The sequence below is a fragment of the Panthera pardus genome, unplaced genomic scaffold (genome assembly GCF_024362965.1).
Source record: "Panthera pardus isolate Hobbes unplaced genomic scaffold, ASM2436296v1 HiC_scaffold_22, whole genome shotgun sequence".
NCBI classification, from domain to species: Eukaryota; Metazoa; Chordata; class Mammalia; order Carnivora; family Felidae; genus Panthera; species Panthera pardus.
This window is the reverse complement of record NW_026526788.1, coordinates 74,128,717-74,272,895: the sequence shown is the minus strand read 5'-3', so window position 1 is coordinate 74,272,895 and position 144,179 is coordinate 74,128,717.

Here is a 144,179-nt window from a genome sequence, read left to right as displayed (position 1 = left end):
TCACGGTTCATGGGTTTGAGCCCCGTGTCAGGCTTTCTGCCGACAGCTCGGAGCCTGGATCCTGCTTCGGATTCTGTGTGTCCCTCTCTCTCTGCCCCTTCCCTGCTCATGCTCTATCTCCCTCTCTCTCAAAAATAAATAAACATTAAAATTAAAAAAAAAAAGGCTTTGTTTCTTAAAAAAATAAAGTAAATAAAATAAATAAAAAAGTAATTAAAATATGCTCATTGGGAAAAAATATCTGGAGGACTATGTGCGAACCATTGTTGATATTTAACTCCGATGGGTGAGATTGTAGATGATTTTTGCTTTTTTTTTTGGGGGGGGAGGATTTTTGTTTCTTAGACCAAATATTTCTGAAATATTTTGAACATCTTTTCCCCTAAAGTTTATTTATTTGAGAGAGAGAGCTGGGGAGGGGCAGAGAGAGAGAGAGAGGGAGAGAGAGAATCCCAAGCAGGCTCCATGCTGCCAGCCTAGAACCCGATGTGGGGCTTGATCTCACAAACCTGAGATCATGACCTGAGCTGAAACAAAGAGTCAGATGCTTAATGAACTGAGTCACCCAGCTGCCCCTTGAACAATACATAATATGCAAATATTTTGTTTTTAAGCAGGAGAAAAAGGTAAATAAGAATTTACAAATAGGGAAAAACACAGATGTTCTCTATGTTCTCATCATGCTTGAAATACCACTTTTCTAAGGTCATTGTCCTTTCTGCAGCTCTGTGCCATCACGGAAACTGGGGACAGACTGGGTCTTTGAAAGTCTTTGAGAACTTTATTAATTGCAATACAAAATCAGGACTGGAGCAGTGGGAGCTAAGAGGCTGTGTATGGGCTGTATAACATGTACATGACAGTGCATTGCTCTGTGGGGGCCTGTGGGACAGGAGGTTTATCCAGACACTCATTCGATGGCTCTCCTTGAGGCTCATAAGAAGAGCGGTATTTTCCTCCCGTCCTGAGCAGGCACCAAGCCGTTCCCAAGCAGGGCTTTCCCAACTAAATTGCTTTGGTGTTTCAGAGTCAAAATGGCACCTGCCAGACGCATGGGAGGGAGATCCCTGACCCATCGTGGTTTTGTTTGGGGATGTAGGTCCTTGGGGAAGCTGAGGGAGGTTGCAGAGGTGGCTCAGGCCAGAGGGTGCGTTTGGACTCGTCCAGGACAGGGAAGGAAGTGGATTTGTGTATGTGTGGGGTATGGGCCCACAAATGCTCTGGTCCTGGGTCCCACTGGCCTGCTGCAGCCAGATGTGGGGATGGCTGTGGGCTGATCTAGAGGTACTACTAAAGCTGAGATGTGGGGTGCAGAGGGAGAGGGGGCCTTTAGCTGACCCCTCACTCGGTGGAGTGGGTGCTGTGGAGAACCTTCGTGCTCACCCAGGCAGCGGGGCTGGGAACATCGCTCAGCAGAAGGATCAACGGTGATTCGGCGACCCCGGCACACTAAGCGTGGGCCTTACCCACCTTTTCTGGCCACCGCATAACCCCCGGGATGTCATGTGACCCTCATAAACCTCTGCTTTCAAAACGTGATTGAGATAGAGTTTCTAGTCACATAGGCTCAGAGCCAGATCTAATTTAATTTGATTTTTTTTTTCTTAAAGAATGTAATATGGCCTTTTTCTTTTTGTCATCTGAGTGTTGTGGAGCAAATTTACAGCCGTTACATGTTCTTCTTAGGCTCCCCTGCAGAGACTTGGCCCTCTCTCAGGCACTTCCTGACCTTTTCTTATGCTGAACTTTAGCAGGTGCTCAAAAATGGCAGGATAGGAGCCCTGTTATCACCTTTCCCAATGAGGTCACCGCACACGATACGTGGAATTGGCAATCGTGTTGTGGGATACCACTGTATGCTGAACATTAGCAACTGATACCATAGCCCTTCCTGGGCAAATGTTTGGAAAGTAGCCGCGAAGCATCAAAGCTGCCAGTGGCCCAAAGAGGGTGGCCAGCATGCTGTCCCACCCTCCGACTGTACCTGCTGTGGCCCCAACCCCCCGAGTCCTCCCTGCTGGCTTCCCTTGTGACCATTAGTCCCCGCAGTGAGAGGCCTGGATCTTGTCATTTTGGGCTTGGCTCATATTGGGCACTTGGCAAATGCTAAACAGAGTGAATTGGTTCACGGATGGTCTTCTGTGAGCATCTTCCGGGAGCACAGATCTGTCGCCGAATTAATAAACAACACAGCGAGTCCCTCCCGCGTGCCCGGGGCTGCCTGCAGCCCCACAGGTGCCTCACCTCAGCCCTCGATGTCATCAGCGGCAAGTCCTTGGCTCTCCCAGGAGTGTGACAGGGAAAGGACCAAGGAGGATGGAGCCTGACACCCGCTTCTCTTTCTGCGTGTCTTTCTTATGCCAGTTGAAAAGGAAAATTTAGATTTCGATGAAGATTCCCAGCCTCCCCCTGCCACCACCCACCCAGCCACCCCCGCTCAGATAAATAGATGGTACACCCCTGCTGTGGGATCTGGGAGGGCTTGCGGCCTTTCCCTTAGGACCAAGCACTGCAGGGTGGAGGCTATGAACTCGAGGTATGCAAAAAGCCACTCATTCAGATGCTAATTCCCTCATTAGTAGATCATTGTTTTCATCAGACGGTCTTTCTTTTGGTCTTTTGGGTCTTTTATGGTGGTACGTGAGTCAGGTGGTAGGCTCAGGCCTTGGACAAGCTGAGAGGGATCATTTTGCTGCTCTGTTGTCTCTGTTACCCAGCTTTGCAGATGAAGGCACTGTCATGTTGTAGGCAAAGCTCTGCCTGCTGTGCGGGCTGTCTGTTCCCCTGCATCAGGGCTTCTGGGAAAGATGTGTCCTGTTGGGCCAGGACCTGCAGGGTAGAAAGTCAGGGGCAAAAGAGTGGGGCAGGGTTGAAGGGGGCACTGGGAGATGGTTATGGAAAGTCCAGATGCAGAAAAGACTTAGAAACCAAAGGTTGAGATGGAACAGGGAGATGGCAATCAGGAGCCAGCTGGACTGGACAGGACCAGAATCTTAATAACTAATAATCTACTTACTGTTACTGGGCTAATCATAGAGTTTTACATGGATTATCTCAGTTCAGCCTCAGTAATCCTGTGATGTAGGTGCCGTTAGCGTCCCTTTCTAAAGATGAGGGAACTGAGCCCAGAGAGGTTAAGTAACTTGCACAATGTCACACAGCCTGTAAGCTGGGGTTTGTACCTAATTTGATTGCAGAGCCCCCCCTGCCAAAAAAAAAAAAAAAAACCCCACAATGATATATTGTCTTCTGGTCGGTGGGGGCACACAGCAGAAACAAAATGTTCTAGACACAGGGGCAATGCCAGGTTCCGATAGGAAATATTTTATATCCTTTTAGCTGAAGAAGTCGACACCAGCCTCTTAGGCCCACGTCTGGCCTTAGGTTGTAGGGGAAGGATTTAATGACATTTATTTTATGCCAAGTGATTTCATATTTGTTTTCTCATTTAATCACAACAATTCTGTAGGGTTTATTCCTATTCATACACAAATAAACTGAGGTTTAGGGAAGCTAGATAACGTGTCCAAGGTCATACAGCTAATAAGCAGTAGAGTTAAGACTCATGCCCAAGTTTGCTTCCCAAGCTCAGGCTCTTTTATTATAATACTCTTTCTTCAAGTGGTTGCTGAGTTTCCCAGCGACGAATGGTATCCATGGCAAGTAGGTTTGAGAAGTGTTGCAGGTACATTTTTATGTATTAAAAACTCTGAGAAGGCCTGTGGTACATACAGCTGTTTTACACTGTTTAACTTTGAATTACTCACTCTGGAGCACAGGACTCTTTTTTTCCCCCACGAAACATACTTTGAGAAATGTTGCAGTATATTATCAGGGCTCCTCAAAGTGCAAAGAGGCAAAATTTACTTTAAAAAGATTTATTTTCTTCATTGTCATGAGTTCTAGCACGGGCCTAGAAAATAAGAATGGTCGACAGCAGCTATGACAATTTTAAATGTGCGTAACCTTGATAAAAATAATAATACGTATACGCAAGGAAATATGTGTAAAAGTTCGTTGCATTGTTGTCTGAATCGGAAGAAGTTGGAAACCACCGAAATATCCACTGACAGGGACGGGAAAAGAAAGCATAGTATATCTATACTGTGCAACGCCATGTGGCAGCTAAAAAGAATGAGCTAGCTGTGTATGAGTTAACGTGGATGAGTCCCAAGACATATTGTTGAATAAAAGAGATGGGATGCCGGATAATATATTTAATATGATGCCATTCATGTGAAACTAAGAGAAACTCTCCATTTTTTTTATATAGACCTATGGGTGTGAGTGCATAAAAAAAGGGATGGGGAAGAGACACACATTAATAACAGTTTTCAGCTCTGATGTTTGTAGGAGGTCAGGTGGGACTGAGGGCATGTAGCAGAACAGGATAGATCAGACCAGTGGCTCCCACAGTCTTGGACCAGCAGCCTTAGAACCACCAGACACCTTGTTAGAAATGCAAATTCCTGGGTTCTCCCCTTCCACCTCTGAATCAGAAACTCTGAGGATGGGGACCAGCACTCTAGGTTTTAACAAGCCCTCCAGGTGATTCTGATGCATATTCAAGTTTGAGAATCACTTGGTGAGACGATCCAGTGCCTTAGGTAATAAAAAGGACAGACAGGACACCCTCGTCCACGCTGTAGCTTTGCTATTCAAAACGTGTGGTCTCCAGACTTGTGAGATGGAGGAGAGTGTGGCTTACTTCTGCTCACAATCCTTTGGCCAGAAATAGTCACATGACCCCAACCTAACTGCAAGGGATGCTGGGAAATGTGGGAGGCCACATGGATATTTGGATAGCACCCTATTCCATAGGATGGTTGTCAAAGGAGACCACAGTCTCGTTTATGGAGCTTTTTTTTTTTTTTTTTAATAAGAAGCACATATCCATGTATTACCTTTGTAATTAAAAAAAAATCCAAGGTTGCCCGTGGTATGTGTGTATGGAGGGTTGTGTGCAGATTTGGTAGGGAGGCCAGGTGTGTCTCAGAGCCAAGAAATAATAAGGATCTTGGATTCTTCTGCTTTCCATGTATCTCATTTAAACCCCACAACAATCCTCTCAGATGGCTGCTATTGTAAGTCCCATTTTATAAAGGCAGATTCTGAGTCCTAAAGAGGCTCCAGGACTTGTCCAGGTCACACAGAGGGTAAGGGAAGCTCTGAGAATTGAACCTCAGGCTTTAAAAAAAAAAAGTTTATTTTTAGAGAGAAAGTGCATGTGAAGAGTGGGGGAGGGGGAGAGAGAGAAGGAGAGAGAGAATCCCAATGCGGGGCTCGATCCCATGATCATGACCTGAGCTGAAATCAAGAGTTGGACGCTTAGCCGACTGAGCCACCCAGGGGCCCTGAACCCCCGGCTTTCTTTCTTTTTTTTTTTTTTTAATATGAAATTTACTGTCAAATTGGTTTCCATACAACATCCAGTGCTCAGCCCAACAGATGCCCTCCTCAATGCCATATCACCCACTTTCTCTTCTCTCCCACCCCCACCAACCCTCAGTTTATTCTCAGTTTTTAAGAGTCTCTTATGGTTTGGCTCTCTCCCTCTCTAACTTTTTTTTTCCTTTCCCTCCCCCATGGTCTTCTGTTAAGTTTCTCAGGACCCACATAGGAGTGAAAACATATGGTATCTGTCTTTCTTTGCCTGACTTATTTCACTTAGCATAACACTCTCCAGTTCCATCCACGTTGCTACAAAAGGCCAGATTTCATTCTTTCTCTTTGCCAAGTAGTATTCCATCGTGTATAGAAACCACAATTTCTTTATCCATTCATCAGCTGATGGGCATTTAGGCTCTTTCCATAATTTGGCTATTGTTGAGAGTGCTGCTATAAACATTGGGGTACAAGTGCCCTACGCATCAGCACTCCTGTATCCCTTGGGGAAATTCCTAGCAGTGCTATTGCTGTGGCCCTCTGGCTTTCTAACATGAAAGCCTTCCCTTTTTTCTCCACGATGCCCCGCTGCCATGTCTTTACAGGGCTTCAGATCACGTGGGTGTCTTCTATTGCAAACGGAAGAATGTGACTCGAGAATTAAATCACTGGGATGCATATGTGAAGGGAAAAACAGATGGGCCTCCTTCCAGCTTCTGCCCTCATCCCTGCCCACTCTCAGATGGCTCATATCCCCAACACAATGCATATCCAGCTCCCAAATCATTCACAAGTGATGTAGGTTTCACCGCAGGTTTGCAGAGGTGCGGGCAGCAGGAGCGTTGCTCAGCACACAGGCAGCCTTTTTAAAAATCCTCCATAAGGTTTCAGGGGCTTCACTAGTGCGGACTTCTCTTTTTCCCTCCACAAACTCTTTAGCTCCTCCAGGGACTTGGCTCCAGCCTCCAGCCTCACTGCCCTCTCTTACATAATTCAGCGAACAAAACAAATGTCTGGCAAGGCCAAACCTCTTCGCTGGAAGAATCCCGTGTCTGCTTCTTCCTACTACACCTAAAAAACACCCAGTGGACTTCACATCTGATCAAAGCCAAGGGCATACTTAGCACAGATAGCTAGGACAGCTCCTGGCCAGGTCATCCTGAGAAAATAATTGTACCGTAATAATGCTCTGCTCTTTGGTTGACAAGTGGGGGTGGGCGATAGGGAAGAAATTTCCATGGAGGAAAATATGCATATTTCCAAAAGAAGCTGAGTAAAGAGAGCCAGTGTTGGGAACCCCGTGACCAGGGTCAAGGCTTTCCAGAGTGTGTATTCTTAAAGACACCTTAGATCATGAATGTTTGGGGGATAAAAGAGGTCAAATTCCAACCAATCATCCCCCTGCCGACGTAAGCTCTTTCGGCTGATGTGTGGCATCACAAATCCTTTCTTCTTTTGTGCAGAAATGGGGTGGGGAGGCTTCCTCTGGCCGTGTTATACCACGAGTGGGGAAACCAGGAGTGACTGGAGAGCGGTGGATGAAAGCACGGGCGTTTGCCACTATTTCCTGGAGGCGGCATATGTTTGCAATCACCCTTGATGCAAGCAAAGCCTGCTGTTCCTGCCAATGACCTTGTTGTAATGGTGGTGGAGAGTGGTGACACGGAGGCCGACTTCTCTCCGGCTGGTAGGTGCCTTTCACCTTGAACTTCCAGTACAGGCGACTTCCAGCCTCTGACAGCAGCCTACCAGAGCAGGAGCCCTCGATGTCAGTGCCCGTCATGGCACAGCTGACACGGTGCTGAAAATCGCTTCCTCTTCTTCCCTAGCCCCAATCCAGGCCTGAAGCGGTCCTTTCTGATCCGAATTCCCTGCCCGCCGTCCCTTCCAAGGTTTGTTGTGCAGTGGATCTCAGCTTCTGCCACTTAGAAACCCTGGCCTCCAGGGGGCAGCAGACATCTGTGGCAGGTGGAAAACGTCTTTGAGGATTGCTGGTTGTCTTTAAAAATTGCAAAACTTTTGCATTCTACTGGATGATACATATGCGTTTGTTTTAATTTAAAATATCTTCAAAACTGTTACAGTTTTTCCTTCCAAGTCTTTGGAATAAATTCTTGGGAAAACGTACCATGTTTCTCTTGGGGTTTTGCATACCCTTAGCCCTCCACTGAGCACACTCTGGGGTACATAGGCAGGCTGATGTCCCACGTTATTGGCCTGTCGTTCAAGGCCCTTCTCAAGTGTGATCCCCATTTCCAAACTTTCCCCCAAGAGACCCCAGTCGGTATATGCCCTGATTTTCAAGACAGCCTGTAAAACAGGGACCTCGTCTTGTCCACCATCCACCCCCAGAGTCCACACAGCATCTTGCACAGAGTGGGTGATCTCTTAAGGGTGTGTGGCTTCCAGCCACCCCCTCTCACAGGACCACCTTACCTCCAGGATACCATACTCGGAATGGCCAGCAGATGGCGCCAAGGTTTCTACCAGAGCTGCCCAGCTGGTTTGTGGTTTGAGTCTGGATTGATGGAGGGAAAGCAGGTTTCCTCTGGCCACATTCTCCTATTCTCCCTCTCAGCTCTGCCCTTCCAGGATGCCCATTCAGCCTTCAGGGAGAGGAGCGAGTAAGAAAGCCAGGAGGGGTTATCCTTCCATGACTTCTGGTTGTTTGGGGACAGGGCAGGATGCTGGCTGATGTGAGTTTCCAGAAGAATCCCAGGATTCTGCTTGTGTCTCGGAGAGGCTCCAGAAATGTAGAGAAGGAGGTTCAACACCAGGCAATGGAAGAAAATTTTATATTAAGGCATAGGTACTTTATCAGAGGAATATGGAACTAAAATTAAGAAATGATAATATATTGGGATACTACCATTGGGGCCACCATCACCACCACCATCATCCCCCACTACTACTACCAACAACAGGAACACCACCACCAACGTCATCAATGCCTCCACCATCATCACCGCGACCATCACTACCACAGCCAATGCCCCTCTCCATCATTTTCCAGATTGGAGTTTTCCAGATTGGAGAATACCTTACATATGTAATATAGTTTCTATCACTTGATCTTAACAGAGACACTTAATAGAATTTGATAACACACAGGGAGCTTGAAGAGATAATCTGGTAGGAGATCTGAGTTTTCTGTCTAAATTGCATTCTTGTTCCTTTTCATGTTTCCTGGTTTCTTTGGGAGACCCCCAGTAGACCAGAAGAAGAGTGGCTGTGGGTGCCCCTAATGTGAGAAGAAAAGGCCCATTGTGCTTTGGAAAGAGAGGGAGAGCAGCTAATAGGGGAGAAAGACCATGCCTGCCCTCCTCCCCCACATGGAGGCTCCATATGGATAGCAACAGGTGACTTGAACTTAATGGATGGCTTTGCTCCTTCCCGGGCACTGCGTACATGACTGATCATTAGCAAGACCTTTGAAGTTTACTCCAAAGTTCTTCCATTTGATGCTTCTGGTAGGATAACAGGACTGCACAAAGACTCAATACACAAAGCCACTCAAATGCTCATAATGGTGGCAAAGGATACGGAAGAGGGTCGCTGTAGCATCTAAGACAACACAGAAGGCCTGGTGCAGGCAGGCTTCCAAAAAGATCCCACACAAGGAGGGTTTTATCTGAACATTAGTTGAAGATGAACACCAGGCCCCTTATTGCTGAAAGACCCATGATCGTCCTACAGGCCACGCCCACCTTCAAGCCTGTGAGCATTCCAAATGCGGAAGTGTCTCAGGCTCAGCAGAGGAGTTCTGCGCCCCTTGTGTGGACGCCATCTTTCTGGGGGAAAACTTGTAGAAAGATTTTTGTTTCTTGCACCATCTTCTGGTGTGGGTAGCTAGAGGCCTGTCTTTATTTAACGTCATGTATGTATGGCAGTGTAAGCACAGCTGTGTATGAACAGACTCAGTACGACTCTGCCGTGAATGTGCGCACGGGATAGGTACAGTTCAAGGAGGAAGAAAGACGATATATGTCTCTTGCTCTAGTTTTATGCATGTAGTATCACAGGCAAATATAGACACCTGGACATTATCAAACCAAAATTAAAAACTCATTGGAAAAAATGACAGTATTTGCACAGATTGCCTATAAATCTTCAATAACTAACTCTCCTTGGGCATAACATCAAATGTTCACTTTCTTTTTAACGTCTCATTAGGAAGGAAATTTATTGTCCAACTATTGAACTATGTCAATTTTTAAAAAACATTGTATGAATATTTTCAGGAACCATATGCTTGATTTTATATTAGCTTTATGCCACTGTACAGGAAAATGCTTGGTCTTTCCAATGATGAAATGACACTAATCATGAAATTAAAGGAGATAGCGTGTACTCAGTCGGAAGCGACAGCAGTTTCCCATAAAAGTATCATAGCCCTGGCTCCCTTTGATAAGTTAGAATGATGTCACTTCAGGCTGGGCCAGGCACAATCCACTTCCCCTGCTCCCCCGCCCCCAGAACCCTCTTCTCCTATCTAAAAGTGGATCCAAAGAGAGTCTTCAGAGGAACCAGAGTCTTATTATGGGGTGTGTTCCCCAGCTGTGCTTGTTTGCCTGCCATGGTGGGAATAGTTTGCGAAGGTCCAGGAAGGAAAAGAAAAATGTTACACAAAAATCAATGGATTGCATATGGTGCCCGTTAAAACTAATAAATAGGCAGAAGATGAAGAGCTGGGCTTACACATGTGAACCTGTCTCTGCAAGGGCCCTGGCATCCAGAGGGAGTGGGAGTGGCTGCTTCCGGTCCCTGTGGCCTTGGACCACACCCATGTGGCAAGAGCTTCCCTGGGCAACTGGGAGAGAGCAGGGATGGAAGTGCAGGGAGGAGGGGGGAACAGGGAAACTTGAGAGTTTGCCTGGCTCTAGTGCCCATCTTTTCTACAGGCTTTTTGGACAGGAGAATGCCTCAGCCATGGGACCTCCAATCAAACAAGAGAGAAATATTTGAGCGTCTGCAAACACTTTAGAAATCCAGGAGAACATGGAAAGCTGTAACACTGAAAGCCAAGCCTCTACTCAGCTGGAAATGAGATTGGCCATGTTTAATTCATGGCCCAGTGTATGGCTTATTTCCCCCAGTTCTACCATGTTGAAGATATATATATATATCTCCATATATTTTTCTATGTACATATGTATGTATCTACAAGATATCTGTCATCTATCTATCATCTATCTATCTTTCTTCTATCATCTATCTATCTATCATCATCTATCATCTATCATCTATCTATCATCTATCATCATTATCTATCATCTATCTATCCTCTATCTATCCATCATCTATCTATCTATCTATCTGTATATCATCATTTATCATCTATCATCTATCTTTCATCATCATCATCTATCATCTAGCTATCATCTAGCTATCATCTATCTATCTATCTATCTATCTATCTATGTATCTATCATCAATCAATCAATCAATCAATCATCTTCTAGCATCTATCTATCATCTATCTATCTGAGACCCACAATACTCACATGGAACCAGAATGGGGAAGAATTACTGCTTCACAAGGGTAGGACATGGAATAACTGGATATGAACCTTATTTTTCCTCCCAGCTCTGATTTGTGATTTGGTCTTTAATTAAGGATTCCTTGGACAAATGCCATTTTCCCTAAAACAACCAAACAAAAAAAAATTGCCTGTATCAATATGTTGCTAGGAGTGATCTTCATTTGTTCAGTGAATATTCTAGTATCTGCTTGGCTAAAGACCCCGGGAAGTGCTAGGAAGGGGTTCACACACAAGTAACTAGTGTTTGAGTGAATAGATGTAGGGTACGACTTTGAAAGTGTAATTGGAAACCGTATATGTGTTTTCATGTGTGTGTATATGTATGTGTTTATACGTGTTTATAAATGTGCCTTTTAATTTTTAAAATTTAATCTTAATTTTTTTAATGTAGCAAAGACTAAAAAAAGCTCAAAATATGACTGCCCAGATAATCCCAAAGATCTTTTTAAGGCCTAAAAGTTACATATGCATGTGAAAATACTGAAAGGTGTGCTTTAAAAAAAAAATTATGTTTACCTATTTTTGAGAGACCGAGAGAGCGTTCAGCAAGCAGAGAGAGAGACACACACACACAGGATTCACAGCAGGCTCCAGGCTCTGAGCTGTCAGCACAGAGTCCAATGCAGGGCTTGAACTCATGAACCATGAGACCATGACCCGAGCCAAAGTTGGATGCTTAACTGACTGAGCCACCCAGATGTCCTGAAAGGTGTGCTTTTTAATCCAAAACCCAAATTTGAATTTCTGTCAAAAACTCAAAAATTTGTTTCAATTAGAAAACCCCAATGCACCTGTTTGCTAGAGCTGTGTAACAAAGTACCACAAGCTGGGAACCATAAGACAGTTTATTCTCTCACAGTTCTGGAGGCCAAAATCCAGAAGCAACGTGTCAGCAGGGCCATGCCTGTGTTCTGGGCTGCTTCTGGTGGTTGCTAGAAATCCTTGAACTCCCTCTGTGTCTCTACCTGTGTCTCCTCCTTGCAAGGACACTAGTTATATTGGATTAAAATCCACCCTAGTCCAGTATCACCCCACCGTAACTTATTAATTATAGTTGCAGAGACCTAGTTCCAAATAAGGGCACATTCCCAGGTATCACAGGTGAGGACACAGACATATCTTTTTGGGGGATGCAATTCAACCCATAACAGTTAAGAATGCTCATTTTTCTTCTGAGGTTCATGTGACATTGTATGAATGGAATGTATGTATGTATGTATGTATGTATTCATTGTTTCAGAGTAACCAGCTGAAGAAAGGTGACCCAACATGCATTCCTGTGTGTTTCTTCCCTACGTGTTCAGATAAGTGTAATAATAAATAATTTCCCTCTGTGTTCAGATAAGGGTAATAATAAAAATTTGGGGGACATTTAAAACCATTCTCTCCAATATTGTCCCTCTTATAATCTGAATGAACCCTAAGGAAGCTCTTGGGCCCCAGGACTGCAACCAGTGTTTTCAACACTTGAAGACAGATGCCACAAAGGTGATCATTTTTTCAAAATCTTGTTTGGGTCACCACACTTGCAGCTACTTTCTGGATGAAGTCAACTGCTGCTGTTTTCATCAGGGAAAAAGTGTGCCAGGGTGATTTGAGGGCCTTTTCCCCCTGCATGACTCTGTCTTGGAGACAGCAGGAGGGTTGTTGGTTTGAACTACAACATACACCCCAAAACTGTTCACTTCTCTTTATTCCACCAGCCCCAGCTGCCATAACTCAGCTTTGTCCATTCTTCACATGCACTCTGATTGATCCCTTAAAAGCCTCAATCAAATCATGTCTCTTTCTCGTTTACATTTTCTATGATTTTTTTCCTCCTTCCTTTGCATTTTAGAATGAAATTCGTAAGGTGTGGTCTACATGTCTCTTTCCAACATTTGAAAGGACATCTTGGAATTGAGTCAGTTCTTTTGGCCTGACTTGGGTTATGGAGCTGTCCCTATGGCCAGGGCAGATATGACCCTCCGATAGCTGAATTCCTAGAGTAGGGAATGCGGTCAGCTCCATTCAGATCACACACACACACACACAGAAGGGCGCTGGAGCCCTAAGGAAAATCAGTGAGCCATTACTGGAGGAAAGGATGCCAGGCAGGCTGTAAAGACAAATGTCCACCCTGTGACAAGGGACCACCATGTGTCCTCCTACTGTAGAGTTCTCTGGCAACAATCTGGCAGAAGTGGAACAAAAGTAGTAGCCACAGGTCTATGGGGGAGGTGGCTGGGCCTAAAAGAAACTAGAGGAAAATGTTTCATTAAGAGCAAACCACAAGAGAGATATGGGGATAATGAAGAGAAGACAATGAAGAGAGAAAAAAAAGGAAGAGAAGAAAATGAGCACTTAAAACCCAGGGAAGTGGTGCTATTCCAATTTTCTGGAGCTTGTGCAGTCAAAGTTCTAGGAAGGCCAGACATTTCTTGCTCAAGACCACTTCCAGAGTCACCCAGATGGGATGCTAGGGCTACAGTCCAGTGAACCAGGTGGGTAGAAACTTCCCTCCTTTCTTTCTGCTTGTCTCTTTGCATTCACTTTTTGAGGGGGATGGTGGGAGAGGATCAGCCTGTTCTTTGGGTGGCCCTAAGAAAAAGGAAGACTTGAGCCCCAAGAGAGATGGTCTGGGGCTGGTCTGACTGGAGCCAGCAAGCATTGACCTAACTGTGCGTCAGGCAGGGCAGTGCAGGTGGCTGGGGGCTAATCTGAGCTGCGGATGGAGAAACCCCACCATTCCTGGTGGAAGGTGCTTCAGTTGGTGTAGCCGCTTGCTCAAACTAGTGTGTTTTCCTTCTTTGGCTCTGGTTTTCAGTTCTTGAGTTCTTTGTCATGTGTTTACACTCACAGGGTCAAAGGATGAGTAAATATTTTGTTAGGCAGATTTGTATCTTAGTGAAACTGACTATGCATGTGATAATGCTTTTGCATTGGCAGTGGGGCCTTTGGTGAAGAAATCAGGTAAGAGAGTGTATACAGAATGGCTTGTGAGGACTTATGTGGGAAAGGGTTCCTTGCTCCACTCCGAAGGTGGCCATGGAACCACACATGTATGGAAGTCAGAACTGGAGGCGGAGTTCCTCCACACACAGGACGAACCTCATGTGTCTGCCTCCTGTGTCTTTGTTGCCCTCTCTCAACTCCTGAAATGAGGTGGCACCCATGACCCATGTAAAGAATTGCCAGGTCGCCATGCTCAGCACAGGGTCACGTCCAGAAGACATGTTAGTGTGGCACCCACAAAGCGTGGAAAATTCATCTAAATTGTTACCAAAGTCCTTCCAAGAGAAGTAGAGACATGTTGCACAATTCAGAGCAAAATGTCCCCAAATATCTCTCTGTTCTTCCAAACCTCCCTGAGTCTCAGTTTTCTCATCTGAAAAATCTGGAAAATAATTTTGTCCACTTTGTAGGGTTTTGGAGAAAACCAACTGTGACAATACCTGGTAAGTGCAGAGCACGTGCCTGGCTCATATTAAGCCTCTGTTATGTGCAATGTGAGACCCTCAGTACCTCATAACCCCCCCTTGAGCTTAAGAATGAACTTTGTAGATAAGACACAACATCTATACACTCACAGACTCCAAACACCAGCCATTTCCCTGTTGGCTTCCTTAGGTAACGCAGCCTCCTTCATTGACAATTCTGAGTGCAGTCAGAGTCCCAAAGGAAAGTTGTTTGCAGAGAGTAAGCTGGGGAGGGGAAGGCTCAGGGGGACCCTCTGCTTATCACTTTCTATTTGGGTGCTTAGGACAATGGCCATCTCCAGCTAGATCCAAAGCCTTTGATGGCAGGTGCAGCACAGTTGGAAGAAGTCAGGAATTTCCATGAAACAACCCAGAAAGTTCTGGGAACTGCTATATAATAATTATATTACTAATAATGGCTCTCTCAACACCAATCCCAGCCTCCTTCCCCTTGCCTTCCTCTACTAGGAGGGCAGGAAAATGAAAAACTCACCTTCCTGGTTCTGAGCTGGGAATGGTCATGTGACATTGGCGGATCAAATGGGAGTGGTTGAGCACTGGGGATTTCAAAGATTTTCATTTCCATCTGCTTTCCCCTTCTTCCTCCCCTCCCTCCAAAATGCAGATGTGATAACTCAAGCTTCAATGGCCACTTTGAGTTTGTAAAGGAAAGTTCAAGAGAACCACAGAAACTTCAAGCCTGACATCCTAGAACATGTTGAACCAATACCCGGAGAAGTCTACTGTACTTCTCATATGAGAAAAAGACGAAACCTCTTAACTGCTTAAGCCATGTATCAGGGCATCAGTTAGGGTATATTCTTGTAACAAAGAAATGCTAAAAGTTAGTAGCTCAAACCAGATACTTCATTCTCTTTCCCATGTAAATAGTTCAGAGGTGATAGGTACAGGGTAGCCAGGCTTCTCTGCTCCATGAATTCATTCATCCAAGTTTCCGGCATTCTTTTGGTTGTGGCTTTACCATTTCCTGAAGTGTTGTTGTCTATGACATATTCAAGGTTGGCTCTGCAGAACAATGCTTGCGTTTCAACCCCTAGGAAGGGGTTCAACCCCTAGCACCCCACTTCTGCTAGTCTTGGGGCACCTCAACTCCTTGTGGTTCCTTTCACCTGTCTACACCTCTGTATAATAATTTCTTCATTAACATCTCTCTAGTTAAACCCTCTGAGTGGAATTCTATTTCCTGCCTGATTTTAGACTTATGAAGTATGGAATGCAGATAAAGGAAAGACCATGTTGAGCTAGAGTGGTCACGAGGGGCCGTCAAATAGCAGCTGGTGTAAAACAGGGGCTGGTTACCTATAGCTCATGGACTAAATCTCTGTAATACAAATACAAATCATTGGAATACAAACTCATCCATTTATTTATGTATAGTGTGGCTGCTTTTATGCTATGATGGCAAAGTTGCAACCAAGATGGTAGGGACTGTAAAGCTTAAGATATTTACTATCTGGCTTTTACAGAAAAGGTTTGCCAACCTTTGGAGGAAGCATAATGCAGTAGAAGGAGTAGGTCGGATAGACCTGGGTCCAAATGTCTGTTTGGATTTCATCACTTGTATGTAATTTAAACTTCTCAGAGCCTATTTCTTCATGCACAAAATGGGGATAGTGTTAGCTCCATCCCAAGGTTGTCATGATGATTAAATGTGATAGCACGGTACCCACAGGTGAGTAGCGAATGATCGTTTCCTACTCTCTACCCTTCCCCCAGTCAGATATCAGCAACAGTATAAAGAAAGACACAAATATGGGTCTCAGAGAGGTAGCCAATGTGATGGCAGGAAATGGTGTATCAGGAAAGTGTGGGAGGTGAGGTTAGACTATACTTATAAACAGGACCAGCTACATAATTTGCTAGCCCAGTGCAATATGTGAACACAGGGCTCCTTATTCAAACATTATGAAGAATTTCAAGATGGTGATGACAGAGTGTTAAGCCAAGTCCAGGGTCCTTCTGAGTGTGGGGCACAGTGTGACTGCTCACGTCACATGGTCATGAAGCCTAGAGTCACCAGAAGAGGCCCCACCATCCTCAGGGCAGACATGGAAGGGCAAAGGTGTGTGAGCTCTTGATGGTCCGATCTGGGTTCCGGTGTTGACATTGCCACTTGCCAGGTATCTGGGCTGATCAGTTTTGTGTTCTGAGTGTTGGAGTCATCTGTAAAGTATTAAGGACCAATTGTATTGAGTTCAGTGTATGGCACTTGGTTGCCCTTAGTAAATGACAGTTCTCTTTTCTTTGATGGATTTACTCTTTCTGGGTTAACATATTTACATACTGTGTCTATGTTGAACCCCGTGCAGAACACAAGAGTCTACAGGATGGGCCAGACAAGCATCTGGTTCCCAATGTGCAGTCACTTCCCTGGAACCATGCTGAAACCACATCACTTCCTCCAGGACAGCCCTGTGCTAATGGAAGGGAGAAAATAACATCTTTGTCTTTGCCAAATGCCTCACCTCCTCCTGCCTTCGGAGTTTCCAAACACGCTCCGATTGAAAGTAAAAATTCACTTCCTTTTTATTTACTTATTAAAAATTTTTTTAATGTTCATTTATTTTTGTCTCACAGGATCCCCCTTAGGATCTCTTGTAGGGCTGGTTTAGTGGTGACGAATTCCTTCAGTTTTTGTTTGTTTGGGAAGACCTTTATCTCTCCTTCTATTCTAAATGACAGACTCGCTGGATGAAGGATTCTCGGCTGCATATTTTTTCTGTTCATCACATTGAAGATCTCCTGCCATTCCTTTCTGGCCTGCCAAGTTTCAGTAGAGAGATTGGTCACGAGTCTTATAGGTCTCCCTTTATATGTTAGGGCACGTTTATCTCTAGCTGCTTTCAGAATTTTCTCTTTATCCTTGTATTTTGCCAGTTTCACTATGATACGTCATGCAGAAGATCGATTCAAGTTACATCTGAAGGGAATTCTCTGTGCCTCTTGGATTTCAATGTCTTTTTCCTTCCCCAGATCCAGGAAGTTCTCAGCTATTATTTCTTCAAGTATACCTTCAGCACCTTTCCCTCTCTCTTCCTCCTCTGGAATACCAATTATGCGTGTATTATTTCTCTTTAGTGCATCACTTAGTTCTCTAATTTTCCCCTCATACTCCTGGATTTTTTTTATCTCTCTTTTTCTCAGCTTCTTCTTTTTCCATAATTTTATCTTCTAGTTCACCTATTCTCTCCTCTGCCTCTTCAATCCGAGCCGTAGTTGTCTCCATTTTATTTTGCAGTTCATTGATAGCATTTTTTAGCTCCTCCTGGCTGTTCCTTAGTCCCTTGATCTCTGTAGCAAGAGATTCTCTGCTGTCCTTTATACTTTTTTCAAGCCCAGCGATTAATTTTATGACTATTATTCTAATTCACTTTCTGTTATATTGCTCAAATCATTTTTGATCAGTTTGTTAGCTGTCGTTATTTCCGGGACGTTTTTTTGAGGGGAATTCTTCCGTTTGGTCATTTTGGATAGTCCCTGGAGTGGTGCGGGACTGTGGGGCACTTCCCCTGTGCTGTCTTGAATACCTTGCGTTGGTGGGCGGGGCCGCAGTCAGACCTGATGTCTGCCCCCAGCCCACCGCTGGGGCCACAGTCAGACTGGTGTGTGCCTTCTCTTCCCCTCTCCTAGGGGCGGGATTCACTGTGGGGTGGCGTGGTCCGTCTGGGCTACTTGCACACTGCCAGGCTTGTGGTGCTGGGGATCTGGTGTATTAGCTGGGGCGGATCGGCAAGGTGCACAGGGGCAGGAGGGGCAGGCTCAGCTCGCTTTTCCTTCCGAGATCCGCTTCGGGAGGGGCCCTGCGGCACTGGGAGGGAGTTAGACCCGCCGGAGGGATGGATCCGCAGAAGCACAGCATTGGGTGTTTGTGTGGTGCGAGCAAGTTCCCTGGCAGGAACTGGTTCCCTTTGGGATTTTGGCTGGGGGATGGGCGAGGGAGATGGCACTTGTGAGCGCCTTTGTTCCCCGCCATGCTGAGCTCTGTCATCTGGGGCTCAACAACTCTCCCTCCCGTCGTCCTCCAGCCCTCCCATTCTCCGAGCAGAGCTGTTAGCTTATAACCTTCCAGATGTCAAGTCGCACTTGCTGTCGGAACACATTCCATCTGGCCCCTCCGCTTTTGCCAGCCAGACTTGGGGGCTCTGCTTGGCCAGCGGGCCACCCCTCTGCCCCGGCTCCCTCCCGCCAGTCCGTGTAGCGCGCGCCGCCTCTCCGCCCTTCCTACCCTCTTCCGTGGGCCTCTCGTCTGCGCTTGGCTCCGGAGACTCCATTCTTCTAGTCTTCTGGCAGTTTTCTGGGTTATTTGGGCAGGTGTAGGTGGAATCTAAGTGATCAGCAAGACGCGCGGTGAGCCCAGCGTCCTCCTACGCCGCCATCTTCCCAGGATCTTTCAATGTTTATTTATTTTTGAGAGACAGAGAAAGAGCACGAGCAGGGGAAGGGCAAAGAGAAAGGGAAACACAGAATCTGAAGCAGGCTCCAGGCTCTGAGCTGTCAGCACAGAGTCCCATGTGGGGCTCCAACCTACCAATGGTGAGACGGTGACCTGAACCGAAGTCGGAAGCTTAATGGACTGAGCTACCCGGGCGCCCCAGTAAAAATTCACTTCTTAAATGGCCCTTGTCCCACATCCATTTGGTGGTAGTGAATGAATTTGCCATGATCCTATGGGGCCCCTTGGTCCTGCAAGCAGACTGAAGCAAACAGCTCCGTGCTCCTGGGAAGGGGCGGGTGCTTCAGGCAGCACCCCGTGTGAGACTTGTATAATGTGCATCTGTCAGGCGGTAATTTGGAGTTTGCAGGTTGGAGGTGACACCTGCCTGCCTGGGAAGCCACGACTGCTCTCTGGAGGGAAGTGGTGGCCTGGGGAAGCACTGGGGCAGGAGGGCAGGGGGCAAATGCAGGCATTTCCAGGCTTTTAGTGAACTCCATCCTGGCGTCAGGAATCCGCGGGTGTAACGGAGGGTTTGGCTTTGTTTTCGTTTTTAGCGAAAATGGTGGCTTTCTGTCCCAGTTAAGGAACACGTTCTTCCTGTTGTTCTGAAGCAGCTTCTGGAGGCTGCCAGGCTTCCGCCGTCCAGGTAAAGCAGCAGCACATGACGTCTTCAGGAATCAGTGGTCTTGCCCGCTGGACACGGCGTGCAGACGCTTTAATCAGATGCTGATTTTTGAACTCGGCAGCAGGAGCACAACCTCTGCCTATTGGAACAGACAGTGCTTAAAACAACCTAAGAAACGTGTTGATTCGAAGAGTGGCAAATAATTAGGAGCTGCTGCGTTTTGGCTTTCTTGTTGTTTTTTTGTAACGGCCCGGCGTGAAGAAGCCACCGAAATGAATACATCAGAAGGGATCCTCGCAGGCAATACATTCTTGTGTCTCTGATTCCCATTTCCAGCTCTGCAGTTTTTGCTGGTGTATTTGGCCTTGACATGTGCCGGTGATATTTGGAGTCGCAGACTCTGAACACACAAAGCCTGGAGTTAGATGACCTCACAGAGCTCCTTCTCCTACAAAGGGAGGTATACGAGAAGGTCAGTTCTTTTGGCTCAAATGCACAAACAAGTCCAAATGGCTGGATAATCGTTCCTGCCTCCACTTCCCCTAGAGGCACCCCAGGGAATTTACAGTAGTCAGCATTACACTTTGAACTTCTTCTTAGTGTACAAAAGTCAGTTGTTCTCTCCAGCCAGTCCTGGAGCCCTCCAGTGGTCTGATTAAGGTTTCCTGCTGCTATTTAAATGCCAAGGCAGACACTTAGCATTTACCAAAAATAAATGTTGAGGTGAAGATTTGACATTTGTTTTCGAAGTGAGAGGCCATCTACCCATCACAGCATCCAGTTTGTTAGGTATTCTTTTTATTAGACCAAATGATTCATGTTAGCAAATAAATATAAATCAGCCTCTGTTGGCTATGGTTTTATTGAAAAGGTAGATTCTGATTTTTCAGGGCAGTTTGGAACTCGCTCAGTTATGGCGTCTCAGAGTACGGCAAGGCCATAGTCTCGTAGATCATCTATCTGATGCATGAATTTGCTGTATCTCTCCCTCAGCTTTAGTTTGTTAAGCTTGGGTGCAGTGATATCCAAGGATGGTAATAGAAAATGGGATAGAGCACTTGAGTGATGGTCTCAAATCCAACTCATGACGGTAAGCACCTCCTTTGAGTGGTCCATTGCAGTGTCCTGGTGGGGTTTTGGACAATAAGCGAGTGAGTTAGCATGAGAATAGACCAGTGCTTGGTCTAGAGGGTTTGGATCCTGAGCAGCATCCGGTTCTGCTTTTAGTGGTTGTACCTCTGCTTGACCATGTCTTTGTGGTTTCACATGGTCAAAGCACCCTGCTTCTTATCCTTCTTTGTGACATTTATTCTACTTATCCTTCTTCTTCCCTATTGTCCACACAATAGAGTAGATAGGGCATGGCCAGGATTGCTCTGTGTGGGGCTGTGATCAATCTGGCAGAGGGTTTTAGGCACTGTTTTGCCATAAACCTCAGGGAATAACTTCTGGGCAAGCCTGGTTCTGTAACTGGTAGGGTCGTCCAGTGAAAAATGAAAATTTGGGGCCCTAATTAAAAAATTAAGAATTTCAAGATGGCAACGAAACTGGCCTTGTCTTCAGGGTAGTGGGCATGGGAGACTGCTGTCTCAATCTTGACTCCACTTACTGAGAAACTCTTGGGGAATTGTATCTCTCAGAGTTGGAAGTGAAGCCTCTCACCATCCCTGCAGTGGGAAAGGACATGGCCCTGATGCAGGGGGTCCATGCTCCAGGAAGGGGCAGCTTTCCAGAGAGTGCCACATTAAGCTCTGAGTGAAAAGCAGGTACAGAAATGTGGCCCCTGTGTATGGTTACAACAGATTGGGGACAGAAAGGACAGTTGGTGGAGGACAAAGTTCCCTGCTGGCACTGCTCCAGTCTTTATCCCCTGATTACACCTTGATCCCCTCCCCCCACTCCCACAGACTAATGAATGCTGAAATAGTGCTACAAATCAACCTCAGCCAGCCTTCCACCTTAAATGTGAAGACAATTCCAACAGCACTCAGGGAGCCGGGGAGGAGATCTAAGGAATATATATCACCTCCATCGTAGGGATGGATGGATGGTTTGAGACAAATCACAGGCCTGGGGAGACCTGCCTCAAAACAGAAAACTAACAACAGGGGATTCGTGAAATGTGACACATGGCAGGCAATGATGCTGAATACATACATATTTGAAGAAATAAAGTTTAGACATGAAACCCTTACAAGAATGTGAAAAGTATTTCTATGAAAGAAGAGATGGTCATTAGACCAAAATACAAGAGATGTTAGCATAGGTAAGAAAAAAATTTGTGGAAACCGATAATGCCAAAATAGAATTTAAAAGAATAATTTGATCATTTAAGAACAGAGTGACACAGTTGAAAATTTTTATAAGGTGTGGAAATTAGGCTTGAGAAACCCACTCCCCACCAGATGCAGAGGAAAAATTAAAGAGAGATAAAGAGAGAGACTTTTTTAGTCTCCATAACTAACTCCTCTTGTCCCCTGAATGTCCCCGGAGTTACTTGAGGCTCGTTCCTGAGATCTAATTTCTCTAGCTACACTTTCTCCCTAGGTATGCTCATCCATTCCAGGCTTCAAAACCATCAGAGAGATAATAATTGATATGGAGGTGAGGGGCGCCTGGGTGGCTCAGTCAGTTAATCGTCTGACTCTTGGTTTCAGCTCAGGTGATGATCTTGTGGTTTCATGGGTTCAAGCCCCACATCAAGCTGTGCACTGACAGTGTGGAGCCTGCTTGGGATTCTCTCTCTCTCCTTCTCTCTCTGCCCCTCCTCTATTTACGCTGGCCCTGTCTTTCTCAAAATAAATTAATTAAAAAAAATTTTTTAAATAATTGACATGGTGGTGAGATTACATAGCTATATGTATCTAAGCAGAGTTGCTGAAGAAGAGAAAAATATTTAAAGATATAATAGAAGAAAACTTTCCTGACTGAAGAAAGGTCTGAAGTCCTAGATTGAAAGAGTGCTCCGTGTATAGGTAAAATTAATTAAAAATTGTCAAGGCCTAGACCAATATCTTGAATTTTCTTGAATTTCTAAAGCATTACTGGTTACTTAGAATGGAAAACAATGTTAGGCTGGCTACAGAATTTTATGCCATGTTCAATTCCATAAGGCAATGGAACAGTGCTCCCGGTTGTTCCATTTGTGAGTAAAAGAATTTCTGTGAAGAATTCTGTGGTCAGTTGAAGCAGACACTTTTTGTGCTCTGCACCATGTTCTCTCTGGATGCCTGTGATTTCAGCTACCTGTTGTGGCACCTGTGGCAGTTCCCGGACATGCTGTCTGCTACCCACCTCCAGCCATTTTGGGGACCTTCTGCATACAGGCTTTTTCCAAAGAAGTGAAAGGGAGTTAATATTCCTGGGGGCAGTGTGACCCACTGGAGATAGAAGTTGGTAGATGAATGCCCGAGCCTCCCACCCTTCATGGAACAGTTTTGAGGCACATTCTCCATGTTTCCTCAGGGGTCCCCAGTGGCATTGGGCCCCAGTTGGTAACCAGATCAATCAAACCCCCATTATTGTTTTCCGTCTTCTCTGTCTCTCCCTGCTTCCTCACTGCTGTTTCCTGGGAATAGTTCCAAAATAAATTACTCACACTCAAGTCTTCATCTCAGGCTCTCTTTTAAAAGGGCAAAACCTGGGGTGCCTGGGTGGCTCGGTTGGTTAAGCGTCCGACTTTGGCTCAGGTCATGATCGCGCGGTCTGTGAGTTCGAGCCCTGCGTCAGGCTCTGTGCTGACCGCTCAGAGCCTGGAGCCTGTTTCAGATTCTGTGTCTCCCTCTCTTTCTGCCCCTCCCCTGTTCATGCTCTCTGTCTCAAAAATAAATAAACATTAAAAAAAATAAAAAAAAATAAGAGGGCAAAACCTAAATTAATACACCTACCTATCTCTTCGTTTTGCATGAAAGCAACAAAAAGAAATTCTCACATATTTAAGGACTCAGAAAATACACAACTATGTACTCTTGGTGATAAAATTATATGAACATATACTGCAGCCAATGAGAGATGAGCAAAGGAAAGACCTCAGGAATGAGGAGATGTGTGACAAAAATTTAAAAAGAATCAACAGAGAGCATAGAAACCAATTAAGCATGGAATTATTCAAACGACTGTGGTAAATGTGGTCTTAAAGCAATGTAAATATTACAACTCTTGAAAATAAAAGACAGTGAAAAACAACATAATAATAAACACCAAGAAATATTGTTTCTTGATGTTGATTAGTCAAGGTACATAGCATAAAATAGAAATTTTAAAGTATAAAAGCTAGACCATTAAGATTAAAAGTAATCTTATCCCTTCTACCACTGGTCCTGAGTCATCCAGTTCCCTATCCTGTAAACATCTATCTTACTAGTTTATTTTGCAGCTTTCAAAAATATTCTCTACATATTCCGGAAATTCCATATGTACTCCCCCCACCCCCATTTTTCCCCCCACAAATGACGCTGGAGAGCCTTGCTTTTCTCACTCAATGAATTTTGAATATTACATTTTAAAAATCATTTTATGTCCTTCTTTTAATACAACTGCAGAGTATTCCTTTGTATGGATGAACCTCAAGTTACCTCTTCAGTCTCCCATGATAGGCCTCTAGGTTATTGCTAATGTATTGCTGTTACAACAGGGCTCCACTGAATAGCCTTAGCACAGGTATGGGGTTATCTGTCCTCTTCCCTCTTGAAACTCTCTCCTCTTTTGCTTTCTGTGATACTGTGCTTTCCAGTCTGTCCTGGGACTTCTCTGGTTGCATTTTTTCAGTCTCCTTTGCCAACTCTCCTTGTCCCCTGAATGTCCCCATATTTACTTGAGGCTTATTCCTGAGATCTCACTTCTCTCTCTATACTTTCTCCCTCGGTATGCTCATCCATTCCAGGGCTTCAAAACAAACTATATACTGATGATTGCCTAAATTCTATCTCCAATCAAACCTCACTTCTGAACTCCAGTGCCTGCATGATACCCTCACTCACATCTACTATAGGTGCTGCAATCTTATACCCTAAATGGGACTCTGGAAGTTTCTGTCCAATCCTGTTCATCTCCCAGTCTTCCTCAAGTCATATAACTATAGCAATATCTCTCTAGTTCCTCAAGCCATATCCTGGATACAATTCTACCTCCAAAATATATTCACAGTCCTACCATTTTCATCTCTCAGCACTACCGCTCTTGCACTGATTGCCACCATCTTTCTCATGGGCCACCACAAAGCCCTGGCTGGCCTGTTTCCACCCCAGCTTCCACAATCCATTCTCCATTCAGCAGCCAGAAGGACTTTGTAGGATGTAAGACTTCTGTCTCCATGTTATGGCAGTTATCATGCTGTCATATAATGAGTTTTGTGTTTGACCCCCTGCAAGATTGAGGTCTCCTTGAGATACAATTATCATTGACTTTCCAGCTCTTGGAATACTGGGTATACCTATTAAAGTAGGAAATTCACATGGAACTGAGTTTCCAAATTACAAAGAGGAGTACATTTAAGTCAAGTGAAGAACACATTTTCTAAATCACCATTGAAATATGAAGGGTCTAGTAGGTCAGAGGTAGGGTATCCCAGCCCATCTCCCATCTCAATCTCCTTTCCTCTTCTCTCATTCTTTGACCTTTAGGTGACCTGACAGAGTGCTTTAAGAGAAGCAAAGATCTCTATGGGCTACCATGTTTCTGAGTCTTTGGAAAGGTTCCCTTGTCAGTGCACAGGGAACTCTAACAATAAAATGACAGTCCTGATAGACTTTCAAGATTTCATGTTATTATTCTATTTGTGAACAATAATGATTATCATGATCCATTCCTCTGTATAGACATTTTAAATACTGGTTAAGCAACTGAGAATTAATTTATTGGTAATGAACATTTTCAACTTCATTAGATACTCAGAAGCCTACTACATTATCATTATCTGGATGCTAAATTTTAATTGCATGCAGGCTGGTCCCTCAATAATTAACACATTGTATATCCCACCTAATTCACAAACTAATTGTCATTTCTTAGATCTTAATATTACTTGCTAATTTTGCCGAGGATAAAAAAAAATCTGACTGTCAAAACTCCAGAGAAAATGACATTATACAGGCACAATAGTGACAAAACAAGTTAATTTATTGCAAAGTCACCGGGAGAAGGAGTTTTTAATTGCATATTTGTTACCTTCATAAAAGACATAAATGGCTTTTTAGTTACATATTTGCTTATTTCTTACATATTAAAAAAGTGTTAACAAGCCTGATTAAAATTAATTGCAAGGTCCAAGATCTGAGTGGAGATACTAACATTAGCAAACTTCTAATTGAAGCCCAAAGAGGAAGAACACAAGGAGATTCTGGGTGGAAAAGGAATCAGAACAGATGTTTGACTGTGGAGATGGAAAATAATTAAGTGACCCACCAAGAAAAAGAGAATCTAAAGAGAAATTCAAACTGGATAACAAATAGGAAAAAAACTTATCCTGATAATATTAACGGTGGTAACGGTGATTTGCTTCTAAAGGCTCGAGCTGGAACAATCACCAGTGTTCTCAGACAACTTTAAAAGACGCACACTTGGTTGTCATAGTCTGGAAAGCTATCGTTGTGAAACTATTTCTCACATCGCACGATGTCTTGGTATCTTTCCAAATCGATGTCAATTCCCTCTATATGCAGCAAGTTCTATATGAGCTCCTACTGGCAAAATATGGCATCTTTGCGGGCATCTGGGTGGCTCAGTCAGTTGGGCGTCCGACTTTGGCTCAGGTCATGAACTTCAGGTTTGTGAGTTTGAGCCCTGAGTCGGGCTCTGTGCTGACAGCTTAGAACCTGGAGCCTGCTTCGGATTCTGTGTCTCACTCTCTCTCTCTGCCCCTTCCCCCTCTTGTGTTCTCTCTCTCTTTCAAAAATAAATAAACGTTAAAAAAACAAAAACATGGCATCTTTGATGACCTGGGGCTGCCATATCTTTTAGAGATACTGGCAGATGGGAAACACTCTAACCTTTTATTTTCATGACTGGTTGTTTCTAATAAGAAAGAATACCATCTTTCCTGATGTGACATTTCCCTAGTACTGTTTACATTCAAATGTCCTTCCATCCAGTCATTCTGTACACAAAGGCAAGAAGTTTTTGAGTGCTGATGCATTAGATATGTCTCCCAAAATGAGGGGCAGCCTTCCTAACTACAGATAACAGAATAAGACCTCTAAAACAGGGCTTCCCCAAGAAAAAGATTTTATATAAGAAGAAAAATGGCCATTTGTACCACGTGTAGAAGGATATGTAGAAAATGCCCAGATGTCCCATGAATCGCTTAAGCTATTCATGGTCAGCTTGCTTTCATGGTGCATTTGGACCAACGTGACTTTTCATTGTTTCAGCAACAAATTAAAGAAGTCATCCATCCTGTTTATAAAGATTTTTTTTTTCTGCAAGGTTATCTGTTGATTGGACATTCTCTTATCCAATGCAATTAACAATGGCTATCAGTCAGTTAATTGAAACAGTTGACTAAAGTAGGGAATTATAAAAGATGGCATATGAGGACTGTATTCAAAATATTTTACATTTACTTAAAACTTATAAATGTGCATTACTTTACTAATATTTTCATATGAGGCCTTTTCTGTGAGTGTGGGATTGTTGATTGCATATTCCACATTGGTTTTCTCACATTCAACAAATCAATAAGGCGTGGCCTATCATTTGGAGAGTTAATTTCTTTCAACTAGAGCAAAGTAATTGTGAAGCAAGATTATTCTAGATGTAATTTTGCCCATCTTGTAGAGTTTTGGCTTCCATCACTAAAAGAATTTTTTTAAAAATGGGGTGCCTAGGTGGCTCAGTCAGTTGGACGTCCGACTTTGGCTCAGGTCATGGTCTCACCGTTCATGGGTTTGAGCCCTGTGTCGGGCTCTGTGCTGACAGCTCGGAGCCTGGAGCCTGCTTCAGATTCTGTGTCTCCCTCACTCTCTGCTTCTTCCTGCACTCATGCTCTCTCTCTCTCTCTCTCTCTCTCTCAAAAATAAATAAACGTTAGGGGTGTCTGGTTGGCTCAGTTGGTTAAGCGTCCGTCCACCTCTTGATTTCAGCTCAGGTTATGATCTCACGGTTCATGGGTTCAAGGCCCACGTCAGGCTCTGTGCTGACAGCATGGAGACTGCTTGGGATTCTCTGTCTCCCTCTCTCTCTGCCCCTCCTGTTCATGCTCTTTCTCTCTCTCTCTCTCCTCTCTCTTTCTCTCAAAAATAAATAAACTTAAAAAAATTGTCTCTTATGGTTTGCTTCCCTCTTTTTTTTCCTTCCCATACATTCATCTGCTTTATTTCCTAAATTCCACATATGAGTGAAATCATATAGTATTGTCCTTCTCTGACTTATTGAGTAATATTCCATTGTGTATGTTCTTTATCCACTCATCAGTTGATGGACATTTGGATGACAAGCATAATAATGTCCCACGTTTGCAAAATCAGAAAATGCGTATGCACAGAGGTTTGGATATTAGGCTACTTAAAATATACAGGAATATCAACAGAGTTTATACCTGAATGGTGGAATTAAAGGCAATATTTATTTTCTCTGTGCTTTTCTGTAATTTCAAAATTCATCTATATTGAACAAGCATTCTTTCTGTCTTATCAAAAAGGATACATTTTAGTTCTAAGCTAAAAAGCAGATCAGAGTCACTTCTGGTAAATCTTTTATGGGGACTCCAACCAACATATTCTGGCTGTTCTGCTGCACCTTTCAAAAGGGACAGTCTGAGGAGGTGACAAACCCTTAAGGGAAGTGAGATCCCTGAGTGAACTGGCTGCACCTCTGGAAATTGAATTCCTAGCAGGAGTATATGCCCCTCAGTCTTCCAAATTCTCTCTAGATGCCGATGACAGAGACTCGGGTGATGGATTTGTGACTTACTACTCTGGAACACTTGGTGATTCAAGGCAGAGAATCAGTTATTTTTTGGCCTTTGGGAAGTCTGAGTTTTGAGAGGGAAGTTTAGGACTCATTCTACTTCCCTCCAGACGCCAAAGGGAGAGACGTATTTTGTGGAATTAAACTATGGCAGCTTCCCTACAACGTTCAAGTATTTGAATAAAAAGTTTATGCAATTCATTGTTATTTGGAAGTCCCTATTTTGATCAGAAAATTTTAGTAGACCCAGACCCAAATGTCTCTCTCCAGTGTTGGGAAATGTGCCCTAGAAAGGGCAGTCCCGTGTGCACTGGGGCAAGAGCATTAACTGATCATCGCTTCCTGGAGATTTTGGCAACGTGTGTCCAAAGCTCTAAAATGTAACTTATATTGACTCCATAATTCAATTCTTTTGTTCGTATCTTATTGATATATATCTTAAGGCAATAATCAGGAAGGTACAGAGGTAAGAATGTTGACTGCAGAACCATTTACATCAATGGAAAATGAAAGATAAATGTCCAACAACAGAGGATTTAGTTAAACGAATGATACATCTACAAATGCACACTGTTAATTTATTAATAGTCAAGCTTCAGATGAACACTTTTTAACATGAGAAAAGCTCAGAACAGAACAGGTTATAAAATATTCAGTGATCCCGACTTTGTTTTACAAACAGGAAAAGTATGTGAGTCTGTAGAAAAATGTTGGAATGTGCCTCAGTGTTAACAGTCTATTCTTTGGTAAAATTATGAGTCATTTCCTAAAGACTTAATTGAATTGAATTAAAACAAATATTCTAACATAATAAAAGGTATTTAGCAAAAGCTACGACTCCTCCCCCACCCCTCCCACCCCCCACTGCCAGCTCCCCTCCCCAGCTGCAACCCATACCAGTTTCTTGCGTTCCCTTCTAGAGACATTCTCTACCCATTAAGGGTGGATTTGTATTTTCTTCCTCATACTTTTATGTATCAAAAAATAAAACAAATGTTTCAAAATGATGTTTCACTTTACTGGTTCTAACCCTCCGCCAGTAATTTCCAACAGATCTTGAATTACTATTATATCCTACAAATGAAATGATGGAACAGACGTTATTCAACAATCCATTTAATTTCCATTTATATCATGGAATGAAAAATAGCTTCTTACGATTTTACTTAAATAACCAATTTTGATGCTGTTCTATTAGGCTTTCTAACAGCATGAAGGCCCGGAAATTAAATTGTTCCACTTTCTTCTCCGTAATTATATACAATTAAAATGGTTACAGACCCTAAAGTTTTCTTCCAAGCTTTAGACCCTTCAACTGTCATTTTTTATTATCTTGAAACACAACACTTCTTAGTAACACTTTGTATGCAGTGAGTTAAGTGAAGAGGAAGTATTATATTTAACTGATGTGGGTGTTCTTTAATTAATCTGAATCAGCTTTCGTGATATGGGTACTAATTGTTTTCTTTGAAAAAAAAATTACCGTAGATGTGTGATTCTTCTACGCCTGTTGCTTCTTTAAGCAAATAGTTAATTGCGGAAAATAAGAATGTTACCTTCTTCCAATAAATAATCAGCATCGCATGAGAAGAGTTGTTCCTGACCGAACTTTCTGGCTTGCATGAACAGGAGATTGGCAGTGTTTGTGATCGGCAGTTTTTTCTCACTTTTTTTTTTTTAATGTTTATTTATTTTTGAATTTTTTTTTTTAACGTTTATTTATTTTTGAGACAGAGACAGAGCATGAACAGGGGAGGGTCAGAGAGAGAGAGGGAGACACAGAATCCGAAGCAGGCTCCAGGCTCTGAGCTGTCAGCACAGAGCCCAATGCGGGGCTCAAACTCATGGACTGTGAGATCATGACCTGAGCTGAAGTCGGATGCTCAACTGACTGAGCCACCCAGGCGCCCCTGTTTTTTCTGACTTTTAATGCTTGCTTTACATCTATTCATAAGTTATGAGGAATAATTATAGCACGATGCTTGAGTCACGAGGGCTTCATTTGTTTATTTATTTTAATTTTTTCATTTGTTTATTTTTAACAACTTCTAAAGGCTATACATCAAAATACCTAAAACTATAAGGGAGCAAGGTAAGAAACCGGTCCCTAGGGAGGCAATGTAGCAAAAATGGTTGTCATTCATTCAGGGTCACTTGATTCTGTTTATCACCAAACTGTAATGTAGTTTATACGGAGACAGATTTCCTTGCGATTACTGCACCCCGCCCTCATTAAGCCCCCCTTTCCAAGATGTAAGTGTTCTGAGCATTTAGAAAGAAGTGTCATCCTAACAAGAGTGATGAGCTAAGTGCATTTGGGAATCAAGGTGCAGCTGAATAACCTTTAAAGAGATCACTAAGCCAATATTCTCTTTCTTTAATTTGCTCACGGTTTATTCAGATCGCTTTTTAATGAATATAAAGCCTTCTGCAGGATCCTGCCCCAAACAAAAAGAACCGTAAAAAAAAAAAAAAAAAAAAAGATTAAAACTTGATAATCTATTACACTCTCTTTATTTACTTGGTATTTTTTTCCATTAGGAAACAGGATAACATCTTTGAATCTAGTCAACTGTGGCATGTGCCAGTTGTATTATCTGTATTTTTCATCCAAGTAAGCAGGGCTTTGAGTGGAATAAATAGCCATGTGGAACACTGGTGAATTATGCATGCCTTTCCCCCCAAACGGTTCATGTACTTTACTCGCTAGAGCTCAAAATATCTTCTTGTGCTTGACTTCATCATTTTGGACTTTGGCTTACACCTCTCCCGCAGACTACAGAGTTATTCTTTCACACATGGTGAGCAGAGGTAAAATACTGTGGGAAGAAAAACAACACAGAGTTTAAGTGATAAAAGCATGCCATAAGCCTTTCCCGCTAGAAAAACGATTTTCCCAACACTCAGTATCACGTGAACTTTATTTTAGCCCCGAATCTTCTTTGAGCACCACTGAGTTGTTCCCCTGCTGCTGAATCAGATCTTCTACTCCATACACACTTCTTAAGGGCCCGCAGCATTCACAGCATGGGGTTAGAGGAAGAACCGTTTCCTAGGTATTACGCTGAGCTGCTCAAGCTGCATCTGGGGACGCAGGTGACAGACCTGAACAGTTACATCCCTATGCTGGCTGGATGCGAGAGGTGTCCCGTGAGAGTCACTGCTAGGGGCTTCAGAGAAGGTATCCATTCCTTGGGGAATGGAAGAGGCGAATAAAGATGGGAAGACGCAGAAAGGGCCCTGAGGGCAAGGGCCAGGCGCGAGCAAAGGTCCAGAGGAGGGATCTGCAAGGAATGCCTGGGAACGGGCCATCTGCTGGATCTAGAGAGGACTCGTGCTTCAGATACGAGAATGTCATCGTTGAAGACTGTTGGAAGATATGCCTTTGGGGTTGATTCTCAAACAGCACCGGTGGATTTGGCACGTCTGCTCTGACGGATGGCGTTCCTATAGGATGGCTAGCGAGGGTGGAGGGCCCGCCCCCTAGGGCCCCGGTGCAGAGCAAACAAAGTGGCCCATGTGGTTCAGTGGGGACACTCTCCCCTCACCACCCACTGGACTCCCCAGGCTCAGACAAGAAGAGGGACTCTTAGTGGGAAGAGCAAGCTCAGGGGGACAGGCCCTACCCAGGTTTGTGCCCTTTCTGTAGCCCTGTGCCTTATCACTCCCTGGTCACTCCCTGGGCTCCCAAAGAAACCTGCTGGGCAGACCAGCTGAGAAGCAGTGATGGGCTCTTTCCTTCTTTTCTCTGGTACCATCAAAACCCAGTTCATTTTTTTTCTAAGTTCAGTTTTGTTAAATTTGTATCTCTGCAATGTTTTAATGAGGTCGTTTAATTTTTCCCGAGATTTACAATTTTGATGATTTTTCCCTAAGCGAGGCATGTGTATGAACTTTAAGGCCAGAGAACCTGGGATTTGGAGAGCTTTTCCCGGTACAGCTCTGACGACGAGGACAGTGGTAACGACGAGGTCAGTAATAATCACTATTCTTCATTAGTTTCTTGCTACATGCCAGAAGTCCACATCTTTGAACAAATTTAATGTTCATAACAACCAGCGAGGCAGTTGCTATTGTCTCCATGATGATGAAAATGAGGCCCAGAGGAATTAAGCTACTTGTGCAGGGGTACCCAGCTAGCATAGAATGAGGGCCAAATAGGTACCAGGTGATCTGTTTGCGAGGGCCTACTTTACCACCAGGTGTACGATCTCTATGTGAACTCGGGCATGAGCTTGTTCACTCGTTTATTCCTTCAGGGATGCTCTGTTAGGCATGGCATGCACACTGGAGCTTAATGACATTGGAAAAGACAGGCAAGGATACCAATGGCTCTAACACAGGGGGATATGAGCATTAGGAGGAATGACCAGCCCTGGTGCTGCGTGAGCCCAGAAACAGGGCATCAAAGCAGATTGTGGACTGGGGAGAAGCAAGGGGTATCAGGGAACAGCTTCCAGAGTAAGAGATTCTTATGTATTGGTTATATCAGAGGGGAAAAAGGGCATGAGATGCAAAATAAGGAAGTTGTTTCGACCCTCTGCATCCACAGCTTTTTCTTCTTAAAATGTAGGAGGCATGGGGCCCCTGGGTGGCTCAGTAGGCTAAGTGTCCGACTTTTTTTTAAATTTTTTTATTGTTTATTATTTTTGAGAGAGAGAGACAGAGAGCAAGCAGGTAAGGGTCAGAGAGAGAGGGAGACACAGAATCGGAAGCAGGCTCCAGGTTCTGAGTGCTCAGGACAGAGCCCGACATGGGGCTTGAACTCACAGACCTCGAGATCATGACCTGAGCTGTAGTTAGCCGCCCATCCGACTGAGCCACCCAGGAGCCCCTAAGTGTCCGACTCTTGATTTCAGCTCACGAGCTGTGAGATCGAGCCCTGAGTCTGGCTCTTGTGCTAATAGTGTGGAGCCTGCTTGGGATTCTCTCCCTCTCTCTCTCTGCCCCTCCCCTGCTCGTGATCTTTTCCTCTCTCTCTCTTTCTCCCCAAATAAATGAAGGCACATTAAAAAAAATAAAATGTAGGAGACAATTTCAGGGTTGCCATGAATATTAAAGACATAAAACATGTCAGTTGTCTGCAATGGCCATCTGGCACACAGTAGGCCCTCGGCAGGTGGGAGCCCTGATAACCAGGAAGAGAAGCAAGAAAACAGGTATAAGGCTTGTTTGACCATGTCAGGACTCAAATGTTACAGGTAGTGGCAGAAGTGGGGGCGTGGGGCGTGGGCAGCAGGTGGGGACTGGACTGTCGCCAGAGGCGAGTGGGAGCCTGGGAGAGCCGCTATCAGCTGTTTGGGGTTTGAGGTACATGATCCAGCAAAACCTGAGCAGGCTCATGGAAGTTTCCACCTGTTCCCTTGAAGAGCAGATTGGAAGGCAGAGCCAACCAGAAGGAGATAAAGGATCCCCCATGAAGCGAGCTAATGCGCTTGGAAAAGGTACTTTATCGACCAAGTCCAGTGCCCCAGGTGGAATCCGTGTAACTCTAGAAAGTTGTCCACGATAAGCAGGCTCCCAGTTAACCATCATGACGCAGTGCTCTGTTTGGGCTCTGTTGCCTTGCTAGAAAATAATAGATTTTTCCCCTTAATAATTGGAAATAAAAAAATAACGCCTATTGCCTGGGTTGGATCCTAGCACTGATACTTGAAGTTGTGTGACCTCTGGCATGTCCCTTACCTCTCTATGCTTCTGTGCCTCGAAACAGAGAAAAATGGTGCTGAACAGATACTGTTTTCTGGAGGATGCATCGGAACACTCCGTGAATGCCTGCTGATGTCCTCTGATGGTCTATTTGCCAAGTACTACGCAGGGCCAAGCATTATGTTGGGCACCAAACGTGGGCTGGCTCAAAGTTCTCATTGCAACCTTGGGAGGGAAGGAGGCGGAGGCCCAGAGAGGTGAAGTAACTCGGCCAAGGTCACGCAGTGAAGAAGCGCCTGGACCGGCATCTTATTTGCTCTCCTTTCGCTGCTGCCAGGCCATACTGGGATTCAGGCCAGACCCTCGGGAACAGTGTGTTAATGATTTGAACAGAAAACTCAATGGGAGCTTAAAAAAAAAAACAAAAAAAACAAAAGCAAACGACCTCTTTGCATTATTCACTTCTCATTTTAAGCGGCAACAACATAGTCCACAGCCTGAAAGATACTTGTACCGCGTCAGTAAAAATGTGTTCATTTGTCGTTTGTAGATTGTTTTATTTTTAGATTAATGAAGATCCAAATTAAACCATCGAAGTGCAATCATCCTGATAGTCCTTATCACGTTTTGCTCATTATCACTTCATTTATATTTATGATGGAGAACAGATGGTACCAATGTCATATTTCACTGTGTATCATATCCAGCTAAGAGGAAATATCTCATATTAGCTGCACTTATCAAAATATTTGTACTTAACAACAACAGAAATCTGAGCTTATGTACTATCTTGTCACCGTGTCGTAGCTACCATTTAGAAAAGACCATTTAAATTAGATATGCAAGGGAGAGATCCATCAGTCATTACGAGTGAATGAATGCGCTGAACTCTGAACAGCAATTATGGGTTAGCTGTAAGGAGAGAATCATTAAGCTTGAATGAAAAACAGCAATTAGAGTCTGTTGTCTTTGTGGCTCGCTCAGGTTTTTTTAAATTTAAGCTGACTGCGGCACCCGCAAGGAAAGGGCATACAGGTGACGGAGCCAGGGGGAACAAGCAACAAGGAGAGTGGTCACCAAATTTATAACCCCGCCTCCTTTCCTAAATGGTAGTAGCTCTAAGCGGAAGAAGGCCAAGGAAAATCTGCTTTCCGAGGTGAATTCTAGAGCCTTCTAAAATGATGCTCTGTTGCGTGCTTCATGTTGCAGGAAGTCTCAAAGGGGTGAGGGAATGTGAGAGCCTCACGTTCCTGAGAATAACAGTCCAATGTTTCCCTGTGATCTGTTTGTCAGATAGGTGGTTGATCAACACGTACTGAGCACCTATTATGTCCCAGGCGTAGGAGGGGTTCAAAGAGGCATAAGGTGTGCTCTCTGACCTCAAGAAATCTATAGTCTCATGTGAAACCCGGACGCAGTAGCAAATAGCTCTAATGACAAAAAGAATGTGTGGGCAGGGTGCTAAAGAGGAAGGGTTATCTCCATTTGTGGGAGTCAGGAAGGGTTCCATAAAGAAGGTGATTCTGGATCAGGATTCCGAAGGCTGAATAGAAGTTCAACAGTTGAATAAGGGGTGGGAAGGAAGGATATTCAGTGAGGAAGACGTTTGCTGGAACGGCCAAGAGTTCAGTTTTGGTGTCAGGCAGACGGGTCCTGAATTTTAGTTCTAACTGTTCGCTAGTTGTGTGAACGTGGGCGAGTCATTTATTACTCTGTGCCTCAGTTCCCCTGGGGCACAAAATTGGGCTAATCACGGTTTCTATTTCCTAAGGGTGTCGTGACACGTTTGGCACACAGTGCCTGGCACAGAGTGTGTGTTCGGCTAATGTCAGCTCTTGTTAGCATTCCAGGCACAGGGGAAGTCATGAGCAAAGGCTCTGAGGTGTGGAAACACGTGAATGCACGTGCATTTTCCCAGGACGCATACTCGCAACAATTGCCTATAATTATGTAACCAGAAGGGCCCAGAAAGGATGAAAAAGTAAATGACATTACAAAATCTTTAAAGTCTTAAAAAAATTTTTTTTAATGCTTATTTATTTTTGAGAGACAGAGAGAGACAGAGCGTGAGCGGGAGAGGGACAGAGAGAGAGGCAGACACAGAATCTGAAACAGGATCCAGGCTCTGTGCTGACAGCTCAGAGCCTGACGTGGGGCCCGAACTCATGAACTGAGAGATCATGACCTCAGTCCAAGTTGGACACTTAACCAACTGATCCACCCAGGTGCACCACAAAATCTTTAAAGTCTTAAGGTGACGTTAAAGCCAACTGCCTTTGATGATGTTATTTACCAGTAATTTGTTTAGAAAACAGGAAGAATAGGAATAATTTTTGTTCCGGGTAAGGTTGCCGGAGGCTTTCACAAGGAGAAAGGCCTCTTGGCAAAGGGAAGCTGCTGTCCCACTCTGAGAACAGGGGCCCTACGGAGCCACAGGCCAAGTGGCCCTCTGAATCCCAGGCATGTCTGGGTTTCTTACTGAACATCACGTGTCCACCACACCGGGCTGACCACTCTCCAAAAAGGACTGATGGTTGGTGGCAAGCTCCACACAAAACCAACAGGAATTTTGCAAAAATCTGGTTTGAGAAAAATATAATATATTTAACGTGAAAAACAAACTTGACACAAAGATGTATGAAAAAGGGTGGTAATTTGGTATTCAATCGGGGCACATTTTCAGACACAGGCACATTCTGCTTGTGACTGGATCAGAGACTCATGGTTTGCTCGCCAAGCTGGCTGTCATGTTCCGTGACAGTAAAGTAGCAATGCCACTCTAGGCGGGGAAACTGAACAGCAGGGTGCCATCTTGGGCCCTCACCCACTCATGGACATTTTAGTGAGTGAGCTCCTCTTGCTTTCGTTTGCTCCTTTACTGAAGCTCCCTCTGCCTTGAACTTAGCATGAGTGCCTGGTGGCTGAGGGTGGAGAGGAAAGCGGAGGACCCATGTCACGTGGGACTGCACTCAACTTTCCCTCCCTCCTCCAACCCAAGCTTCTGTACCTGCACTCTGTCTCCCTTAGGGTGAGACCTTTCCCAACAGGCTCCTGGTCCCTCCTGCAAACAGACCCTTGGCAGGCCTGCCTCACAGCCCTTCCCAAATGCCTGGACATGCCTGAATCCTACAGAGAGCCCAGCTTAGGCTGCCAAAATGGGACGCCGGCTGCTCAGTGGCCCTCCACACTCCGAAAGCAATAACTTGACACGGTGAGGGAAATCTGCAGAGCACAAAGGGGGTAAAACCTCAGTGACTCATGCTTTTAGGACCTGCTCCCAGCCAACAGATTCACTTCTGTAGCCTTTTTTTAAATGTTTGTTTCTTTTGAGAGAGAGAGAGAGAAAGGGCACACAAGAGCAGGAGAGGGACAGAGAGAGAGAATCCCAAGTAGGCTCCATGCTGTTAGTGCAGAGCCCAATGCAAGCCTTGATCTCACGAACTGTGAGATCAAGACTGGAGCCGAAATCAAGAGAGTTGGATGCTTAACCGACTGAGCTGCCCAGGAGCCTCTGTAGCCTTTGGGCCTTTGTTGCTTTGGGGCTTTGGGTCTCAGAAGGACCGGATAAGCTCTCTGGCTCAAAGCAAATCCTCTGTGAAATTGCACATGAACCTCAATTTCCAAACTCAGATAAACCAGTACTCCGTGAAGTGAGTCTTCCAAGGTGTCTTACCCAGGCCATGCTAGGCCTTGAGCGGGATCGTGAACACAGGCTTTGGGTCAGACCAAGTAGGGCTGACACTTGTTTTGACAACTTACTAGTTGTGCGACCTAGGGAAATTTACTTATTTTGTCTCAGTTTGTTCATCTGTAAAGGGACTAAAATACTATGTATTTATGGGGTTTTGTGGATAATTATATGAGCTATCTAATGCAAAAGGACTTGTCTATGGTCTGGCCCCCAGCAGGCTCTCCGGAACAGGAGGAGGCTCTCGGATTACCCTTCCAGGGAGAAGAGTGATGTGCTCGGAGTCTGGACTTGTGCACGTGATGAGGTGAGAAAATGAGATCAGGGGAGAGGATCAGGGAATCAGAGCATTTCTGACAGGGTGAACAGCACAGGCATGGAAAGATATGAAATACTGGGTGCAAGACTCCTGTAGAAGATCCCTTTCTAGATTTCCGAGGCAATTTTCTAGATCTCAAGAAGGCGTCCGGTTTCAGACCGCCCCCGTACTTTCCAGCCTCTGCTGAGCTCCTGGTTAAGCCCATCTGGGCTCTCGGAAAGCCGAGAGCAAGGTGTGGGCTAGATGGTGAGCTGCTGACTGCTGGCCTCGTGCGTTTCATGCAGGGCCATGCTGCTGCCATCCATTGTACCTCATCACTGTGATGCCACTGACGCCATGCCCAGTCTGACCCCTGCGTCCCTTTTATTGCAAACCTCCAACCACGCTAAAAAGTAATGGCAGGCTGAAGTTCAACTCAGTTCACATAGCAAGGATTCATTAAGCAACAGCTACGTGCTTAACACTGTGCCTGCGACCAGGGTGGGGACCCTTAATTTATCCATGCCTCAGTTTACCCATCTGTTAAATCAACATTGGACTAAATGGCCTCTAAGTCTTTCCCACCCCCCTAGTTCTAAACTTAGAGGAAATCCTCAATGAGCTTAGAGTTTTGCTAGGAGGGTAATTTTACTTCCACTGTATATAAAACAAGATATAAGCGAGTACATGCTCCCAGCAACCAGCTTCACTCTGTGTTCAAAATAGTAGCTGTTAAGCACGGGTCAGCAATACACTCCTGGGGGTGTTGTATCTGGGGCAGCTATCGGAATGGGGCTGCTGAGAACGCAGCCCCAAATCAGACCTCAAATCACACACAACTTTGAATTGTGAGAGGCAGCTGGGGAGAGAACGTTCAGATACCGCTTTCCCTCCGAGAGTCTGTGAACCCAGCATTTGCTCGACATGAAATCGTTAGAGGCAAGGGTTTTCTATTTCAGGTCCGATGGGAAGATTTCTATGTTTGGTGACTAATCACAGATGGATTGAGACGATTTGTTCCCATTCAGCTGCTTATGAACAAGCACAATTAGAAGTTGACAGCAAACACGCTTCACAAAAATTATCACATTTAGTGTGATTCCCATAATAAAAACAGGAGCGAGCGCAGGAGTCTTTTCAATTTACACAAAGAGCCCTGGGGTCTCTCGACAGTCACTGCCGATGCAATGGTTCTGAGTAAACTTTATTAGGAAAACAGATTGAAAACTCTTGAGGTTTCGTTAAGTCTTGGTTTAAAACGCACACACACACACACACACACACACACCCCATGCACACACTCACACCTTCTTCTCTTTTTTTAGCCGACGTGTTCATATAAACACTACACAGATATATTGAAAGAAGAGGTGCGGAGGGTCCTAGTGGCGCCGTGTTTTACATGGCCCATCATGTGCCAAGTCTTGAAGGTGTTTCCTAAACACAGCTGGCCTCCAGGCTCATCATTACCCACACCCATGTGTGTACTATTGTAAGGTAAGATGCCTTTTACACGTCTTATCTGATTTATTCCTCATAACAATCCCGAAAGATACAAAGCATTTTCTGTGTCATTGCATAGGGAAAAACATATTCAGAATCACCCTACTACTAGCTACTAGAGCAAGCTCTGAATCCTGGGACAGGGCCTCACGTGCATTTTCATGTCCTTGCCTCTTTAGGCATCAGGGAAACAGAAAGTGGACACATGCATGACTTATTCATTCTACAACTGTTGGGCAAATATTTAGTGAGCACGTGTGTTGTGATTGTCCCTGGCTAGACACGTTGTACACAGCTGAGTGGTACTTATTGTTTGTCTGCTCAGTATTCTTTGGGAAACTGCCCCTAACCCATTCTGTAACATTCCTGTTCCCTCTACTTGATTTGGTCACGTGTGACCCCGCCCTCTCCCCCGTAAGGGTGGGTGCTGTCTCGGACTAGCCAATTAGAACACGCCACAGACCTACAGCATTTATGATTGGTTCAGCCATGAGCATGTGACTTCAGATGGGCCAATCTGAGTCTGCCTTAGGACTTTTCCTGAGAATTTTCAGCAAAAGCATCTCCTTCTTTCTCTGGAACTGCCAGGGACCACAGTGCTTTGGTGAGCGGGAGTATCTGAGGCTACGGCAAAGAAAGAGCAAGGAGTGCTGAGAGATAAAGAGTGCAAGAGCCCTGATGGCTTCATTTGCACTCTGGATCAAGCAATGCCACCTGGATTCCCCAGTCATCTGGGGTGGAAATTTAATATAAGTGACGTGATCCAAGAGATGAATAAGACAGGACTCTTCTATTCTATTAAATAGAGACAACACAGACAATGAATTGGTAAAGAACTAACATAATGTAAAATTATATATATCTACGTAGTTTATATAATTTCAAGCTCTAATGTGTGTTATGAAGGTAAACATGGGCAAAAAAACTTTTCCTCGCACAAAAATGCTATGGTCAGAGGAGAGGAAACTTTAGGTGTGGCCCTGGGCGGGGGGCGGGGGGGGGGATGATTTATTAGATAGTGGAGGTACCACTTCCATTGGATTTTGAGTCTGAGGAATAATTATAATGATGATCTGGACGACAAAAAGACCTACCCCAACCACTGAAACAGCTAATATTTATTGACTTGCTGTATAATAAGTGCTATCTTCAATTATCTCATTTAATTTCCACAAATCCTATGAGGTGGGAATTATTATATCTGTGTTTTACTGATAAGGAAACGAGGACAAGAACAATGAAGAAACTCACCCAAGGGCCATAGCTGGTAAATTGCACGGCCGGGCTCGAACCAAAGGCTGGTTCCAGAACTTGTGCCCTTTAATTTCTAGGGGTGGGCTGCCGGCAAAGACTGCAGTCATGTTCCAGATGGGAGGTACAATCCAGAAACTTTCCATTAGAGGGATACAAGGGGGAAATCTGGGAGTGTCCGGGGCTTACGTCAGTGCCGTTCTTGAATGCCTTGGTGCACATCTGTTGACACCAAGCATTTATCCACTCCTGGCATATGCCTGGCACTGGAGCACAGACTGCACAAGACTCAGGCCCTGCTCGAGGGACCTCACCCCTCAGCATCTGGAGATAACACAAGCAATTGAACACACATGCAACCCTGGGCTGAATAGAAGTTTAATTTCCCGTCGCTCCTTATTCAGGGTCCCCTCTCCTTTTCCCTCCTCTTCAGTGCCCCTTGTTTCCCATTTCTTACGTCTTATTTCTCTTTCTGACTGGAGCTAAGTTGGAAATGGAACCTTTAGCGGCGGACAATTAGACAGTAAATCCCCCTGGCTTACCTGCCACTCGATCCATCACCCGCGATTTCGCTTTCCATGAGTTACTAGGTGTGAATTACATACGAGCTGGATGTGAAAATCCACCCCTACGAAACGCAGACCCCTTTCTCTGTCCACTTCCCCGCACCCCTTTCACTCTGTTGCTATTTCCTCCCCCCACCCCCAGGTTTGACAAAAGCAGATTCTTCAAAATTGTCCTTCTGGGACTGTCTATTTCATTTTGAACTTGACACAAAATTACCATTTTTGACAGTTGAACTTTTCAGCATGCTTGATACAAATATTTTAATATCCTGTTACCTGAGCTGAGGGAGAGATAAAGTTTTACACCAGACACCTACAGTGGCAAGGGAATAAGCTTTCTGGTGACTGATTTAAAGGTACAGTAATAGCAAAATGGTTAACGAGCTAACCATGCTTGGCAGGGCAGAGGTCAACAGGGAAAGCCAACCCGGTAACTCAGCCAGAGCTCGGGGACCCACATGAGGGAAGAAATGTGCCTGTCAGTTTCCTCCCAAGTTTCTTCCCAGGAGGTTAGAAAGGAAAAAGTCAGTTGACTTCTAGAATGTCTCTTGACTTACCCCAAGGGAGGGAGGGCAGGTGGGGAGAAGTCAGAGTGGCCTGGGCAACAAGAAAGGAAGGCTCGTGAGTGTTGGTGTGTGGGACGTGACAGGACGGCAATTGCTGTCGCCGAAGAAGTGTTGTGTGTATGGTAGGTCATCTGGGTAGAGGAATAGATGTGAAAACATTGGACATTACCTCAGGTTCATATGCTCAGCAACCCAGAAAAAGGTGGAGTGTCAGGTAGGGAAGGCAGCAACGGTGAGAGAGCAGAGCCTCTCAGAAACCAGAGCTGACCCCCACAGCCTTAGGAACCCCTAGAGCAACACTGGCGAATGTTTCTCACACATTTCTCCCTTTTATATCTGCCAGCTGGTGTCTTTGTTCTCTACTCTGGGGTTCTTTTAATCACCTCAAGTTTCTGCTTACTCCTGGCTTCTGCACCTTCATGATTCTGACTTACGTGAACTGTCTTCTCTCTGTGCTAATAGTATTCGTTTTCTATTGTTGTATAGCAATATTACCTAAAGCTAAGTGGCTTAAAATAACATACGTTGATCATCTCGTGATTTCCATGGGTCAAGCGTAGGCATGTCCTCTGCTTTAGGGCCTCACAAACTTGCGGTCGAGGTGTTGACCGTGGCTGTGGTCTCAACCCAGGTTGGAAAGGGGAAGAGTGCTTCCAGACTTGTATGCTTACTGGAAGAATTTAGTTCCTTGCAGATTATGGTATTGAGAACCTCAGAAGAACCAACAGTTCTTTCTGGCTGTCGGCTGGAAGTTGTCCTCGGTTTCATGCCAGGTGGCCCTTCCCAAGGGGCTGCTTGCTTCTTCAAAGCCAGCAAGTAAAACCTCCTCCCAAGATGGGGAGGAAAATCTTCTACGTGTAACCATGTAACCACATACAAGAAATCACACACCTTTTGTTGCCTTTGTTGTATTTGGTTGATTAGAAGCAAGTCACAGACCCTGCCCATGCTGGGGTGGGGGTGGGGGTCCACAGAGTCATGAATGCCAGGAAGTGGGGCATAGGGCCACCCTAGAGTTGGTCCTCCTTACCAACATTTCCAGCCCAGACTTTTACGGAGTTTGGCTCATTTTCTTTGTATTTCTGTGTTCAAGTTCCAAAGGGAAAGAATCAACCGATCTTATTCCTTTGCTCCGGGCTACCTCAGACATCCCAGCAGGTTGGGAGGGCCACCTCCGGGTTAATCGGCCTCGCCCAGGGGTGAGGTCACACGGAGAGCATGGCTGGGTCAAGGCAGTGACTGGCTGCCTTGTACACAAAGTCAAATGGGGCCGTGCCCAGCAACATGGGTCTGTGGTCGGGCCGTGCCCTGCACATGTAAAAGGCGCAGAAAACTCTACTCCTTAAGCCTGGAAGAGGCAAAGAGTTTTTTCTTTATTCTTCTTCCTTTGCTCACAGCCTTTATCTGAGGTCCAGAGAGGAGGAGAGCCAGCGGAAACGGACCCTTTGAAACCGGATCCAGTTACATTTCAGACAAATGAAAGGAAATGTTACTTTACTGAGTACAAAGTAACCTCATGGAACCCTTCATTCCAAAAGGGAAGAGGGCTGAATATGAATGGATTAAAAAATATAAATGACATAGTCATAAATTATGTCTAGGAAAATAATCCAAATGATTAGCAATATGGGAACAGTTAAACAAATTATGGTAAATTAACATCATCGCATGTTATACAGCTTTTAAGAATGATTATATGAAAACTTAAACAAGGTAGAAAAGCGTTTTTGATCCAAAGTTGCAAGAAAAACCTCAGAATACAAAAATTCAAATATGAAAAGACTACAACTTTGCAAAATTATATATGCATGGAACGAAGCATGGAAAATGTTTGATTAAAGAGCACACATTTTTCCTTTAAATATCCTTTATTGTTATTATAAATCTTATTATGCAAAAAAAGTTTAGAAATAATAACTAAGAATAATAGCTAATGTTATTTGACTTGACCCTGTGCTAAATACTTTCCGTGCTTTTAGCAGGGTGGTCCCTGCTATTATCCTTAATTGGCCGATGTGGAAACTGAGGCTCCAAGATATCAAATAACTTGCTCAACCAGAGGGACAGATTTGCACTTGGGCATGGTGGGCAAAGCACGTGGTGCCTTCAAGCTCTCCAACGACTCGTGGAAAATTCAAAACCTAAAAAAATAAAAACAACAAAAACAACAACAACAACAACAACAACAAAATAAAACAACTCATGCAGTTCAAATTCAAACTCCAACTTGATAAATGGAGGACGGAATGTCCATAGCATGTGGCATCATATTCACTTCATTGTTAAGTTTAGGATTCAGAGCAATTAAAGTTTCTCATTTTACATGAACTTCCCATCGCCCGTAGTGATTGTGGCAAAATTATAGCCCATTAAAGAATCAGACGAGTTGCTTTTGGCCAAATAATTTCACCAATAACAGGAGAAGAATCTTTTTAAAAAAAATTTGCACTTAGAGTGTGTGGGTACGGTTAAAAATATGTGATATGGGGGTTCCTGGGGGCTCAGTCGGTTAAGTGTCCAAATTCGGCTCAGGTCATACTTCACGGTTCGTGGGTTCGAACCCTGCATCGGGCTCTGCCCTGAAAGCTCGGAGACTGCAACCTGCTTCGATTCTGCTCTCTCTGCTCCTCCCCCTTTTGTGATCTCTCTCTTTCTCAAAAATAAACATTTAAAAAATATGTGATATGGTGTGGGATCGAAAGCCTATGAAAGTCTTAGAATAGTCCCAGGCAGAGCGCATTCTGCCAGCTGTTGCCTGGTCCCCGTCTTTCCTACAAAGAGAGGCTGGGGGTGTAGTTCAACAGGGCACAGCCCACTGGGGCATTGGGACAGGGGAGAAGGAAGACAACAGGGGAGAGGAGGGGGAGTGTGGCCGGGAGGGGAGGAGGGGGAGCTCTTAGTCACAGGACAGTGGACCCCATGCATCACGAAGCTGACTCTGGGTGATACCTGAGTTCTCATTCTTATGCTCTTGTGAGGATACAACTCTGTGTGTGTGTGTGTGTGTGTGTGTGTGTGTGTGTGTGTGTGTGTATGTATGCATGTGCACGTGCACCTACACGTGCACATGTGGCAGATGAGGGTGTCGCTTGGGGGTTGTGTCTGTGGCAGAAACACTTGAGTTCGGGTACCTTTCCCTTTCTTTGCAATTACAGCTTTACGGGTCCACATTTTTCAACAGGTTGCAAACCCAACCTGTAGCAATCTCCAGAACCAATCCAGTGCTTTCGAGGAAACTGAACTATGGATTGTCTTTAAATAATGAGGCGCCAGTTGTTAAATAGTCAACCCTGTCAGCTGGGTGGGGGCGTCTAGTAAACTCCTGAAGCTTGCTTTAGTCTTTGTGGTTACCACTCATTTGAAAGCAAGTTTTCACTGGGGCTTTGTTTTATGTGAGAGCCATAGTCGGGGTGGGGGGGGGGATGTTAAGGGTCCATGCCACCAGCCCCCTCAGTTTTGGGGGGCACTCAGGCTCTTTGCTTAAGCAAGTGAGCCAGAATGCATTGACTGGGAGTTACTTAAGCTTTCATTACTAGATTTCCCCCCCCCCCCCCAACCCCACCTGGCCCCCAGACCTCTTTTCTAACCAAAATATCATTCTTGATTTTCAGGCGGCTTTTAAATTTAACTTTTCATTAAGTTCGAAACGAGTTTATGAGAGGGGTCCTCTGTGCACCAGCTGCGAGGCATTTACGAGATCGGACTCCAAGATAACATCCTGGGACCAGGGCCTCTTATGTTTCTAGCCTTGCAGACTCATTTTTGATGACACCCTTTAAATAACATTCATGGCCCATTTTTTTTTCCCTTCTGACCAAGCACGGGGATCTCATTGTGATAACGACGGGCCATATGCTACTTGATCAGGGTAATGTAGGATAATTACTGGCACACTGCACTTCATTACACCGCTGTAATCGGGGGCGGGTCAGTGTTTCAGTTACAGCTGCTCTGAAAATTGAGCTGACATGGATACTGTGATAGGAACGATAGCACAAGGCCCCCATGCAAATGGCAGGAATTAGCATTCGGTCAATAGGTTCTGAAACGCTATATGCCTTCAGCCCAGGACACCTGCTTTGGGTCTCTCGTTTTCTCCTGGATGCAGTACGAGGATCATAGGCTAAATGAATCCTTCAACTTGTGTTGTGTCTCATAAAAGGTCATCGAAATGCCAGAGGATGTTAAATACCACGAACATGCTCGGGAAGTAACATTCCATAATACGTCATCTAATGGTTTCTAATGGCCAGTTTCACTGGTACAGTTGATAACCCTGCTTCAGTGTATATCCAGTCTACAGATGGTTTTTTAACACTTACCTGTTATAAAACGACAAATGGTCAAGGGGTGTAAAAGGGCTATAGGGTGACCATATAAATTATCATCCCCAAAGGGACACTTTTTAGGGACTAAAACGGATTGATATTAATAATCACACTGGGTTGTTCCCAGAAACATGAGGCATATGTCACCCACAACATAAGGCACAGCTGTAATCTTTGTTCATGATTCTTTCTCTTACAGCCAAAGCTGGTGTCTTCTGGAGATGACAAAGGTCATGAGCTTGGCCCTTCTCCCTGCCCCCCAAATTCCACCCCCTCCACCATCTCCTGGGTGAAATGCATTCCAGTGACCCTTCTCATCCAGCGATGAGTTGGTTTTTTTTTTTAAATTAAATTTTATTTTTTAATTTTCATCCAAATTAGTTAGCATATAGTGCAACGATGACTTCAGGAGTAGATTCCAGTGATGAATTGTTAATACAGGCCTGGAGCTTCCAAGAGAAATCTAGGATAAATACCGAGATTATAGAGTCATCCCTGTATGTGGATATATTCATGGGAAAACCTCACTTTGGAAAATGTCGTTATGGAAGTCACAGACAGAAGAGGGAGAGCCATGGAAGGGGCAGAAGAAAGAGTCTAGAGAAAGGGGGAGAACAAGCTTCATGGAAAATGAGAGAAGCATTGACAGCCGTCTCCTGCATCTGGTGAGAGGAAGGCATGGCTGACAGCATCCAAGATGGCTTCCAATGGTCCTGCCTCCAGGCATTCAAGTCCTGTGTGGTTTTTCTCACACCAACAGGGACAAGCTGTGTAACTAGTAAGGTATTGCTGAAATGATAGACTGTGACTTTTGAAACTAGGTCACAGAAGACATGGTGGCTTCCCCCATGCTCTCCCTTTGATCACTCATTCTGGGGGAAGATAGCAGCCATGTCATAAAGATGCTCACACAGTCCTGTGGAGGGGTCTTCGTGGTAAGGAACTGAGACCTCCTGCCAAGGATGTGTGAGTGAGCCATTTTGGAAATAATACAGTTACGAAGAATATGTTCCTTTTAGGCTTCCCACAAGCAAGGTCCACTAGCTTCTTTTCAAGGGAAATAAGACGTGACTAAAAACATAACTTAAGACATCGTATGCAAAAATCTACCTTATTACCTTGTAGCTGTACTTCTCGTTTTCCAGGAAAGTAGTCTGAGTCTCCTTTTAACTTGAGTCTCCCTCCCCCACTCCCTGCCGCCAGCATTTTTCTACAGATAAAGTTTTATGGCACAGACTAATCCACATAAAATGGATCCACAATAATTTTTCTAAGTGGGTCAACTTTTAGCACAGGCCACCTGGAATTACTGGATGATGTCCAAATGGCATAAACATTTTCATAAAGACAACTGCAGTGTCATCACATGGTCTGAATCTGTTTGGGGAAAAAAAATGGAGGCATGGCCCCATGGCCCTGGTGGAGTTTATTGACATTCACTTCCTTTGAAGAATGCAAACTCATGTGGCATTTGCAGGGTGAGCTGAGTTTTCTCTATTAGCTTCTCCAGACCCAGACCCTCCCTTTGCCCTGTGTTTCCTTAGCTAAATCACATCCCTTGATCCACTCTAAGTCATGAATTAGTAAAGAACCAACCCACTGCCCTATGTGGAGAAGCTTGTTTAATCTTTCATGGCTGGCTCTGGGAAGGATGCCCTTTGGATGGCTATTTCTTTCCTTTTTTTCACATTCCCCTGAAGAACTGACCAAAACAAATGCTGTCTTGTTCCCTGCAACCAGCCCCCATCCCAACCCCCAGGTAATTTTTTTTCTTAATGCTTGGGCTCACAAAATGAGAAAGCAAAGGAGGAAAAGCAACATCTAGGGCTGCTGTGTACAGCTGTATAGACTGTGCACTTTACCAGGCATGCAGCAAAGGAAGGGGGTACAGCTGAAATTCAGACCACGCTCCACTCGTCCAAATGTGTGCTCTGGCCTGGAGCCATGTCCACTTAGAGGAGAGGTGGACACAAAGGCCCTGTCTCAGCTAACACTGGTCCTGCCAACATTGTTTCTTTCCTCCTTCTTCTCTTTGTCTTCCCTCCTCTTCACCTTAGCAAAAAACCTGTATGAAGTCTCTTAGAATTTGCTTTTCTCCCTGAGGAAAGGTTAATTCTTGTAGCCGTAATTCATTTACAGGAAATTAGACACAGGAGCAGTTGGATGCCTGAGATAATTTGAAAAGCCCCTTTGAAGCTCCTTTCCTTCAGGTCTGGGAAAGTCCCTTTCCCCATCCTCAATTCCTGATGGGGCCTCATGGCGTCACCCAGGTGGGTTCCCTGTGTTAGGACTGGTATCTAAGGAGGGGTTGACAGGTGCAGGACACCCGCATTGGAACGTCTGGGAGTAACCAGACTGTGAGTCTTCCCAGAGTCCCCTGTTCTTCTCATCCTTAGACATTGCCTTCCTAGGGTTATAATCAAGTGTTTAAATGTCTGGTGTTCGTCCAACATGGTGGATCTTTCTTTTGTATTGATACAAAATCACTGCTTCCGGTTCATCTGTAACTCACAGGGCTGGTGGACTAGAGTCCACAGACTATTCACCAGAACTTAACGAAGGAGATTTTTCACCTCCTTTCCTTCTGAATTTTGTAGCCAGACCAGGTACGAGTCGTGGAAATGTCAGATTTGAGTTTTATCCTGGCCCGTTTCCATCTCGTGGCCTGGCAAGATCCACGGCCTCATTTAGAAAGGCTGCTGTATTTTATTGTCTTAGTGACACTGTCTTTTCTTCTACTAAGGGTGGCATTATGTAGAATGGTCTAGATGCGTTCTACATCTGGGTCCATTCCTCATTTTAATTTTCCTAACGGGCGTGGAGGCGTGAAGTGCCTTGACTAAGACCAGGTTCTGGGAACAAATAGTGCCAGAAGGGGAGCCTGGGTCTGCTTCCTCGTCTCTACAGCACATCACAGGGCAGAAATGCCACCTTGAAACCCCACGCGACGCTGCTGCATTTCATTTGTCCCAACCCCCAATTCCTCTGCTGTGACTAGAGCTCCTCTGAGCGAGAATTGCCTTCATGAAATGCTTATCGCCTTGCACACCAGTGACAGATTACTTTAGTCTATAAGCCAGTATCCAAGGTTGTGCTGGCTTCAAAACCTGCTTTGTGGGCCAGCCTTACTAGTTCCCCATCTCTTGTCTAAAATGACAATTGGGGAATTATTCTTTTTTAAAAATTTATTTATTTTTTTATTTTAGAGAGAGAGAGTGCATGAGTGGGGTGGGGGGGAGGGGAGAGAGAGAGAGAGAGAGAGAGAGAGAGAGAGAGAATCTCAAGCAGGCTCCAGGCTCAGCACAAAGCCCAATATGAGGTTCGATCCCATGATGCTGGGATCATGACCTGAGCTGAAATCAAGAGTTGGATGCTCCATTGACTGAGCCACTCAGGTGCCCCCGGTGGGGAATTCTTCTTTTTTTTTTTTTCTATAATTTGGTTTTTGAAAGAATTTTTTTTTCAATATATGAAGTTTATTGTCAGATTGGTTTCCATACAACACCCAGTGCTCATCCCAACAGGTGTCCTCCTCAATACCCATCACCCACCCTCCCCTCCCTCCCACCCCCCATCAACCCTCAGTTTTTTCTCAGTTTTTAAGAGTCTCTTATGCTTTGGCTCTCTTCCACTCTAACCCCCCCTTTTTTTCCTTCCCCTCCCCCATGGGTTTCTGGGGGAATTATTCTTAAAAGTGCTCAAGGAAAGGGCACCTGGGTGGCTCAGTCGGTTGACTCTTGATTTCAAATCAGGTCATGATCTCATGGTTTGTGAGACTGAGCCCCACATTGGGCTCTGTCCTGAACAGTGCAGTGCAGAGCCTGCTTGGGATTCTCTCTCTCTCTCTCTCTCTCTCTCTCTCTGCCTGTCCCCTGCTAGCTCTTTCCCTCTCCATACATAAATAAAATAAATAAATACATTAATTAATTAATTAATTAAAAAAACTTAAAAAAATAATAAAAATGCTCAAGGATATCCAGACAACATAATATTATTTAGTGCTAAAAATGTGAGCTATCAAGGCCATGAAAAGACGTGGAAGAAACTTAAATGCATATTACTAAGTGAGAATAGTCAACCTAAGAAGACGACATACTCTATGCTCTATGACCTTCTGGAAGAGGCAAAACTATGGAGACAATAAAAAGATCAGCAGTGTCCAGGGGTGGGATCTGGGGGAGGGATAAATAGAGCACAGAGGATTTTTAGGGCAATGAAAATACTCTGTATAATATAATGATGGATACATGTCATTGTACGTTTGTCCAAACACATAGAATGTACAACACCAAGAGTGAACCATAAGGTAAACTCTGGATTTGGGGTGATTATGAATTATTGAAAGAGGTTCATCCCACTCTGGTGAGTGATGGGGATAATGAGGGAGACTCCACGTGTAAGCATGGGTATATGGGAAATCTCTGTACCTCCCTCTCAATTTTACTGTCAACCTAAAACTTCTCTCAAAAATAAAGTCTTTAAAAAGAAGCATTCAAGGGACTACAGCTTGGGGATATCTATGTGATGACTCAGCAGTCCATACCTGGGTATATAACACCAGAAATGAGTGCGTATGGCCACTAAAAACAAGTATAAGAATGTTTGCAAAAGCTTTATTCATAAGAGCCAAAAGCTGGAAACAACCCAAATGTCCACTGGCAATAAGAGATTGTGTTCGAGTTATAACTTGGAATACTACCTAACAGTGAAAATGAACAGGTTGTAGCTACATGCAACAACGTGGAAATGGCTTGCAGACGTATGGTTAAGCAAAAGAAAAAGACACTAAAGAGTATGTACAGGATGATTCCACTCACATAAAGTTCAAAAATAGATCGAACTGATGTGTGATGAAAGAAGTCAAGAAGTCAAAATGGTGGTTATTGACTGGGAAGGGGTGCAAGGGAGCCTGCGGGGTGCTGGGAACATTCCATACCATGATCTGGATACCTGGGTGTATGCGTATGTAAAGATCTATCACTTGAGATCTGTGCACAATTAAAAAAAATCAACAGCAACAACAACAAAACATACAAGGGGATGGGGTTGTTGAGAGTTGGTGCTGGCCCCTGCCGGTAGACCCAAGGGCTCTGAGGATGCCCCTTGAAGAGCCCTCCTACTACGTTGTTCTGAAGTCACTTCTGACCCAGATGGCAGCCTTGATCCATCAGCAATGTATGGAATCAGTCATACTGCTAGGGATCCAGTACCTGGGGTGCCTGTGGCTCATTCTTGGTGTCTTCATGCCCAGTGACTCCTCAACATGCTGGTCATGTCATACTTGCTCGTGAGCAGATTCCCATTGGGCTTGTAGCTTTGCCTGGAAGCCAGGACCATTGCGGGGGGCACTGATTCCATGCCTTTCTTACCAGCATCTTCTTCCCAGGTACCTGAACCATATCTTCTACACCTATAGTCATGAGGTATTGGGTGGACTGGTCTTTTACCATGTCTGTGTGACCTATGTGAACCCCCATTACCTGGAGCTTTTTGCTGTTGTGCCCACTGCCTGGTTGACCCCAACTGATTACTGACAGGGTCTCCTGACACCAATATATTGGACTTCTGGAACTCTGAGAAGCAGCCCTAAAGGTGGCCCCTACACACTGGCCCCAGCTTCCTCTCACTCCTTACTGGGTCATATTGACAAGCCCCCAGTCATGCAGCAGTGGGATAACTCACGCCCATCAGCTGTTGTGTTTCCATGTGCCCCTATCAGAAAGAATACTAGGGGCGCCTAGGTGGCTCAGTCGGTTAAGCGTCCGACTTCGGCTCAGGTCATGATCTCATGACTCGTGAGTTCAAGCCCCGTGTCGGGCTCTGTGCTGACAGCCCAGAGCCTGGAGCCTGCTTCGGATTGTGTCCCTCTCTTGCTCTGCACCTCCCCCGCTTATGCTCTGTCTCTCTGAAGAATAAATAAACATTAAAAAAAATTAAAAAAAGAAAGAACACTAAAGGAAACCCAGATCTGTCTTTAAACACCATAAGACCTAGAGAACATTGGACAATGAAACGTTGTAACGTTTTCTTTTGAGCTCTTTATTGTGACATTTCTTTGGAGAGGAAAAGCTGTTTTGCCATTGCCCATTAGCCATTAATGTTTTGAGGCACAGTGGGAAAAGGAGAAAGGAGAAAAGATAAAGGGATAATGTCTGTGAGACAGTCAACCTGAAATTGACCAACATGAATGGTTTCAAACGTATTCGACCTGTTTCCATAATTTTGTTACTCATGAGACATACAGGGAGTGAGAGAGCAAAGTAAACACAGCCACTTAGGAGATGGATGGGGCACACAAAGAGAAACTAAGCCACAAAATACAGCAAAAGAGCAGAGCATTATAGGCAGAAAAATTACATCTGGATTATTCTACTTAACTGGAAGAAACATAAATCACACTGAGGGCTCATAGTAATGTGCGCTGGGGTGATCATGAACAGACCAGCCCAGACTGCCCTCTCTCTTGCTCCCTTGTCTCTTGCTCTCTTGCTTGTAGTCGAATCCCACGCCTCCTGTGCGATCGTGCAGAAGTCCGGGAGCCAGTCATGGTCAGGTTCTCCTGCTCAGTCCTGCCCAGTCCTGTCCAGTCCAGCCCCATCCACTGGGGTCTTGCCCCAGCTCTGCTCTGTCTAAGCCATCACATTCTGCCCTCGCTGGTATCTGCTTCTTCCATTGGTTACCTGTGAACACGCCTTCGTCTCAGCTTCCTTCTCACACTGCAGACCTCTTGAAGGTCCTTTTGTCTTTGTACCTGTCTTCAGTGCTCTAGGCTGAAATCCTTACATGTGGCAGCTACACAGTAGTTGTATGCTTGGATATACTCCTATATTTGTTTGTTGATTAATTTCAAGTTCACGATGAAATTTTCTCTGCAGTCGGGACTGTGAGCAGAAGTTTTGCATGCACAACACTTTTGGCAGTAGATGGTTAATTATCACGGAGCCACCCACTGTTAGGACCCCGTTTGGACAAACACATCCATTTACAACTGTTTCCCTTAAAATAACTTCAATAGATTGATTAAAAGCCAGTGCAACATGTCCAAAGATTTTCAGTAGTAAATATTTCTGTCTAGATTTCTCCAATTGAGCGTATCTGGACAGTCACTGGGATTTGACAAGGGGATGCCTGGTACCCGGTGAGGACGTTGCTAAATCAACGACCTGTGCACTCACCTATTCTTTTCAAATGTCTCGGGGTGCCTGGGTGGCTCAGTCAGTTAAGCGTCCAACTTCGGCTCAGATCACGATCTCGCACTCCGTGAGTTCGAGCCCCGCGTCAGGCTCTGTGCTGACAGCTTAGAGCCTGGAGCCTGTTTCAGATTCTGTGTCTCCCTCTCTCTGACCCTCCCCCGTTCATGCTTTGTCTCTCTCTGTCTCAAAAATAAATAAATGTTAAAAATTAAAAACAAACAAACAAACAAATGTCTCTATTTCTTTTGACTAGGAAATAGCAGAAAGGCTGACCTGGGTGTATGCCATTTTCTACTTGGGTTCTAAAATCATAATAAATCAGGAATATCCAATTTTTCTCTTTAGACCTACAAATGTTCACGATGAGTCCATTCACTTTTCAACGTGGATGGTCAGCGTGACCCAGGGAGAAATGATGCCCAGCATTTGTTAAATTCTAGGCATGAGCTACACATTGTAGCCAGTGAGATTAGAACGTTTTTAGCCTGCATTTCCTCATCTATAAAGTGAATATAATAAAACTGATATCAAACTACTGTTAGGAGGATTAAATTAGGTAATATTTGGACTAAGGTTGATGACTAACCCCTGGTAAGCACTACATGTGTTGGAGAAGGAGACATAAAATAAATTTCATTCTCAGAGCAATGCTTTGTGACAGGTGTTTCCAAAAGTCCTTCTAGCAAAAATAGTTAAAAGCCCTGCTGATTCATTTCTTTTCTATCCTTAGATTCACAAACCGAGGGGATCATCAAGCAATCTTCTCTAACCCTTGGTGGCAATTATTTGTACAGCCCAGCCGTCTCAACTTTATTTGTTTTGAATAAATAAATATAATTATATTCATTCTCCAGGCCCCTAGGAAACGTTTTCCCAGCACTAAGAGTGAAAAGATACACCACCATCTTTTTTTTTTTTTTTTTTTTTTGGTAACTGACTAAGTCAGTTTCACACTGGCAAAGGAGAAGCTTAGCAGAACTGGAAAATGTCTTAAAATATTAATTATGTATTACTGGGTTTCATAAATTTTTTAATTTTCTGAAAGGCACTAATAACAAGACCCTGTAATGACTCAAGGGAAACAATGACACATTTGCATTTTATTAGTTAAACTAAGTGTAGCAATACTTCAGTTATCTGCTTATCACTGGAAACTGACCATTTAATGCATGTACATTTTTCCAAAACCTAAACCTAGGTCTTTTGATCGCAAAAACTTTGATCATTTTAACTTTTAAAAATATGATGGGGATGTATAGTCACTCACTTTCTATTATTTAGACCAGACTAAAAAATACAAAAAATGCTGAACGTCATGTTATGCTTTCGTGTATGGGAAGCAAGAGTCAACATTCACGGTAACATGTTCAGATCTTTTGAGGCATGAAAGAACTCTTTGTCCATGCACTGAATGACCTCACAATTATTGTTTTTGCGATTTTCTATTTTTAGTAGCTCACAGCGCACTGGAGGGCTGTTGGGTGTTACTTGTGAGGTACCAGTTACTGAAATAATTAGAACTGGTTTTTGGGGATTGAGAAAAAGAAAAAGTGGATCCAGTAGGCATTAGAAGGGTGTATATCTATACTCTTGAGTGTATACTCAAGAATGAGAGCAGGTGTTATTAGTGATTAAAAGAAAGGGAAAGCAGGGAAAAGAGGGGAGTAGCAGGAGGAAGAGAGGCAAAGAGCATTCTGGAACTTTTCTTTCCCACCTGAAACTGGTGTAAGCAGAGGTTGAGTCTGCCCAGCAGCTGCTCCCATTGTTCTGATGGGTACAATGAAGTGTTCTGGAAAGTCTGGAGCCAGTCTTTGTATGCCGTGACAGTATAGACTGTCCAGAGAATACATTGTGGCTGTTGGTGGGTGTACGCATGGAGGACGGTGGGTGTATGCCGTGACAGTATAGACTGTTCCAGAGAATACATTGTGGCTGTTGGTGGGTGTACGCATGGAGGACCTTCTCTAGTGACACCATACAGATTAGGAAAATGACACTGCCTTCTCCGTCCCTCTGGAGGAGGGTCCAGCCCATTTTAAATATTTATTTATTTATTTATTTTTGGAAGAGCGCAAGCAGGGGAGGGGCAGAGAGAGGGGGACAGAGGATCTGAAGTGGGGTCTGCGCTGACAGGCTGACAGCAGACAGCCCGATGGGGGGCTCGAACTCACAAACTGCAAGATCGTGACCTGACCCGAAGTGGGACGCTCAACCGACTGAGTCACCCAGGTGCCCCAGGGCCAACCTATTTTAAACATCTCAGATATTTTCATCAAAAAGAGTAGACGTGCCCAGGAAATTCAAATTTTCCCAACCATTCCAACATGGTTCCTCACCGAAGTTATTTGTTGATTAGGCTGAATTTTAAAAGTTAACGGCGGTGGTGCCTTTGAGCTAGAGAAGAAACAAAAACAATAGAGAGATGGTAAGGGGCTCTCAATAGCGTAAGAAAAATTCTGTGCACATAACCTTGCCGTGTTCCACTCATGCTGTTGAGTTAGCAAGGCCAACCTGGTAAGGCTTGGTCACTGCTCTGTGATGCTTGATTGTGTGTTTCTTCTTGTCTCACATAGTTGTCTCTGACTTTTCCCAGTCCTCCATGCCAGGAGCCCACAGACATTACTGGTGTCCCCCATGCACTACAAGGAACAATTGCAGGCATGTCTTTGGGAGAAACACAGATACAATGAGGTTCATTTTGACTTTCATTTTTATTGCATTGGTATTGTGATTATTATTATGGCCTGTCATTTGTATATGACCTAATAATTTCCCAGAGCACTCCCAGAGTGTTAATTTCTTAGCATGGGGCAACTGCTTGGGGCAGAATCAGCCACAAGTCTTCTCCTCAACCCGAGGAGAAGGAGGCAGGATATTTTCATAAGAGAAGATTTTGCTAAAATCTATTCCAAGCATCTGCTTCTGTGACCATATTTGAGCTTCATGACAAAGAGATTTTTGCCAGGTATTGGAATCCAATTAACTATTATAATAATGCTAATAGCTAACATGTGCTGAGCATTTATGTGGTAGCAGGCGTTGCCATGAGCATCAGATGTGAGTTAATTTATTGAGTTCTCCAACAACTCTGAGGTGCTGATGTTATGCAGTCTCAGAAGAGGAACAGAGGCCAAGAGCAAGCAAGCGGCTTGCCTGGGGTCACAGAGCATGTAGGGGGAGAATCCTGGGCCAGCCCTCTTGCTGCCAAGGTTATACAGCCTCTTTACCATGTCTGTCAGGAGACGATTTGTGTCTCAAAATTCACCTAGTCCAAAACAGAGGTAAGAACCCAACTGTGTGTGAAAATTACCCAGGGCGAGAGGAGATGTGGTCCCTAGAGTATATTAAATTTCATGCACTTTATTCTACGTCCATAGAATCTTCCTGAGGTGGGAGCTTGTGCTTTGCTTGAGTAGAGGATGTAAGACCAGGTGTATGGAAACAACATGTAAGTGAAAGAATCCACATATTGTATGATTTCCTTTATAGGAAACATCCAGAATAGGCAATCCATGAAGACAGGAAGTACATTAGTGGTTGCCGGGGCCTGGGGGGGAGGGGAGGCAAGTGGGAATGACGGCTGGGAGGTAGGAGTTTCTTTTGGGGTTGAGGCAAATGCTCTAAAATTGACCATGGTGATGGCTGCTCAACCCTATAAATATACTAAAAGGCATTGAAGGGTACACTTTAAATGGGTGAATGGTATGGTAGTGAATTATATCTTAATAAAATAGTTATTAATAATGAAAGACTCATGAAGTGTTGAGTCTGGCCCCAGCTGTCTCAAGGCACAGGCAGCTCAAGAAGACTCAGGCACATGCGGATTTCATAAAATTTGCTTATTAGGGGGAGAAATGGCTGACTAATTAAAGTTATATAAATAATTTATGTTGATCATAAAAAATTAAACACACCCATAGTCTTGACACTTAGAAATAATCATTGTTAACATTTTTGGGCTTATCCTTGACAATTTTTTTTTTCTATGCCTGTATAAGGTACATGGAGACACTGGACCACGCTATCTCTTTTTGTAATTTGCTGTCTTCATTAAACAACACTCTGTCACAGGGGCTCTCCGAATGCAAAATCCCTGGACCACTGACATCAACATCATCTGGGCACTTAGAAATGCGAATTTGAGGACACTTGTTGGGATGAGCCCTGGGTATTGTACGTAAGCGATGAATCACGGGAATCTACTCCCTTAGTCAAGAGCATACTGTATACATGGTATGTTAGCGAACTTGACAATAGATTATATTAAAAAAAAAATAAAGAAGTGCGAATTCTAGAACCCCATCCCAGGCTTCCTGAATAAGAAACCCTGAAAGTGGGGCCATCAGTCTTGCTGTAGAGAGCCCTCCAGGTGATCCTGATGCATGGTTGAGTGCGGGAACCCCTGTTCTGCCTTAACTGTGTGGGTGTGTAAAGACATGTGCATTCCTGTCATAGTTTTGAATGACTGATATTCTAATTTTTGGCTACTATAAGTAATTCTGCAAGGATCATCCCTGTGCTATCCTTGTGCCCTTTAATTATTTCCTCTGATACATGTCCAGAAGTGTGTGTACTGGGTCAAAGTCTAAGGTTTTAGATATTTATTTATTTATTATTTATTTATTTAGATATTTATTTCCAAGAAGGTCTCAAAAGACCTTCTTTTTTAAAAAAATTATTTGTTTATTTATTTTGAAGAGGGGAGAGGAAGAGAGTGAGAGAGAGAGAGAGGGAGAGAGAGAGAGAGAGAGGATCCCAAGCGGGGTCCACACGACGTCGGGCTCGACCTTACAAACTGTGAGATCATGATCTGAGCTGAAATCAAGAGTCAGATGCTTAATCGACTGAGCCACCCAGACGCCCCAAGACCTTCTTAATTTACATTCCTACCTACAATATATGAGAATGCCTATATATTGCAGTATATTTTTGACAATTCTGGCCATTCTTTTTTAAAATCCATAATAATACCACAAGTAAAAACCATTGGGTTTTAGCTTAAATTTCTTTGATTACTGGTGATATCGATCATTTGTATGTGACTTTTGACTATATTTCTTCATCTGTGAATATCCTGTTTAAGCTCTTTGCCCAAATTTCTATCGAATTTTCATATATACATTTCTGGTAGAATTCAATATATTGTTAAATAGTAAGAATACTAACCCCTGAATATCATGTATATTGAAAATAGATTTTCTGGTTTATTTGCCTTTTGACTTTTTAAAAAATGTTTATTTATTTTTGAGATAGAGAGACAGAGTGCAGCGGGGGAGGGGCAGAGAGAGAGGGAGACACAGAATCCAAATCAGACTCCAGGCTCTGAGCCATCAGCACAGAGCCCGATGCAGGGCTCAAACTCACAAACCGTGAGATCATGACCTGAGCCGAAGTCGGACGCTTAACCAACGGAGCCGCCAGGCACTCCTATTTGCCTTTTAATTTTGTTTTTTATTTTTTTTACTTAAATTTTTTTTTTTGCTATTTAGAATAAGCTTAACATTTTAATGTCATGAAATTTTATTTTGGTGACATTCTTTGACAGGATTTCCCATCAAGTTTTATATAAATGTTTACATATCATTTCTCAGTATTTTTACTCTAAATTGTTTAATTCTTGTGGAATTTTTGTTGCTGTAAATTGTCTTTTGTTTTCAAATGGTTGTCCCTAGATTCTTTATTGACTAGTCCTAATTTTCCTGTTTGAACTGCAATTCGAACTTTATTATATATACAGTTTTCTATGGCTTGCATCTGCTTTTGAATTTCTTGGTCTAATTAATCTGTTTCTACTGGAGTCAGTTTAAAAAACATTTTTTTAACATTTATTTATTTTTAAGAGACAGAGATAGAGTGTGAGCTGGGGAGGGACAGAGAGAGAGGGAGGCACAGAATCCGAAGCAGGCTCCAGGCTCCGAGCTGTCCGCACAGAGCCAGAGGCGGGGCTTGAGCTCAGGAAGCACAGGATCACGACCTGAGCCAAAGTTGGACACTTAACTGACTGAGCCACCCAGGCGCCCCCCGGAGTTAGTTTTGATTTTCAGAATTTTAATACGTGGAAGACAAATATTCTCTCTTTAGTCTTTTCCTTCCCCCAGACTCTTTTTCCCGACTATTCTCGCATATCATATTGTCTTCAAATACACTTTAGTCAGGTTTGAAAAGAAGTATTAGAATTTTGACCTGGATTACATTAAATCCATAGTGACACTTGTCAGTGTTAGTATCTTTAAATATCACATCTTTGTACTGGGGAACATGTTATGTTTTGTACAATTATTCAGATATCCTTTTGCATTCTGGAATAGCGTTTTATGGTTCTTATCATATAGATGACAGTCATTTTATGATACCTTAATTTCTTGGCATTATATGTTTATGACTGCTATGAAGCACATGTTTTCTAAGTGGTTGTGGACACATTCTTGATTTCTATAAACTAATTTTATAACTATCCACTTCATTGAAGCCTCTTATCAGTTCTAGTATTTCCTCATGGGGTTTTCAAGTAGGACAGTGATGATGATTTTCACCTGCAGTTTCCAGCATTTATTCCTATTGTTTCTTGTTCTTTTCTATTGTATCAGTTGGTACCTTCCAGAACAATGTTAAACAGTCATCACAAGTAGGTATCTTTGTTTTCTTCCTGCCTTTTAATGGCAGTGTTTCCATTTAAAAGTTAATCATGATGCTGGCTGTTAGCTTAAAAAAGCATATTTTATATATCTGTATATGTATACATGTGCACACACACATCCATCCATCCATCCATCCATCCGTCCGTCATGTCTGTTGTAGTTTCTATTCCTGATTTGCTAAGAGTTTTTTTTAAACATAGACATCACATTTTATCAATGTGCCTTCAGGATCTATCAAGGTGATAATGTACTATTTCTGCCCTTGTCCTATTTCACAATTATTTTCAATTTACCATTTGTTCAGGATCTAGTATGTTACTAGTTATTTTACTAAAAAACAGAGACACAAGGATAAATCAGAAAAGCTAAGTTGTTTGGTTTCCCAGCTCTCAGCAAATAGGGGCTGCCAAAGAGAAAGGGGGATGGCTGGACAGACGCAGGAGTTGTCATTCAGCGGTGGCCAGGAAACACCACAGAACACGCAGAACATGTATGTCCACAGTTCACACCCTGCTTACTCACTGGGTCTCTTGAAGGATCTCTTAAACAAAACAAAACAAAACAAAACAAAACAAAACAAAACAAAAGCCTACTAAAACTGTGCACATCCACGTGTTGGGGGTGGGGATGTAAATCAGGCATCCTGGTTGATGAACACAGTAGCTAAAATGAAGGTGTAATCGAACGGACTGCTGTCCTCAGCTTCCCTGCAGGGGGCGCTGTTGCTAGTTATTTTTACCAAACTGCGGTGGCTCGAATTTGCTCAGTGATACTACTATTATTACGACTACTGTAATTATTAGGTTGATCCATATGAAACGGCCATTTTTATAGGTAGAGTATGGTCAGCTATGTGATCTAACCTAACATTATTAAATAATGACTATTATCTATTATGTATCAGCCATCGCGTTGGAATTTTCTACACGCCGTATAATTTTCTTTCTGTAACGACTCCATGAGGTGCGGACTATCATCCCAATCTACAGATGAGAAAACAAGCTCAGAGAAGCTAAGAAAGTCTTTTAAAGTCGCACAGCTGGTAAGTGATAGAGGGAGGAGGCAGATTCAGGTCAGTCTGACCCCAAATCTTAGGCTTTTTGACAACAGGACGGTCTTAGGTGAGCTTCATTTACCAGTTTTCACTGATGGCACGCCGACCCAGAGAGGGAGTAAAGCCTGCTCATTTCAGACCGTCCCCGATTGGAGAGGGGTGTGTCCACTGTCGAAATCTCATAGCTTCCAGTCTGCAGAGTAGGGGCTTTCAAAATGTGGTCTGCAGACCCACAGCATCACCTGGGAACTTGTTAGCCACGTCAATCTCACCGCACCCCAGACCTACCCCAGGGGGTGGGGCCAGCAGTCTGTTTTAAGAAGCCCTCCAGGTGGCTCTGATGCGTGTTAGGGTTTGAGAACCACTGCCCTAGGTAACAGTAATGACTGCAAACTGGTACTGAGAACTCGCTCCACCCCAGATCCGAACCCTTCCTCTGGGAGTCCCTACCAGGTAGGGTTTATAATCATCGTAACTCCTACTTCTGCACAGGCAGCATTGGAGCGTGACAGAGGGTGAATGGATTGCCTGAGGCTCGTCAGGAAGCAGGTGGTTGAGTCTGGGTTTGAACCCGGCCCTTCAGAAAGACTCGATGGCCTTAATCACTATTCAGCCGCCCTCTGCGCATCAGGTCGAGAAGCCTGCAGAGACTCATTCTCTGGGGAGTGTCTTCAGCAAAGGGTGGCTGCAGAAAAGATGATACTGATGTAGGACCAGGGCCTGGGAGGAGATGACGCAGCCCATCTCCGTGGGCATCTTTAGGATGGGGAAGAAAGGGAGCCATGGTTTTGGCATAAAAGTTCCCATTTTGGAGGCCGGGGCGTTCCAGATAAGGAGCCCTTGTTTTCCTTCCCACAGGCCAGATGCCTTTATTCAGGCACTTTGCGGCAACGGCATTTCATGTGCAGAATGCCCAGTGTGTCGGGGGCTTTGTATGTCGAGGGTCTTACTGGGGATTATCGTAAGGCAAGAATAATGGTGATATTGTTTGCGGAGCCAAGGAGGAAAATCAGAGCCGGGTGGAGGATTTATTTTTCCTCCATAAAGCTGACGGGGCGGGGTGGGGGGGGGTGCTCTTCAAAAGTTCACTGACTGTGGCGCTAAGTCTCTCCGTTTGGAAACACTCCTGGATGGCATGGGCAGATTCCCAGCTAATACTGTGCACACCCCTCTATCACCAAGCATCCAATTCCCAGCGAATTTTGCAATATAGTGACAGTAATGGAAAGCAAAATGATCTCTAAATAATGGTTTAAGATGGCTACTTGATAAAGGGCACTGCAATAATTATGATCAATGGAGCGTGGGTTCAATATATATTGCCCATTTAGATGCACCAGATTAGCTTAACAGCTTTCTTTAATGTTCTGAGTATTTTGTGTGAGCGTTTGTGTGTGTGTGTGTGTGTGTGTGTGTGTGTGTGTGTGAGAGAGAGAGAGAGAGAGAGAGACGAGAGAGAAGAGGAGGGAGGGAGGGAGAGGCAGCCTGTAAGCTGCTAGGAGCATTACTTGGCTTCATATTGATCAATGTGGTTGAGGTGACACAGCGCTGAGGAAAGGAAATTGAGATTCAGAAGTTGTGTGATCCATTACCGAGAGAAAGCCCTCAGGTGTCATGTGTTTCAGACAAGGGCCTTTGTGGAGGGAGGTGGAAACAGGGAAAGGGGTGGAGGAGAGACACCTGATATGAGTTTAGTCATTTTGCGGAGGGCACTTTCTGGATGACGATTTGGTGTAATCACGGAAATTAGGCATGCAGGCAGTCAGCCAGAAGAATCCCTCAACATCGTGGAGCACAAGCGCCATCAACTAAGTGAGCTGGACAGGACTCGTTTTGGAACGCTGGGCTAGCCATGGAAATGTGTTTTACCGGGAGAGTGGGGGGGGGATGATTTACTTGACACTGGTCCTAATCCTCCCCTCCCCGACCCGCGCCCCCCACCCCCCCAAGAAGGAAATTTTCCGTGACAGCCTGTCTAGAAATCTGGGTCCGTTCCCTACCTTTTATGTTTTTGGGTTGATCCCAGGTAACACACAGGGTCTGTGATCAGCGTGTAATGATGAGGGCAGTGTGCCATATGGGCTGAAATTCCTTGGGATAATGAGGATAAAATGATTGCAGTCTCAGCCCTGACTTGCTTTGATTTGTCAGTTAAAATCAAGGCCCCGTCTCCGCCCTTTCATGAAAGGACATCAGTAGGAAGTGTCATTGCTCACAGGAGGAGAAGCCAGTCCCCTAAGCCCGATAATCTCCGCTGATGTCCCTGCTGATTGGGAGTGGGTGCGGGGTTAATGGACTCAGTGATTGGCCGGGAAAGGCCGCTGGCGTTTGGGTCACAGTAAGGGTAGCTGGCGTTCCGTGAGCATTTACTATGTGTGGGTGCTGTGGTGGAGACACGAATGGCCCAGGGAGCTTGTTAAAGTGCAGAGTCTGATTCAGTAGGCCTGGGGTGGGGCCTGAGGGTCCACATTTCAGGTAGGATCCCGGTGGCGTCAATGCTACTGGTCAGCAGACCGCACTCAGAGTAGCAAGGGTCCAGTGCCAAGCCCCACTTGAATGGCCACAAGCTCGGTGCCACCGAGGATCCCATTCCACAGAGGAAGACATGAATCGACACTTAAAGAGGTCAAGTGTCTTGCAGAATGTGTCACAGCTCTTAAACGACGGGTCTGAGACTGAGGCATTCCATCCTTCCATCCTTGTCTTCCCTCCAGGGTAGCAGCCATGGGGGTGATGCATGGCGGAGTGGGAAGACAGGAGCCACCTGCGTTCCTGAGTGGCTTCTGGGAGGACAGGTGGCCTGCAGAGTCACCCAACCCAGACGGCATGAGCGAGAAATACACTTAGTGGGCCGCCCGGGTGGCTCATTCGGTTAAGTGTCGGGCTCTTGATTTTGGCTCAGGTCATGATTTTGCGGTTCGTGAGATCGGGCTCCATGCTCTGATAGTGTGGAGGCTGCTTGGGATTCTCTGTCTCCCTCTCTCTCTGTGCCCCCTGTCCCCCGGCTTGTGTGCACCCTCTCTTCCTCTCTCAAACTAAACTAAAAAAAAAAATACAGTTAGTTGTGCAAAGCCACTGAGATTTCAGGACTTGTCCCATGTAGCAGGTAGTGTTTAGTATCCTGACAAGTACCATCAGACTCAACCCCTCCCCGTGTTCCTTGTGATTCCCACTGGCCCCTGGTCATCAGGCCTCCAGCTTTGTCCAGAGCATCAGATTGTGAACCAGCTCTCCAAGTGGGGCTAGGGAGAAAATGGATGCAAGGGGGGCCCCTCAAGGAGTCCTGGGAGGGGAAGGTGACAGCGGTGTCACTTCTGAGCCCTCAGAGTGGTAATGCTGAGCCTTAGGGCTTCACTCAGAGCTCATCAACACCTCAGACCAATTTTCGAATGCTCCAGGCTTGATTAAACCCAAGGCACAGTTTGCCAAATGTTTCCTCCCCCACCTTAATTGTTTAGATTGTGTAGAATTTGAGTAAAATCTAATCCAGATGTTTCTGATTCGCTTAAGTTTAAATCACCAGAAAATGCTCTTAGGTTGCTATTTGATGTTAAGAGGTTTTTCAAGCGTTTCCCCCCCCCCCCCCCCCCCCCCCCCCCCGTCTTAATCGGAGAGGTCACATTTGGGTAGGGGTAAAGCAGTCCCATGCACCTAGAGGTTTCATCTGATTTGATTTGAAAACCCGTTTTCATGAAATCTGAGTCAGAACTCAATTTTACTTTGCCCTTCTTTTCAAACCCCTACCATGAGAATCTCAAAGAGAGAACTGGGATAATTTGCATGCAGTTGATATCAAGGATTCTTGTTTGAAAAAATAAGCCCCTCCCCCCCAACCCCCCAGCCCCGATCTGGCCTCCTCCAGCCCGGGGAACTGCTTGGAGCCGGCAGTGGCCACTCCCTTCATCCACTACAGGAGAAGCAACTGGGCCAGGTCAGCACACGGATTTTACTTTATTTTGCTACCTGGGCATTTGCTAAGCTGCAGCCAGCCAGCCTGGCACCAAGTGGCTGAGAGCTGATGGATAAGTTCTTATGCAAAGTTATCATCCACGGTCTAGGGCAGTGGTTGTCAAAGTGTGGACCCTGCTCAGTAGCATCAGCATCACCTGGGAACTTGTGAATTCGTGAGTCCCATCTAAATACACTGAATCTGAGATTCCAGAGGTGGGGTCCAGTGGCTGTCTTTGCTCCTGATGCTTCCTGAAATTTGCGAATCACTGGTCGAGGCCCTCCGGGTAATACTTGTCATCTTACTCCTAGGATTTTGCAGGGATTGATGAGATAACCTTGTCACATGATTGAAGACACTCAGGACCAGGCTGTATTTACCCAGGGCTCCAAGAGTGACCTTTTTGATTGAGTTGGAAGGCCAAAGAAATCAAACAACCACTCGAGTTGACTTTTTATTTCCCCCTCTGAATTAACTTAAAAAATTTTTTTGCACAGTGTCTGCCGTGAGTGCTTGCTTAGGGGGGCGGTGGAGGTGCAGCCTGAAGTCCTGTCTTAAACAGTGGCACCCTTAAAGTGAGAACTTTTTTGGGAGTCCCTGTAGGTTTCGGGAGCTTGGGGAATGCAATTCCCTCAGTGTTCAAGCTTTCGTGATGTGCACGTAGAGGGATCCCTTGAGTTGGCGATGAATGCGATGGGGTCTCCTCCCCTCCCTGAGTTTATTCGTGTAGACTTACATCTGTCAGGTGTTCACTGAGTTTCTTCTACATTCCAGGACTGTCCTAGGAGGTCTTGGGGATCCCTACCAGAGACTGAGCTCAAGTTCCCAGACTAGAGGTTGGCAAGGCCAAGTAAATGGATAAATAAAACAAAGTTCTAGACTGAGCATTTCCTTGCAACAGTGGGGATGGAGGAGAGGCAGCACGGGTAGTGGTTATGCAGGACTTTGCAGGGAAACCTGGGTCTTCGAGATAAGGATTCAGCAGGCGGGCTAGGGTGGTGCATGGGGAGGTGGGAAGCCAGGGTCTGCAGTGTTTTGGACTGTCTGGGTTTGGGGGAGTGTGAGGGCGAGGTGAAGCTGGGGCTGGTGAGGCCAGTTCATGAAGTGCCTCCTCTGACATCCCAGGTTCCTGCTGCTCCTTGGAATCCTGCTGAAACCTATCTTTCGGGGAACATTCCATGGGGTCTGTGTCACTATCACTCCTTTATCTCCAGCTCTCCCAGCACTCTTGGCACATGGAAGACCAGTGAGGTGTGCTGGAAAGTACCAGGGTCCAGAGTCAGAGACGCAAAGCTAAGAAGTGCCCAGTAGATGTCACCCGCCGTGGTGTCAGGGGGGACACCAGAGGTACTGCCGTCAGCCGCAGGACCTAGGCCACAGTCCCTCGCTTTGTATCAGCTACTTCTCCTATCATTTCAACGCTCTCCTCCTGGCCTCACTGTTCACCAGACTGACCGTCCCTCTGTGCTCCTGTGTTCATTTCTAGCTTGCCCTCTCCTGCCACCTCAGAACGCATCACTTCCAGGAACCTTCTTTGGCCACCCCAGCACATAGTCAGCCCCTCCATGAACTTCCAGGACTTCGTGTCTGTGCCTTAAGTATATGGACCCTCGGGAGTCTTCTGTTTATTTGGCTCTTATTGAGGTTTATGTTTTCTCTCCCAGCCTTCACTTCACATAGACGCTATTGGAGATCTATGCCCTGAATGAGCTAATGAACACATGAATGGTAACCTGGAAGGTTGGTGGTCCACTTAATGCTTAATGGTAAGCGTTATACCAATAGCTCTGACTTATTCTTCACAGGGAAACTAAGCCATAAATCATGGGCCTGCATTCACCGTATTAACAATAAATCATTAGGATTTTTTTTTTTTTTTTGTATAGGAGAGAGGGGTTTGTTGGAAGTATAGGTGTATATTTCCAGATCTAAATCTGGTCATATGACTCCTCTGCTTAAAACCTTCAATGGCGCTGTATTTCTCCTATGGTGAAGTTCACATGCCTTTGTTGCGACCTCAAGCTGTGCGTAGTCTGGGTCTGTCCGCCTTCTTCCACCCCTTGGCCTTTGTGGTGCAGGCTCCTACCATACTCAAGGGCTCCCAGGACCTCAAATGGGCATTTTCTTGTACCACTGCAGCTTCGAGCAAGATCTTCTCTTCAACTCCGAGGTTCTGTCCTCTCCTCAATCACCTGGCCAGTCCTTGTTCCCTAATGCAGGAGCCTATGCGTCACCTGTTGTGGAAAGGGGCTTCCCTGAGCCTCTTCGTCTGAGTTAAGTGCCTTCCATGTGGCCTAGCAGCACCATGGACCATCCCTCTGACTGTATTCATTCTGCTTTTATTGCACTTGCTTTCACCTTCCTAGGCAATGTGGGACCTTTTCCAGTTCATGATGGATAGGTTGGAGGCTCTCAATTTTTGGTCCCACAAACAAATGAATACTTGGCTGAAAAGGTGGGAACCAGGGCCTTGCAGGTCCCAATAGCACTCACTATATAAAAGTTCTCGCCAGCAAGGTCCCTGCTGGAGATCAACCGTAGCGTTTGGGCAGCAAACGTTTGGGCAGTAAACTACAGCAGGAAGTACCATTTGTACTGACCATACTTTTACTGAGGGTTTCAGCAAATCCTCTTAAATGACTCCATTTCTGTGCCTTCATTGACATATATTCTTGCTACTGAAAACCTGGCATGACAAGGTCACATTTCAAGGTGCTACGAGAATGTGCCTAGGTTGAAACTTTCTGCTGTTTGCCAGGATGTCGTGTTTTATTCCTGGATGCATCTTTCTCCCCCCAGCCGGCTTTTCTCTACCTGATAATGGAGGGTTATAATGGAAATGCCGCCAGATCCATCAGCTGTGATGTGGTGAACATCACCATTATAATACAGCTGGTGACGGGTACCTGAAGCCCGTGGGATGACTCCTGACCGAACAGAAGAAGCAATTTTGAAGGGGCGATAAAGCACGCGATGCTTAAGGACTGGGTGGTCCCCGCGACAGAATAGCTGAAGAGTTACAAGAAAGAAGCGGGGCCACAATCGTTACTTCTTTCAAAGTGGCTCTAAACAGTCCTAATAATGTGGTATCTGAACTGACACGGGGGGGAAAAAAAGAGGGCTTTCGGTAGTCATGGATGTTTGCGAAAGCACACGGAGACAAAATCCCGGAGAACTTGCTTCAAAATAACCTGCCAGGCAAACATTTGCCAAATGTACTCATTAGTCACATTTACGACAACACTGGCTAAGAAATGGGATGGGGACTTTTGAGATGATGGAATGGGTGATATACAAATATTTTGGGCGAGGCATAATCAGTTAATTGGTTTATTAAATTATAAAACCATTGTTTGCCCGAAAGAGCAATAAAACTAACTAAATGGATAGTCACCTCTTTGAAGACTTCTTACATTAATTATGTTTATGCTTCACTTAGAGCAGCCGTGTTAGACAAAGGGCTCTTTATCTTCACATGCCATAGCTACAATGTATTGTGGCTCAAATGATGGCACGGACTTTATGTCTACATAATTACAGAAATCTTATCCCTTTGGTGTTTGCACATCATTTTCGGTTTTTTGGAATAGTTAAACTCCATTTTACTTTTTAATAACATTTTAGAAATCATTGTGATTCAGGTAAACAGAATTTGATTGCTTTGATGGATTGAAAATGGTTGGCTCAGCCCGAGTTTATTTGATTTGTTTCTTCAGGGATTACAAAGAATAGGATTTTATCTCGAGACTGACAAAAGAGACAAAGTCTGCATTTTTGCTTAGGTAGTGGCAAGGCTGGGAAGTCACAGAGGCCCTCCACGAGGGAAATGCATTAGGCAGGAGCTGGATTTTTATTCATGACCAAAGTTTTCCTGCCTTCGCGTGGTGGGGGGTGGGGGGCGGGGAGCGGAAGCAACCTATACTGTTTCATTGAGCAGAGTTTTTTAGGGAGCGGAAGCCTGGGTTATTCCGTGGCACTAACTACTACGGATCCCAGGGAGCTAATTTGGTGAAACGGTGCCTGTCCTTCTTAGGGATGGTCACTTCAGGCAAAGGCCCATCTGCTAACTGAATGGGACTTGAAAGGCAACGCGCCCATTACTTGCCAGGGTTTACCTTGTGACCGGGACCCGTGGATTTCCCGAAAGCTCAGATCCAAGACCCAGGCAGATTGCGTGGTGTTCCTGATCCGGCTCTGCGTTTTATTCGGTGCGACCCGACATTTGTATGGCAGGAAGACATCAAGGAAGTCTTGATGTACAATGCAGAGAAAAGCTACGTGTTGCAAATACCCTTCGTCAACCTGGCTTTCTTGGTTAGGAGGGGTAGGATCCCTTTAATTCCCGTGTTTGTTTGTTTGTTTTTGTTTTTGTTTGTTTTTTTTTGGAGAGCACGATCCTGTTTCTTTCCCTAAACAACAACTTCCTCTTCTTCTTCTTCTTCTTCTTCTTCTTCTTCTTCTTCTTCTTCTTCTTCTTCTTAATTAATTAATTTATTTGTAAATGTTTATTTATTTTTGAGAGAGAGAGGCAGAGCTCAAGTGGAGCAGGGGCAGAGAGAGAGGGAGACACAGAATCCAGAAGCAGGCTCCGGGCTCCGAGCCGTCAGCACAGAGAGCCCGACCCCGGGGTCGAACCCACAAACCGTGAGCTCGTGACCTGAGCTGAAGTTGGACGCTTAACTGACTGAGCCTCCCAGGAGCCCCTCCTAGCACTTCTTCACATCCCTGCTTCTTGGCGGGTAGGATGCTGAGGAGCCTGACAGCTAGCCACCTTTGAGTTGCGGAGTTTTGGAGACCTGTATAAACTCTATCGTGGGCAGTAACAAAGAGCTGGTGGGAAAGGAGTGGGATTTAGTGAGAAAACCGCTATCCGGATTCCTGCCCTGTCTCATCACCTGTGTGATTTAGACAGCTTTCCAAACCTCACTCTGTCTTCTCCTGGGGTCTCTGGAAGGACTACATTAGTCCACATGAGTCCTGGAGACAGTGCCTGGCATGGATGGAGTGGATGGATGGCCAATGCTTCCTGGTGCCACCAAGTGTCTGTGGAAGGAGTGGCCACTGTCCTGAAGTGCTCGCCATTTGGTTGAGAAGACCATACATAGACGATGGGTCAGTATTTGGAAAACCCTCGTGCCTTTGCATCCTAACGGTCCCTAATGCGGGGTAGTGTTTTACTACAACACCTGTAGGGTTACAGGAAATCCTGTTACGTCATGATAGGGTCTTTTGTGCCTGCAACAGACCAGTTTCGTACAGATTCCTTGCTAGGAACAATTGCAAACGTTCGGCAAATAACCACGTGTAAACAGGCACCAGGTCAAACCTCATTACAACAAACCCAGTCTATAAAAAGCAAAGAACAGCCACCTAACGTGTCCCTAATGGCACTAAAACGTTCCCCAGCCTTATTTGCTGGTTAATTGATTTAAGAAAGGAACTGATACAATAAAAATAATAGCGGGGGCAATGCTTTGAAATTTTATACAATGCCATTTGGTTTTAATAGAAGCCTAATACTGGAAGCATCAGAATTAGGAGAGGTTAATCAGAGAAGGCTCTCAGGTGGAGGTGGCTTTTAATTTTTATTTTTTGGGCAGGGGAGGAAAATTGAGATGGAACATACTGTCTGCCAAAAAGGCAGGAAAAGTGAAAGTCACGGTGGGAAGGGATGCCAGCAATCTGATAGGGGAAGGAGAGAGGCTGGCTGGGGTTAAAGGAAATGACTCCCAGGCCAAGGACTCCAGGATGTGGGGTGGAGGTCTTGGGCTAAGAAATGAGAATGGTGTTGGAGGAGGAGCAGGATTTACTGAGGACTCAGGAAACTGGCTTCCCCGCCCCCACTGATTTCTTCAACTATACCACAGGCCCCTGAGTCCCCGGATCTAGTGATTTCTTACAGCATCACTTGCAGGAGGTTGAAGCTGTCTTGAAGATATTAGCGTGTAGGACCCAACTCTCTCTCTTGTACCATTTACCCCACAATGCATCCGCTCTGCATTGGTATGGATGAGTCTAACTTGGCATGCAAACAGTCTCCCTCTGCCAGCCTCTATTTCTACACCGGGAGTTCTTCAGGAGTGTCAACACGCGACGGGACCTGTGGTGTAGGCAGGACTGCTCAGGGGGGTGGGGGCGTGGGCAGTTTGAGGGGGAAGGGGTAGGGCTGGACCACACCAACGCGGCAGTAGAATTGATAAGCAGAGCTTTCCGGTATCCATGGCCACAAAAGTATCCCTGAGTGTGCCTCCCAGGTGTTAACATGACAGTCCTAGGTTCTAAGGGGTTGAGCTATAAGACAAAGCTTCTGCACCAGAAGTCAAAAGAGAGTCTAGGCAGAGATCAGAACAGGTCAGAGCCCTGGGCAGGCAGATTTGTGAGGCCAAGGCCAGAAGGGGTCCGCACCAAAGATGATGGGTGTAATAGGCGTGAGATGTGCCACCACCTAGACCCCCACGGGGGTGGGGGGGGGGGATATGCCACCCAGCTGCAGGGACTGGGGTCAGCAGAGAGCCTCCACTTGTGAGCTCCTTCAGGGCCTCTCAGCCTTGGACAGCCCCCGCCCAGGGTCACACCCTCCCTTGTGGACGTCCACATCCAGGGATGGGATCATTCAGGCAGGAGTATAAAGGTTGGGCCATTTCACCTCAACAAGGGACAAGTCTGGCGGGCAGTAATGGTTCCGGAGCTCCTGAGGTGGCAGAGTTTTGTGAGGCCCGCAGGCCTTACCCTTCCTTTCACAAGTGCTGATCTCCAGCTTGGCAGCCCAAGCTCCATCATGCATCGGCTTCCAGACAACTCCCCCTACAGTGGCAGGAAAGGACTGCGGATGCCAAGAGGGAGGACAAGGAAGCTTTGCAGACAACAGGTGCTCCAGGTTTGGCAGCAGCAGAATTAAGGAACCCACGGGCGTCAGCTGGCAGGAGAGCATGCCGGAAGGTTCAGAAGACAGAACAAGGCGAGGGTGACCAGATGGGGTGATTCATCTTGAAACCACACCATTGGTGCTCCTGATGTGCTCCCCGGGGCAGGATGTCATGTGAGGGTACGGACGATCTGGAGCCGACAGGTGAGAGGGCAGGTGTGGCATCTCACTGGCTGGGAAGTGCCGAAGGCGAGTCCTGGTCCTAGCCTGAGCATCTCATCCAGACCCCATGTCTCTGAGTTTGCACGCAGCAGGCGATGAGTGAATGACCGAAGAACAGATCCACGAACGTATCAACGTTAAACCGACAATGTTAAGTGCCTGACTCCGGAGGGGCAGTGGAGGTTGGCGCAGTCCAGGCTCTCGGGGATGGAGGGTATCGGTTGCTGCGAAAGAAGTGAGTGTGATTTGCTGGGCCCGATCTTGTCTCCAGCTCTGAGTACCTTTCAGAGGCACTCGGGCCTCTGCTACAGAAAGCGAAGGCTGCCAGGCGCGGTTCCAGCCGATTTACATATATGTAAAGCTATCTGACTTGGTACTGATTCCTCTGCTTGTCAAACCCTCGCCGGTTACAGTTGGCATGCCATGTACAAGTCTACATTCTTTTTGTCAATCTGCTCTTAACAATCTACTCCGCCAACTGTCCCGCAAATGAATTTCGGAAACAATGACCAACAGTCCAGAAAGTGCCTTTGTTTGTAGACGGATAGGGACCTCGGGCGTCTTCCCCCTTGGGGGTAACCTTGTGTCTGAACCTTGCTGGAAGGGGGAAAAATAAACTCATGTAGGTTTTGAGAAATAAAAATGACTTCAAGGATCAAGTTCTGGAATTTGTACGTCTTAACACCCAGGGCAATCAGAGCTGATGATTAATTCCTAACGAAAGCTAAACTTAGGGCAATTTTACTCCATGTTTTCCATTTCTAATTTGCCTTAGATTTCATTTAAAGGGGAGAGAGAGCGGTTTGGAGACCTGGAGAGAGTGCCTCATGTGGCATGTTATTAGGTTCGGTTTATGCCCTAGATGAACTTTCTGGTAAAGACATGTGAAAAGAGTCCTTTAATTTGGATTTCTTATGTAAATATATATATGACCTCTGGAAGGAAAATTCTTCCTAGAGTGGAAGGTATAGTCCATTATGCTTTTTTCTCAGTTGCCTTCAAATTCGGGGAGGCCTTGGAGCTCTGACCTCTGAGGATAGCCATAGACTATCAAAACCACAACCAAAGCATAAGGACTTTTTTTGTCTGTCAATTTAGCAAATTGATTCTCAAAGAGCCTCGCCTCACCAAAAACGATGTGACTGGAAGAATTTCGCCTGCCTTTCCCGTGCACCGGCCTGCTTCTTAGCTGGGATGTACTTGATGGTGGGAAGTCCCATTTTCCATTTTAGACAAAGTCCTTTCCTGACTTTAGTCTTATATCTTTGGATCTGGCCTGACGTCCGCCAGACGTCAACCCTCTGGGCATGTTCAAGTGCTTCGTGTGGTGCTCTTGATGTTTGGGTCTTCCCTTGGGCCAGGTCAGAAATTCAGCATCAACACCAGGTCTTATTTCTTTCCTCAGTGAATAACGGGATGCCTCACAAACTTATTGCCTGTGTCTTATGGACTTTTAGACACCGAGCCTGTCAGCGAGTGACAAAGTATGGTCATTATTGTCACGTTCTGCTGGTCTCCACTGCCAATGTCAGGGCACTGCAAAGCCCCCAGTAGATGAATGACTTGGGGTTGATGAGATTCTTTGGTTTGTAACCTAATAGATGCTAAAGGTGTTCATGATGCTTTGGTCATTTCCCCAGTGGAATGTTCTGACCGCTGTCTTATTACCCTAAGCATACGTCACTGGATGTTCTTTCTTGATACGTGCCTTCCTGGTCAGAAACGATAATTTACCCTTCCTCATAAATGATTAGTAATCTCCAGTGCACACAGTCATAATGACGATGAAAACAATAGGAGCCATTGATCTTCTATGTGCTAGGCACTGTGCGGAAATACTTCATAGATCTGCCATTTAATTTTCACCAATACTTTTAGGATAGGGACGTTGCTATCCCTACTGGAAATGAGGAAACTGGTGTCTAGAGAGAATAGGCAATCGTTGGAAGTCACATGACTACAAAGCGTAAGAGCCTCTAGGTCCATGTAACCCCAAAGCCCATGCTTGGATGTGGCATGCTGGACTGTCAGAGCATGACAGGAGCTCCAGGCCTCAGGGGCTTGTCCGTTCGTCACTGCCAACTCCTGCAGCATGTGTACAGACAACTCTCCAGACCCACAAAGGCTTGGCTGTAAAGGATAGGTGTCATCAGCTTGGTTGGATATTACTTAGATATTTGATATATGTTATATATGTATTAGACATTTGTCAATTACTGTCCACTGCCAATTAGATATCTATTGTCTACTTATAATTATTTATTAAATATTAGGTGGTGATGGTGCCAATTTAAACTTTCATCAGAAATGTAGAGAATTTCCACTCTCTCCACATCCTTGTCTACATCTGGATCAGATAGTGCCAGCTTTTTAAAAATTGTTGATATGATGGGAGCTGAATTCCATCTCACTGAGGTTTTGATCTTCATTTCCTTCATTGCTAATAGGTTGTGCATTATATTGGCCATTTGGGTTTTTTTCTTCTACAAATTGCCTGTTAATGTATTTTTCCTTTTTTTTTCTGCTGGGTTATTTGCCTGTTAAAAATGGATTTATAGAATTCTTTATATAGCCTGGATACTAAGATTTCATTGGTTACGTGTGCCATAAATATTTTCTTTTAATTGTTTCTGTTAATTTCAAGGTGACTTTCACAAGTTTTATGCTATGGATCAGGGAAATACAGATCAAAACCACAATGAGATACCACCTCACACCTGTCAGGATGGCTAACATTAACAACTCAGGCAACAACAGATGTTGGCGAGGATGCGGAGAAAGAAGATCTCTTTTGCACTGCTGGTGGGAATGCAAACTGGTGCAGCCACTCTGGAAAACAGCATGGAGGTTCCTCAGAAAATTCAAAATAGAACTACCCTATGGCCCAGCAGTTGCACTACTAGGTATTTACCCAAAGGATACAAAAATGCTGAATCGAAGGGGCACATGCACCCCAATGTTTATAGCAGCGCTATCGACAGTAGCCAAATTATGGAAAGAGTCCAAATATCCATTGACAGATGAATGGATAAAGAAGATGTGGTACACACACACACACACACACACACACACATATATACACACACATGCACACACACACACACACAATGGAATACTATGTGGCGATCAAAAAGAATGAAATCTTGCTATTTGCAACAACATAGATGGAACTAGAGTGTATTATGCTAAGCAAAACAAGTCAGTCAGAGAAAGACAGATATCGTATGATTTTACTCATATGTGGAATTTAAGAAACACAACCAAAGAATGTAGGGGAAGTGGAGGAAAAATAAGATAAAAACAGAGGGAGGCAGACCATAAGAGACTCTTAAATACAGAGAACAAACTGAGGGTTGCTGGAGGGCAGGTGGGTGGAGGGATGCATTAAATGGGTGATGGGCATTAAGGAGCGCACTTTTAGGGTTGAGCACTGGGTGTCGTATGTAAGAGATGAATCACTGGGTTCTACTCCTGAAACCAAGACTCCACTGTATGTTAACTAACTTGAATTTAAATTTAAAAAGTTATATGCTATGTAATTGTATACATCTATCTTTGCTTTTTGTGGGGGAGGCTAGGTACTTTTGCATATTATTTATAGATAGTCTCCTATACTTTCTAAACTATTGAATTTTGGTTTTTACACTTAGGCATAGTGTACATCTGAAATATTATATTTTCTATAGTTTGCGGTACAGGCTACATTTATTTTTGCCCAAAAGAATAACCAGTTTCCTCCAGTAGCATTTCTTATGAGTGCATCCTTTTACTCTGATTTATAATACCCTTCTCTCTTCTGTCAAATTTCCATGCATATGTGGATTTGTTTCTGAACTTTGTCTTTTTTTCTTGTGCCAATACTGATTTGGTTAATGTACCTTTATAATAAGCAAAAGTCATGCTTATTTATTCTTCAAGTGGCATTTGTTATTCTTAGTCATATGGATTTTAGCCTCGGCATGCCAGCAATCTTACTAAAAAATGAACTTGTCTAATGAATTAAACTCATTGATCTTTGTGATGTTCAAGGGTTTGCTCATAATAGTGTACTGGGTTTCACCCACCAGGTGAATTCATTCATTAAAATGATTCATCCACAACTCACCTGAACTAGCTGAAACCTGAATGTTGAGACACATTTTTAAACCCTCATTCTGTGTTTAATTAAATAAAAGTCAGGGTTTCAGTCATTTTTATTAGAAAACTGCACATGAGGTCTACACGTCAGAAGATAGCAGCTTTGGGGGCACGGTAATTGTAGATAAGAATTACATGAAATCATAGGGAAAGAGAAGCAAGTCGTGCCTGCTTCCAAAGTAGCCTTTTAGATGCATTTCATGAAAACAGCCACCAGAGGGCAGAATGAGCATGAGAGTCCCACTGGCTTCCACAGCAAAGGAAGGTAAGGGTCCCCTTAGTCCCACTACGACTATGGCGCGTTCTGGCTGTGTGTTGAGCAGGTACAAACGTTTTCTGGGAGAGAGATGGTTTTCAGTTGCTATTCAAAGTGGCATTTCCTGCTGGTCTTATCTCAGCTGAAGTATTTTTTTCCCCCAGCACAGTGAAAGAGAAACTTCCTTCCTAATTCTTGAGATCAAACCTCTGACTTTCGTCACAAGGAAATACTGTTTAATGAAGTTAGAAAGGAAAACTCCCCTCCAACCACTTATCAGAATCTCAAACGCCCTAATGGAAAGTGACATGAGCCACCAAATGAAATAGGGTAATGTTTCCAACGAGGCAGCTTTCTAGCTGACCACACTATTTTGTTTCTGCTGATAAAGGGTCTTGCTTATTTAATTGAAAGTGGATGGGTGTATATTTCGTGGCCTGGGCATTATTTGGTGGCAACAAGTCCACACGTCTTGTATTGCCAACACAAATCGCATGCTTTTCTAGAGTACTGATTTTTCATAAATAGAAAGAATACACACTTTATAATTCTCTTTGCCAAGGGAAACAAGCCATGACACTAATACAGTTTTTCCCTTCAGGCTGTGTAGAGGAAAGGGGGTGCCAACTCTTCGGTGGGGGTGGGGGTGGGGGCGTGTTCAGTCTGTCTTGCTGACTGCCTGTTGGGCATTCTTCATTGTCTGAGACATCATGGGGACCACTGTCTTGCTTTTAATGAACTGAACCTCATTTTGGAGAGGTGTCTTCATATTGGGGGCAGTCATTCCTATAGCTAAAAGATATGATTATTTAAATGAAAACGAAGATGTCTAATATGGATCTTGAATTGGATTAAATATACAGTAGCTAAGTTTATTATTATTATTATTATTATAATTCTATTATTTCGATTCAAACTTCTTATTAGAAGTTCTTATTATTTCTTTCGGTTCTCCATGAAATTCTTTCATATTTGTCCTCATGGCAAACTCTAGCTGGAACCTTAGCTGAACTGTCCCCTCCCCTGGGATGCTTCCTGAAATGTCACCAGGCAACATCAGCTACTCTTTCCCTCAGTTTCCATTGCTCTTATCGCTGGTGTGTTGAATCCTGGTTTGTGTATTCGTGTCTCTGTTGGGCCTCAAGGTCAACGAGAACAGAGACCATGGGTTGTTGCTCATCTTTGGGCCCCATGCACGGGGCGTACCTCAGCCAATATTTCTTGGATTGAAGAGGTCAATACTTTCTCCTAGCCGCCATACATAATCCTTGGGAGGTACTTCTGAGCTTTCGCTTAACCATCATGGTGCAACCCAACATGCTGTTCTGACGCTAGGAGTTTCAGCCCCATGGCTCAGCCCCCTGCTGACATTCTGATTGTGTGTGTTCTCCAGGGCTCTGTGATATCTGAAAACTGATTTACGCCAGCTTAAATCCAAGCCTTTTGACACTTCAAAAAGTTGAATTTTTCTCATTCAACATAATAAATGGCTTTCCTGTGCCCAGAAGTGTAAGGTTTACGTCCTGGAAGGGCAAGGAAGGGTAATGAAAAGAACATGGCTTTCCGGATCAGTTAATAGGTATTCCAATATTTGCTGCATGAATGAAAAAGTGAATGAATAAATGATTCATAGGGTCGAAAATATTAAATACACTAAAGATAGTGCATGCATTAAGTACTTACTACATAGCCAGGAGCTATGTTACGTGCTTGCTTTACATTTTTATCGCATTCCATCTTCAAAACTCTTTGAGGTAAGTACTCCTGTTTAGCTCCATTTTATAGGCAGGAAAACTGAAGCTCAGAGAGGTTAAGTAAGTCTCCTAATGCCACACAGCTACTGAGTGTCTGAGCCGAGATTTGAACCCAGGTGTTTTGACCCTAGCGTCAGTGCTTCCAACTCCCGCACATTAAGCAGAGTTCCTGGCACATGGAACACATTAGATAAATAGAAGTGTTCCCCTTTTATCAGCATTAGACTTGCCTTTAAGATCCCCAGCGGGGAACAACTTCAACTGGGGGCATCACTGGGGAATGGGACAGAAGCCAGAATTTGCCCTCCTAAATCTGGCCCGAGCGATAGAAGGCATCTTTGGCCCGAAGAAGTGTAATACAAAGAAAATCCTAATTGCTACAGCTAAGTAATTAGAAGATCCAACCTATAAATCATAGTGCGGCAACCCCTTTAATTATGTGCACAATTAAATAGGTGACTAAGGCACATTCTTCCCTAGATGAGCATATTTAATATCCTGTAATGGCAACAAGTTTCAAGCTGATTTATCGTTATTTTGTTTGGTCAGATGATTTTTCTGCATTTTAATGTGTTTTGTAGTTACATATTTGCTGTGAACAAACAATGCTTTTCCCAGGTAGTAAGCTGTAAAGGACTGGCTTCACGATTTGTTTACTATTCTTTTAGGCCTCGCAGAAATCAAACAACATTATGTACTTATTTTTAAGTAGCTGCACTAAAATCTTAAACAGCCTCCTTAGAGCCTTTCTTTCTCTGCCAGAACATACACACACACACACACACACACACACACACACACACACACACTAAAATATTTGAAAAATGATCAATTTCCTTGAGTCTCATTTTTGACGCATGAATGGGAAGTTTTGATATGAAGCTCTAATAACTATATAATCAGAAGCATCTATTAACTCTGAAAACATACCTTAATTCAAAGGAGCTAAAGACAACACATTTTAGCATGTACATGGTATTACATTAGGCACACCTCTGAAACTTAGAATAGTAGTAATAATAATGGGGCCCCTGGGTGGCTCAGTCGGTTAAACCTCTGACTTCAGCTCAGGTCATGATCTCAGTTCGTGGGTTCGAGTCGCGCGTCGGGCTCTATGCTGGAGTCTGGAGCCAGCTTCAGATTCTGTGTCTCTCTCTCTGCCCCTCCCCTGCTTGTGCTCTCTCTCTCTCTCTCTCTCTCTCTCTCTTAAAAATAAACATTAAAAAATTAAAAAAATAATAATCTAACAAAATTTTTAGACATGAAAAGCTTCTGTTTGGATTTAGCAGGGTGCTGGAAAGACTCCAGGCTTTGGAAGCCCAGACTTGGGGTTTGAATCCTAGTTCTGCTTCTCATTAGCCCAATGCAAGTCGGTTAACTTCATTGGAACTAAGTTCCAGTAACACGGGAATAACCCCACTTGCTTTGCAGAGCCGCCCTGAGAATATGGATGCTGCATGTGAGGCAGGAGGGCAGTAGCTGCTGTTGCAATTGTAACCCAAATAAATCCGGGCCTTCCTGCGCACAGAATCCAAAAGGAGCTCCAATCAGACTCCAGAACCCTCAACACTAATTTGTGTGTCCCCATGGGATCTTTTCTTGGACGGGGAGCAGAGAAAGTCTGCATACACGGCACAAGGCCAGACTTCTTAAGGATCTTCTTTATCTTTCTCCCCAAAGCGCCCCAAATAATTTCTCTTCCTTTCTTCCCAAATTTCCAGCCCGTCCCAGTTCCTCACTGCCTCTCCTTCTCCCTCTCCCAGCCCCCTGGGTGCTTTCTTTTCTCCGGGTGAAGCTCTGAGCCCTCCCTAACATAGGCAGGCTCTCGGGGTCTCAGCTGCTTCTGATCTGTGGGTTCCCTCAGGTTCTCGGGGTCTCAGATGCTTCTGATCTGTGGGTTCCCTCCTCGGCCTCAGATCAGCAGGCCCCCGGAGCCACGTGCCAGGGACACTGTCTTCCTGAGAAGAGTGGGGACTGAGCAGTGTGCGTGCTTTCACGTTTGTTTTTGTCCATGAAGCACCATCAAGCTTTCTGCTTGTTAGCTGTCATTTATAAGAAGGAGGTTCAGGGTATTAGAGTTTGTACTTTCTTTTTTGGAGATGGAGGAGGAGGATTTGGAAGTGCAGGAAAGTAGTGGGTTAGGGGAGAAGGTGAGAGAAGGAACCCTGGAGGAGCATAGGGCTTTGGGGGTGGCCAAGGGCCAAAGAGGAGGGAGAAAAGTTACAGGAGCTGTGCCTCCACATTCTGGGTAAGCAGCTGACATGTACGGAGCCTTCTTCCTGTTCCAGGCCCCATTATGTGTACTGATTTCCTTAATTCTCCCAACAACCACGGAAATAGGAATTTAGCATCCCCATAGCACAGAGGAGTCAACTGAAGCATAGCAGATCTAAGAGACTTGTCCGAGGTCACAAAACCTCAGAGGCAGGCAGCCTGGCCCCAGAGCCCAAGCTCTTACCCTGTGTTATCCTGTCCCGCTGTCGCGGAGAGTGGGAACCAGGGACGACTTCACCAGTGCAGATTCGTCCTCGCTGAACAAGCCTTTCCGAAGGATATAATGGAGGATGTGCTGCACAACGGTGTCCCCGGTGCTTAAAACTATGCTGGAGCGTGGCAGGTCCTTAATAAACATCTGGGGACGGGTGGTGGGGGGGTATCCCCTGGGAAGGAAATAAATGTCAGCACCGGAAGAGAAAAGCAGGGCTCTCTCTCTGCAACCGTGCAATTGAAATTTTCCCCCTGACGAATTCCAGACTGGATGGGCCAATACTAGGGTTTCATGTCACAAAATACTCAGCCATCCAGAGAGACACAAAGCTGTCACATTTTGCAAAGATAGCACGGTGGTAAGGCATGAGCAGAAATTGCTTTGTTTTTCCTTAAAAAAATATGGCCTGGGAGCATAAAAGATACACACACACGCGCGCGCACACACACACACACACACATATGCCCTCTTAAAATTACAAAAATATCCCAACAACATCAAATGATGGTAAGTGGAAGCACCAGGAATAGAATGTGTCATGGAACAGTATCTCCCCGGCAGGACATTGCAGAAAGGGGAGCAGGGACGTGTCGAGATGCTGTTTTGCTTTCGTTTTAAAACTGTTCATAAGGAATAAGGAGCAGTTTTCAAGGCTTCTGGCTTAAGAGCCCTGTTTAAACAAATGCCGTTGACAACCCGTAATACTAACCCTAAGTCGGCTTGCAGCCTCATGGGACCCCCTTGCCCCTGTGGACATGTGAATTGTCACTGTGTTTCTTGATGAGACTGGGAATAAGAGCAGAGGGATCTTTGCAGAAGGCTGATTTTTAAAAAGATTCTCTAATGCGGTTTTTCATACTCAGTGCGAGGCTTTGGATTAGCATCCCCCAATCGAAGGTTATTTTTGCCTGCCCATCCCTAATTCTGAATCTGCTGAGCGTTACCCGTCCTATTTAGTGCGAAGAATTTCACAGGAGGTAAACAGCATCTGGGCATCACTTACCTCCTTTGATGTTTAACACAATTTACAATGAAAGCTTTGGGAGACATTTAAAACCGTGCAAGGTCCTAAATCATTAAAGGAATGCGGTGCTAGACTTAAAAAATGATAATAGAATGCATTCAACAATAAAGCTGCCAAATTTTAGTGGCCTGTTTGCTAGAGGCTCTTTTGGAGAAACTGAGCCAGTAAAAAAAAAAAAAAAAAAAAAAAAAAAAAAAAAAAAAAAAAAGTACATGGCACAATTGCTCGAATAAGAAATTGTTATTACACACATTAAGTGTGAGTTAATGCAGGTAAAAATGAAAACAAAAATAGATTAGCTGATGACATAAAAAATGCTAAGTGATCTGAAAATAATCATGCTAAACACCTTTTGGGGTGTTTGATAGGCCTGTCAACAGATCTCTGGGTCCCTGTAGCCATATCTGGACCATATATTTGTAATCCATTATCCAGAGGGTTAACTATAGCTTGTTTTGCCTGGACCGGTCCCAATTTGGTCTGTTATCCTGTTGTAAAATGAAAACAAGATAGCAACTTTTCATATGGAAAACTTCCAAAATAGACAGAATTACACAGAATAGAATAATAAAGGTCCAGGTGTCCCCATTTTCTCTCTCATACGATTTTTAAACGAATCCCAGTCACTGTAATTGTAAAAGGTAAAAACTTCACCAAAAACATCACCATGACATCATCACACCTGAAATAATGACCTGTGCTTCCCTAATATGATCACATGTCAAGGCAGTGTTAAGCTTTCTCCTTTTCTCGTCAATGTTATGAATGTGTGTGTGGGTCTTTTAAAGCTTTTTGTTTGTTCAAACTAAGATGCAAACAAGGACACGCGCTGTGATGTTTTCATGAGTCTTTTGAGTTTCCTTCCATTGTAGGTTTCCTCTCTAGCCTTTTTCTTCAATTGGTTATTTTGGCACCATTATTAATTCATGGATTTAAGTATATTTTATGTTTGTTTTTAAAGTTTATTTCTTTATTTTGAGAGAGAGTATGCATGAGCAGGGGAGGGGCACAGAGAGAAGAGAGAGAGAGAATCCCAAGCACAGAGCCTGACATGGGGCTCGATCCCCCGAACCATGAGATCATGACCTGAGCTGAAACCGAGAGGTGGATACTCAACCGACTGAACCACCCAGGTGCCCTGTATTTTATATGTTTTAATTCATTACAGTGATTATCCTTATTCGTACTCAAATTGTCTCTTATCTGGTCAGTGGGAATGTCTTCATGTTGGCTCTTGTGTTCTTCGACAAAATCTCAATAGTTTTTGATAACTTGCTTCTAATATAACAAGAGGAGCTGTGTTCAACTCACACACCTCCTGCTGCAATGCTGGAACCAGCCATGGCTCTGAGAAGCCCTGTTGCCTTTCAGCAGGACATGGTAGTTAGAGGGCACATTTGGGGCACTGGTGTGCTCATTTCTACCATTTGCTCACGTTTCTAGGCCTTTTCAGTGGATACAGCTGAGAGAAATTTAAAGATGAAACATATCATGAGTTTATGCTGATGCTTTCAATTCAAGTTCAGGATTACAGGATTTTTACTTAAAAGTTTTCTCTTATTTTTGTACTTTTGTGTCTCCATTTTCTCCTGCCAGGAACACTGGGTTGCTAGTCCTCATGGCAATGCCTCCTGCCATTTTGATCACACGAAGCTTATCGTCTAGTAAATTCCTCAGGAAGAGCTCCTGAGAAAAATATTTGGAGTTCTTGCATGGTTATAATGGTTTACCTGCGGTATTTAGACTTTAATGTTGATTTGACTGGATAAAAAAAATATAAAATACATTTTCCCTTGATTTTGTCAATGATGGTCCATTTTCTTCTGGCATAAAGCATTGCTATTGAGAAATCTGATGATAATCTTCATTTCTTTCTAAGTGATTTGGTCTTTCTTGGATGCCCATAGGATTTTCTTTTTCTTTTTCTTGAAGCCCAGTTGTTTTTTAAGACGACATTTCAATGTTGGTCCTTGTGTATGTGTGTGTGTGTGTTTCAGGTCTATGATATATCCCTTTAATATATACAGTTAAACCTTGTACACCGTGGGGGTTTGGGCACCAACCCCACATGCAGTTGAAAATTTGCAAATAATGTTTGACTCCCCTAAATATTTAACTGCTAATAGCCTACTGTTGACCAGAAGCCTTATTGATAACATAATAGTCGATTAACACATATTTTGTACATCATACAAAAGTAATAAATGACAATAAAGTAAGCTAGAGAAAAGAAAATGTTGTTAACAAAATTGTGAGGAAGAGAAAATACATTTAAAGCACTGTACTGTAAGAAATTCACATATAAGTGGGCCTGCATGGTTCCAACCCATGTTGTTCAAGGATCAACTGTAATTACAAGCAACTTTTTATTTCAGGGAATTTTTCTTAAATTCTAGTTTTCAGTATTTGTTGTGCTCTCCTACTTTAGTTTCCTCCTTTGACATGGAGGGGACCTCCTATTATACATATGTTGCTGCTTCTTTTCCTTTTTGACTTCTCTCCTCCATCTACCATTTTATTTTTATTCCTTTTTGTCTCTTTCTTTCTAGTTTAAGGATTTTTGGCTTTTTTGCCTTTATATTATAGGTTGTTGACTTATTTATTTCTTACAGTTGGGTCTTCACTTATGATTTATTATTTTATTTCTAAATTTTTCCTTGGTTCTCCAAATTTGTGTCTGAATTTAAAAAATCCCAACTTACAATTTTCTGTCTTATTTTCCATAATTTTTTATCATCTTTATTTCTTTTAGCTTGTTTTGAAATATTGGTTGCATTTCTTATGTATTGTGTGCGTGTGTCGTACTGACATGCCACTTATTCTCTTCCTTATTCTCTTTTTTAAAAATGATAACTGTGTAGGATTTGACTGTGATCATATTTTTTTTGGTTATTATCATGCAAAGTTAGTTTTCCCTCACTTTTGGGTGGGGATGGGGGAGTTAGAATATTTTTTTCTAGCTTCATGGTTCTAGAGCTCTTCTGTTTTGTTTGTTTCTTTACAAAGTGATAAAAAAAATATGGTTTTATAATTCAGAGAACTGCCCCTGTAATGCCTGCCCTCAGTTTTATCTTGATCATTATTTTTGCTGTCCCTGTCCTCCTCTGGATTCTACTCCTAGGGAGGAGCTTTATCCTGAAAGGAAGCAAAACTTCCTTTCAGGATAAAAGGGGAGATGTTCCTAGGGCCCAGGCTAATGCAGTCCCTTAAGGTAGTTTCATAAACCTTTGCATTCACCCAAGAATTTGACAGTGGAAAAGTCTCAGATTCAGTTGTTGTTTCAAACTGACCTGCCCCATTTCCAGTACAGACTTCATGGGGATTTGTGGTTTCTTCTGTTCTCAAGTCAGTCCATTCAATGTGCCAGAGTTTCCTTGTGCTTCTTCCTACACAGATGCTGTATGGATATGGTAGCTCTTAAATACTTAATGGCTTTTGGAGTTTATGGGGATACCTGTCACTTAGGGTTTGTTTGTTTGTTTGTTTTTTGTTTTGTTTTGTTTTTTAGTGGATGCTGTTCATGGGTTTTGGTTTTGCTGTCTTGCTGGCTCTGTGATAATTACAGGAGGCTTGGAGAGATTAGGAAATGACATTGCCACATGCGTATCCTCAGCATCCCCTCCCAATGAAATCCTTAACAGCAACCCCTTTATTCTCAGAAGTGAAGTTTGCACAATAAATTGTATGATTACCATACTTATCCTCAATTAGAAATCCAAATGACTCTGAAAATGGAAAGATTTTCCAACTCATTTGGGTCCATATCAAACCCTATCTGAGCTCACTTGATAGCAAACGCTGACCTGGTCTGACTCGGCACTGTGAGCACTTTTAATTTTTTCCATTTATTATGAATATTCATCCATTTCCCATCAGAAGTGTTCATGTTTTCAATTTTAGGATGTGGCCTCAGACCCAGTGATGATGTTATGTAATGTACAGTATACATCACTATTTTAAAATACGAAAAGCTGTAAAATCCGAAGCACTTTTGGACCCACATATTTCAGATAAGGAATTACAAATCTTAAAAGACTTCACCCCTATCACCATTGAAAATTACAGCAGGTGAATTTCCTTCCCAAGCCGGCTGATTTTCTCTCACTGCAGTTAGGAATAGGGACTGTGGCCTCTGGTGGGGTGTGGAGGGCACTTGACCCGAAAGGACCATAATGTAACCTGGAGCGGCAATGTCTCACTCGTGTGCAGAGAGACAGAGAGGTGCATGAAACAGGTGCAAAAAACCAGCTGTGAGGAGAGACCATGGGACTGGAACCAGAAAATAAACACTGTTTATGTTGGCGTTCCAGTTTATGATTTCAATCACCCATGAGTCCTTCCTTTTTTAAGGTTCATTGAGCTATCCCTGTGTTTTTCCTGTAAAACCCACTCAATTGCTTTAGCCAGCTGGAGTGGATTTTTGCTACTTGCAACTGAAAGCTTTTTAAGAAGACACACAGATGGGTGTTCTCTCCCAATGCCGTCTTCAAAAAAGGGGTCCATTAGATCTCAACACAAAGTGGTGGAAAGCCAGAGTCTTAACTTCTCACTTGTTGACTCATTTGTTTATCAGAGAAGCTCTTAATGAACACCCAGGACTGTATCAGATGAAAAAAAAAAGGAACATGAAAGCATAGAAGGCATAGCTCCCACTTTTGCGAAACAAATCAAGTCTTATCCATGACGTTGTCTTTCTGTCTCTTCCTGTCTCTACCAGATAATTCCCTCGAAGGCAGCTGTGAACATCTAAAAATAGTCAGAAGGGCAGCTGCAGAAATTATAAGAAGGTATGACTATGGATAATCTTATGGGAAGTGAAAAAATCCTTACATTTGGAAGAATTGTCATTCATTTATTCATCCAACAAATATTTATTGAACACCTTCATGTGCCGGGCACTGATCTAGGTGCTGGGGAGGTAGCAGTGAGTAAACCAGAACAAAATCCCGGCCTTAGGAGAGTTGGCATTGTCCTGTGGGAAGCAGAAAATAAACAAACAGAAAACAGTAGGTCAGGTGGATGAGAATTATGGGGAGCAATAAACCAGGAAAGGGGTAAGGAGATTATGTGTGGGGTGAGGGTTACAGTTTTAAATAAGATGATCAGGGAAGGTGTCACTGAGAAAACAGCACTTGAGCACAGACCCAGAGGAGGAGAAGGAACAAGTCATGAAAATATCTACGTGTAGGGTTTCCCACACCAAGCAATTCTCCAACACCAGCTGGGTGTCCTACATTCAAATCAATTTGGACACTATCTACCTGGAAACAGGGTCAGATCCCACAGGTTAAGGGCTCAGTCCCACACGACCGTCTTCCCTCTTTAGACATTAATCACACGTCCATGTTGTCACCAGGGCTCCTGACCAACCAACCTGCTCTAGACCTGAGGTTCCCACGACCCCCTCCTTGGGTTTGATAAATTTGCTAGAGCAGGTCCCAGAACATAGAGAAACATATTACTTATTAGACCATCCATTTGTCATAAAAAGATATAACTCAGGACTGGCCAGATGGAAAGATGTACAGAGCTTCTACGTCCTCTCCAAGCATGCCACTGTCATCAGTCTCCACGTGCTCACCAACCCGGAAGCTCTCCAACCTGTCTTTCTCGGTTTTTATGGAGGCCTCGTTATGTAGCACAATTGATTAAGTCATCGGCCATTGGTGATTGATTCAACCTCCAGAGCTTGGGATATGGGACTGAAAGTTCCTACTCTCTAATCTCCTGGTTTGTTCCTGTTAGTCAACCAGCCCCCACCTTTAGTCTCTGTCCGAAAGTCACCTCCTGAGCATAACAAAAGTCATCTCTGCCGCTCTCCTCACTTAGGAAATTGCAAGAGTTTTAGGAGCTCTGTATCACAAATGGAGATAAAGACCAAATATACATTTCATATTATAAATCACAGTATCACTGAGGGCAAAGTGGAGACAGAGTCTCTGGGAGGCTGTCACAGAAATTCGAGGAGAGGGAGTAGTGGGTGGGTCCCGGGAGATGGATTGGAGGTGGGGCTCTTTGCTCAGGACCACACGTATTTCTTTTCCATCAAATATGCCGTGTTCTTCTGGAAGTTTTAACAGTGTGCTATTTTTATGATAATTACGTGTTGCCAGTTTATAGGGCGTCCCATGTTTGATGTAGCAATTTATGAACCAATGACACCGTTCCACAGCTTTCATCTTAAGGGTTTGAAGAGGTTGACACATCTTCTGCTCTGAGGAAGCCAATTAATTAACCTGATCCCACCCTTTCCACAGAGAAGGGTGCTACTACGCCCATTTCAGAGCTGTTAAACTGAGGCCCTGAGCTGCCTGTGAAGCCGTTCACTCTCAGTCCACCCCTGTGCATTTCATGAGTACAATTTTGATTTCTGAATATCCTCATCCAAACTTTTTTGGAACTTTTGGAATTAACATGTAGGTAGAAATTGGAGTTATTCAGGAAAAATTCTGGAATCTTCACGGTGGTGAAAAGGACAGGAATTCTAAATCGGAAGTTGAGCCTTCTTCCCAGCTATATTGGGGACTAAAGATTCATTCCCAAAGATGGGCAAATTTAGCTCTATGCTTGGAGAGAAAGGGCGGAAGAGAGGAGGGTGGCAGGAGCGTGCTGCTAGGGAAACTGAGTCACGTATGTGTTTGCCTGCTTCAGCAGTCCCGTGTGCCACTCCACTCATGGCATCTTCCAGAGGGACATGTGCCCTCAGTGGGTCCCACTGAAGTTCCTCTTTGAGTGTGAGTCTTGGGTGAAAAGATACACATTTTGTGTTCCTAAATACAAACCAACTCCTTTATTTGGTGCTCAGCCAAAGTCACAGCTATCTGTTCCAGTGCTATATGAGAAACTGCTTCCACTCAATGCACTGATAAGCCCGTGTGCACTCAGTAGAGGTTCGATACAGCGCTGTGCTCTATTGTGACTTAAGGCATCTTTGGGAATAATAGGACTTGACTCTATCTATACGGTCCATGATGACTGCAGGCCCCAACCTCTCTGTGCCCCTCTCATTCCTACTTCTCTGCTGAGTCTGAGGCTGGGTCAGGAGCCTTCTGAGTAGATTTTAAAAAGCAGTCGGTGTTCCAGGAGAGAGTGATCCATTGTTTGTGATTGGAGCCCATGTGCACTCGTTTGCCGAGAAGCAGTCACGTTGACATTGACGTTTTTCTTCCAAAGTCACGTTCACGTGTAACTCTGTGGGCTGATGCACCTCTGAGGACTTAGGAACTCAGGATGGTCGAGGGTTCTTCGGAATCAGGGCAGGTTTAATCATCTTTGCTTACTGAGAGCGAGAAACTCCTTCCTCCAGCCCCTGTCTGCTCCTCTGTCTTTTGTGGTGGAGGAGAAAACACAGCCACATATGCGTGTGTGTCTTTTCTGATTGGCCTTGGTTTCCGCAACAGGCCAGCTGGCTGTTGAGGGAGAAAGAAAGAGCTCAGTGCACATTGCCTGCATTGGGCTGAATTCTCCCGCTCTGCCAAGGACTTAGAAGGGGCAGCATCTTCATCCCTGGCTGTCATGGGCATTCAGGCTCTTGGATAACAAGATAAAGGGCAAAAGCTGAATTTTCTTGTGCCAAGAGGAGGAAGAGTATCAGAGCCAAGAAGATCAAACCACTGCTGCCGAGAGTGGCTAAATGGTACCCATTAACCTCTGTCAGTGCTGGAGTCCTGCAGTGGGAGTGGTGCCAGAAATCAGCCCTGAGTGAGGAACAAGGTTTGGCTGGCTCCGTATTACCATAGGATGGAGGCGCGGGGGTTTCCAGCAAAAGAAGTTAAGCTGTTCCATCCCCGGTCTGTAAGGACGAACCCAGCGTTGGAATCCAGCACATTCTGTGAACTGATGAGATACAGGTCCGTGCCTTGTCCCGTGGAGGAAGTGGACAAAAGGAGTTCTTGCTTGTTGTGGTCACGCACCTGGCCTGCAGCCACTTCGGATGGGGAGCGTGCAGATCAACACGGGCCAGGAGCTTGGCCCGTGTTGAGTGTCTGTCTTCTGAGACCTGCTTCCACGGTTCCTGTTGCTGGCATCTGGGGGACTTGTAGTTTTCAACTGCCACTCCGATTCGCTGGCTCTGTGCTTTACCCTGGCGAGGAAAGAATACTCGCCACGTTACATGATGGGTATGTTGAAACTGGGATTTCATGCGCTTTGCTAGAGAGAAGATTGGAGGTACTGATTACCTGAGAGCATCGTTGGAAAACCTGCAAGTGAATATGTAAGAACCACCCAGAGGAGATCTCCTCTCCTCCTTGTTTGGGTAGACTAGCAGCCTGGGCTTAGCTTCTTAGCAAAAAAACACCCTTCCCTCTACTAGTGAAACTGGACTCATAAATTTGGGTGTTTACTGTCACCCAAATAAACTGAACACAACACTGAGTTTTATGGAGCAGTTATTAACAAAAGCCATTTATTCCAAGGCCAAGAGCCCTAAACGCAGCCAAGAGCCTGCATAAGCATCTCTGCGGAGCAGTGTCCTCCTATTGGCTGAACAACTCGTATTTTACTAGGGTCATTGCTTTTGATTGCTTTTGGATCTTCTGTTATTTGGGTTGTCTTTTTCCAGACATTTAAGCTTTTCTAGTCACTAATATTAAGGAAGAACATAACTTGTGGGAGTCAATTTTGTTTCTATCAAATGCAAGCAGGTCTGTGGAATCCTGGGCTTGGGTGAGGAATGCCGTCCTACTCCATTTCTCAGATGGGGAGGAAAATAGGAGCTTTATTTGTGGGAAGTCTTTATTAAAGGAAATCTAATATGCCATTTCGGAGCAAACACAGTCTAGAACATGGTTTTAAAAACTGTAGGTTATGACTCTAAGCCGTTCCTGACCAGTGTTCAAAAAAAGTAAGTGAAAAGGAACAAAACAGAATGGATCAGAGCACGTCACACACATAATAAGGGTAAGAACCATTTCTTGAAATGTTGCTGCAGTTGTTTGGATGTAAATTTGACTGGATCGTAACGAGAAATACATTGCGTACAGCAGTTCATGGTCAAGAAAGCATGAAAGTTACCGTCTGTGTATAGGAGTCAGGAGTCCTCAGGTTCTAGTCCTGATTCTGCCTCTGTCTCTATGAACTTGGGCAAGACCTTTTCCTCTTCTGGGTCTCAGTTTCTCAACCGAAAAATGAAATTGTCTATGAAGACTTCTCAGTTCTAAAATCCGATGATGACATTAAGATTCTCGAAGGAATCTATTTCAGCAGTCAACAATTATCACACGAAAAAATTATTCTGCGTAGATAAGCTCCATCTTCCACATTTTGGAAAGATATGACTTCCCAAAGAGCTCTGAAATGTGCAGACCATGTATATCCATCAGGACGGAACACAGTCCATAGACACAGCCCATCAGGATGGAAGCTACTTCAGTAGATTAACTTAGCTCGGGGACAACAACTGTGGGTTTCCAGCAGAAGTTTCGTACTAGATTTCTCTGGTTACACTACAATTATGTTTTGGCTGTATTTGAAAATATATACAAATCCTCTTTTGGATGGTGGAGGAGGGTGGATAAGGAAGGGCACCTAATTGCTCAGGAAATGCCGAATTTGCTTAATTTGGAAACCACTTCCAGCTAATGTCGGGCGTTGGGCCACTCACAGTTCCTGCTTTGTATTATGACTAATGGAATGTCAAAGAAGTGTTGATCTAATAAGAGCAACCAAGGAGACCCAGAGTAAGCCGGGCTTCTTGCGGGGAGTGACTGAGAGCTTTTCTTATTTCTCGGTCGAGGTGCTTTCCAGTCTTTTAAACTATTGCTTTCCTTCATTCATAAATTCATAAGAGCATAAATTGGAAGGCACCTCACACTCTTGCTTGGATTTCATTGTGCTTAGTGGGTATCTTCTTTCAAATTAATGTCTCCCTAGATTCACATCGAGGAAAACCAGGGCATCTTGGGTACAACCGCGAGTCAGCTGTGATCCGGGAGTTAAAAATGTGTAACTTTTGGAATATGGGTCCTGCTATGCAGCTGGCATATAGCTGGTATATCTGCATGGTTTCAGGAACGAGAGACACCTTCTGGTTCTTAAATCTAAGACTGAATCCAAACTCGTTTGCAGCAGAGAAGCAGCATAGGTTTTTGACGGCCATCTGGGTTCGCTGTGCTTTAATTCCACCAGGAAACGTGGTAGCCTCACCAAAATGTCAGAACCGGAAGGAAGCCTGGAGACCATCTCCTTAAACGCTCTTAGTTTCAGAAGAGGAAAACAAGGCACTCACTTCTAGCTACCTTTTCTGTGTGAAGATGCATTAAATGCTTTTGTCTCTTTACATAAATTTTAAGGAGATACTACTTTGCTCTTGAAGGTTGACTATCAGTAACCGATTGGCTCACGTGTGTAGCTTTGCTTCATGTTGACTTTGGCAACACTGAATTTCGGTGTTGGTAAATACAGTGCCTACCAACACCAAAGAAACACACCCTCCGTCCATGACCCCGTCCTCTTAAAACCCCAAACCCGAGACACTTTGACATGTACAAGAAAAGTTGGGGAGGGCTTTTATTAGCTTTGATTTTGACCCCCTTCTCATAAATTATGCAAAATGTGTCACTTCTATGAACAGCCCGAAGAGCGGTTGCCAGCTGTAATATAAAAAATGATACCACGGAAACTGAGACCTGGTTGTGGCAGATACCCTGTCAAAGGAATGATTTATAATCTGGAAATACAAGCAGCAAGAGAGGCCCACCAGCTAGGGCTGTATCATCTAAAGCAATCAAATCCCGCAAATATAAAGCAATTTTGTATTACCATTTCCAAGTGCTCCCCACAATAAGGACTCTTGTATGCCCAAGTTTAATATTCAGAGCAGAAACCGCAGACTCGAGCAGCCGCTCCTGGTCAGGATAGTTAATAACAGTTCCCAGGCAAAGGCATGCTGTAGTAAGCATCGCTCCAAGCAGCTGGGGATTTGCTTGTATGGCAGTCTCTCTCGCTGAGAAGTAGAAAATGATGGTAGGTCAGACATCCATTTGCTTTCTATATTGATGTAATTTCATCAGGATTTATGATGTGGGAATTATTGCGCGGGCAAGAAAGGCAATCTAACCTTCATCTCACACAATGCAGAAAAGATATTATGTTTTTGAGAGAAATATACCGACTTGTTGAATCAGATTATGCACGTGCAACCCTAATGGATTTCAATATTTCCTTGGACAAGTCATTGCTATTTGCACTGTATGTATTAAACTGGCTTGCCTAGAAGACGTTTTCACAAATAATAAAGAATTCTAATGCCATTTCTTCTTTCATTTTCTTATGCCAAGGAGAGCTCATTACCAGTAAATTTTAAACATCTGTGTGTGTAATAATAGTTTGTCCTAATTTCTCTATCCCATATTTAGACTTTTGAATGTCCAAATAGTGCAATAACTTATATGATTCTCTTTCATCCTTATGAGGGGTTCATTGGGTTTCAACCGTCAAATAGGGTACCTGTTGATAGTCTTTGAGGACCTTTTATGGATGATCATCACAGCGAGTCCATAAGCCCTATTGTTTGGCTCCTGAAGCCATTTTGATTACCCTGAGTTCTACAGTCTTCTTCCAATGGGAATCTGAATAGAAAATATATTTTAAAATGAAGGGCTTTCAAGATGGTACTTACCCATTTCATGTAAGGGCTAAATATCCCTCAAATTAAACATTCTTTTCGTGTAATTTAAGAAAGAAACAACAATTTGCAACTCAGGGCAGTGCCCCAAACCTGAATGTCGACAGAAGTTATCTTTTTGTAACACGTTCTGATTTTTCCTAATGACATGAATGTGTAAATGATCACCCCGAGTCACTGTTTTAATTATGTTTTGTTGAATTACAAACACGTTGCAGAGTTAAAATATACATAATCTGGAACTTAATGAAAATATGTACTTAACCAAATAGGAAAAAAAAACAAACCTCATGTTTAATTGGCGGGTGTCTCCAAATAAGAATGGCTGCTCTTCATTTTGTACCTCCTGTCACATATAATACCAGGTGCCTACATATGTTATCTCTGGCCTTCACCTCCTGCCCTGCTTTGAGGTCGCCATTACTACCCTCATGCTTCAAATGAGGAAATGGCTGTTCAGAAATGTTAAGTGCCTTGGGGCGCCTGGGTGGCTAAGTCGGTTAAGCATCTGACTTTGGCTCAGGTCATGATCTTGCACTCCGTGAGTTCGAGACCCGCATCTGGCCCTGTGCTGACAGCTCAGAGCCTGGAGCCTGCTTCGGATTTTGTGTCTCCCTCTTTCTCTCTGTCCCTACCCTGCTCATGCTCTGTCTCTCTCTGTCTCAAAAATAAATAAACACTAAAAAACTAAAAAAAAAAAAAAAAAAAAAAAAAAAAGAAATGTCAGGTGCATTTTTCCGGGAAACACGATTAGTGAGTGGTAGAGCCTGCATCCAAACCAAGGTTTGTTGGATTCCAGAGTCTGGATTCTTTTCAGTGTTTCCTGGAGATGTTCCTTCTAGAAGGCTGGTCAGGCTAGACTCCTTTCAACTGTTTCTCAACCACCCAATAGCCACTCCACTTTCTTCTTCCTAGTTATCTCACTAAAGAAACTCAAAAGTCTTTTATGAGATAGAAGCAAAAGTCTGCTGAGGTGGGCAGGGTTCAGGAAGCCATTTATTTTCTTAAGGAGAGAAGAATAAGATCAGAAACAGTTGAATGACCTCATCCTCTTCTCCTTCCTTCCTTAAACAGGACAGCGGTGGCTGATGCTGCAGCAGCCATCTTGTAACTATAAGGCAGAAACTGAGAGCATTTCAGTTGTGTGGTCTTGATGTTGCTAAGCGACTAAACCAACGCCAACAGCATCCTACCTCCAAATGACTTGTTATGTAAAGAAAAACAAATGCCTGTGTAAGATTTCCCCTAAGGTAAACCCACCCTACCGTGTGGAAAACTTGTTCAGTCCCTTTTTTCTCACAGGGAAGATAGAGGAAAGATTTTCTTTCTCCTGAGCCTCTGGAGGGTAGAATCTGGTGACTGGCTCCTGGACAGAAGCCACAGGTGGGATGTTTATAAGGTCTGGTGACCATAGGCACAGGTGTGAAAGACTCAGGAAGGGGGAGAAACCCCAACAACGCTTGCTATCACTTGAGACTCATGTTATTACTATCTTACTAAATCCATCCTTGTCTTTTGAGAGGCTTCTTGATTATTTAATAATAAAGTTGGAATAAATTTGCCACATGAAGCCTCAAGGGATTTAACTTTCCATAATCTCATCCCACCAGATCTGTCCAGCCCTTTTTCCATCCTGGTTGTTCCTTTAAACTCGGTTGCCAGATTTGGCAAATAAAAATGTAAGATGCCCGGTTAGATTTGAATTTCAGGAAAAACAATGAAGCATTTTTTCAGTGTAAGCTTATCACATGGAATATTTGAGGCACAGTATCCCGTGGAATATCTGGGACATATTTTATCCTGCAACTTTACTTAAGACTTTTCCTCAGTCCAAAGAGTTTGTGGCGGGCCATCCATAAAGCCCTTTGTAATTCATGTCCTGAATCCCAATTAATCTACCTGCTTTAATTTCCCATGTCCACCATCCTTTATTGTTTTTTATTTTGTGCCCACATTTGCTCAGCTCTTTCAATTCAGGTGGCTCATTGATGACTTCTATTTTTTAACCTTTGGCTCTTTCTTAAGGACAGATCCACTGGAAGCTCCTCTATGTACACATACCCTTTCAAGTCCTTCTCTGTCAGACTTTGCCCTCACAGACACTTCCCTCTGTCCTGGGGGAGGGGAAACCATTACTCCTGTACTAATGGACGTGGGGGATTTATTCCTACTCTAATGATGAAATGTTATTCTCTTATTTATCTATGGGACAAACGGTGATTGAGTACATCATACTCTATGCTAGGTGCTGTGGGGGAAAAACGAGTAAGACATGGTATCTGCCTTTGAAAAGTCGCAGAGGTGACCTAAAAGCAAATGATCATAATACAGTGCTATCCATGTTAACAGACAAATGCACCACCCAACAAGGGACCAGAGAAAAAAGGGGTCCTCTGCATGTATCAGGGGCATAAATGTCACTCATCTTGTATGGCTGCCCTTCCCATCCCCTGTCCAAATCTACTCTTTCCCATTGGCTTGGTTTTATACAATTTCACACTGGCCCATCAGTTGCCTTATGGATGCATGGTGCCTGTCTGATACCCACTCTGTAAATTCCCCAAGAGCAGGCGTAGGGTCTTTCATATTTGCCCATCTCAGCGTCTCTTGCACAATGAAGGTCCTCAAAAATATTTGCAGGGTAGACACTGATGCGCTACTTAAGATAGGGTTTATGTGGCTTTTATAGGGCCAGAGCACAAGTCAGTTGCTGGCCAACAATTAGAGGTCACAGCTTAGGAATTTACGGTCACTTGTCAAATTGGTAGAGTCAGGCAAAAGTGGTTTGCACATAATTCCTAGTTCTGTCTAATTTATACTGTCTTGGGGCCATTCCTTCTGGTTACCCCAAAACAGATCTGATGTATTGCCTTCAGGCATTCCTACATAATATTTATTATATAAATGATTGCAATGCAGAAAACCTTCTTCTCTTCTGCACTGTGTCATCACATACATTTTGGGGTCCCTGTTGGGATCCCTTTTGTGGGCCAGGGCCTCTACACACTATGTGTGTTTAGAGAATCACTTCTGCCCGTTTGACTGTTTTGTAGGTCTGTTTTTACTTAGAGCACGCAGGAATGGAAATGTAGCTGTTAAATTAATCTGGCCTTGGTGAAATATGTCTGCTTCACTAGTAAGATTATCGAAATTTACATTTTCGTCACTCTCCAGCACAGGCAAGCGTTTAACTCCTTTCTGCAAGATCTTTCCAGTACATCTCAGGAGACCCAACTACTCCAATAATGATGTCAGTAATGCTGGGGCAATGTGAAAGGAAGAATTAGCTCTATTACTGTAGCTCACTTTTAACAGTTGTGTAGGTGTGAGGTGTGAACAGTGGGCTTGCAATAGACCAGGGCTGGAGAGCGTGGCTGTCTCACCATCCTGCAGCTCATGGTCTCAATCACATTGTCACGTTATGCTGCGCTACCTAGATGACATGGGTGCTTGCACAGAGATAGTTGATGAAAAGGTAGCTCTTCTAGATTTTCTTTGGGGGAAATGTGTCCTCCTAACTTGTGCTCAAAAACAATACTGCTTCTTATTACTGCCAAAGAAAAGTGAGAGCTATTATTCAGCATTTTGGATTTGTACAATGTCAAATGGGTTAAATGACAATTATGTACGTGCTCGGTTTGTGCTGCAGAACATCTGACTTGGCAGAAGTTCATTAGCACGTACCTCATGGCCAGCCTTTTCACTTGTTTGCTTCCTATTCCACTCTTCTCCTAATCTAAGGTCCTATTGTTACAGACCTGGTTTGCTGCGAAGCCTCCTCACTGTTCTATTGCCTCCAACCAATGCTCCTTATCCACCCCTACATGTTAACTCCTAACCAATCTCATGAACGTATTTCCTTTAGAGGGCTACATTTGGAATGATACAACAGGAATCTCCTCCATTTAGATTCCATCAACAAACCTTCAACATTTCCTGAAATGTAGGACTTTCAGGAATTTCAACAAAGTTTGATGAATGAGATTTAAGAATGCGTGAATAAACGGAATTAAATGTAGCTTTGAGAAAAGGCTTAAAAATGTGAAAAAATACTGCATATGAAATGAATGTTGATCAAAAGAGCTCACCTATTTCTGAGAATGGCTGGAATTTATATTTAAAGAGATAACAGAGGATGCATTATTATGAAACAGGTGTAGCCTGATGTCGGAGAGAAAGAGGGAGAGAAGGAAGTAGACAGAAAGAAAAGAAGAGAGAAAAGAAAGAAACAACTAAAAGAGGAGGCACAGCACCAGCTCATCACTGGAAGTAGTAAAATTCAGAATGAAAATACTCAAATTGGATCAGTAAAATCGAAGATGAACTTGGATCATATAAGCTGAATATATAAGAAAAAAAACTGATAGAACTGGAGGACAGAGAATAAATCTAACAGATGAGTAGTAAATTCTTGAAGAAGACAGATGATACGTATACACATGAGATCGGAAGCTGAGAAGGCTCCTGGAACTCAATAGACACAGAGACCAACATGGAAAGAAAAGGAAAGAAACATTGAAAAGAAACACCTCTCAAAAAGAAAAGGGACATTGCTAGTTTGCAAGTCAAAAACTGAGGTTACCCACAAGACAGAGTGGAGAGGCTTTTTTATCCCTTCACACTTAAATGACCAAAGCCAGAAAAACAATGAAACACCATTTGAAGGGGAAAGAATGCCTTTCATTCACAAAGGCAACTGAGTCAGTAGTTCACTTATTCAATGAACAAAAAAAAAAATAATTCTCTCCCCTTCTCTCTCAATACTTACACAGCTCTAAGGAAATGTGGAAGGTTTCTGGGTGAGCAGTGAGGGGCAGCGACCCAGAGGCCTGCAGGATAAGGAATCACCCAAGGAATGAGATGGAGTCGGCGTGTGGAAAGGGATGGTGGGGGAAAGGCTGCAAATGCACATGGCGGAAAAACTACATTAAGGACCTTATGACTCTACCCTGAAGGCATGGGGGAACTACTGAAATGTTTCAGCCAAGAGAATAGTGCAACGGGTTTGCATTTTCAAAACTCCTCTGAATGAAGAGGGAGAATGAATCAGAGACGAGTAGAGGTGGGTGGGGGAGCAATGAGTAAAGAGGTTGTTGTAGTTGTTCAGACAAGAAACGAAGACAGCCTTGGTGGTGGTGACGAGTGTAGGCAGAAGCAAATGTACTTGAGGGATATTTAAGATGCAGGCAACAGGCAAACAAGGAATGGAAGAGCTGGAAGTTGAAGGTGTCATTGATGTTTCTATTGGAGCAAGTGGATTGGGGAATTCAGAGGAAAGGGCAGGTTTGGGGGAAATTTGGGGGACGTACTTGTAGGCGGGTGGCAGGATCTGTGGATTTCAGCTGGAGGTACAGATTTGGGTGACTTCGGTATGAAGAAGGGGATTATGTCCCAGGAGTAGATGCAGGTGACCAGAGTGTGTATATAGAATGGATTGCAACTAAAAGGTGTTTTCAGAATAGCTATTTTAGAGCAGTTATGAGTCAAGAACCTTTTTTCATCAATATGGTAACTTTTTTCATGCTGGAGGATGCAATGGCCATGAATCAATAGCTGGTGAAAAATAAGTAAATGACAAATATTAAGGAGAGTGTTGTTGCTGATAGAGCTAACTCATTGGAGCTACTATTAGACTAAAATAATTTTAAGTCAAAAAACTGAAGGAGAAAAATAGAGATGTTTTAGAATTTTAGGTTAAAATGAATGAAAGGAAAAGGGGGAATCCCACGGTGATGATAGTTTTTTTTAAAATTTTTTTATGTTTATTTTTGAGAGCGAGAGGGACAGGGCATGAGTGGGGGAGGGGCAGTTAGAGAGGGAGACACAGAATCCAAAGCAGGCTCCAGGCTCTGAGCTGTCAGCACAGAACCCCACGCGGGGCTCAAACCCACAGACCGTGAGATCATGACCCAAGTCAACATCGGTGGCCCAACTGACTGAGCCACCCAGGTGCCCGTGGATAGTTTTTATCTGCCCTAAAAAATAGTCCAAAGATATTAATGATAAATATAGTCAAATATAGCATTACAAATGATTATCAAGTGTTTTACAGTAATAACTGTATGTATCCATGAGGGGTCACCTTAGCTTATGAGCCAGAGAGAGAAAGTGAAATCTCAGATTCTAGTGTAACCCTACTATATGTTAGATATACACAAACCAGAGCAGGGACTTGTCTTGTGCTAGGTGTTATCGATAGCCTCATTTTACAGATAGGAAATTGAGACTTGTGAGGCAATGAGATTGGATGACATTCTTGATTTTAAGCACAATGACTTTTTCACGGTTTATTGTTTTTATACGAACCATACAATATAACAAAAGACAGATCAAGTGCAGTCATAATTATTACACTCTTGTGCAATTAGCATTGGGAGTACCATCCGCACATAGTAGGCCTTCAAATGGACTTTTTCCATATGATTGAATTAATTGATTAGCCAATTAATTAAAACAATAAATGTAAATGCTTAAAATTGCTGTCATTAAAAGAAACATCAAAATCAAATACATAATTCAATAGAGGAGGCACACTTAAAAGAAATATATATATGTATATGTAGTATATGTTGATATATGTGTATATATTGTGCATAATATGTGTACATATATTTGTGTGTGTGTGTGTGTGTATATATATATATATATATATATATATATACATGTAGTAAAACAAAAGCATGGGGAAAGAGATATGGAAATAGACAAAAAAAGAAAGAAGGATTTAAATGATTAATAACAGTACATAGAAAACACCATATAAGAAAATGTGAAGTGACATAAGATAGGCCATTGTATGGGGTGCCTGGCTCACTCAGTTGGAAGGTCATGATCTCAAGGTTGTGAGTTCGAGCCCCATGTTGGGTATAGAGATTACTTAAATAAATAAAACTTAAAAAAGGCACGCCGTTGTATAATTACAAAACACAGACTAATAAAGGCACAAGAATTCTGAAAATATGAAATACTTTTAAGAAAAAAAATCTGAACTTGCAAGTGGAAAGGACAGAGTACCACTAGAGTAGAAGATTTAGGCTTCATATTTTCTTCCTATATGTCAAATCAAGTGGACAAATAAAGACATTGAGAATGGTGAAAGGAAAAATGATGGTGGAATTAATACATTCCTGTTTATATATCCTCAGGATAATTAAAAACCAATCACAAAATAATTTCACAAAGAAAATCTCAATAAACTTTAAATCCCCAAAGTACAATTCATTAAAACTATACTAAATGGACTTCAAACTACTTACTATCTCAGAATTTATATATATATATTATATATATATATATATATATAATATATATATATAAAATATATATATATTATACACTTGATCTTAGCCAAAAGGCCGAGAAGCAATTTATAATATATATATTATATATATATATAATACATATATGTGAATTATATAATCAGCTTAAGAGTAATTGAGAAAATAATAGTGAAAAATCTATATAGAAAAAAACAGGTACAAGTTCTAACAAAGCAGAATTTAGACATCTTCCCATTACATTTTCTTATTCTAAAAAATGATAGACATAATATCCATTCTTAAGATCTTAGAAGAAAGTGAAAACAATAAGCCCAAACAGGTTAAGTAGAGAGAAGTAATAAAGACAAGGCAGGTATGAGTAAATTATGAATGCAAAATGGAATAATGATAAATAAATTCAAGCACTGATTCTTTCAAAAGATGAATATGTTAACAGAAACTTCTGGCATATGTAACTAGAAAGGAAAACCAGGTAACAAAATTAGAAATGAGGCAGTAAAGATAACAATAAAGATAAGTGTGATATCACAACAGAAATGCAAGTGTGGCTGTGGACAGTTCTGAATGCTTATGAAATGAATGACTTCATTCAAAACTCAAACACTGACAACGAGCATGGGAAGTCTTGAAAAAGTCAATACATGGAGAAGAGATTAAAAACCATCAAATGATAGTACTCCTCTCCCACCAACACCAAAAGGCAAAGAGAACCAACACACTGAGCGAGAGAAAATTCTCGTTATATAGAATTCTGTGTTTGTGAACACAGAAAAATATGGCAAGTGACCTAATTTAATCTACATGACAAATATAGTTTAACTTAATCTCAATACAATTCTCATCCCAAACAGGAGAAAGGTAACAGAAAACTTATAAATACCGCTGTGAAATTTTGAAGTAAAGAGCAGTGTGAGTAATTCAGTGGTGCTTTAAACAAAAAGCAGTCCACGGTTGGTCAGTTTATCCCTGGAACGCACAGGAATTTCAAACTAAGAACTAAGAGTGTAATTACTGAAAAATTACTAATGAAATACTTCTCACCTGTAGGCTAAATAAGAAAAAAAAAAAAAAACCTCACATCATTCTTTTAAATATAGCCAAAAAAGAATTTGATGAAATTTATCAAACTAAAAAACTTTTTTAATTGGAGAAGTGTATTTTCTTAATATGATAAAGAGAACCAATTAAAAATTTAAATAATGAATATTGATAGACATTGTCCAGGAGTGAGCTCAAAATAATCAGATCTGCCTAGGGTCAGAGAGTCTACGGTGCTGCTTAAATACTTTAACAAATGAAAAAAATGCTCTATTGCAGGTGGGACTGGCCTCTGATAAATACTGATAAGCCTGTGAAGTGCATGTAAAGGGAGGGAAGGGTGCTCACTTTGGGCCAAGGAATTGCGTTTGGCCAGAGTTTTGTCCATCCTATTCTATGGCAGAGACAGTTACCTACGAGGGTAGTCCTTTCCCTTTCTCTGTCAAATGAGCAAGACCCAGTTTTTAGCTGGACACACTGCTGCTGAATAAAAAGATTACATCTTCCAGGCTCCATTGTAGCAACTAGATGTGGTCATGTACCTAAGTTGTGGCCAGGGAGCTCTGAAGCTTCTGGATATTCTCATTAAGTTAGAGGTGGTGTACGTTCTTTCCGGCTTCTTCCTTCCTGCCAGCTTGGAATGAGGTTCTGATGGCTGGTGCCCCAACAACCATTTTGGAGCCTGCAGATCGAGTCATATTCTTCAACTGAGGTTGAAGCAGAAAGCTGTTCTATCAGGGAAGAAGCCTGGGCTTGAGCACTGTGAATCTGTGAAACCAGTGGTTTTAGCCATGGTTTTCTGAGTCTCTAGTTCTCACACTGGAATCTTATTCTAAATGATAGCATTCTCAAGAAATAATATTGAATTGACTTTACTATACAAGCAAATAAATGATCTAGGTCCTGAAGTCTGGACCATTACGATTCTAGCTTAGTTAATTTTTAAAGCAGTAGAAACTTAATATCCACATTAGCTAATTAAAAACTAATCCTTTTTGGGTGCCTGGGTGGCTCAGTTGTTAAGCATCTGTCTTGGGCTCAGGTTATGATCTCACGGTTCACGAGTTCGAGTCTCACATTGGGTGAGCTCTTGTCCTGCTTTGGGTTAGAATGAACCCCACTTTAGGTGAGCCCCACTTCTCTCTCACGTTTTACCTCTCTCTCTCACTCTCTCTGCCCCTCGTGGGATTCTCTCTCTCTCCCTCCCTCTTTCTTGCTGCACCTTGCTCACTTGTGCCCTCTCTCTCTCAACAAAACAAAACAAAACAAAACAACGAATCCTCTTTATACTTTTCAAAGTACTTGCAAAATCAGATAATGTAATAAGATAATTTGTCATGAGAAACTTTTGGCTATAAACAAGTTAAAAGCAAGGAATGTCCATTAAGATGATGGCTGAGGCTTAGGTGTTTTTTTTTAATAGATATAAAATATCATATAAATGTACTATATACGTATACACACTAAGTTTAACTAAATACAGATTGAACACACAAAATAAATTGTATTCTTTTGTACCAACAAAAAAAGTAATCAGAAGTTATACGAGGATCTCATTGACAATAGTATTAAAAAAATCCCTATTAAATGGCATAATAAAAGGTACGAGTGAGCGACTTGTGTAAAGAAATCTTTAATGGGAAACATACAACACATGGAGAAATGGCCTAGAATAGGTGATATTAATGAGATAATACAGTAGTGTTAATTTGTCCCAAGGTCACACATAGGCTAGAGCAATTGCACTTGAAATTCCAGGTTATTTTAGAAAAAGAACAAAAATAACTCACAGCTTCATTTTGACACATAAATGGGTGTGACTCTTAAAAATGTCATTTACAAAAAGAAGCCAGTCCTATGAAATATAAAACCATACTATAAAACCACAGCAGTAACAAGAGATAAGATTGGAATGCTAACAAATAAAATAGTTCAGTGGAACAGGATAGAAGCCTGTAAATTCAATATAAACACTTAGTATGTAATAAAATATCATAAGCAAAAAGGAAATGAATTATTCAATAAATAGTGAGAGGGAGGAGAATTGCTTTCCTTATTCCTTCCTTCCTACCTATAGACCAAGACTAATCTCCATAAGGAAAAAAATTCAGCTGAAAAATCAATGAAAATTAGGTAAAAATAAAATAGAATCTCAGATATCTGGAAGGATGAGAACTTTCTAAACATTGAAGCAACTGAAGAAAATACAAAGTAATAGATTGCAAAAAAAAATTTCAAAATGGCTCCACAATGAAAATATAGAAGCTAAATATAAAGCAGCCTGTTATAAAATATGTTTGTGTTAAAAATGACAAACTGTAGTATTATTTATAGTATATAAAGATTTCAATCAGTTTTGTAAGGGTAGCATTAAGATTTCAATAACTATATGGATCAAACCCTCACCCTGACAATTGAAATATCAATAAATACATATCATTTGTTTTAAAAATGTTTAAATTAGCTAGTAATAAAAATGCAAATAAAAGTACCACTTATTTTTATTAAGTAAGAATTAAATAATCTAATAGCAGATGATGATGAGATTTTTAGTGAAATTGGTAAATAATACTTGTTGGAATTAGGAGAAGTTAGTAAACTCATTTGGAAACCAATCTGGCAATAAATTCAGAACGTACAAAATGCTCATACTCTGACACAGTACAACCACTCTTGTGAATTAATTCGAGAGAAAAATTAGAAAGCAAACTATGGTATATGGAGAAACATGGTCACGGAAGCATCATTTAAAATAGCACACACAGGGGTGCCTGGGTGTCTCCATCAATTAAGCCTCCGACTCTTGATTTGGGCTCAGGTCATCATCTCGGGGTTCATGAGATGGAGCCCCGCGTTGGGTTCTGCGCTGACGGTGCGGAGCCTGCTTGGGCTTCTCTCTCTCTCTCCCTCTCTCTCTGTCCCTCCCCCCGTGCCCTCTCTCTCTCAAAATAAATAAATAAATTTTAAAAAATAGCGTGCACACGCACAGAAATCCATAAGGGGGAAAAAAAAGGAACTAAGCCACAACCATGACAAATTATGGGAGATATTATGCAACAACAGAGAAAAGTTTTAGTTGATAAGACTAAATTTAAAAAGCACATCATAAAATTGCATAATAGCTTTAGTTACAGCTATAATAAAATGAGGACAGGAGTCCCCCTCCCACCCCCCCGCCCAAAAGTAAGAAGAAATTATAAGAGTAGTATTATGCTGAAATTATGGGTCATTTTTCCTTATTAAAGCGTTATTTAATTTTGTTAAGAAAACCATTTTGATCAGTATGGGTGTGTGGTGTGTGTGTAGGCATATAGTATAGTGGTTAGTAATTACGTGACCTCAAACAGTTTACTGGAGATTTTTAAGCGTCAGTTTGCCATTTGTAAAAAGGAGATAATAATAGGATCCACTTCACAGAGTTGTTACGAGAGTTGAATGAGGTAATGTGTGTCAAACATGAAGTATGAGGGCCTGGCGTGGAGGAAAAGCTCACTGGTGTTGTGGGAAGTAACTGACTTCGGAAATCGAGATGTTGGCAATGGCCGTGTTGCCGTATCCCTCTTCGTTTACCTTCAGTGGTTCCTCCACTTTTCTCAGAAAAGTGTTCAAATTTCAGTCTTGACAGTCAAAGGCTGCCATCATTCTGCCCATCCTGTCCAATTTCACGTTCAACTCCCCAAATTGAGTTCTTTGCTCTAGTCAGGCCAATCCAAGGTGTTTATGCACGGTTACGTCAACCCTCAGCTGCTCAACAAACACCTTCTGACAAACAGTCGCGCTCAGGCACTATTCAGGTGCTGCAGGTACATCTACACTCTAGAAGAGGGAGGCAGACAGCAAGACACATAAACAACCAGAGGAACGAGAAACTTTCCAAGTCTCTAGTCAGGCCGAGATTCTGTGGATCTGCACTGTTACGGTTGTATGGGTTGTTAATGGCAAGTGGGGCCAACTCTGGCTGGTCATCACCTGCGCTGCACCTGTTGTTAAATAGTTTAAATATCACACCCGTTGTTAAATTTTAAAATATTACACAGGAGAAGTAGGAGCAGGTCCACACTTTGGTTTGGTTATCGCTACTGTTAAAAACATTTCTCCAGTCCTCAGCACCAACCCCAAACCTTACCATCCTTCAAAGCTCGACAGAAACTCAACCCTCTGCAAGATCCCTCCTCCAGCCATCTGTCCCACTCACTTCTCCTCTCCCTGACATTATTATCTGGTTCTATTCCTATTTCTTTTCTTTTCTTTTCTTTTCTTTTCTTTTCTTTTCTTTTCTTTTCTTTTCTTTCTTTCTTTCTTTCTTTCTTTCTTTCTTTCTTTCTTTCTCTTAAATTTTTTAATGTTTATTTATTTTTGAAGGAAAGAGAGACAAGAGTGTGAGCAGAGGAGGGGCAAAGAGGGAGGGAGACACAGAATCCGAAATGGGCTCCAGGCTCGGAGCTGTCGGCACGGAGCCCGACCCGGGGCTCGGGCTCACAAGCCGTGAGATCATGATCTGAGATAAAGTCAGACGCCTAACCGACTGAGCCACCCAGGCGCCCCATGTTTCTGTTCCTATTTCTGTAACTTGACAGGAAGATCCTCTCGATGGGAACATGTTGTTGTTGTCAATAGTCAGTTGGTGGGTGGTTGTTTATCTTCTCTTAAGAATTTCTCACAATAACTGTCACAGTTGGAACATACGATATAAGATACACATCCTCTAAATAGTATTTGAATCGGTGGAACATTTTAACTAAGAAAAGGCCACTTATTTGTCATCATTCCAGTGGACTTCAAGAAGAGGTATTAACATTGCTCCGTCAAGAACTCCCAAAGGAGAGTTTCTGAAATTATTTTCCCTGTGCCACTTCCATAAGTGACCAGTTCTGAGAGTGAACTGGTGCCTCGATTTATGCCCTGAGCAGAAACAGTGACAAATACAGTCATATGGTTACGGTACGTTAGGTGATTTTTTTCTTACAACAAGGGCATTTAAAACAAACCAGTATGGGAACAACACCTGAAATCTTGGAACTGTCTTGCCTGATCCAAGTGGCTTCTTTCTAAGATGGTAGCCTGTTGCCAATATTTAGACATCCAACTCAGGAAGAAATGTAAGACATCAAGGTTTGGAGAGAGAATATGACTTAGAGAAGAGGCTGTATCCCCACTTTGAAAGTGCCCAGTTAAACAGAAATCGGCCAGCGTTCTGCTAGCACTGACCCATCTCTGTATTAGCTACCCAGATTAACGTCAGATCATACCCCAGGAATTGTTCCTGAAGCCCCTCTGTACAAAATAATTGCAGATGTTGGCATCCAGAGTGAAGTCCCATTGTTTACAGATTAGCTTCTCTTCCCGTGTGACGGAGGAGACAATGATCTGAAACAACTCAGTCTCTGGGGGAAAAGGAGTTCATGTATTTTCACATGAAAAAAGCGTTTGTCAAACGAGAGATCCCAGGTCCCACACTCCATCTAACGAGCAGGGGCCTGCAGCCACACTAGAAGGAGGTGGCTGATGTCTGCTCCAGACCCATGAATGGCTACTTTCATTGCGAATTTTCCCAAGTGAATGGAATGGCTTTTTATCTATGATGAAGAATTCGTTTTACCAAACCGTAGCTCCGCTAATCTCAACTACATCACCTGGTGTAATTTATGCAGGTGGATGAAGAAACCTACTTGTTTCCAGGGAAGGGCACCAATCAGCAAACTGCCTAACTGCAGGGAATCGTCGGAGAGCATTTGATATAATCAAAAAATGAATACACCTCGAAAGAGGTTTAATCTTTTACTGCAAATGTCAAGTTGCCCTAGTAATCAGCACACCTTAATTGTGAGATTTCAGCCTCTTAAAAATGTTCAGATTGTGACTTTTAAAGGTGAGGAAAGGGAGCTTTTTTGTTGTTTAAGGGACGTTTGCTTATTTTACTCTGTTTACATCGAATGTAATAGCCTTGAACCATTTCCTATAGATCCATTTGGTATGTGGGCAGTTGGCTTTCTAGGGGATAAATGTCTGTGTGTGTGCATGTATGTATGTCTAGGGATGTGTACGTGTGTGTGTGTGTGTGTGTGTGTGTGTGTTATACTATGTATGTATAATAACTTATACATAACATAAATTCGCAAAATTTTTCTGGAAGAATATGTCTCTGAAATACATTTTCTTTGAGTTTGAGTCAACTTTCTCCTTCCTGTCTCTGTACACCAGTGATCAGGCCAAGTGGTTTTTCGGTTAGTTGTTTGTCTGAGATTCTCATTCTAGATATAAATAGGATCTTACTTCTACATCATTTAATCCAATGGTTTAGATGCTTGAATAATAATAGTCTCATGTGTATCTCATCTCTACTTCACTGTGTTTATAGCTTTGACCTGAAAATGATTAGTTATTGAGGAAGGAGAATAAGGAAGCAAGAAAAATCGGTAAGAGCAGAAGGTGGGTTACTAAAAATAGGGGTTTCACACAGACTGATGGAAAATAGGCCACCGTGAGTTTATCCTGTGACACAAGAATGCTAAGTGTGAGTTGCTTCCTTCCATGGAAACTCATTAAATAAAGAAAAAAAATACAATCCAATATATAGTATATTCCAACATAATTTAACCTGAGGTTTCACGCAGCTATGATTTATCTTGGCCTGATGAACCACAGGCAATTATTTCCTTCTTATATCACTTCAGTTATTTGGAAAATTTGGTAAGGGAGGAGATTCACTTACACGGTGAACACTACCTACATCTGTATCTTATACCTACAGACACTCCACTTCCTGGCAGAGAAAAAAATATCTTCTGGCAGATCTGCAGGATCCCTAGCTACTCTTTAGCAATCCTTAAGAGTGTTCGAGTTAGCACCAGCATGAGCCTACCAGCCCACTTTAATTCTGAGAACCCTTCACGAATATTCCACACTGCAGTGGCATGAGGTTTTATCAAGCGCTGAAAATGTAATTCTACTTCATACAGATGAAACCTTAAGCATAAGGATGCAACGTTTTGCTCCGGTGTATTCCTGAATTGGCGTTGCAAATCCTATGTTATTTTTTGGGGGGGGGGCAGATTGTTAGCTTTTCCTAAATATAAAATCTCCCCCACCCTGGACAATGAAGACTTTATAGCTCCTCTATTACTTTTTTAAAAAGCATGACATTTTCTAGCCTAGGGAACCCTCCATGCAAAGGAATCTCTTATAAAATTAGAAAATGGCACCTCTGATGAGATTTTGTGCTTGGTGGCCCCTGGTCCTCCTCCTTTTAGACCATTCCTCATTATTTAAATACTTGTTTACCATCTGTTTTTTTTCATCAGCCTGTCAGCTCTGTATTGCGGTGCCTGTGTCTGTCTTATTCATATCTACATCCTTTCTACTTAGCCCAGGGCCTGTAGGGACATGGCAGGTACCCAAAAAATATTTGTAAAGTAAGTGAATGGATGGATAGTGTATTCCTTAACATGTGCTTGATACGTAAAAGTCATTTCAACTTTGGACCTTCCTTCACAAGGTTCCGCAAAGAAGAGATCAGCAATTCCTGAGATGCTGTCTCTTTTTGTCTCAAGGATTATAGGGTTAAGAGTATTGTCAGTTGCACACTTCAGTATCTTGTTGGCAGAGAAGGCAAAGAAGATACTTTCTGAGTTAGGCTTCACTGAAAGTTCTATTTCTTTTCTTTGAGTTCAGAAATTGGAAGAGCCATTCCCTCTGAGGAATTGTAAATAGAAATCCTTAAAACGAAGATCTGGAAAATCTCTCCTCCTGTCTATTCTAGTATGGGCACTTCCCTTAGAACTCAAGTCGTGCCATGCATGTGATAGTATCCAACATTTACGTTGTGCCAAGGACTCGCCTGGCTTATTTATACGTGTTACCTCCTGACGACAACAGTAGGAGGCAAATATTACTATAACTTGACATTACGGAGGAGGAAATGGACACTTGGAGAGGCTATTTAACTTGCCCAAGTCACACAGCTATTAAGTGTTAGAGAAGGCTTTGCAGTCTCTCCCGTGGTCTTAACCCCCGTGGCATTCTGCTGTTCGGTGCTGTGAGCATATTATGAGCACCTGTCTTGGTATCATTTTCCCCCTCGCTGCCAGTTCATCGGTGCCGGGGCGAGGGCGCCTAGAGCTCTTGAGCATCATAGACGTTAGCGTCCTTCAAGGTTTTCACTCTGACAAAGGATCTCCATGTTTAAAAACAAAAATGTAGCTCTGCCTTAAAACGGGAGGCCGAGTAAACTGGCGTACCAGGGCAACCGGCTAGAGAAAAGTGCATTTCTGAGCAGCTGCAGAGAAGACCGCTTTATTTCCTCAAACACCAGAACGCTTCACGGTGGCTCAGCGAAAACCACACCCATCCTAAAGCCAAACCTTCCCGGCGTTTCCGGGCTCCCGTGCGGGCGGCCTGCGGTCCGGCCAGCAGAGGGCGCACGAGGTAACAAAAGTCTCCAGGTTTGGCTCCTGCCGCCTGGGCTGCGGGGCGGCCCACGTCTGACCAGGCTGCCTGTGTATGGGGGTCGTTGCCAGGCGATTGGTGCAGGATGGGACATTCCTAGGTGTAAGGGAAGAAACGGAAAATGAAAAACCTTTGAGAGAAGGACTTGGCCCGTCTCTAGCCCGGCCCCGACCTTGGGCATGGGACAAAATGTGCGGCTGCTGTGTTGAATTTGGAATAAACGCAGAATTTACTCCAAGGACACCCTGACTCGATTCTCACGAGGGAAAAGCACGAGTGGGCCAGGGAGGGGAGCTGATAGGAAATCCCAGAGTTTAGAAGTTAAGGGCCTGGGGGAAATTTCATCGTTGCTGCAGCAAACTGAAGCCATCCTGGATGAAAAATAAAGGACATTCAAAATTGTGTGTGTGTGTGTGTGTGTGTGTGTGTGTGTGTGTGTGTGTGTGTGTGTGTGTGTGTATCTCCATTTTCACCATATGTGGCGGTCGGATCAGGGGATTCAGAGTTAGGAGAGCAGGTTTCGTGCCCTCTTGGGCCATTTTCTACATTTGTGACCTGGGTTAGTTCACGCTTCCCTGACATTCTTGCCCCGTGACACTGTTGGGAAGTCTAACGAGGGGCTGGGTCACTTTATGCAGCATCTAACATTTCCACAGAAAACAGTCTTGCAAACCATGAATTCTGCGCGGGGTGTATTCGGTGTTATCATCGGGGAATTCTTTTGAACTCAAAATTATTTTGAAAACATGTGGCGTGTGTCCCAGTGTAGGAGACAAAACTAGACACTCAAACTGTTCTGGGGGCTCCCCGGGATGATGTGGGAGAGCCATGATCATTCCACACAGATCCGGACCGACAGAGCCCTCGGTGCTGGGTCCCATGCCCTTTTCTCTAGAGTGTCTCTTTGAATGCGTTGTGGATAATGCTGACTTTCAGGCCTCCGGAGGGATTGGCGGGGACGGGATGATGATGCGACAATACACGTTTGTGACCTTTCCCCTCACCGTATTTCACCTTCGCCATCGAACCACCTGGCGTGGGCCAAGGGCTATCATCTCCTCATTTTGACAGCATCGTGGCAATGTTAGCAATAATAAATAAATAGGATGTGCTCTCAACTGGACTTTAGAGGGCTTCGCTTCAGAGCAAGGCCAGTTTCTGTGGCTGGGTTAAGTTCTAGCAGTTTCCTCAGCAGCAGTGGAGGCAAGGGCATGCCCTCACAAAACACACGGGATTGAAACATGACAGTCGAGGGCCTCCGGGGTCCCTGATATCATGATTTTTTTTGCTTTCTTCACTGGGACAGGTGAACTCTTCATCTATAAGCTATCACTTTCGTCCTCCCCATAATGGAAGCACCCAGAAGCTGGTCTGTCCTTCAAAGGGCACGCTTCCTTTCTGTGCAGAAAAATAGAGGCAGCAGCCAGAAACTTCAATCAGTGCTTTCAGATTCCAAAACTATGACACTGTCACACTGGTGTCATTAAAGCTAACTAACCATATTAAACGAATATTAAAATATGGGCTCCTTTGCATAACATAATGAGCAAAACCGCTTTTAAGTTTCTCCCTGTGCTTTGAGGTGAGGTGGCATTTACATTCTCAAACTTTGAAGTTGGAACAAAATGTACAGGTAGAGGGGACTAGATCAAATAATAATCAACTTCAAAAAGCATTTTGGCTGTTGGATGTCCCAGGGCTAATTTCCTCTAGACATTTTAAATGTAAATGTCTAAACTCATTTAAAAATTGTAAATTGGTCTAGGTTCAATCAAAAAGCATCCTGACGCAGAACAGGGAGACCAGGCTAATTGTCATTTGTTTGTCAAATGAATTCCATTTGGGAAGCAATGAAACCTCCAAGCTAATTCTTTTAAGGTGAGCTGGTAGTTGTATTATCAGTTAAATGCAGTAAAATGCATAATCATACGATGATAATGAAAACCGAACCTGTGTTAGCGTTGGGGCATTACCTGCCAGGAGGCATGGAGTGATGGCACTTAAGTACTGTAATGTTGCCTTGGCCACAATGGCACCAAGTCTGGTCTTTAGCCTCACAGACACTTTCTTTGCATTTTAAAAAACTTTATCAAAGCACCGTGGCAATATAGAAAATGTCAAAGTGAAATGCACTGTAGGCAAATTGAGATTTCATTAAGTTTAAATTTATTGCTTTTGACTGATGTATTACCATGCTTGTTAAGAACCAGTAATTTGGAATATCTGTCTGCCTGGTAAAATAGCTTTGTCTCCTTGCATATTACTTTGTATAGACTTTGAAAGACCACAATAATTCAGAGCAAGTGTGCGCTGTTTTCCAGTAGTGTTTGGAAGAGGGGAAGGCATTTTGCCTTGTGCTCTGATAAACTTTCACCCACTTCCTGAATGTCTTGTCGAGGAATTGCAGGTTAATGGCAGAACTCAGATTTACAGGGCTTTTGTGAGTTTTGCCGAATGGTAGGATGTGTGCAAAAAGGGAGAACCAAAAACATCCCTGCCGCTGGGACTGTTTCTTCTCCATACTCAAAGAGTGGGTGGAGGTGGGAGGTGAAAGGCAAACAGTGTTGGGGCGCGCGCCATGTTCATCAATGGAGAAACGTTGGTGGCGGGGGGGGGGGGGGCTGGTGATTAGGGAAGGAAGATGATATAGCTCAGATCGGATGTTTTGTAAGCAAGGAAGGGGAGATCCCAAGGTCACACAGCTGGTGGGTGGCAGGAGTAGCCATCAGGTCTCAGCTCCAATGTCAATGCCTCAGAGTGCTTCTTACCACTTGAGCCCTTCCTTGTCCTTTCTCCCCACCACTATTCTCAGCTTCTAACTCATGGGTTGGCAAACTGCTTTTAAGCTTCACTGTGATATAATTAATAGACAAAAAAACTTCAGATGTTTAATGTATACATTTTGATGAGTTTGGACATATGCATTTCCCTGCGAAATCATCAACACAATCAAGGTACTGAATACATCTCACCTCCAGAATTTCCTTGTGTTCTTTTGTGTGTGTGTGTATTTTGTGAAAACATTCAACATGAGAACGATCATATTTTAAATAGCACAATATTTTATTTTAACTCTATATATGCTATGCTGTACAGCAGCCCTCTAGAACTTACTCATTTTGCATGGATAAAACTTTGTACCCGTTGAGTGAAAACTACCTGTTTCCCCCTCCCATAGCCCCTGGCAACCGCCATTCTATGCTCTGCTACTGAGTTGGGACTATTTTAGATACCTCATGTATACGACATGGTGTAGCCTTTGTCCAGTGACTGCCTTATTTCATTTAGCATAATGTCTTCAAGGTTCATCTCTGTTGTAGCAAATGGTAGCATTTGCTTTTTTTTTTCTTTTTAAGGCTGACCTTTTATTATTATCTTTTCAAATGTTTATTCATTTCTGAACAATAGAAAGAGACAGAGCATAAGCGGGGGTGGGGCAGAGAGAGAGGGGGACACAGAATCGGAAGCAGGCTCCAGGCTCTGAGCTGTCAGCACAGAGACCCACGCGGGGCTCAAGATCAGGGCCTGAGCCGAAGTCGGACGCTTAACTGACTGAGCCACCCAGGTGTCCCTAAGGCTGACCTTTTAATGTAAAGAGACAGATAGTAGGCCATGAGGCAAACTGAGGATGCTACGTAGGTACGTGAATGACAGGAAGGAGAACAAATTTGCACAGTTTTTTATTGAATGAAATTCAAAATAGAACAACACAGTTGAGTCTAATATTTTGTAACGTAGGTCTACCAATGGGAAGAATGGAATCCTTTTTTGGGAGGATAAGATTTCACTTGGTTGGGGTTCAGATGTAAAAGTTATTCTTAGCTAATGGACCTAGGAAGAACAGGCAGAGGGCTGGATTTGGTTGTAGACCAGTTTGCAGGCTTCTGCTCTAACACATTATACCGTTTAATTTTCTCCACTGGCCACATTACTCTCTAGAATCACCTTCTGATTATTTGCTGCTTAGTTATCGGTCTGCCTGCATGAGACAAGCAAGGTCTATGAGAACAGAGGCCTTCTCTGTTGGGTTTGCTTCTGCACCCCCAGCTCTTGGAACAGCAGGAGTCACCTGGTGAGTGGTAGACGCCCATTTGATGTGTGCTGACTAATGAGCGAATCCAGATCTTACCATCAAATTGAATAGGTAAGATACGTAACCTACTGAAGGGTGGAGACGCTCACGGTTCCTTCAGCATGTCTGACTTACTTTACAACGATGGTATTCCTACAATAAGTGACTCAAACTTCACGTTACTTCTGATTTAGGTCACTATTTCTGTTCCTAGATTCCTTTCCGATTTTACTATTATAAGGAATTGGTAGTTAACCAGAACGTGGCGTATTTTAGTATTCTGTAGTACTGGGCTGTTACAAATACCCTTTGGTCATGGCCATAAACGTGTTGAACTCTGTCCAGCTGCCCCACCACTCTCCAGCTCGAAGTCTCGGCGTCTCTGTAGCCGGAAGTGGCCCCTGTGCAGCCATCTACACAGGGCCAGGTGCAACGCCCCTTATGAAACCTTTCCTGAGGACTCTGGCCTTCAAGGAGCTTCCTTCTCCAAATCCCTTGTCCTCTATCACACATCGAGCTCATGCTGGTCCATTTTATAGCAGTATTCTCCTTCCTTCGTGGGTCTCAGTGTCTGTTATCTGCTCAAATAGATTGTGAGTAAGCCCTCTGAGGGTAGCAGCGCCTCTCACACTTCTTTGACATATTACACAATACCTTCAGGCATGAATGTATGTTTCTTCCTATTTTTTGAATTATTCTTGGAGGAAAAAGATGAAACGATCGTAAAAAATGTCCATATCAGGAAATTTGCTTTCTAATATATACTCACACGTATAACAAACCAAAGAGAATTCATTGCCATCTGTTCCTTATGCCACCAAATGACAATGAAAATTCATAACCAAAATTAATACCTTGAGTCACTTTAATTGTGTAAGCCATAAATAATTTTTTCATTATTCTCAATATAAAAAGTGTTTTATGGAGATGTTTCATATGCAAGTGCTTCGTAAGGCTCTCTTGATGACTTCCAGTGAATCAAGGAGTTCAAGGAACTGGTACAGTCATTCTCTGACCATCCAGGGAGGTGAAGTTTGCCTGCCTGGGCTGTGCATGTAAGCCCTTCAGAAATTTGTTCTAAAAAAAAAATCCTGAAGACCCTCTCTCTCTCTTTCTCCATCCATCCATCCATCTATCATTTTTCATCTATCACCTAGGTGACTAGCTTTAAAAGCTCTACTATGAATATGTTTGTATCTGACATAACAGATAAGACTGTTGGGATGAAGAAATCTCTCTGCTTTACTTGCCTAATCAAACGAATTAGTAGGAAGAGGTAAAAGGCCAGCCGCACAGAGAAGTCTCTGGTCATTTCCATGCCAATTAACAACAGAGGGAACAGCAAGGTGAAATGTCCCATTGTTATTCAAATCCAGGCCTGGCCTTTAAGGTTGTCATTCTTAACTAGGAGCAGGGAGGCCATTTTTGCCCCTCTGGTAACATTTGGCAATTTCTGGGGACATTTTTCATTTGTTTATCTTAGGGAGGAAGTTGTCACTGGTATCGTGTGGGTAGAAGCCAGGGAGGGCTAAATATCCTTCAGTGCACAGGCTAAAAAATTTTTTAATGTTTATTTCTTTTTGAAGGAGAGAGAGACAGTGTGAGTGAGTGAGGGCAGAGAGAGACAGAGATACACAATCCGAAGCAGGCTCCAGGCTCCGAGCTGTCAGCACAGATACGGGGCTCGAACCCTCAAGCCATGAGGTCATGACGTGAGCTGAAGTTGGATGCTTAACCGACTGAGCCACCCAGGTGCTCCGAGAGAGAGCATTTTAAAGGCAAGCCGCCTTCTTTGGCAGGTGCCACAGTGCACATGGGGAACTAAGACTTCTTGCCTTGACATTTGGATGATATGTAATGGTGACAAATAACCCCAACTATGAAGAGATCAGTGGAATCTGCACTTCAGCATAGAGAGGTTCATCAAAGACTATCAGTCTGTGAAGCACATTAAGTCAATGAATTGGGAGGAAGAGGACCAAAACACCACTTCCTACACGATCAGTATAACCATTCATTGCTTGAACAATCCACATATGTCAGTTGAACCGCAACTTTTGTATTCCTCCAATGCCCTGAGAAATATTATTACATTATCAATTTACTAAGTCCTAACTAACTAAATAACTTACTTACTAGAATTTTTTCCTGTGCTCTATTTTTTTTTTCATGGTGAAGAAGGCACAATAAGAAGTCTAATTTATAACAGGAATTATATAGATGTATTTTTAAGATACAGATCATATTCTAGGATCACAACTCACTCAATAAATATGCTTTCCATTACCTTCTTTGACCGTGATGGCAAGTTGATGTCAACGGTGATTCTGAAGCGGTATATGAGTCTCACTCAACAATAACAGATTATTTGGAGATAATACATTACTTTGTAAGGCAGGGGAGTTAAAGGGAATGTCAGCCAGGGTAGAAGCAGAGTTTCAAAAACTTCTGCTAATCAGAAAATTAAGTCAGCCTTTATATTGTAATTAATCAGTACTTTATGGAATGTTGTCGTATTTTATATTGGGAGTTTCATCATTATAGCAAAGTCCACAGCTTTGTGTGAGAGAGCTGTATAGTTATATCTGAGTTATCTTCAGTTTCCCATAGCAGTTAGAACTTTACCAAATTGAATCTTTTGAGACAAGTGGATAATATTATGTCCAACTCTGCTAGGTGCATTAAGTATGATCTTTGCATTTATAACGCTCACAACAATCGACTGGGACTTGTATTATTAGTCCCACTTCATAAATCTGGGGATTGAGGTTTAGAGTCACTAAAGGACTTGCCTAGAGTTATATAGTTGGAAAACACAAAGTTATGTATGAATCCAGGCTTAAACACGGCATGCATATGTGTTGAAATGCTCAAATGCTCTATATGGTCAGAGCGTAAAAATTTTATGATTCCATATCAAGGTGGTACAATATAAAATAAAAATCTGTTAATCTGATCAGTCTGGCCAACCTGTATTTCCAAGGGAATAAAAGGGATTTTTAGGGATGGAGTTATTTGAGTTTCCTTTAACCAGTCAAGTTAACTGAGAGGCAAACAAGCCAGCCAACCTTCACTTAACTCTGGAGCAATGGCTTTCAAAATGGTGTCCACAGACCAGCAGCATTGACATCACCTGGGGATTTGTTAGAAATGCGTTTTCTTGGATCCCATTGAAAGCCTGCTAAATCAGAACCCCCCCAAGGGCGGAGTCCACACTCTGTTCCAACTCGGCCTTTGTTTTTCTGATGTATGTGTGTGTTTGAGAGCCTCCGCTCTGGAACTAACCTCTGCTATCTATCGGCATCTACTGGTGCCCGTAACTTCCAAACTGTTACATCTTCAGGACTTGATTTGATTTTTTCACATACTCTGCTCCACTTTTATTGGAAAGAAACAGTTGACAACAATAAGCCCAAATCTCAGATTTGTTTAAAGTGTCAATTTCCCCAGGTATATTCTAATACATTCAACATGTGGTCAGCTCAATCTCATACATTTTCTAGAACTGTAGGATTATGGGATGCTAACTGATAGACTCAGCATTCACAAATGCCTGAATTTAGTGGAATTTTATTCTGGATAGTTTTAGAATTTGGTGTCCTTAAGTTTACTAAGGTTCTTTTGAAATTAGTAATCCATATTTGATATATATGATGACTCTCATATTTGGAATAGTTTAATATTCTTAATCCATTCTGAGTAAATGGAAGATTGCTATTTCCTTTTTTTCCCCCTCTGAATCTAGCCAAAAAATTTTTTAATGTTTACTTTTGAGAGAGAGAGAGAAAGAAAGAGAGAGAGAGCAAGAGAGAGCATGTGAGTGAGTGGGGGAGGGGAAGAGAGAGAGGGAGACAGAATCTGAAACAGGCCCCAGGCTCTGAGCTGTCAACACAGAGCCAGAAACGGGGTTCAAACTCAGGAACCACCAAGAGATCATGACCTGACCTGAAGTCGGAGGCTTAAAGGAACTGAGCCACCTGGGGGCCCGGGGCAGTGGGGGGAGGGGGGGTGGGTAGGCAAACTTTTAATAACAAAGTGCCTGCTTTGAATGGTCATTATAAAAAGAAAACCTTTCTGAATCTTGGAGAATTCTTGTTTTTTGTAGACACAACTTCTGAATTCGAGAAATTATAGGACTAAAAGTGTCTCATAAAAAAATTATAGCCCCTGTTTTTCAGAGAGAGACTTTTTATCCGTTTCTTCCCTCCTGTGATGTCTCTTGGGAACTATCCCAGGTTGAGAGGTTGGTGAAAGAAAATGAATGTTCTATGCAGCAGGCTACTGTCCCTCCCCCCGTAGGGACATTAAACACTTGCCTTGAATGTATTTGCCAAATATTGTACTTATTAACTTAATTCTGTTGGACTGGTAAGATCCAACACATAAATTCATGTGTGTCGATAGACTCATTCATGGAAATGAATTCCATGAAACGAACTCATGGAAATTTCTGGGCCAGCCAAGATTGCCACGGAAAGAAGCAGTAGCCCCATTCCAAGTTATCTACTCACCATCCTACCTGCCGGATCTCACAGAGGTCATCTTAATTCAGTAAAAGTAAAAAATACTATTCAAAAAGGAAAATTATTTAAATCTCAACGGGACCATATAAAGCTGGGCACATTAAGAATATATTTACCAGAGTTGCTCTTCACGTTGCCACAGGAGGGAGGCAGGAAAAGCGCGTCATCTTGAATACGTTTTACCTTTTTCACATTATCTCCTAACGTGTTACTGAATAATGAATGGTTTGTGGAGCATGTTTATTTCAGCTCTGGAAATAAGGTCTGCAACTCAGAAGGAGAAAAAAGATAGAGGTTTCAGACCACTAGCCGTGATAAGTGGCCCTGCGCGAATAAATTTGACGGAGGGAGGCTCTACAAATCCTCTCTATTAGCATCACGACACCTTGCAAGAAGGAACTTGTGCTTGAGAGAAAGTTGGAAGCAGTGTGACACAGAAGAGGAAAATCTCTAATGGACGGCCCACACCCCCGACAGACAAACGCGCGCGCACACACACACACACACGCACAGACTTGCACACGCACACCAGTTCAAGCCTTCAGGTCCTTCAGGGTCTAGGAGCAACAGAGGCGCAGCCCCCATTTGGCTCGGGGTCTGTAGTCCTGTTACACGTAAAAGCGAGTCCGCTGTGAAAGTGTATGGTCTGCGGGACAGTATCCCGTGGATCCGTAAGAAATAGCACCTATCGGACAAAGATATTGGCATCATTTGCATGGCTGCCTCAGGGGTGCGAAATCCCTTCTGGTGGAGGCAGACATTTGGAAACAGATAAAGCCTAGGAAGAATGCCTCTTTTTGACTTCAGAGATGAATGTAGATGTGAACACATTAGTTCTGTTTTAGGGAGACTCTTCTCCGTTACAGATAACCAGGACTGGGAAGGTCGGGTTACTCAGTAATGGGTCACTTATCAGGTACATTAGTTTAAAACCTGCAATTTTGAACTTAGCATTAGCGAGCTTCCCAAAGATTCAATTACCGAACTTTTGTTGTTGAGTGTCTCTGTGAAATTTCCTGAAAAGGATAGTCCCCCTTCTTTGTGTGAAACTGAAGCCAAATCACATACTTTATTGATATTTATAGACATACAAATGATAGTGCTAATGTACTTTAATGTCTGTCTACTTGACTGGAAAGGCTGTGGGCTGTGCTTTTGGGCTTTTGTTTTTCTTAAGATAATGTGAAGCACTGTAGTCTCTTTGTGAGCTTAATCAGAGTAGGTAGCTTTTTTTTCTCTCTCTCTTCTTGTTTTCGCCAAAGCCTTATTTCAGAAGAAGGCTTACTCACAAGCCTTTTTCAAAAAAAGTTCTGTGTTTGCCCGATATGGGCACAGTCTGTACAGTGTTCTAGTACCAAAAATATATCTCCATGTCTGTTTGTCTCCTTGATAGCTCAGATGAAAAATGTGGGAACACTGATGCTTTAACAAAGGCAAGTGGATTTTAACACTCTGTACTAGAAAATGCCTCCACTAAGGGGAGAGTCTTAATCTCCAAGCCATGAAGATTTAATGTTTTCAGAGTCATTTTGCAGACATTCTGCCTGTCAATGCCTGGTAGGGTTTAGAGTTCTTGAGTCCCACAGGCTTAACAAGCATCCAGGCATGAACCAACTTTGTAATTTTGAGCAAGAGTAATAAATGTTGATCCGTGGTGACTGAACAGAATTAAGAGATAATTTACCTGCTTGCTCTTGAGGGGGTTTGCACACACCTTCTGCTCATCACAGATGATTTATAAGCCAACCTCTGGCCAAGATGGGAATGGACCAGAATATCCTAGCCACAATGGTTGATGAGACCTTGAATTTCTCTTGGAAAAAAAAAAGAATATGCAAGGCTAATGGTAGAAATCTGGACATATTGTTAAGATGCTGGAGAAAGAGGTAGGGGCTGTTTAAACCAAAATCGAAATAAAAATCCAGGGTACATCAAAGTTCCCGTCTGTTTTAGTCATTCTGGACCAAGTTCGTGTTTCTGACAGTCATCGTTAAAATGGATTATTGGTCACGAGTGTGTCTCTGATAGTCACGGTTAGAATGTATTTTTGGCCTCTGCAGCCTCTGAGTCTTGGTAATATATTGATTTAAAAAATGAACTTACCGGGGCGCCTGGGTGGCTCAGTCAGTTGAGCGTCTGACTTCAGCTCAGGTCATGATCTCATGGCTCGTGAGTTTGAGTCCTGTGTTGGGCTCCGTGCTGACCGCCCAGAGCCTGGAGCCCATTTTGGATTCTGTGTCTCTCTCTTTCTCTGTCCCTCCTCTGCTCATGCTCTGTCTCTCTCTTTTTCAAAGATAAATAAACATTAAAATTTTTTTGTAAAAATGAACTTACTGAAAAGTTTGTAAGAAATATAAGCACTAGACAAAGATGAAGAAGTTGTTTTAATTTTTTTCTAGTTTTAAATTTTTTTTTTTTCTTAGAGAGAGGGAGTGCACGCAAGAGGGGAGGGGCAAGAGAAGGGGACGAGAGAGAGAATCTTAAGCTGGCTCCATGCTCAGTGCTGAGCCCCATGCAGGCTTGATCCCAAGCCCCTGGGATTATGACCTGAGCTGAAATCAAGGGTTGGATGGTTCACCAACTGAGCCACCCAAGTGCCCTGAGTAAGTTTTTTTTTTTTTAAGTTTATTTATTTATTTTGAGAGAGAGAGAGAGAGAGAGAGAGAGAGAAAGCTAGGGAAGGGCAGCGAGAGGGAGAGAGAGAATCCCAAGCAAGCTCCAGGCTGTCAGCGTGAAGCCCTATGTGGGGCTTGAACCCACAAATTGCGAGATCATGACCTGAGCCAAAATGAAGAGTCAGACCCTTAAACAACTGAGTCACCCAGGTGCCCCAAACTGTTTATTTTATTTTATTTTATTTTATTTTATTTTATTTTATTTTATTTTATTATTTTGAGAGAGACAGCATGAGTGGGAGAGGGGCAGAGAGAGAGAGAGAGAGAGAGAGAGAGAGGGGGAGAGAGAGAGAGGGAGAATCCCAAGTAGGCTCTGTTCTGTCAGCGTGGAACCCGATGTGGGGCTTGAACCCACTTACTGTGAGATCATGACCTGAGCCAAAATCAAGACTCAGACACTTAACCAACTGAGCCACCCAGGTGCCCCTAAGTAAATTGTTTTATACCTAAGTTTTTATATTGCAAAAATGACAAGTGTCAAGCTATTTCATGGCATGATCGTAATCCACAAGTATTTGGCAACCTATGTGAATGGTATTTGCCACGTGAGCAACACAAAGAAATCTATCATAGTAAGTCAGAAAACTGTAACCTGTTCCCGTGTCATTCCTAAGGTCCTGAAAGAGGGCTCATTTAAACCAGAAGATGATTTTTAACAGTGAGTTGCTTTAAATGGTGAAATCTAAAAGTAACACAGACCATCCCCAACTTAGCGATGGTTCACGATTTTTCGACTTTATGATGGTACAAAAATGATATGCGTTCAGTAGAAACTGTACTTCAGATTTTGAATTTGGATCCTTTCTGGGGCCAGCGATATGCTGTATGATATGCTCTTGTATTGTCGTTCATGGCGGCAAGCACAGCTCTCCATCAGCCACAAAATCACAAGGGTGGACAGCTGACATACTTAGAACCATCCTGCACCCATCCAGCCATTCTCTTTTTCACTTTCAGCACAGTTGTTAATAAGTTACATGAGATATTCCACACTTAACTGTAAGATGGGCTTTGTGTTAGATGATTTTGTCCAACTGTAGGCTATTGTAAGTGCTCTGAACACGTTTAAGGTAGGCTAGGTTAAGCTATGAGGTTAGGAGGGTTAAATGCATTTTGACTTATGGTATTTTCAACTTACCAGGAGTTTATTGGTATGTAACCCCATGGTAAGTTGAAGAAGGTCTATACTCCTAGTACCCCACTAACACTAGAACATTCTGAAACATCTCTTTGCTGTTGGTTCTGAGTCCTAAATGTGGACATAGCAGGAATCTTTCCAGGAGATTGTCCTCCTGTTCTGAATTATAATTCAGAGTGGGCTGAGATATTTTCCCCCTATCTTTCCAGACGCCCACATCATGTTTCTCACTGGTATATATCAGAGTGTTTATGACATACATTCACTCTCAGATATGGGAATACATGCAAATACAATTATCTCCAGTCTTACACATGATTCCTCGGTCTGGCCAAATTCTCCAAAGGGGATTGGCTTCCAATGGAGCTTCAAGTAAATAGTTTATTTAATTTTTTATTGAAGTATCAGGAGACCATCTACTGAGGCTTTCTTCCCTTAGCCATTTAAACCACCTATGAATTAAGATAGCGAAGAGAATTGAGTATTTCTCTTTAAACAAGATATACCGTTTTCAACCTCAGAAGAAAGGCAGGAGTTAGATTTTTTTCCTGGATGCTGAATTCTAGAGCACAAAGGGACTGCAGAGGACAAATGAGCGTGGGGTTCACTAACAGAACATAGAGTCCTACAGTTCCTTCTCAGAGAGGCGACTCTAGGGAGGCGAAGAAAGGAAAAGCCAAGCTTTCTCCCATTATGCCTGTTACACTTATTGGTGTGAATAATGTTGTTTTGTTTTCACAAAGACAGTCATGAGCAAAAAAAAAAAAAAAAAAAAGAATAGTGAGCGATAAGCTGAGTTCAGGAAATTTGAGAATGACACATTTGTGATAATATATGTTAATTTAGTTGGATAGATGTGAATATTTTCATAAAGAACAAAGAGAAAGATGGACTATGGCTTAGATTCATTCGTTTAGACTTTTACATAGGTTATTACCCAGGTTCGAAATGCACAAATCTCTTGGAAACTTTTTTTTTTTTTTTAAGAAAATGCATTTTGTTGTGGTGGTTTATTTATTTAAAATTACCATATTTTCCTTGCTTTGGAGATAAAAACTCTAGTGGAGCCAGACTTCAAATAGATGATGTTCTAAGCACATCCAAACAAAGAGTGTTTCTGAAACCAAATAAAAGCATTTTTTGAATGACTCCCTCACCCATTCACACCTCCTTTCAGCTCAGCGGCACTGGCTCAGATAAGGTCCTGAACACCTCACAGCCTATTCAAAAGTATCAGATTCAACTGAAGGTGAAGAAAATGGGCTATCTGCAATATTCATGAGTTGGGAACTTCTCAAGTTTGACAATTGTCTGAATGACTTTACAACTGCTTGGGGTGTGTATTACATAACAGATATTCACAGGCACCCAGTGCCCCTATCAAGCCAAACCTTGTAAGTGAGTCCAAAGGGAGCCTCCCCCCTGCCCCCACCTCCATTCTTTCCTAATTCAGGTCCCAAGAAAAATACTGCCCAGTCTTTGAAGTGTGCTATCCTACTCCCTGGCTTACCAGACTGAACTGAAGGCCTCAGTGACACTTCTTCAAGTGAACTAACTGAACTAAAATGTTTCGTTTTCATTGCATTTGGGGTAGGTTTTTTCTCTCATTGGAGCAAAGCACAGTTTAGTGCACCAAAACTAAATTGAAATAAGGAGGCAGATTCGTTTTTGGGCACAAACTAAGACCTAAGCAGAAAGTACTAAGTAGTTTGAATAACCCTGGAGGGAAGGAAGGCAGGAAGGCTGGAAGGAAGGAAAGAAGAGAGGAAAGAAGAAAGGAAGGAAGGAAGCTGCAGGGGTGGATTTCCAAGGTCCTGCTACTGGATAAGGAGTTGCAAGATGAATGCTACCTACTTTTAGCATTTCTTCCTCAAAGCACTGTCATCGGTTACCCAATTTGTAACCAAGGTCAAACATAACTACTTAGATTCTTATACCCAGAGCATGGAGTAGTGAAAAAAGCCTCCAGATTTTAGTCCCGGCGTTGTTACTAACTGTGACCATGGATAAGAAGCTGAATTTTTTCTGGCAGTTTTTCCATCAAAATAATGAGGATACTGAATCTCATCTCTAAAACCACACCATTTTATTAGCTCCATTATTCCCCTTCTACCCAAAACAATATTCTAGCTAGATGGCAAGACAAGTATAGGGTCTAAGACTGAACCCAACCCTGGTGGAAACAATTGGGAATGAAGGACATGGGAAAACCAAAGAAGCTGACTGAGCATCTGTAGGAGGTTGAATTATGTTCCCCCAAAAGATATGTCCACATCCTAATCTCCAGAACCTTCGACTGTGACTTTATTTAGAAAAAGAGTCTTTGCAGATGTAATTAAGCTAAAGATCTTGAGATGAGATCATCCTGGATTATCTAACTGGGGCTTAGATCCAATGGCAAATGTCCTTAAAAGGGACAGAAAAGGTGAAGACACAGACACCAGGGTGAAGGCAAGATGAAGACAGACCAGGGATTGGAGCGATGTCGCCGTCAGCTGAGGAATGTCTGGAGCCACCAGAAGTTGAACGTCACGAGCGAGAGCTCTGCCCTAGAACTGGGACGAGCTGGGACATAATCAAGAAAGCACTAAGTACTAAGTGGACACCTTGATTTAGGACTCGTGGCCTCCAGAACTGAGAGAGAATAACTTTTTACCATTTTAAGCCACTGGCTTGTGGTAATTTGTGATAGCAGCCCTAGGAAACTAATATTCTGTGAGCGTGGCCACCCCACATTTTCTCTTGAGGGGCCACAGGCACAGGCCATCTGCATTCCTTAGGGCTATGCCATGTACAGACCGCCACATCTCTTCTCCTTGGATGCCAGTATTTGACTCAGAAAAGAGCCACATATAGGAAGTCCTGGTGTTTCTGGACATGTACGAGCTGCTACTTCCCAGAATAACTCATCTCTCTCTGCTTTTACTGAGTGTTTCTCCTTCCCACCATAGCATGGTAACTCCTTGCACTTGGCTTACAGTCCATGTCCTTGAAGGAATGACTGATCCACTTGTAATTTTTTTGTTTTTTAAGTAAGCTCTACGCCCAACGTGGGGCTTGAACTCACAACCCTGAGATCAAGAGTCACATGGTCTACCAACTGAGCCAGGCGGTGGTCCCCACTTATAAATTTTCAGAAAGATTTTAGGCCTCTTGAGGTGAAGGTTTCTGGGCAGGGGTTAATATTGGCTGATCTCTGTAGAAGGCAGAAAAAAAGCATGAAGAAAGGGGATGACCGGTCTGTTGTCATTACTTGCATCTTCTTGGCCACCTGCAGAGGGCATCTGGGTACCTGGTCGGGTGGGAAAGAGTGAAGGTATCATGGGTGTGGTCAATAGGCCAGACTGTGAGGGAAGAGTTCTGACTGGTGACCCAACTTTTAGACAGGTTTTTCATAGTCAGTTTCCCACAATTTACCAATTCTCCTGGCTCCCAGGATCTCGCTGGAAGAAGGTAGACTGGGAGGGTTGTACTGGTTGGAGGTGCTGCTCCTCGCATGGCTCCTCACCCTCAGGTCTGGAGCTCTGACACCCCATTCCTTTAAGCGAGGGGCTGGCCACCTCATTGCCCAGCAGACCCAAGAGGGAGGTGGGGTGCCTTGACATGGACCTTCACAGTCCATGGAGATCTTGTCCATCTGACCAAGGCTGCCCCTGCTTCAGAGTTCAGCTTAGGCACCACTGCTTTGGGGAAGCCCTTTGTGATCTAGAGTGGGTTCTGTGCCTTTTTGGGGGAGGGTGCTGAGCCACCTTGAAATTACTCTATTAATGCCCCTGTTTCATTGAAATGCCAATCAGTTTTCCTGCCTGCCTTTATCTCCCACGCAAACTTCTCAAGGAGGGGAAGTATGTGTGCTTTTGTCATCTTGGTTTGGTTTTTTTTACGCATCTATCATCACACACATGACCCATTCATATGGCTCTACGTGAGCATGATAAAAAGTGAACATCCCCCTCACCCTAACTGTACCCTCACTCTCTGTCTTAAAGTTACATTCTGATAACCATCTGACAAGCCTCCTTCCAGACTTTTATCTTGACATTCACAAACACGTGTACAGGTACTCCATCTATCTGTCCATCCACGTATTACCTATCCATCTGTCTATTGGTCCATCCATCTATCAATCTATCATCTACCTGCCTACCTACCTACTACCCACCTACCTACCTAATCTTCAGTTTTACTCTGTTTTTCTACCACTTGCTTTTTCCTTTAACGTCACGTCTTGGAGATCTTTTCATGTCAGTACCTAGCAATCCACACAGTTTCGTAGTAGCCCATTCATCTGTAGATGGACCATCGGGTTGTTCCATTGCCATGAATCAGGCAGCAAGGCCCATCCTCATTCATACACACCAGTGCACACATTTCTTTTGGATAGATGAAATCCCCTGGTTGAGTTTTAAGCATACTAGGCCTCTTTTTCTATCCTTTGCCTCTGTACTTGGAGCTCTCCCAGAATTACTTCTATGTCAGCAACAATTCTTTCCTTTTTGAGCTGTAGTTTTTGCTAGGCCCTGTGCTTATTTCTCCTTTTATTTCATCCTTTCTTTCTATTTTTCAGGAATTCCTCAAGATCCCTGGTTAGGGATCTTTTTCAGCACTGTTATGAAGATACACGCACACACACACACACATGCACACACACCTCTTCTGACTTATGGCATTTGGGATGACAGGGTATAGACATGTGTGCTTAGCCTGCTATTTTGAGCCAGTTTATGGCGACCACTTTATTTCCCATACCCAGGGCTTGACAACCGCTGTGCAGGAACAAAGTCCGTGTTGAGAGAACAAATGAGTTTTTGTGTTAGGCAGGTACCAACATTTGATCAAGGACAAATATCTCAAAGGGACTGATTTGGCACTGATTTCTGTGTTGGTGGGTTACCCTTCAGTTAACCGCTCACAACTATAAGATATTGTGCAGCTGACTACCTACATATGAGTAGAAGTGGGATTAGTTTTAGGGAAAGTGTCTCCATCTTTAATTTCCATGTAAATTTAGCATAAAAGACTACTCTCCCTTGTTCATGAAGGCCTCAAAGCCTCTTACCAGACAGCAGCAAGTAAATTTAATGGGACTCAATTTGATGACATGTGTCCAAGAAAAAAGGATGGTTAACATACATGTCAGACAGTCAGCTGCTTTTAAACTCGGAGTCGATGCCACTGAATTTTTTAAATGATTTTTTAGGAGTTTACTTATTTATTTTGAAGTGACAGAGTGCAAGCAGGCAAGGCGCAGAAGAGAGGAGACTCCTAAGCAGGCTCCCCGGGGTCAGCTTGCAGAGCCTGACGAGGGGCTCAGACTCACGAAACCACGAGATCATGACCTGAGCCGAAGTCATGAGTCGAATGCTTCACCGACTGAGCCCCCTGGGTGCCCAGATGCCGCTGAAATTTAAAGGGCTATGTGACCGTTCGCGGGACAACATCAAAGAATGCTAAAACAAGCACATGCCCGGAACGCTTGGCTTAAATTTGCCAAGTGCCACTCGAGGGTCAAGGACACACTCTAGCAACCTGGGTTCCGTTTCCTGAGCCCAGACGGGCCCTTCTCTGCAGCCCTGCGTTCGTGTGTGCGCCTGCTGACAGGTGCTGCAGATGTGAGCCCTGCTGGGCCTTCCTCGGCAGCCATCTGTCAGCGAGGCCTTCACTCCTCCAGGCGTGTTGATAAGAATATACACTTTCTGCAGTCGACAGACTTTGCTATTCAAAACACTGTAAAAAAATGGCTATAGGAATTTAATTAGCAACTTCCATTAAGAGATTAGATGAGAAGAACAAAGAGACACCAAAGGAAAGGCTTCTTAATAAAACCGGAGAAGCTGCAGAATATTCATAGCAAAACAAAGGCAATGGAGAATCTGTTCGGTGACTTGTTAGAGGCGACAGATACGTTCTGATGTTTTCTCAGGGCCCGGCTGGTCTATGGCTAACGAGGTGCGGTGTGAAGGGCGGAACCTCCTACCGGCTTCCGCAGGTCACAGGTGGGGGGGAGAGCAGCCCTGCGGTGCCGCCGAATCGGTGTGCTCTCACATGTCACTGTGTGGCCCCTGGAGTGTGTGTTTAGTTGACCTGGCGCCAGCATTCAGGGGCTGACCCTAAATGGTTCGATTGGCTTATCACTGGCCACTGGCTGCCTCTATAGGTTGGTCACCTGGCTCACTCACAGCTGTGTGTCGGGTCAGTGGAGGTGAAGAGAGTATAAATGGATCAGAACAAACCCATCGCTTCCATTAAGAAAATAGATTCCTACAAGGCATTCAGTGGGATCATCGTTGTGTGTGTGTGTGTGTGTGTGTGTGTGTGTGTGTGTGTTGGTGGGGAGGTGGGGATAGGTACCCCCAAAATGACCGTGGAGCTCATTTTGTTTATACCCATTAGATTGGCTACCCAAATAAATGGTTGGCTCAAGCACCAAGCGTGACTCCCTACAATTCCTTAATGCCAATATGCTTCCTAAAAAATGCATAGATCAAGGCAGCAGACGAAGAGATAGTTCATAATAGAACTGCCTCCTGGAAAACAGGCCTCGGCCTAAAATGCTACCAGCCATTCCTATCAGAATCAACTGTTTCCCTCCCCACGCCCCTGAGACAAAAGAATGGTTTCTGTGTTACAAGGTATTTTCAGATTTTGATCTGATTCAAAAGGTTGATAAATAGATTCAGAATGTATCATCTTAATAGAATCAATGAAAATGACGAGGCTATTATTCTTATTTATTAATTGGCATAAACTCTGATGGAGTAAGATTAATTTTACACTTTCCAGAGGAAGTCTTGATATCCACAAGAAATCTGAGAATATAAAAATTTGTATAAACTCGGGTTTGCATCCACTCTGGCCCGTGCTATATTTCTGCCAAACACATGTGCTTTGTACACACACACACACACACACACGCACACACACACAGATACGTTTGATAAAGTTGGAATGAAATTCTTATGAGATTAACTATTTTTAGCTCCAAAGTAAAAATTAGGTAAAAAACACTTTAATTAATAACTGAGTCATAACCTACATACTGTGAATATAAGATATCCCTGTAATAGGTTCTAGTTACTAAAAGGTTAATTAATTTTTTCTTTATTTCCAAGAAAAAATAAGGCTAATGCAAGATAATGAGATAGATGGGAGGGCTTGGGGGTGGGGGAATGGAACCAGATGAAATTATCATCGTTGTCTTTTGTTCTTGTGAACTTAAAGCCATTTCTTATAGTTGTTAGTGTAAAATGAACTAAATTAGAGAGTGTGTGATTGCTGTGGTTGCTAAATGCAGCCGGCTTCCTTTATGTGGGTCATAAGTTCTATGCCCAAGGCTTTGTGGGCTGACAGGACGGTGGCCCTGAGCCCTCCCGGGGATTGGGCCTCCATTGGGCTTCTGGGGCCATGGCTCTCTCCTGCTGTCCTCTGGAGGTGCCCTTTCTTCATCTACTCTGAGTGAAGGTCCCATATGACTCATGGCTTTTATCATACAGCCTTTATAACTAATATGGAGAATTGATTATCTGTGTTTCCACAGAAAGTAAAGGCTACAAGGGGCCACTGGCAATAAACATTATTTCTTGAAATCCTTGGTAACAAGAACCACCCCCCCTCCCATTTGTTTTCTCTTCCCCATTTGTACCATTATAGGTGACTGCAAAACATATTTCTCTATGGACCTGCTTCTTCTGGCCCATCTTCAGAATTGAACCAATGTCTGTCTTTCTTTCATGTACCTGGGAAGCAAAGGTCTTTCATGATCACTTCTGGTGTTCTGAATGTCCCTGTTGCCCTCAGGGTTTCTCTACCAGCCAGGTTTGTCGCCATGAGTTTGTACTACAATGCTACAAATCTCCCCAGCTTCAGCTCCAAACAAGGGTACATTCGTTCCTCAAATGTCTCTCTTGAGCATGTACCACATGTCAAGCTGGTCTAGGCACTGGAGATACAGCAGAAAAGGCAAAAAAAAAGAAACAAAGAGAGAAAAGATATAAATACCTGTCTTCAGACAGCCTCCATTATAGTGGAGAGATAGGCAATAAATAAGTCAAGAGTGATGGCAAGTGCCGTGGAGTTTCCACTAACTGAGAGAAGAAAGATTGAGAATTCCTTTTGGATGGGACAGCCCCTGCGGAGAGGGGGCTCATGTTAGATCACTGAGTAGGCGTTAGAAGAAGGTAGGGCAGAGGCTGTCTGTGGCCTGTGTACTACAGGTGTCTGGTGAGAAGAATACATATCACACATACCCATTAGCTCTGTTAGATGGGGTCCCGTGCTTTTTTTTTCACCAACAAAGAGAAGCTCATAGAGTTAAGACTTAAACCTGTAGTCCACTCAAGAAGGAGCATGCTTATGAAAATTAAGCCCCTCTTCAGATATTTCTTCCTTCCTTCCTTCTTTCCTTGCTTCCTTCCTCCCTCCCTCCCTCCCTCCCTCCTTACCTCTTTCTTTCTTTCTTTCTTTCCTTCTTTCCTTCTTTCCTCCTTTCTTTCTGAGATGGAACAGAAAATCTTGAAGTGAGGAAGCATCCTTTGGCCCTTGATCTTGAGAAGTCAGAGGTGGCCAAAGCTATTTAGGGATGGAGAGAGCTATCTGATCTTTAGGGAACAGTCAGGCAGCTTTCCCCAAGATTATCCTTATGGAACAACGCTGTCCCTCCATCCTGCAGTATCTCTTTTAAACTCATGTTTAAATAGCTATACTTAAATGATAAGGCGCCAGCCTTTCACCTCCAGGATCCTAACTGGATTCAAACTCTAGTCTTGTGGGAAATGAGTTTGGTCGTCTAAGCTGAGCCCGGTGGACAAAAGTCCTTATCTCCAAACTTCAAGCATAATCCAGCCCATCATGGCAGGCCTGGAAGTCTGCTCTGGGGGAAAGAAAGGGAATGAGTGGGGGGTTGAAAGTAAATTACTGAAGTAGTTAAATCAATCCTGAATTCAAATCTCCACCATTTAAGTTATAGTCCCTTTCTGTCCAGACCACAAAACGGCTTTTCAGCACTACACTTTCTAGCGGCCTTCCAAAAGGAGGAAGAAGTCACTTAGAGCAGTTAAGCCTCCAAAAATGAAGTCAAAGCTGCAAAGAGGCATCAGCTTGAGCACCTTAATACATTTAAATTTTCTTTGAATAGTTTCCTTATCAACCTCAGAAGAATACCTAACGTCTCTGCCCCGTCTATGCTGCGAGTGAAAAGCCCGACTTCTATCTCTCCTAAACTTGAAGATGTCTAAACATGTCAGGGAAATATCACGTGCAAAGATTGTGTGTTCTAAAGCAAACCCGGGAAGTTTAGAATAACACAACCAATGTTGTGCCCCAAACACTCGAAACAGAAAAACAGAACAGAGCCAAGAAAAGGCTACGGGAGACCCCACCTCTAGTGCGCTTTGCTTGAGACTCAGAAAGGAATAATTACAGGCAAGGAGCTTTGAGGACTCAGCCTATTGATGAGAAATAGGCTATTTAGGGATACTTTGACCGTTTTGAATAGTTTGCTTTCCAGGTATTCAGAGTCAGGCATTTCTTTCCCGCCTCTGGCCTGCACCCAGCCCTCTGCTCGCCTCCCCTCCACGTTCCATTTATCAAGTTAGCATTTTGCTCACAATAAAATGGATGACAGTTTCATTACAGAATGGCATCACTTGTCAAACTTTGAATTACTGATCATAAAAATATCTGTTATGCTTTGAAGGATTGTTGGAGGACTTCCATTTATATATATATATATATTTTATCAGTAAGGCTGTTTAGTGCAACATGCACAGGGAGAGAGCTGGGGAGGGGAGGGGGGGGGACAAGAAATCAAACCCGGCCCAGGAGCCCAGGGTTGGCTGTATCCTACCCATACAAACAAGCTTCCATCACAGCCCTAGACAGCAGAAATAAAAGGGAGCTTTTTGGCTCACAGCTATAAAAAAAATTATCATAGTGATGAAGTTCCTCAGCCATCAACAGAGCTGTGATAACGCTGTTTGATGATGATTTTCCCATGAATGTTAAACAGCCGCCACTGCAGAGGGAAAGGAGCTTATCTGCACCTAATACTGATCTCTAATTCCTGCCCTTCTTGAACCATCCATTTTCCAACAGCATTAACTGGCAAATTTACATCCCATCTTAATGCTGCTAAAGAGGACAGGAGACGAAGAGTAAATGACAGCAGTGTAATGAGGGGTGGCTTTTTTCTCCTTTCTCTTTAATGGCTGAAGATTTACACAATTGTCTGTAAGCTTATATAGAGAGCTTACCTGAACCTTTTCCCAGCATGGATTCAACTTACAGGAGCTTTTGTTAACTAAACACACAGAAATATTTTTAAGGAGGTTTAATAGTAGGACTTCAAAAGAAAGCCAAAGGATGGAAAATCAGAAAAAAAAACAACAAATTTATATGTCATAAATAATATAAATATCTTCCAGGGCTGATGATTTCTGAACAAACAAGGTGGTAAAAAAGAATGTTCTCTTAGGTTGCCACGTAGCGAAAAAGATTTTGAATATGAAGGAATAATTAATTAAAACAAGGATTTAGAGAGAGCTATGTTCCACATGCCACCAAGACCCAGGATTTCTCTGATCGTATAACATCCATCAAAATACTACCTGTTCACTAACAGGGTGTGAAGAGATAGCAGGTAATTTCAATGGTAAATCTGAATGTAGGGAGCTACAATAGCTAGATGTGGGAAAATCCCATTTGTGCATCCAGATGATAAAAGTAAAGCAAATAAAAATCACCATGGGCGAGCCATTTAACATCACAGGCTGGAAACCTTGAAGTTGTCTTTGACTCTTCCCCTTCTTTCATCCCTTTTATCCAATCCATTACCAATCCTGCTTTTCCTCCCTTTGAAATGTTTTTTTGAATTTACTCACTCTTCTCTGCCTCCACTCTGACTCATGTCTCTGGCCCCTCTTGATCTGAATATGGCAATTCCTCTTGTTTTCCCTGCTTCTAGCCTCTGTGGGCCCCTTCATAGAGTCATTCAAGTAATACTTTGGTATTTTTCACCATGTAATCTGCCTTCTTTGAAAAAAAAAAAGAAAACAAACTCTTTTGCCCTCTGCCACACCTCCCCCCCCCCCCAAAACTGCTTATAGCAATGGTTCTTAAAGTGTGGTCCACAATAATACATACTTAGGGTCAGATTTAATAAGACCCACTCACTGAAAACTACAAAACATTTTGAAGGGAAATTAAATAGCTTACACAAGTGGACAGATGTGCCATAGTCAAAGATTAGAATAGAGGTTGGCAAACTCTGTAAAGAACCAGATAGTAAATATTGGTGGGTTTTCAGGTCATATGGGTTGCTTTGAAATATTCTCTTTTTTTTTTTTTTTTCATCCAAAACGTAAAAACCATTCTTAGCTTGAGGCCATACAGGAATAGGCTAGATTTGGCCTGCAGACCATAGTTTGCTGACCCCTAGTTTGGAAGATTCAATATTGTTATGATGGCAATCTTCCCCAAATTGATCTGTCGATTTGATGCCATCACAACCAAAATCCTTACAGGTTTTAAAAGAAATTAGTAAGTTTATTTTAAAATGTATGTGAAAAGGCAAAGGACCTAAAGTAGCCAAAGCAATTTAGAAAAAGAAGACCAGAATTGGAGGACTTATACTACCTGATTTCCTAACTTATCACAAAGCTACAATCATGAAGATGATGAGGCACTAATGTAAAAATAGATCAAGGAACAGACTAAAGAATCTGGAAAAACACCCACAGTTACATGGTCAATTGATTTTCATCAAAGATACCAAGGTAATTCAATAGAGAAAAGATAGTCTCTTCAACAAATCGTGCCAGAACAAGTGGATATTTCCATAAAAATAAAACAAAACGTAACCGTGATCTCATATCACACACAAAAATTAATCCAAAATAGGTCTAAATGTAAGATCTGAAATGATTAAACTTCTAGAGAAAATTTATAAGAAAATCTTTGTGATACTAGCTTAGGCCAAGATTTCTTAAACGGGACACCAAAACCAAACACTATCAGAGAAAAAAAATTGATAAAAGGGGTTTCATCAAGATTAAAAATTTCTGGTCTTTGAAAGACATAATTAAGAAAGCAAAAAGGAAAGTTACCGACTGGGAAAAATGTCCACCAAATTTGGATCCAACAAACACTTCGTGTCTAGAATATCTAAAAAACCCTTAGAACTCAATAATAAGACAACCCAATTAAAAAATGAGCAAAAGAATGGAAGAGAAACTTCGCAAAAGCAGGTAGCCAAGAAGCAAATGTAAATATGTTCAATTATCCACTAGTCATACAAGAAAAACAAACTGAAACCACGGTGAGAAACCACTACAAATCCACTAGCGTGAGTGAAGTGCTAAAGATTGCCCATACGAGGCACTGGCCAGGATGTGGAATAACTAGACCGCTCATGTAGTTTGGGTTGGAATGTTAAATGGTGCAGCCAATTTGGAAAACAGTATGTCAGTACTTTATGAAGTTAAACGTAAATTATAATAATATGATCCAGCAGTTCTACCCACAGATATTTACCTAGGACCAATAAAAATACACATCTACACAAACGTGTGTACGTGAATGTTCACAGAAACATTATTGTATATAGTCCCAAATGGGAAGCAGCCCAAATATTTAGCAAGTGGTGAACATATAAACAAATTGTTGTATGGTTCTACGATAGAATACTACTTGGCAACAAAAAGGAACAACGTAGTCGTATAGGCAACACGAATCAATCTCAAAAACATTGTGCTAAGTGAAAGAAGGCAACGATAAAAGACTGTGAGGGGCATCCGGGTCCTGGGTGACTCAGGCCATTAAGTGTCCGACTCTCGGTTTTGGCTCAGGTCGTGATCTCAGGGTTTGTGAGTTCGAGCCTCACATCTGGCTCTGTGCTGACAGTGTGGAGCCTGTTTGGGATTCTCTCTCTCTCTCTCTCTCTCTCTCTCTCTCTCTCCCTCTTTCTCTGTTTCTCCCTCACTTGTGCTCTCTGTTGCTCTCTCTCAAAATAAATAAATAAACTTAAAAAGAAAAGACTATGAATGATCCCATTTGTATGAAATTCTAGAAGTGACAAAACCGTAGTGACAGAAAGCAGATCACTGGTTGCATGAAGCCAGGAATAAGGGTAGGGAAGAGCAAAGGGGCATGAAGGAATTTTTTCAGGTGGAGGTATTCTAATTTTTAATGTTTATTTATTTTTGAGAGAGAGAGAGAGAGAGAGAGAGAGAGTCAGAGCACAAGCCAGGGAGGGGTAGAGAGAGAGGGAGACACAGAATCCCGAGCAAGCTCCACACTGTCAATGCAGAGCCAGATGCGGGGCTCAAACTCGTGAATAGTGAGATCATGATCTGAGCTGAAGTCAAGAGTTGGACACTCAACTGACTGAGCCACCCAGGCACCCCTGTCATTGAATATTTTAATATTAAACATTTTAATGTTAAAAAACTTTCTCAGCTTTTATTTCTATATGCCAGATATTGATAAATATAACCCACATGAACAAAAGCCCCTTGGGGTTCTCAGTTATTGCTCAGTTATAAAGGGGTCCTGAACCCAAAGGCTTTAAGGATTGCAAACTAAAACTCAAAGTTCGGTAGAACTGGGATGTCTTTGTTCTCACAATCCTCTGCTGGAATTGTTTTCTCCAGCTGGGCTAGGGTGTCTCCAGTTCCGATTCCCAGTCCAGGTCCGCGATTAGCTTGTGTCATTCTTTCCGTAATCCCACTAGCTTCGTGCCTTCACAACATTTTTATCCTGCGGCTCACAGTTTCCTTACCTGCAAAATGAGGATCGTAATCGAACCAACGTCATGGGCTTGCTGTCCCTGCGCAAAGTGAGTTTATGCAAAGCATTGAGAATAGTACCTGCCCATAGCAAGCGGGCAGTTCCGTGCGCTGTTACAGTTCTCCTTGTTCTTGTTACCTTCCCGGTTTCCCTCCATCTTTGTAAATGTCACTGCTCTGTGTTGACCAAGCCCAAGCCCTCCTCTCTCATCCAACAATGGCATCCATAATTAATAAGCACCACTTGGTTTTGCTCTCTTTTTCTGATGGTTTGAAACATCTTATTTTATTTCCCAAACTATATCTAAAGCTCCTTGAAAGCAAACTCTCTCTTCGGCTTGTTTTACTTAGCACAGAACTGGGCAAGCAACAGCTGCTTAACAGATACCTTGTTAAGTTTTTGGTTTCCAACTCTGTAGTATGGGAGTAATAGGAGCATCTTAGGTATCTACTTCATGGATACATTGTGATAATATATATGAAGAGGTTTCATATCCTTTAAAGGAAAAGGAAATCCATCCGCCAAGCCAGGCCCCTTTTGTGGGTCCCAAAATGTCCTAGGCCGTGATAAGGAATTTTTCCGGAAACGAATTATTGTTAAGCGGACGCCCCTATTTATATTTTCCCTTAATACTCTGAATTCCTTTGTCATATTGAATTTTGCATACCTAACAATGTGTTCTGTCAAACAAGCATCTGGGAAAAATATCAAAAGTGTGGCTTTGTAGGACATGCGACGATGGCACTTTGCATTGACCTTGCTAAAAAGGTTCTCATTTAAGATTTGCATTGTCAAGAGTCTGCCCATGATATTCCCAGGAGGGAAACGATTAATCTGTTAAAATCCTAAATGAACAAGACCTCACTGGCACTTCTGAAAACATTTTTTTTTTTTTTTTTGTAGCATTACTATAGCTACTTAAATCTGTGCAGAATTTTTTTTTGGATATGGTGGTCATCAAATTTTAGCTGAAGTTAAAAAACAATTTTTTTTTTAGTAAATACTACAGTAAATACTTTTGAGAGAGAGAGAGAGACAGAGAGACAGAGCATGAGTGGGGTAGGGGCAGAGAGAGAGGGAGACAGAGAATCTGAAGCAGGCCCCAGGCTCCGAGCTGTCAACACAGAGCAGGATGTGGGGTAGAATGCATGAACCGTGAGGTCATGACCTGAGCCAAAGTCGGACACCTAACTGACCGAGTCACCCAAGGTGCCCCTAAAATTCTAACTTTTTTCCATGTTGAGCCTAAGTAATCTCGAGTAACATAATTTCAGACAGTATGCTTACACCAAAACCACAATGCTGTGAGATGTCATGCTGAACTGATCACAAGGATCTGATATATAACAGAGTAGGAATATTAATTCATGTAAGAAACATTTATCGAGCACCAACTGTATACCCAGCACCTGGGAGTACAGGGGTGTTCAGTTCTAGTAGCAGGAGATGGAGAAGAAATGAAAGCTCAATAAATGAGATAATTTTAGGTAGTGATCAATGCAATGACCACCATGAAAAAAATAGCATGACGGGATAGAGACAGACTGGGGCCTGGGATGCTATTTTGGTAGAATGAGCAGAAGTTACAGCTAGTTATTTTAGCGATATTAAAATATATGTCTAATAAAAATGCTAATTGGGGTTATCTTTTACTTATTGTCTTTTTTATACTTTTCTGCGTTTTTCTATTTTTTAACCTGGATATGCACAACTTCCATAATCAAAGAAAAGTTATATAAAGCAAACTTGACTTTGCTCGCAATCCAATTTAGATCGTGCTGATCCTATGACTAAAGATACCACAGAGATCTACAATTCTAAACAGAAAACACTGAGTATTTAATATTTATTGTTTAGCTGCCTATGAAATAAGTTATTTGTGAAGGCCCTAGAAGAGTGCTTAGCTTAGCACCTAGTTAGTGTTAATAAAATAAATAATAATAATAATAGACTGGTATGTTGACACGATCTCTAATTCAGTTTAGCAAACAACTTTGGAGAACATCACCGTGTGCAATGTAAGCAGTGTGGAGTGTGAAACAAGGAGTATGATACTGCTTGAAATTCCAATGTAATTGAATGTCTTGTATCTATTCTCTCTGTGTCTCTCTCTTTGAGATGTAGCAGTCCTGCCTTCAAGAAATCTAGAAATTTGCTAGGATAGAAACATTATTCACACAAGTATTAATTCATAATACCGGAGTTCCTTTTTGGGGGGTGGGGGGGGGGCAGGCAGCAAAAACTAACTGAACTATAGGTTCTGGTCAAGAAAGGAAGAGTTGAATTTTTAAGTCCAAACAAATTCAAAGGGGGAGTTTAATCACTCCCCCTTTATTGTTGAACTACTTCCTCTTACTGGTGAGAAATCTAAACGTGTATCCTTTCAAGGATGTTCATTGTAGTCCATACACAGACTTTGTAATAAACCTGTGGTTATTTGTGTGGGTGAAGTGTGGTGAGTGGCCACATCGCTCCCCAAGACGAGATGCTTTCGACCCAGTTGCAAACACAATGTGGTCCTAGGTGTTTCTGGAAACAATTATCAGCACACCCATACTTGCTTGACTTTGTCACGTAGGAACAACCAACACAAACTTCGTGTCAGAAGACACCAGCTAGTGACATTAAGGAAGATGCGTATATTGGGCTCCTTATTTCGTGAAGGTATTTCCCATATGAGAGCCTGGAATTAATGGTGTTCCATCCGTGGGTGCAGAAACTGTCGACAACTGGGAGCCAGTTGGAAAGGGCTTCTGAGGACAGCCTTCAAGCCCCTTGCATGGAGATGTCTTCTGTGTAGCTGAAGGAAGGAGAATTTTGATAACATAAGGTCTCTTCCTGCTCTCACTTCTTGTCAACCCTTAGCCCAATAAATGTCGGCTTCTAAAAAGCCCATCTTGAAGGTACTTTGGGGAGGAAAAAAATCACGGGAAACTTTAATCTGGCATAGACAGGCAGTTTTCACTTTTCACCTCCTCATTCTTCATATCTCTGCTTATTCAGCACTGCTTAATATAGATCTAAACAGGAAGTCTCCCACTTATGAATGCTCTTGGTTCTAGAAATTTACCTTTAGGTTGATTATGTGGATCTGAGAACACAGTTTCTCTCAGGAAAAAAAAAAATGTCATAAATGGTTGTCAGATTCCCAGGCAGTCCCCAAAGCCAATTTAATTTAATGTTCCTGAACACTAAAAATAGCAGCTTAAGGAAAAGAGAGAGTTTGTGTGAGAGAGCTGCTTGTTTGTATATGGATTACTCCGCTCCAGAAGGATCCCCAGTCAACTGGCTGAGGCTTCCTGGAGGTGCCTTTTGTACCTTTTGAATTTTGAACCATCGGAAATGTTATCTATTCCGATTTTTTTTAGTTAAAAAAAAAAAAGGAACCCCACTCACAAATGATAATACTCGCATCAGTCTGGGCTGTGATCTCAGGAACAGGAAATGAAATGAGAAGGAGAAGGAAGAGGCTTTTACCTTCAGTCCTGATTCACGACCTGTCCCAAGTAAGATTTGGGGGAGTGGTAACAAGAAACTGCTTTTCTTTTCTCTTCCTTAGACCTCTCTTCTGCCCCCTAGTGTCCCTGAGCCCAGAGCCCAGGTCCCCTTACAGCTTCTGTAACCTCTCTCCCTCTGCCCCAGAGCACCGTCTATTTGAAGGAAGTTGCCCCTGGTCGCCAAGGTCAGAGTTTTTCCTCCCAACCAAATCCCATCAAACTTCATAGTCACCCCCACAAGCATCCTGTGCTAGATATCGGAAGGCAAGCAACCGCATAAAACTACAGTAGAACACGAACCACTGAAAATTTTGTAACTTTCAAGAAATTATTTGCAAATTTGAAAGGGATGATTCTTTTAAAAAAAATTCTCTAATGTTTATTTTTGAGAGAGAGAAACACACAGAGCACAAGCAGGGGGCGAGCAGAGAGAGAGGAAGATACAGAATCCAAAGCAGGCTCCAGGTTCTGAGCTGTCAGCACTGGGCCTGATGTGGGGCTCGAACCCATGAATGCAAGATCATGACCTGAGCTAAAGTCGGATGCTTAAACAACTGAGCGACCCGGGTGCCCCTCAAAGGGATGATTCTTAAAAGAACATCAAAACTGAAAGGCAAACACTTCAGATCCCGTGAGGGTGATTGTGTGTGGGCCTGGCGGGCTGTTTCTGGGTCAGCGCATCCTGGAAGCTTGCTGTCTTCTTCCACTCCTCAGAGGCGGTTCTCTGACCAGCTCTGGGTTTCATTAGTTTCCTCGGCTTCTGCCAGGCTGCTTCTAGCTCAGGAGCGATCCAGGTCATGGCTCCCAGCACGCCTTTGGTCAGGGCCTTTCATCACTGTTGGGTTGGAGCTACTGCTTTGCCACAGAGCTCCTGCCTAAACACTTCCCCAGCCAGCATTTCTGTTAATAAAATGGCTACATGCCAGGGTCCGTTTGCTGATAGCAACAATATTTCTTTCTTTCTTTTTTTTTTTTTTTAAGTTTATTTATTTTGAGAGAGAGAGAGACAGAGAGAAAGAGAGAGAGAGCACAAGCAGGGGAAGGACAGAGAGAGAGGGAGGGACAGAATCCCAAGCCGGCTCTGTGCTATCAGCCAAAGTCTGACATGGGGTTCGAACTCACAAACTGTGAGATCATGACCTGAGCCGAGATCGAGTCGGACGCTTAACCGACTGAGCCACCCAGGCGCTCCGGGCAACGATATGTCTATATAGCTTCAGAGTTTGCCATAAACCTCTGCCCTGACATGCATGAAACCCTATGAAATAGGCAGGCCCAACATTATTGTAGTTTACAGATGAGAAAGCTAAGACTCTGAGTTATTTGTTCTTGGAAATATAGCCCTAAAGTTACTTGGCTGAATGAAGTAAGTGACTCGGCCATGAACTATACCTGAGTGCTTCTCTCCCTAATTCATGCTGCCAACCCTGGTAAGGTAAGGTCAAGTACGATTCCTAGTTGGCTTCTGGTCTTGGTCAAGAAGCTGGGAGTGATACTCATTCACCAGTAAATATTTACCGTCTGCCAGACACTTCCCAGATGCCGAGGACACATTAGTCAACAAAAGGGACAAAAAACCCTATTGCTCGCAGCACCTGCATTTGGCGGTCTGCTCCTCAAGAGTGGGACATCACTTGTCCTGAGGTGAGACCTGACTCTGTGCTCAGCGAGCGGACGTAACAATCCTGGTGACGCTAGGCTTTGTCCAGCTTTGGCTCAGTGATTCCATGCCTCATCCCCTGAGGACTGCTTTCAGTCAGGAGCTGACCGTCTGCAGGGGGGTCTCTGACTCGTTCTCTTCTGCAAATATGGACGATGGTACAGGCAAGCATCTCAGAGAGGAGGCACGAAGCAAAATAAGGCTATTACTCCTTTGTGCAGCTGTTGGAAAGGGTTGGTGACGTAACAGCCAGGGCATCTCTTAACGTCGGTATTTCAAGTGAGGCTGAACGATAACATGGGACAAAAAAAAGCAGCTCCCCCACGTTGTTTCATTTTCAGCTGGCTTTACAGAACCTCTGCCCCGATGCAAATCATTTTAGAGGAAAACCAGAAAACCTACATCTGGGCTAAAAATATAGCATTTTTGCGGTGTATGTGAGCTTCGGCACAGAAAGTACTACATAGTTGATTTGATTCACAAAATAAGCCTTAAAGATCTGTTATATGCTGTAATTATCTTGGAATTTTTTGTACGATGGGAGCATGAAAACCCAGCTCTGTGCTGTCGGAAATGTTTTCCTCCTTTCCTTTTTTTTTTTTTCTAATCTTCCTTAAAGTATTGGTGTGAATTAAACTCACCGAGGAGGAAACCAGTGAACATCCTCCATAACGCAGTTACGAAAATATGAAGAGAGCTGCTGTTGATCCCATCTGGACTGCCGGATGTTTGCAGACTAGGGCGGGAGTTCTAGCAGATTTCTGACCTCCAACCCGAGACCTGGTTACAATGTCCTCTCTCCCTCTCCGAACATGCAAATGTAATTGAGAATGAGCAAAAACAAAAATAATAAACCTATAATCTGCTAAGAAGGCATAAGAAATAGTCACTGGCAAAGTGAAGTGACTTCATTGGGATCTGGTTGTCCATGCTGTTTATAACACAGAAGAAGGGCAGCGGAGAGGTTGGGAAAACTACACCCTATCTGGCTACAAAAGTAGGAAATCTAGTACAGAAAATTTCTTCAGAACTTTTATCATGAAGTGTCAGAAATAATAGAAATTTCCTTTATCCGTGTATCTACAGGGTCAAGAGTGAGCACGTATAACAAAACTGAACACACTCTTTCATGAGTTGTAAAGTTCCTTTGTCATTTGTGCAAAGCCAGATGGTAATCCGTGGAGAGTAGAGCTCCATTTGTGGTCTCCGGGAGATGGCAGGGACATGAAATGTCTAGGAGAGCACTGAACTTCTGCTGTCAACCTCTGGACTTCCAGAAGCTTCTTTTAAATACAAAATATTTGAGAATTGCCCCTGATATTATACCTGTAATTTGATCAGTCTATAATATGGTTAGTTCTTCAAAGTTCGGGGAAAACATGCAGTTAATTGTCTTGACCCACGATGGCATGAATCAGGTCTCATGACAGTTTGATGACAAAGATCTGAGGAAAGAGTTTCTGTGCAGTAAGAATCATGCATCTGCATGGTGCCTCGGTGGCTCAGTTGATTAAGTGTTACACTCCGGCTCAGGTCACGATCTCCTAGTTCTTGAGTTCGAGCCCCGCGTCGGGCTCTGTGCTGACCGCTAGGAGCCTGGAGCCTGCTTCGGATTCTGGGTCTCCCTCTCTCTCTGCCCTCCCCCACTTGTGCTCTGTCTCTCTCTCTCTCTATCAAAAATAAATAAACGTAAAAAAATTGTTTTTTAAAAATCACGCATCTGCTTAACTCTGCTGACAGTAAAATACGGATTTAAGTTTTATCCGTGGCTCAGGAATACACTTTGTTGAAACTTCAGTTTTATGGCTTTCTTGTCTAAGACCAAATGAGATTACAGGGGTGACTTGCTGAGCCAACATGTCAGGAATTTAAAAAAAATAATAATTAAACTTCAAGGAAACAAAGAAATTAGAAGAGAATTTGCATCATATCGGGTTAATGAAGTTCTTAATGTTTACGTTTATAACCGGATACTATAACCCTTCCCAATTCAGTTATAGAGCCTACCTAGAATTTTTCATGCAAATCGTTTTTATGTACACCAGATAGTTATATGAATAAGCTTTGGAGTGATTCATTTTGTAAGGCAGAGGATATATTTGCCATGTGAAGAATCATCCCTGTTTTGGAAGTTTGGACTTTCATATATTATCTTTTCCTGGAATGACCCAAATAGGTCACAAAGCTTCAGTATCTCACCCCCTGTTCTTTATAACCAATAGTTAAACAGAGTTGGGGGAAAGGATGAAGATATATATCCTATTTTCCTTGCCTAACTGTGGAGAAACTATAGATCACTCTAGATCCCTTCTAATCCAAAGGCTTTATAGTACAGTTTTATTAAAGCCAATGTTTATTAGGGCTTTTAGGGGCACCTGGGTGGCTCAGTTGGTTAAGCGTCCAACTTCAGCTCAGGTCATGATCTTGTGGCCCAAGGGTTCGAGTCCCACGGTGGAGTCTGTGCTGACAGCTCAGAGCCTGGAGCCTGTTTTGGATTCTGTGTCTCCCTCTCTCTCTCCCCCCACCCCCACTTCTCTCTTTCTCTCTCTCTCCCTCTCTCAAAAATAAATAAACATCAAAAAAAAAAAGACTTTTAAAAGACTACACAATTCTTCTCAGATTCAATAAGGTTTTTTTTTTTTT